This window comes from Dasypus novemcinctus, unplaced genomic scaffold (assembly GCF_030445035.2).
Source record: "Dasypus novemcinctus isolate mDasNov1 unplaced genomic scaffold, mDasNov1.1.hap2 H_2, whole genome shotgun sequence".
NCBI classification, from domain to species: Eukaryota; Metazoa; Chordata; class Mammalia; order Cingulata; family Dasypodidae; genus Dasypus; species Dasypus novemcinctus.
The window spans coordinates 548,852-693,030 of record NW_026688139.1 but is presented as its reverse complement, the minus strand read 5'-3'; the positions used below and the strand labels follow the sequence as shown (position 1 = coordinate 693,030).

The window sequence follows — 144,179 nt, the reverse complement described above, 5'->3', positions numbered from 1 at the left end:
AGAGCCCCCTCTCCATGCCATAGCTCCCCTGACCCAGGCCAAGGGTCTGGGTTGGGCCAGGCTGCCAGACCCGTCTGAAGAGGGGTTTCCTTGCCCACCAAAGTCCCCGAGGCCTCCTCAAGCGGGGGCCTACCTAGGGCCGGCCGGCGTTGCCCTGCAGGTCTCTCCCACGGCCATGGTCACAGACATGCTGTCTCCCATCGCCGTCACCTCCACCTTGTGTCAGGGGAACCCCGGCCTTTCCCACCGGTCACCTGCGGGCTTCGGCCTGGGCTCCCGGCCAGGCCTGCAGAGGCCTGTCTCCCGGAGAGCACAGGCCCAGAGTCTTCCCTCTCCCTTGTCAAGGACCTCTCTTTCTCTGCGTTTCTTTGGTGGGACGAGAGGGGCCCCAGAGCACCCCGACGACTCTGAGCAATCAGCCTGCCCTTTCTCCTCTCGCCCACCTTTTTGGCACCGGACGAACGAACGAGCATTTCTCTCGGCTCTGGGGCCGGGGGACGCAAAACGAAACTGCTTACCTATTGGGTGGTGAGACACTTGCGTGGAAATCATTTCTGCTCACTTGAGGCAGGCACTGCGGTCAAGTGGGCTTACAGGTCCAGGTGTTCCATGGACCGGGTATATTCTAAGCGGCCATCGTGACCGTCCAAAGCGGACGTATGGGTTGTTTGGGCCTTGGCTCGAGTCGTAACCATCCGTTTTGGGGGGAAAAAAAGTGAGAACCCATCATTTTAAGCACACTTCCCTCTGCCGGAGCACGCCACGCAACCAGGTGATGTTCCTACTGATTGCCGTTCCAAGCTACCATAGCGGCCAATGCCGCAGGGATACTGTCCAGATTTCCAAACCGAAGCAGATAGCCCTTCTCGCCGAGGCGCAGCTGCCTGGTCGATCAAGCCCCAGGCCCTGGTGCTCCTGAGGGCTGCGGGGACACCCAGGACTACGCTGCTGATGGCAGGTGGCTCCGGGCCTCAGTGCCCTGCCAGTGGGCTCTACTGGGGAATCCGTGCTCTCGCACGCGGGGGAGGGGGGATTCGGTTGCAGGGGGGCCTCCCTACACATGCCTCTTCTTCTGTCACTTTGGCTGCGGCTGAGCCTGGCACTGGGTGCGTGCATGCTCAGGAGACAGGCTTCTGCGTGTCTCTGGACAGGCCCCGTGCCAGCTGGGACCTGAGCCCCAGCGCAGGTGCACCACCTGCGCTCAGGTTCCTTGGACCGGCCCAGGTCAGCTGAGAGGGAGGAGAACATGGTCCTCACCGCGGAGGGAAGCAAAAGTGCCGACACCTGCCAGCGGGAGAGCCGCATCCAGCAGCCCTGTGGGATCTAAGCCCCCTCTCGCCCCATCCGCTGCCTCCCTCCTCAGCCCCTCCTTTCGGGGCGCCCAGACGGCGCCCGGGGTAGGGGTGGGGGAGGGGCAGGGGCAAGCGCCAGGCCTCCCGCGCCGCCGTACTCCGCTCTCTGACGCCCGCAAAGCCGGGACCAAAGCGCAGGCGCCCCGGCCCGCTGGGCCGGCCACGCCCACCGCCGCCCTGGCGCGCAGGCGCCACTCACCCCGCCCCCGGCAGACTCGCCCCGACCCCGCCCCTCCTGGTTGCTCTGGAGACGGTGGCCACTGGCCCGAGGTGCCCAGGCCGGGGAGAGGGAAGACGGTGGTGAGGGATTGGGGGAGGGGGCGGGGAGGCGTTTTCTGCACTCGGGAGTGGTCCCCAGTGGCAGTGCCGGGACAGATGAGGCCAATAGGCATCCTGCCGAAACCCACCCGATGCACTTCGGGCAGCGCGTCCACTGCCAGGAAAACCTCCAGCGCTGGGGGAAGCGGGCTTCCAAAATGTATACACCGAATGCCACCAGGAGGCCACGGGGACGCGACGGAAGGGGTGGCCGACGTGGGTGGAGCCTGCTGGGTGGGGACTGGGCCAGGAGAGAAGCTCTGCTATGCTGTCCTGGACAGTTGTTCCCTCCCGTCTGTCTGGTGAAAAGCCAAGAGACAGAAGAAGCTCCAGGAACAAGAGAGCGGCTCCGTTGCCCAAAGTCAGAGGCAAAACTTCCACCGCTAGGGGCCACTGTAGGATAGGAATAGTTCCTTCCTCACACTTGCTGGGGGGCAGAGGGCTGAGTTCTAAGGCAGGGGGAGGGGCAGGGCCCCTTGCAGAAGGGGCTGTGGGGGAAGGGACCCCTGGGCCAGATCTGGGGCTGCTGGGAGAGCCCCCTCTCCATGCCATAGCTCCCCTGACCCAGGCCAAGGGTCTGGGTTGGGCCAGGCTGCCAGACCCGTCTGAAGAGGGGTTTCCTTGCCCACCAAAGTCCCTGAGGCCTCCTCAAGCGGGGGCCTACCTAGGGCCAGCCGGCGTTGCCCTGCAGGTCTCTCCCACGGCCATGGTCACAGACATGCTGTCTCCCATCGCCGTCACCTCCACCTTGTGTCAGGGGAACCCCGGCCTTTCCCACCGGTCACCTGCGGGCTTCGGCCTGGGCTCCCGGCCAAGCCTGCAGAGGCCTGTCTCCCGGAGAGCACAGGCCCAGAGTCTTCCCTCTCCCTTGTCAAGGACCTCTCTTTCTCTGCGTTTCTTTGGTGGGACGAGAGGGGCCCCAGAGCACCCCGACGACTCTGAGCAATCAGCCTGCCCTTTCTCCTCTCGCCCACCTTTTTGGCACCGGACGAACGAACGAGCATTTCTCTCGGCTCTGGGGCCGGGGGACGCAAAACGAAACTGCTTACCTATTGGGTGGTGAGACACTTGCGTGGAAATCATTTCTGCTCACTTGAGGCAGGCACTGCGGTCAAGTGGGCTTACAGGTCCAGGTGTTCCATGGACCGGGTATATTCTAAGCGGCCATCGTGACCGTCCAAAGCGGACGTATGGGTTGTTTGGGCCTTGGCTCGAGTCGTAACCATCCGTTTTGGGGGGAAAAAAAGTGAGAACCCATCATCTTAAGCACACTTCCCTCTGCCGGAGCACGCCACGCAACCAGGTGATGTTCCTACTGATTGCCGTTCCAAGCTACCATAGCGGCCAATGCCGCAGGGATACTGTCCAGATTTCCAAACCGAAGCAGATAGCCCTTCTCGCCGAGGCGCAGCTGCCTGGTCGATCAAGCCCCAGGCCCTGGTGCTCCTGAGGGCTGCGGGGACACCCAGGACTACGCTGCTGATGGCAGGTGGCTCCGGGCCTCAGTGCCCTGCCAGTGGGCTCTACTGGGGAATCCGTGCTCTCGCACGCGGGGGAGGGGGGATTCGGTTGCAGGGGGGCCTCCCTACACATGCCTCTTCTTCTGTCACTTTGGCTGCGGCTGAGCCTGGCACTGGGTGCGTGCATGCTCAGGAGACAGGCTTCTGCGTGTCTCTGGACAGGCCCCGTGCCAGCTGGGACCTGAGCCCCAGCGCAGGTGCACCACCTGTGCTCAGGTTCCTTGGACCGGCCCAGGTCAGCTGAGAGGGAGGAGAACATGGTCCTCACCGCGGAGGGAAGCAAAAGTGCCGACACCTGCCAGCGGGAGAGCCGCATCCAGCAGCCCTGTGGGATCTAAGCCCCCTCTCGCCCCATCCGCTGCCTCCCTCCTCAGCCCCTCCTTTCGGGGCGCCCAGACGGCGCCCGGGGTAGGGGTGGGGGAGGGGCAGGGGCAAGCGCCAGGCCTCCCGCGCCGCCGTACTCCGCTCTCTGACGCCCGCAAAGCCGGGACCAAAGCGCAGGCGCCCCGGCCCGCTGGGCCGGCCACGCCCACCGCCGCCCTGGCGCGCAGGCGCCACTCACCCCGCCCCCGGCAGACTCGCCCCGACCCCGCCCCTCCTGGTTGCTCTGGAGACGGTGGCCACTGGCCCGAGGTGCCCAGGCCGGGGAGAGGGAAGACGGTGGTGAGGGATTGGGGGAGGGGGCGGGGAGGCGTTTTCTGCACTCGGGAGTGGTCCCCAGTGGCAGTGCCGGGACAGATGAGGCCAATAGGCATCCTGCCGAAACCCACCCGATGCACTTCGGGCAGCGCGTCCACTGCCAGGAAAACCTCCAGCGCTGGGGGAAGCGGGCTTCCAAAATGTATACACCGAATGCCACCAGGAGGCCACGGGGACGCGACGGAAGGGGTGGCCGACGTGGGTGGAGCCTGCTGGGTGGGGACTGGGCCAGGAGAGAAGCTCTGCTATGCTGTCCTGGACAGTTGTTCCCTCCCGTCTGTCTGGTGAAAAGCCAAGAGACAGAAGAAGCTCCAGGAACAAGAGAGCGGCTCCGTTGCCCAAAGTCAGAGGCAAAACTTCCACCGCTAGGGGCCACTGTAGGATAGGAATAGTTCCTTCCTCACACTTGCTGGGGGGCAGAGGGCTGAGTTCTAAGGCAGGGGGAGGGGCAGGGCCCCTTGCAGAAGGGGCTGTGGGGGAAGGGACCCCTGGGCCAGATCTGGGGCTGCTGGGAGAGCCCCCTCTCCATGCCATAGCTCCCCTGACCCAGGCCAAGGGTCTGGGTTGGGCCAGGCTGCCAGACCCGTCTGAAGAGGGGTTTCCTTGCCCACCAAAGTCCCCGAGGCCTCCTCAAGTGGGGGCCTACCTAGGGCCGGCCGGCGTTGCCCTGCAGGTCTCTCCCACGGCCATGGTCACAGACATGCTGTCTCCCATTGCCGTCACCTCCACCTTGTGTCAGGGGAACCCCGGCCTTTCCCACCGGTCACCTGCGGGCTTCGGCCTGGGCTCCCGGCCAGGCCTGCAGAGGCCTGTCTCCCGGAGAGCACAGGCCCAGAGTCTTCCCTCTCCCTTGTCAAGGACCTCTCTTTCTCTGCGTTTCTTTGGTGGGACGAGAGGGGCCCCAGAGCACCCCGACGACTCTGAGCAATCAGCCTGCCCTTTCTCCTCTCGCCCACCTTTTTGGCACCGGACGAACGAACGAGCATTTCTCTCGGCTCTGGGGCCGGGGGACGCAAAACGAAACTGCTTACCTATTGGGTGGTGAGACACTTGCGTGGAAATCATTTCTGCTCACTTGAGGCAGGCACTGCGGTCAAGTGGGCTTACAGGTCCAGGTGTTCCATGGACCGGGTATATTCTAAGCGGCCATCGTGACCGTCCAAAGCGGACGTATGGGTTGTTTGGGCCTTGGCTCGAGTCGTAACCATCCGTTTTGGGGGGAAAAAAAGTGAGAACCCATCATCTTAAGCACACTTCCCTCTGCCAGAGCACGCCACGCAACCAGGTGATGTTCCTACTGATTGCCGTTCCAAGCTACCATAGCGGCCAATGCCGCAGGGATACTGTCCAGATTTCCAAACCGAAGCAGATAGCCCTTCTCGCCGAGGCGCAGCTGCCTGGTCGATCAAGCCCCAGGCCCTGGTGCTCCTGAGGGCTGCGGGGACACCCAGGACTACGCTGCTGATGGCAGGTGGCTCCGGGCCTCAGTGCCCTGCCAGTGGGCTCTACTGGGGAATCCGTGCTCTCGCACGCGGGGGAGGGGGATTCGGTTGCAGGGGGGCCTCCCTACACATGCCTCTTCTTCTGTCACTTTGGCTGCGGCTGAGCCTGGCACTGGGTGCGTGCATGCTCAGGAGACAGGCTTCTGCGTGTCTCTGGACAGGCCCCGTGCCAGCTGGGACCTGAGCCCCAGCGCAGGTGCACCACCTGCGCTCAGGTTCCTTGGACCGGCCCAGGTCAGCTGAGAGGGAGGAGAACATGGTCCTCACCGCGGAGGGAAGCAAAAGTGCCGACACCTGCCAGCGGGAGAGCCGCATCCAGCAGCCCTGTGGGATCTAAGCCCCCTCTCGCCCCATCCGCTGCCTCCCTCCTCAGCCCCTCCTTTCGGGGCGCCCAGACGGCGCCCGGGGTAGGGGTGGGGGAGGGGCAGGGGCAAGCGCCAGGCCTCCCGCGCCGCCGTACTCCGCTCTCTGACGCCCGCAAAGCCGGGACCAAAGCGCAGGCGCCCCGGCCCGCTGGGCCGGCCACGCCCACCGCCGCCCTGGCGCGCAGGCGCCACTCACCCCGCCCCCGGCAGACTCGCCCCGACCCCGCCCCTCCTGGTTGCTCTGGAGACGGTGGCCACTGGCCCGAGGTGCCCAGGCCGGGGAGAGGGAAGACGGTGGTGAGGGATTGGGGGAGGGGGCGGGGAGGCGTTTTCTGCACTCGGGAGTGGTCCCCAGTGGCAGTGCCGGGACAGATGAGGCCAATAGGCATCCTGCCGAAACCCACCCGATGCACTTCGGGCAGCGCGTCCACTGCCAGGAAAACCTCCAGCGCTGGGGGAAGCGGGCTTCCAAAATGTATACACCGAATGCCACCAGGAGGCCACGGGGACGCGACGGAAGGGGTGGCCGACGTGGGTGGAGCCTGCTGGGTGGGGACTGGGCCAGGAGAGAAGCTCTGCTATGCTGTCCTGGACAGTTGTTCCCTCCCGTCTGTCTGGTGAAAAGCCAAGAGACAGAAGAAGCTCCAGGAACAAGAGAGCGGCTCCGTTGCCCAAAGTCAGAGGCAAAACTTCCACCGCTAGGGGCCACTGTAGGATAGGAATAGTTCCTTCCTCACACTTGCTGGGGGGCAGAGGGCTGAGTTCTAAGGCAGGGGGAGGGGCAGGGCCCCTTGCAGAAGGGGCTGTGGGGGAAGGGACCCCTGGGCCAGATCTGGGGCTGCTGGGAGAGCCCCCTCTCCATGCCATAGCTCCCCTGACCCAGGCCAAGGGTCTGGGTTGGGCCAGGCTGCCAGACCCGTCTGAAGAGGGGTTTCCTTGCCCACCAAAGTCCCCGAGGCCTCCTCAAGCGGGGGCCTACCTAGGGCCGGCCGGCGTTGCCCTGCAGGTCTCTCCCACGGCCATGGTCACAGACATGCTGTCTCCCATCGCCGTCACCTCCACCTTGTGTCAGGGGAACCCCGGCCTTTCCCACCGGTGACCTGCGGGCTTCGGCCTGGGCTCCCGGCCAGGCCTGCAGAGGCCTGTCTCCCGGAGAGCACAGGCCCAGAGTCTTCCCTCTCCCTTGTCAAGGACCTCTCTTTCTCTGCGTTTCTTTGGTGGGACGAGAGGGGCCCAGGAGCACCCCGACGACTCTGAGCAATCAGCCTGCCCTTTCTCCTCTCGCCCACCTTTTTGACACCGGACGAACGAACGAGCATTTCTCTCGGCTCTGGGGCCGGGGGACGCAAAACGAAACTGCTTACCTATTGGGTGGTGAGACACTTGCGTGGAAATCATTTCTGCTCACTTGAGGCAGGCACTGCGGTCAAGTGGGCTTACAGGTCCAGGTGTTCCATGGACCGGGTATATTCTAAGCGGCCATCGTGACCGTCCAAAGCGGACGTATGGGTTGTTTGGGCCTTGGCTCGAGTCGTAACCATCCGTTTTGGGGGGAAAAAAAGTGAGAACCCATCATCTTAAGCACACTTCCCTCTGCCAGAGCACGCCACGCAACCAGGTGATGTTCCTACTGATTGCCGTTCCAAGCTACCATAGCGGCCAATGCCGCAGGGATACTGTCCAGATTTCCAAACCGAAGCAGATAGCCCTTCTCGCCGAGGCGCAGCTGCCTGGTCGATCAAGCCCCAGGCCCTGGTGCTCCTGAGGGCTGCGGGGACACCCAGGACTACGCTGCTGATGGCAGGTGGCTCCGGGCCTCAGTGCCCTGCCAGTGGGCTCTACTGGGGAATCCGTGCTCTCGCACGCGGGGGAGGGGGGATTCGGTTGCAGGGGGGCCTCCCTACACATGCCTCTTCTTCTGTCACTTTGGCTGCGGCTGAGCCTGGCACTGGGTGCGTGCATGCTCAGGAGACAGGCTTCTGCGTGTCTCTGGACAGGCCCCGTGCCAGCTGGGACCTGAGCCCCAGCGCAGGTGCACCACCTGCGCTCAGGTTCCTTGGACCGGCCCAGGTCAGCTGAGAGGGAGGAGAACATGGTCCTCACCGCGGAGGGAAGCAAAAGTGCCGACACCTGCCAGCGGGAGAGCCGCATCCAGCAGCCCTGTGGGATCTAAGCCCCCTCTCGCCCCATCCGCTGCCTCCCTCCTCAGCCCCTCCTTTCGGGGCGCCCAGACGGCGCCCGGGGTAGGGGTGGGGGAGGGGCAGGGGCAAGCGCCAGGCCTCCCGCGCCGCCGTACTCCGCTCTCTGACGCCCGCAAAGCCGGGACCAAAGCGCAGGCGCCCCGGCCCGCTGGGCCGGCCACGCCCACCGCCGCCCTGGCGCGCAGGCGCCACTCACCCCGCCCCCGGCAGACTCGCCCCGACCCCGCCCCTCCTGGTTGCTCTGGAGACGGTGGCCACTGGCCCGAGGTGCCCAGGCCGGGGAGAGGGAAGACGGTGGTGAGGGATTGGGGGAGGGGGCGGGGAGGCGTTTTCTGCACTCGGGAGTGGTCCCCAGTGGCAGTGCCGGGACAGATGAGGCCAATAGGCATCCTGCCGAAACCCACCCGATGCACTTCGGGCAGCGCGTCCACTGCCAGGAAAACCTCCAGCGCTGGGGGAAGCGGGCTTCCAAAATGTATACACCGAATGCCACCAGGAGGCCACGGGGACGCGACGGAAGGGGTGGCCGAAGTGGGTGGAGCCTGCTGGGTGGGGACTGGGCCAGGAGAGAAGCTCTGCTATGCTGTCCTGGACAGTTGTTCCCTCCCGTCTGTCTGGTGAAAAGCCAAGAGACAGAAGAAGCTCCAGGAACAAGAGAGCGGCTCCGTTGCCCAAAGTCAGAGGCAAAACTTCCACCGCTAGGGGCCACTGTAGGATAGGAATAGTTCCTTCCTCACACTTGCTGGGGGGCAGAGGGCTGAGTTCTAAGGCAGGGGGAGGGGCAGGGCCCCTTGCAGAAGGGGCTGTGGGGGAAGGGACCCCTGGGCCAGATCTGGGGCTGCTGGGAGAGCCCCCTCTCCATGCCATAGCTCCCCTGACCCAGGCCAAGGGTCTGGGTTGGGCCAGGCTGCCAGACCCGTCTGAAGAGGGGTTTCCTTGCCCACCAAAGTCCCCGAGGCCTCCTCAAGCGGGGGCCTACCTAGGGCCGGCCGGCGTTGCCCTGCAGGTCTCTCCCACGGCCATGGTCACAGACATGCTGTCTCCCATCGCCGTCACCTCCACCTTGTGTCAGGGGAACCCCGGCCTTTCCCACCGGTCACCTGCGGGCTTCGGCCTGGGCTCCCGGCCAGGCCTGCAGAGGCCTGTCTCCCGGAGAGCACAGGCCCAGAGTCTTCCCTCTCCCTTGTCAAGGACCTCTCTTTCTCTGCGTTTCTTTGGTGGGACGAGAGGGGCCCCAGAGCACCCCGACGACTCTGAGCAATCAGCCTGCCCTTTCTCCTCTCGCCCACCTTTTTGGCCCCGGACGAACGAACGAGCATTTCTCTCGGCTCTGGGGCCGGGGGACGCAAAACGAAACTGCTTACCTATTGGGTGGTGAGACACTTGCGTGGAAATCATTTCTGCTCACTTGAGGCAGGCACTGCGGTCAAGTGGGCTTACAGGTCCAGGTGTTCCATGGACCGGGTATATTCTAAGCGGCCATCGTGACCGTCCAAAGCGGACGTATGGGTTGTTTGGGCCTTGGCTCGAGTCGTAACCATCCGTTTTGGGGGGAAAAAAAGTGAGAACCCATCATCTTAAGCACACTTCCCTCTGCCAGAGCACGCCACGCAACCAGGTGATGTTCCTACTGATTGCCGTTCCAAGCTACCATAGCGGCCAATGCCGCAGGGATACTGTCCAGATTTCCAAACCGAAGCAGATAGCCCTTCTCGCCGAGGCGCAGCTGCCTGGTCGATCAAGCCCCAGGCCCTGGTGCTCCTGAGGGCTGCGGGGACACCCAGGACTACGCTGCTGATGGCAGGTGGCTCCGGGCCTCAGTGCCCTGCCAGTGGGCTCTACTGGGGAATCCGTGCTCTCGCACGCGGGGGAGGGGGGATTCGGTTGCAGGGGGGCCTCCCTACACATGCCTCTTCTTCTGTCACTTTGGCTGCGGCTGAGCCTGGCACTGGGTGCGTGCATGCTCAGGAGACAGGCTTCTGCGTGTCTCTGGACAGGCCCCGTGCCAGCTGGGACCTGAGCCCCAGCGCAGGTGCACCACCTGCGCTCAGGTTCCTTGGACCGGCCCAGGTCAGCTGAGAGGGAGGAGAACATGGTCCTCACCGCGGAGGGAAGCAAAAGTGCCGACACCTGCCAGCGGGAGAGCCGCATCCAGCAGCCCTGTGGGATCTAAGCCCCCTCTCGCCCCATCCGCTGCCTCCCTCCTCAGCCCCTCCTTTCGGGGCGCCCAGACGGCGCCCGGGGTAGGGGTGGGGGAGGGGCAGGGGCAAGCGCCAGGCCTCCCGCGCCGCCGTACTCCGCTCTCTGACGCCCGCAAAGCCGGGACCAAAGCGCAGGCGCCCCGGCCCGCTGGGCCGGCCACGCCCACCGCCGCCCTGGTGCGCAGGCGCCACTCACCCCGCCCCCGGCAGACTCGCCCCGACCCCGCCCCTCCTGGTTGCTCTGGAGACGGTGGCCACTGGCCCGAGGTGCCCAGGCCGGGGAGAGGGAAGACGGTGGTGAGGGATTGGGGGAGGGGGCGGGGAGGCGTTTTCTGCACTCGGGAGTGGTCCCCAGTGGCAGTGCCGGGACAGATGAGGCCAATAGGCATCCTGCCGAAACCCACCCGATGCACTTCGGGCAGCGCGTCCACTGCCAGGAAAACCTCCAGCGCTGGGGGAAGCGGGCTTCCAAAATGTATACACCGAATGCCACCAGGAGGCCACGGGGACGCGACGGAAGGGGTGGCCGAAGTGGGTGGAGCCTGCTGGGTGGGGACTGGGCCAGGAGAGAAGCTCTGCTATGCTGTCCTGGACAGTTGTTCCCTCCCGTCTGTCTGGTGAAAAGCCAAGAGACAGAAGAAGCTCCAGGAACAAGAGAGCGGCTCCGTTGCCCAAAGTCAGAGGCAAAACTTCCACCGCTAGGGGCCACTGTAGGATAGGAATAGTTCCTTCCTCACACTTGCTGGGGGGCAGAGGGCTGAGTTCTAAGGCAGGGGGAGGGGCAGGGCCCCTTGCAGAAGGGGCTGTGGGGGAAGGGACCCCTGGGCCAGATCTGGGGCTGCTGGGAGAGCCCCCTCTCCATGCCATAGCTCCCCTGACCCAGGCCAAGGGTCTGGGTTGGGCCAGGCTGCCAGACCCGTCTGAAGAGGGGTTTCCTTGCCCACCAAAGTCCCCGAGGCCTCCTCAAGCGGGGGCCTACCTAGGGCCGGCCGGCGTTGCCCTGCAGGTCTCTCCCACGGCCATGGTCACAGACATGCTGTCTCCCATCGCCGTCACCTCCACCTTGTGTCAGGGGAACCCCGGCCTTTCCCACCGGTCACCTGCGGGCTTCGGCCTGGGCTCCCGGCCAGGCCTGCAGAGGCCTGTCTCCCGGAGAGCACAGGCCCAGAGTCTTCCCTCTCCCTTGTCAAGGACCTCTCTTTCTCTGCGTTTCTTTGGTGGGACGAGAGGGGCCCCAGAGCACCCCGACGACTCTGAGCAATCAGCCTGCCCTTTCTCCTCTCGCCCACCTTTTTGGCACCGGACGAACGAACGAGCATTTCTCTCGGCTCTGGGGCCGGGGGACGCAAAACGAAACTGCTTACCTATTGGGTGGTGAGACACTTGCGTGGAAATCATTTCTGCTCACTTGAGGCAGGCACTGCGGTCAAGTGGGCTTACAGGTCCAGGTGTTCCATGGACCGGGTATATTCTAAGCGGCCATCGTGACCGTCCAAAGCGGACGTATGGGTTGTTTGGGCCTTGGCTCGAGTCGTAACCATCCGTTTTGGGGGGAAAAAAAGTGAGAACCCATCATCTTAAGCACACTTCCCTCTGCCAGAGCACGCCACGCAACCAGGTGATGTTCCTACTGATTGCCGTTCCAAGCTACCATAGCGGCCAATGCCGCAGGGATACTGTCCAGATTTCCAAACCGAAGCAGATAGCCCTTCTCGCCGAGGCGCAGCTGCCTGGTCGATCAAGCCCCAGGCCCTGGTGCTCCTGAGGGCTGCGGGGACACCCAGGACTACGCTGCTGATGGCAGGTGGCTCCGGGCCTCAGTGCCCTGCCAGTGGGCTCTACTGGGGAATCCGTGCTCTCGCACGCGGGGGAGGGGGGATTCGGTTGCAGGGGGGCCTCCCTACACATGCCTCTTCTTCTGTCACTTTGGCTGCGGCTGAGCCTGGCACTGGGTGCGTGCATGCTCAGGAGACAGGCTTCTGCGTGTCTCTGGACAGGCCCCGTGCCAGCTGGGACCTGAGCCCCAGCGCAGGTGCACCACCTGCGCTCAGGTTCCTTGGACCGGCCCAGGTCAGCTGAGAGGGAGGAGAACATGGTCCTCACCGCGGAGGGAAGCAAAAGTGCCGACACCTGCCAGCGGGAGAGCCGCATCCAGCAGCCCTGTGGGATCTAAGCCCCCTCTCGCCCCATCCGCTGCCTCCCTCCTCAGCCCCTCCTTTCGGGGCGCCCAGACGGCGCCCGGGGTAGGGGTGGGGGAGGGGCAGGGGCAAGCGCCAGGCCTCCCGCGCCGCCGTACTCCGCTCTCTGACGCCCGCAAAGCCGGGACCAAAGCGCAGGCGCCCCGGCCCGCTGGGCCGGCCACGCCCACCGACGCCCTGGCGCGCAGGCGCCACTCACCCCGCCCCCGGCAGACTCGCCCCGACCCCGCCCCTCCTGGTTGCTCTGGAGACGGTGGCCACTGGCCCGAGGTGCCCAGGCCGGGGAGAGGGAAGACGGTGGTGAGGGATTGGGGGAGGGGGCGGGGAGGCGTTTTCTGCACTCGGGAGTGGTCCCCAGTGGCAGTGCCGGGACAGATGAGGCCAATAGGCATCCTGCCGAAACCCACCCGATGCACTTCGGGCAGCGCGTCCACTGCCAGGAAAACCTCCAGCGCTGGGGGAAGCGGGCTTCCAAAATGTATACACCGAATGCCACCAGGAGGCCACGGGGACGCGACGGAAGGGGTGGCCGAAGTGGGTGGAGCCTGCTGGGTGGGGACTGGGCCAGGAGAGAAGCTCTGCTATGCTGTCCTGGACAGTTGTTCCCTCCCGTCTGTCTGGTGAAAAGCCAAGAGACAGAAGAAGCTCCAGGAACAAGAGAGCGGCTCCGTTGCCCAAAGTCAGAGGCAAAACTTCCACCGCTAGGGGCCACTGTAGGATAGGAATAGTTCCTTCCTCACACTTGCTGGGGGGCAGAGGGCTGAGTTCTAAGGCAGGGGGAGGGGCAGGGCCCCTTGCAGAAGGGGCTGTGGGGGAAGGGACCCCTGGGCCAGATCTGGGGCTGCTGGGAGAGCCCCCTCTCCATGCCATAGCTCCCCTGACCCAGGCCAAGGGTCTGGGTTGGGCCAGGCTGCCAGACCCGTCTGAAGAGGGGTTTCCTTGCCCACCAAAGTCCCCGAGGCCTCCTCAAGCGGGGGCCTACCTAGGGCCGGCCGGCGTTGCCCTGCAGGTCTCTCCCACGGCCATGGTCACAGACATGCTGTCTCCCATCGCCGTCACCTCCACCTTGTGTCAGGGGAACCCCGGCCTTTCCCACCGGTCACCTGCGGGCTTCGGCCTGGGCTCCCGGCCAGGCCTGCAGAGGCCTGTCTCCCGGAGAGCACAGGCCCAGAGTCTTCCCTCTCCCTTGTCAAGGACCTCTCTTTCTCTGCGTTTCTTTGGTGGGACGAGAGGGGCCCCAGAGCACCCCGACGACTCTGAGCAATCAGCCTGCCCTTTCTCCTCTCGCCCACCTTTTTGACACCGGACGAACGAACGAGCATTTCTCTCGGCTCTGGGGCCGGGGGACGCAAAACGAAACTGCTTACCTATTGGGTGGTGAGACACTTGCGTGGAAATCATTTCTGCTCACTTGAGGCAGGCACTGCGGTCAAGTGGGCTTACAGGTCCAGGTGTTCCATGGACCGGGTATATTCTAAGCGGCCATCGTGACCGTCCAAAGCGGACGTATGGGTTGTTTGGGCCTTGGCTCGAGTCGTAACCATCCGTTTTGGGGGGAAAAAAAGTGAGAACCCATCATCTTAAGCACACTTCCCTCTGCCAGAGCACGCCACGCAACCAGGTGATGTTCCTACTGATTGCCGTTCCAAGCTACCATAGCGGCCAATGCCGCAGGGATACTGTCCAGATTTCCAAACCGAAGCAGATAGCCCTTCTCGCCGAGGCGCAGCTGCCTGGTCGATCAAGCCCCAGGCCCTGGTGCTCCTGAGGGCTGCGGGGACACCCAGGACTACGCTGCTGATGGCAGGTGGCTCCGGGCCTCAGTGCCCTGCCAGTGGGCTCTACTGGGGAATCCGTGCTCTCGCACGCGGGGGAGGGGGGATTCGGTTGCAGGGGGGCCTCCCTACACATGCCTCTTCTTCTGTCACTTTGGCTGCGGCTGAGCCTGGCACTGGGTGCGTGCATGCTCAGGAGACAGGCTTCTGCGTGTCTCTGGACAGGCCCCGTGCCAGCTGGGACCTGAGCCCCAGCGCAGGTGCACCACCTGCGCTCAGGTTCCTTGGACCGGCCCAGGTCAGCTGAGAGGGAGGAGAACATGGTCCTCACCGCGGAGGGAAGCAAAAGTGCCGACACCTGCCAGCGGGAGAGCCGCATCCAGCAGCCCTGTGGGATCTAAGCCCCCTCTCGCCCCATCCGCTGCCTCCCTCCTCAGCCCCTCCTTTCGGGGCGCCCAGACGGCGCCCGGGGTAGGGGTGGGGGAGGGGCAGGGGCAAGCGCCAGGCCTCCCGCGCCGCCGTACTCCGCTCTCTGACGCCCGCAAAGCCGGGACCAAAGCGCAGGCGCCCCGGCCCGCTGGGCCGGCCACGCCCACCGCCGCCCTGGCGCGCAGGCGCCACTCACCCCGCCCCCGGCAGACTCGCCCCGACCCCGCCCCTCCTGGTTGCTCTGGAGACGGTGGCCACTGGCCCGAGGTGCCCAGGCCGGGGAGAGGGAAGACGGTGGTGAGGGATTGGGGGAGGGGGCGGGGAGGCGTTTTCTGCACTCGGGAGTGGTCCCCAGTGGCAGTGCCGGGACAGATGAGGCCAATAGGCATCCTGCCGAAACCCACCCGATGCACTTCGGGCAGCGCGTCCACTGCCAGGAAAACCTCCAGCGCTGGGGGAAGCGGGCTTCCAAAATGTATACACCGAATGCCACCAGGAGGCCACGGGGACGCGACGGAAGGGGTGGCCGACGTGGGTGGAGCCTGCTGGGTGGGGACTGGGCCAGGAGAGAAGCTCTGCTATGCTGTCCTGGACAGTTGTTCCCTCCCGTCTGTCTGGTGAAAAGCCAAGAGACAGAAGAAGCTCCAGGAACAAGAGAGCGGCTCCGTTGCCCAAAGTCAGAGGCAAAACTTCCACCGCTAGGGGCCACTGTAGGATAGGAATAGTTCCTTCCTCACACTTGCTGGGGGGCAGAGGGCTGAGTTCTAAGGCAGGGGGAGGGGCAGGGCCCCTTGCAGAAGGGGCTGTGGGGGAAGGGACCCCTGGGCCAGATCTGGGGCTGCTGGGAGAGCCCCCTCTCCATGCCATAGCTCCCCTGACCCAGGCCAAGGGTCTGGGTTGGGCCAGGCTGCCAGACCCGTCTGAAGAGGGGTTTCCTTGCCCACCAAAGTCCCCGAGGCCTCCTCAAGCGGGGGCCTACCTAGGGCCGGCCGGCGTTGCCCTGCAGGTCTCTCCCACGGCCATGGTCACAGACATGCTGTCTCCCATCGCCGTCACCTCCACCTTGTGTCAGGGGAACCCCGGCCTTTCCCACCGGTCACCTGCGGGCTTCGGCCTGGGCTCCCGGCCAGGCCTGCAGAGGCCTGTCTCCCGGAGAGCACAGGCCCAGAGTCTTCCCTCTCCCTTGTCAAGGACCTCTCTTTCTCTGCGTTTCTTTGGTGGGACGAGAGGGGCCCCAGAGCACCCCGACGACTCTGAGCAATCAGCCTGCCCTTTCTCCTCTCGCCCACCTTTTTGGCCCCGGACGAACGAACGAGCATTTCTCTCGGCTCTGGGGCCGGGGGACGCAAAACGAAACTGCTTACCTATTGGGTGGTGAGACACTTGCGTGGAAATCATTTCTGCTCACTTGAGGCAGGCACTGCGGTCAAGTGGGCTTACAGGTCCAGGTGTTCCATGGACCGGGTATATTCTAAGCGGCCATCGTGACCGTCCAAAGCGGACGTATGGGTTGTTTGGGCCTTGGCTCGAGTCGTAACCATCCGTTTTGGGGGGAAAAAAAGTGAGAACCCATCATCTTAAGCACACTTCCCTCTGCCGGAGCACGCCACGCAACCAGGTGATGTTCCTACTGATTGCCGTTCCAAGCTACCATAGCGGCCAATGCCGCAGGGATACTGTCCAGATTTCCAAACCGAAGCAGATAGCCCTTCTCGCCGAGGCGCAGCTGCCTGGTCGATCAAGCCCCAGGCCCTGGTGCTCCTGAGGGCTGCGGGGACACCCAGGACTACGCTGCTGATGGCAGGTGGCTCCGGGCCTCAGTGCCCTGCCAGTGGGCTCTACTGGGGAATCCGTGCTCTCGCACGCGGGGGAGGGGGGATTCGGTTGCAGGGGGGCCTCCCTACACATGCCTCTTCTTCTGTCACTTTGGCTGCGGCTGAGCCTGGCACTGGGTGCGTGCATGCTCAGGAGACAGGCTTCTGCGTGTCTCTGGACAGGCCCCGTGCCAGCTGGGACCTGAGCCCCAGCGCAGGTGCACCACCTGCGCTCAGGTTCCTTGGACCGACCCAGGTCAGCTGAGAGGGAGGAGAACATGGTCCTCACCGCGGAGGGAAGCAAAAGTGCCGACACCTGCCAGCGGGAGAGCCGCATCCAGCAGCCCTGTGGGATCTAAGCCCCCTCTCGCCCCATCCGCTGCCTCCCTCCTCAGCCCCTCCTTTCGGGGCGCCCAGACGGCGCCCGGGGTAGGGGTGGGGGAGGGGCAGGGGCAAGCGCCAGGCCTCCCGCGCCGCCGTACTCCGCTCTCTGACGCCCGCAAAGCCGGGACCAAGGCGCAGGCGCCCCGGCCCGCTTGGACGGCCACGCCCACCGCCGCCCTGGCGCGCAGGCGCCACTCACCCCGCCCCCGGCAGACTCGGCCCCGACCCCGCCCCTCCTGGTTGCTCTGGAGACGGTGGCCACTGGCCCGAGGTGCCCAGGCCGGGGAGAGGGAAGACGGTGGTGAGGGATTGGGGGAGGGGGCGGGGAGGCGTTTTCTGCACTCGGGAGTGGTCCCCAGTGGCAGTGCCGGGACAGATGAGGCCAATAGGCATCCTGCCGAAACCCACCCGATGCACTTCGGGCAGCGCGTCCACTGCCAGGTAAACCTCCAGCGCTGGGGGAAGCGGGCTTCCAAAATGTATACACCGAATGCCACCAGGAGGCCACGGGGACGCGACGGAAGGGGTGGCCGACGTGGGTGGAGCCTGCTGGGTGGGGACTGGGCCAGGAGAGAAGCTCTGCTATGCTGTCCTGGACAGTTGTTCCCTCCCGTCTGTCTGGTGAAAAGCCAAGAGACAGAAGAAGCTCCAGGAACAAGAGAGCGGCTCCGTTGCCCAAAGTCAGAGGCAAAAATTCCACCGCTAGGGGCCACTGTAGGATAGGAATAGTTCCTTCCTCACACTTGCTGGGGGGCAGAGGGCTGAGTTCTAAGGCAGGGGGAGGGGCAGGGCCCCTTGCAGAGGGGGCTGTGGGGGAAGGGACCCCTGGGCCAGATCTGGGGCTGCTGGGAGAGCCCCCTCTCCATGCCATAGCTCCCCTGACCCAGGCCAAGGGTCTGGGTTGGGCCAGGCTGCCAGACCCGTCTGAAGAGGGGTTTCCTTGCCCACCAAAGTCCCCGAGGCCTCCTCAAGCGGGGGCCTACCTAGGGCCGGCCGGCGTTGCCCTGCAGGTCTCTCCCACGGCCATGGTCACAGACATGCTGTCTCCCATCGCCGTCACCTCCACCTTGTGTCAGGGGAACCCCGGCCTTTCCCACCGGTGACCTGCGGGCTTCGGCCTGGGCTCCCGGCCAGGCCTGCAGAGGCCTGTCTCCCGGAGAGCACAGGCCCAGAGTCTTCCCTCTCCCTTGTCAAGGACCTCTCTTTCTCTGCGTTTCTTTGGTGGGACGAGAGGGGCCCCAGAGCACCCCGACGACTCTGAGCAATCAGCCTGCCCTTTCTCCTCTCGCCCACCTTTTTGGCACCGGACGAACGAACGAGCATTTCTCTCGGCTCTGGGGCCGGGGGACGCAAAACGAAACTGCTTACCTATTGGGTGGTGAGACACTTGCGTGGAAATCATTTCTGCTCACTTGAGGCAGGCACTGCGGTCAAGTGGGCTTACAGGTCCAGGTGTTCCATGGACCGGATATATTCTAAGCGGCCATCGTGACCGTCCAAAGCGGACGTATGGGTTGTTTGGGCCTTGGCTCGAGTCGTAACCATCCGTTTTGGGGGGAAAAAAAGTGAGAACCCATCATCTTAAGCACACTTCCCTCTGCCAGAGCACGCCACGCAACCAGGTGATGTTCCTACTGATTGCCGTTCCAAGCTACCATAGCGGCCAATGCCGCAGGGATACTGTCCAGATTTCCAAACTGAAGCAGATAGTCCTTCTCGCCGAGGCGCAGCTGCCTGGTCGATCAAGCCCCAGGCCCTGGTGCTCCTGAGGGCTGCGGGGACACCCAGGACTACGCTGCTGATGGCAGGTGGCTCCGGGCCTCAGTGCCCTGCCAGTGGGCTCTACTGGGGAATCCGTGCTCTCGCACGCGGCGGAGGGGGGATTCGGTTGCAGGGGGGCCTCCCTACACATGCCTCTTCTTCTGTCACTTTGGCTGCGGCTGAGCCTGGCACTGGGTGCGTGCATGCTCAGGAGACAGGCTTCTGCGTGTCTCTGGACAGGCCCCGTGCCAGCTGGGACCTGAGCCCCAGCGCAGGTGCACCACCTGCGCTCAGGTTCCTTGGACCGGCCCAGGTCAGCTGAGAGGGAGGAGAACATGGTCCTCACCGCGGAGGGAAGCAAAAGTGCCGACACCTGCCAGCGGGAGAGCCGCATCCAGCAGCCCTGTGGGATCTAAGCCCCCTCTCGCCCCATCCGCTGCCTCCCTCCTCAGCCCCTCCTTTCGGGGCGCCCAGACGGCGCCCGGGGTAGGGGTGGGGGAGGGGCAGGGGCAAGCGCCAGGCCTCCCGCGCCGCCGTACTCCGCTCTCTGACGCCCGCAAAGCCGGGACCAAAGCGCAGGCGCCCCGGCCCGCTGGGCCGGCCACGCCCACCGCCGCCCTGGCGCGCAGGCGCCACTCACCCCGCCCCCGGCAGACTCGCCGTGACCCCGCCCCTCCTGGTTGCTCTGGAGACGGTGGCCACTGGCGCGAGGTGCCCAAGTCCGGGAGAGGGAAGACGGTGGTGAGGGATTGGGGGAGGGGGCGGGGAGGCGTTTTCTGCACTCGGGAGTGGTCCCCAGTGGCAGTGCCGGGACAGATGAGGCCAATAGGCATCCTGCCGAAACCCACCCGATGCACTTCGGGCAGCGCGTCCACTGCCAGGAAAACCTCCAGCGCTGGGGGAAGCGGGCTTCCAAAATGTATACACCGAATGCCACCAGGAGGCCACGGGGACGCGACGGAAGGGGTGGCCGACGTGGGTGGAGCCTGCTGGGTGGGGACTGGGCCAGGAGAGAAGCTCTGCTATGCTGTCCTGGACAGTTGTTCCCTCCCGTCTGTCTGGTGAAAAGCCAAGAGACAGAAGAAGCTCCAGGAACAAGAGAGCGGCTCCGTTGCCCAAAGTCAGAGGCAAAACTTCCACCGCTAGGGGCCACTGTAGGATAGGAATAGTTCCTTCCTCACACTTGCTGGGGGGCAGAGGGCTGAGTTCTAAGGCAGGGGGAGGGGCAGGGCCCCTTGCAGAAGGGGCTGTGGGGGAAGGGACCCCTGGGCCAGATCTGGGGCTGCTGGGAGAGCCCCCTCTCCATGCCATAGCTCCCCTGACCCAGGCCAAGGGTCTGGGTTGGGCCAGGCTGCCAGACCCGTCTGAAGAGGGGTTTCCTTGCCCACCAAAGTCCCCGAGGCCTCCTCAAGCGGGGGCCTACCTAGGGCCGGCCGGCGTTGCCCTGCAGGTCTCTCCCACGGCCATGGTCACAGACATGCTGTCTCCCATCGCCGTCACGTCTCCTTATGTGAGGGCAAACCCGGCCTTTCCCACCGGTGGCCTGGGGCCTTCGGCCTTTGCTCCCAGAATGGCCTGCAGAGGCCTGTCTCCCGGAGAGGACAGGCCTAGTGTCTTTTTTTTCCTTCAATCTGTTTATATGGTGTATTACATTGATTGATTTTCTTATGTTGAACCATCCTTGCATACCTTAAATCAATCCCATTTGGTCGTGGTGTATAATTTGTTTAATGTGTTGTTGAATACGATTAGGAAGTATTTTGTTAAGTGTTTTGCATCTAGGTTCATTCGAGAAATTGTTCTGTAATTTTCCTTTCTTGTTTTGTCTTTGTTTGGCTTTGGTACTAGGGTAATGTTTGCGTTAAAGAAGGAGTTAGGCAATCTTCTTTCTGATTCAATTTTTTGGAAGTGTTTCGGCAGGATTGGTGTTAGTTCTTTCTGGAATGTTTTGTAGAATTCACGTGTTAAGCTCTCTGGGCCTGGGCTCTTCTTCGTTGGGAGATTTTTAATGACTGATTCTGTCTCTTTACTTGTGAGTGGTTTGTTGAGATCACCGATTTCTTCTTTCATCAATATAGCCTCCTTATGTGTTTCTAGGAATTTGTCCATTTCTTCTGAATTGTCATTTTTTTGGAATGTAGTTTTTCAAAGTATCTTCTTATGATAGTCTTTATTTCTGTGGGGTCGGTGGTGATATCTCCTTTCTCATTTCTTATTTTGTGTATTTGCATCTTCTCTCATTTTTTCTTTGCTGGTCTCACTAAAGGTTTGTCAATTTTATTGGTCTTCTCAAAAAACCAGCTCTTGGTCTTGTTTATCTTTTCAAGTGCTTTCTTATTTTCTATTTCATTTAGTTCTACTGTTATCTTTGTTATTTCCTTCCTTCTTCTTCTTGTGGGATTACTTTGCTGTTTTTTTTCCTAATTCCTCCAAATGTGCAGTTAGTTCTTCAATTTTTGCTCTTTCTTCTTTTTCAATGCATGAATTTATGGCTATAAAGTTCCCTCTCAGTACTGCTTTTGCTGCATCACATAAATTTTCGTATGTTGTGTTATTATCATTTGTTTCAAAGTAGTCATTGATTTCTTTTGAGATTTCCTCTTTGACCCCCTGGTTTTCTAAGAGTGTGCTATTTAATTTCCATATCTTTTTGTGAAATCTGGGCCTCTGGCCCTTGCAGATTTCCAACTTCACTCCACTGTGGTCAGAGATATTATTTTGTATGATTTTGATCTTTCTGAATTCATTAAGCCTTTCTCTGTGGCCTAGCATATGGTCTATGTTGGAGAATGATAAATGTGCACTTGAGAAAAATGTATATCCTGCTGTGTTTGGGTGTAATGATCTGTATATGTCTACTAGATCCAGCTCCTCTAATATACTATTCAAATACTTCATTTCTTTAGTGATTCTCTTTTGAGATGTTCTCTCCAGAGTTGGTAGTGGTGTATTAAAACCCCCCACTATAATTGTAGATGCATCTGTTCTTTCACTTAGTTTTTCCAGCATTTGCCTCACATATTTAGAGGCACCCTTGTTAGGAGCAAAAATATTTATGATTGTTCGTTCTTCTTTACAGATTGTCCCTTTCACTAATATATAATGTCCTTCTTTGTCTCTCACAACTGTTTCACATTTAAAGCCTATTTTGTCTGATATTATATAGCTCCTCCTACCCTTTTTTGGTTATTGTTTGCTTGTAAGATTGTTTTCCAACCATTCACTTTCATTCTCCACGAGTCTCTGGGTTTAAGATGTATCTCTTGTAGACTGCATATAAATGGGTCATATTTCCTTATCCAATGTCCCAGTCTGAATCTTTTGATAGGTGAGTTTAATCCGTTGACATTCAGTGTTATTACTTTCAAGAAATTATTTATGTTAGCCATATTTTGATTGGACTTGTGTTTGTCATATTTTATTTGTGTTTTTCTTCTCTTGTTGTCTTTTTTGTTGCTCTTACACTCTCCTCCAACTCTTCCTGTCCTGTTTTTCCTTTCTTCCTGCAGAACTCCCTTTGGAATTTCTTGAAGGGGAGGTTTCTTGTTGGCATACTCTTTCACTTTCTGTTTATCTGTGAATATTTTGACCTCTCCCTCATTTTTGAATTCTAGTTTAGCTGGATAGAGTATTCTTGTTTGGAAATTTTTTTCTTTTAGTGTCCCAGCCAGCAGGACGATCAACAGGAGCTCCAGATCCTAGGAGGGAATGAATGGTATGGGACAAGAGAGACACAAGGAACGACAGCAAGACAGTATTCTGATCAAGCTGCAAAACTTTATTGAGGGGACTGAGCATATATACTCTAGGGAGGAGGGGGTTGGGTAAGGATAGGTGGCGGTCTGGGATTGGCTGCTGCTGTTGCTAGGGCGGGAGGCAGATTTGAGGTAAGAACTTTTGGCGGGAACTGGTTGTGTAAAGAAGGGGGGAGGGTGACCTAAGTTATTGTTGTATCAGCTTGGGCAGCCATGTTACCAGCATTGCTGAAAGGTAGATTCTATGCATGCTGCCTTAATCGCCCACAACATCTCCTCCCTTTGTTTTTCAAAAGGATGGAGGAAGAATGCTCATCGAGCACTCTTTTGGCATTAACCTGCTGGGGGAAGTAGAGGCCTCATTCCCCATGTTGTTTGTGACTCTGTTTTTCTGGGGAGGGGAATTTGGGGTAGGATGCGTGGAGAGTGAACCCTTATTTGCACAGAGTGAACCCCTATGCTAATGAGGCATGCTTCTCAAGGAGCTCGAAAATGGCCTTTAATTGTTTTGACCCTCCTTTGCAGTGCTTTGCCTCGCACCCAGTGGTACCAATCAAAGCATAGTTTCGAGTTATATGCTGTTCCTGTAGGAGAGGGCTCTTCACCCGTGAAGGTGGGCAGCAGTTAGTTAGTTTAGAGATATACCTTGATCAGCGAGGTGAAGCCGGTGATAGTGCACTTGAATAGGCCTGCTAAGAGCGGAATCAATTTCGTCTTTTACTAGTTGTATAATTCTTTTTATGGCCCAAGGTGCAAAGGATATTACAAGGAGTATGGTTATTAAGGGACCTAATATGGGGAGAATGTAAGGAAGGATTCCGTTGAATCCCCAGGAGGCACCTCCTTGGGCTTCTCGCTCACATTTGCGGTTAGCAATTCCTTCCCTAAGTTTGGACATGGAATCTTTGACTAAGCCAGAATGGTCAGTAAAAGCAACATTCCTCACCTAGTGTGGCACAAAGTCCTCCTTCCTTAAGGAGAAGTAGATCTAGGCCTCTCCTGTTTTGGAGAACAACTTCTGATAAGGATGTAAGGGATTTTTCGAGATGGGTGATGGAGTTTTCAATGCGTGCTAAATCTTCATCTATAGCAGCTCTCAGGTGGGACAAACCTTGCTTTTGGAGAACGACAGTGGCGGTTCCAGTACCTAGGCCAGCAATACCTAAAAGAGAGGCAATAGTGACAGCCATAACAAGTTGTCTTTTGTTCCTTGATATGGTTGGAGGTTGTGCATCCCAGTATTGATAAAGGTCTTCTCCTCTACGGAAGATGACGCAGGGCAGCACAGCTATTAAGAGGCACACTTCTTTAGTCTTGTTGAGGGCTTTTGCTGATACACAAGGAGTAAGCCCTGTGGAAGAGCATAGCCATTTTACCCTTGTTGGGGGAATGTAGAATTTACCTGTTGGTGGAGAGGATGACTGTGCACAGACCTTATTAAAGGAGGAGGGGATAGTACCAATGCAATGTCCGGAGTAAATAACAGATTGCATGGTGAGGCCTATTTTTGTTGTATTCCAAGAGCATTGGGGAGGATTATCATCGTTTGAAGTATTAAATGAGGTATTAAGGGCGACAGCGTCATAAAAAGGGGGGTTGGCAGAAAAACATAACCAACAACTATGGGTAAAGTTAGGCTGGGCGGAGTTTAGGGAGAGAAAGGCAGCTTGGAGCACTGACCAGAATGGGTTATAAGTTGGTTTAGGGGGAAATGGACTTGGCCCAGTGGTTAGGGTGTCCGTCTACCACATGGGAGGTCCGCGGTTCAAACCCTGGGCCTCCTTGACCCTTGTGGAGCTGGCCCATGCACAGTCCTGATGCACGCAAGGAGTGCCCTGCCACGCAGTGGTGTCCCCCACGTAGGGGAGCCCCACGCGCAAGGAGTGCGCCCCATAAGGAGAGCCGCCCAGTGCGAAAGAAAGTGCAACCTGCCCAGGAATGGCGCCGCCCACACTTCCCATGCCTCTGATGACAACAGAAGCGGACAAAAGAAACAAGATACAGCAAATAGACAAAGAGAACAAACAACTGGGGGAAGGGGGGAATTAAATAAATAAATAAATCTTTAAAAAAAAAAAGTTGGTTTAGGCTCCATGGAAGTTTTTGAGGGCAACAGTGTTAGGCTGGTAGCAAAGGAAGAATGGGTTGAAATGATTTGATTGGTGGGTTTGTGAGGAGGGGTAGTTGCGATTTGAGGGGATGGGGGTGAAGCTTGGCAAGGAGGGGGAGCGAGCACTATATTTGACCCAATGGCGATTGATGGTTGCCATACTGCTTCCTTTTTTATCATGATAAGACTCCCTGGGTTAGTCCCTGATACATAGAGCCTGATACCCCAGGTTTGACCAATTGTCCAAGCAAGGTTATTGGGGAGCTGTACAGTGATATTTAATCCTATGCAGGTCCCTGGGGTAGTGCGGCCGAGCCCATCAGTGGAAGAAGGTTTGCAGCGAAGGGGAGTTCCGTGTTAGGGTAAGATATTGATCGGTGGTACTAGGTTTCCAATCAGTGGCTAATGTTTCACACCCCCAGTATGCACAATAGTATTGATTGGGGGCGTTGCAATAGGTTTTTCCAGGATTTGAGGCTGAGCACATGTAGACCTGGCTGAGGTTAAGATTTTGGCGTACACCAGCACGGCCTCCTCTACGGGAACTACTGGAGCCGCTATTGGCATTGGGGAAAGTGCCAGGGAGAAACAGGGTAGTGACATTAAAGATAAAGGAAGGTGCCCCCGCGGTAATGGTGGAATTTACAATTTTTGAATCTTCCCATCGTATTAGGGACCAATTCCAAGGCTGGTGGGGGTTAGTTTCAAGGGAAGTGGTGCTTAGGTTATTGAACACACTTTGCAGGAAAAAATGTAGGGCGACAGCCTTAAATGGCAGTGGGCTTAATAAGGCCATGTTACCAAGGGCTGTAGGTGTTTAAGGAAGGCAAGCTAGCAGGGTGAAGCACCCTACAATGCACAAATACGTTACGGCAAGAAGGGTTTTTTCTAGCAGGTTCCAATCTTTTGGGGCAATGGTTGCTAATCCGGCTGCGAACAGCAATGCCAAAAAGCCAATTGGCAGGAGCCAATAGTTATTGTGGCAATAATTCATGTGGCTTTAGTGATGGAGCAAACCTGTACGCTGAGCTTCTTTAAGTTGCAGGCTGTATGTGGATTCTCTGCGTGGAACTTGAAATCCAATGAGGTTTCTCCGTGCAGGTTACAGCAAGGTTGGCGGTTTTTTGTTGGCGACGTGCTGGAAGAGAAAAAAAAATTTCTTTTCTCAGGGAGGGATTTGTTCCCTGGAAAGGTTGTTGTTAAAGGGGAGAGGGTTTTTTTCCAATAGTGGAGGATTAACATGTCTTATTAATCTTTCAGGAAGCCAGAGAGGGCCTTCTTTTTCTTGGTCATATATGCAAGCAGAGCCTCACCCCCAGATGATAATGGGGTTGGGCCCATTCCATTTCGATGTTGAGGGGTTGCGCCACATAACGGTGGCTTGTCGCATTTGTGTTTTGGGATGCCAGTGCCTATCGGCTGCAGAGTGCCCTTCTTGATCCAGAGTTAGGAAGTTGAGGACAAAGAGAGCATGATGTAAAAGATCTCGGGGGCATTGTTTTGTGAGATCGAGAGTGCTATCAGCTAGACGGCACAAGGCATTTTTTAGGGTGCGATGTGCTCATTCTACTATTCCTTGGCCCTGAGGGTTGTATGGTATTATGTACGATTTGTAATTTTTGACAGAAGGTTTGAAAAATTTTTCCAGTGTATCCAGGTCCATTGTCTGTTTTAATGAGCTGAGGCTGGCCTAGAATATTGAAACAATGTAGTAAATGAGAGATAACGTGTTTTGAAGCTTCTCCTGATTGTAGGCTAGCTAAAATAAATCCACTGTATGTGTCAACGCAAACATGAATATATTTGAGTTGCCCAAAACTGGCAAAATGGGTGATATCCATTTGCCAGATTTCGTTTGGGATAAGTCCTCTTGGGTTGACTCCTAGGTGAGGGCCTGGCAATTGGGTTACACAATTTTTGTAGGTTTTAACTATTTCCCTTGCTTGTTCTCTAGTAATATTGAATTTTAGTTGGAGAGTGTTTGCATTTAGGTGATGTTGTGCATGGGCTTGGGAAGCTAAGGTAAAAGAGTTGCAAAGATTGGGACATATTAGCTGAGTGGCAGCGTCTGCTAATGCATTGCCTTCTGCAAGAGGGCCTGGTAGACTTTGGTGGGCACAGAGATGCCCTATGAAGAAGGGGTGCTGTCGTTTGAGAATTAGTTTTTGCAGCTGTGAGAATAAGGGGACTGCAGTGGAGGAGGGCTTGATAAATGGAGTGGTTTCTAATAGCGGTATAGACTGGGCTATATATGCACTATCAGTGTATAAATTAAAAGGTTGGTTTTGAAGGTGGGAAAAAACTTGCAGGACTGCGTAGAGCTCGACAAGTTGGGCTGAAGTATAGGGAGAATGCACGGAAAAGGCTTGACCCTGAATGACGTAAGCTGCAGTCCCATTAGCTGATCCATCAGTAAAGACTAAGGTGGCCGAGTCTATGGGTTTTGTTTTAGTGACTTTAGGGAAGGTGAATTGATGGATTTTGGCGAACTGAATTAATGGATCACCAGGGTAGTAGTTATCAATATTGCCTGGAAATGAAAAGCATGCAATAGCCCATTCATTGTTGGTTTGGGAGAGCCAATGGATTTGATCCTGAGTGTATGGAACGATAAGGGAATCGGGGTCTTTTCCAAACAATTGGCTTGATCGGGCAATAGACTAGCTTGACTGGTTGGGGTATTTGGCCTACTTTCGTTGGGGTTTTTGTTAAGGGGGCTTTCAGGCATATTAATTATTACTGAGCTGCATGCTGAAGTGGGACGAGAGTGCTCCTTCAAAGCTTCCTTTCCCTTTTTGCAAAGTTCTTGAATGTCTGGAGCAGAAAAATGGACTTTTATGGTTTCAGAAATAAGACTCCAGTAAGAAAAGGCAGTAACTGGGACTTTTTCTGGCCCAAAAGTTTTGTAATAGTCTTGTAGGCAGTCTCCGACCCTTTTCCAACACTTATGATCTATGGTACCTTCTAGAGGGAGCCAAGGGCAGGTTTTTAACAAAAATTCAAAAAAGCATGTGAGATCCTGCGACGGTTTGCTCGGTCGGTAGAGGTGGGGTCTGGCTGTGGACGAGGGGTCGGTCCAGCTCTGGAAGAGGGGTCGGTCCCGCTTGGGATGAGGGGTCGGTCCCACTTGGGACGAGGGGTCGGTCCGGCAGCAGACGATGGATCGGTCTCACAAGGGGTTGCACGGTTCGGCTGATGGGGTCGCCCGGCGAAGCCGGCGACGAAGGGGTCGCCCGGAGAAGCAGGCGACGAAGGGGTCGCCTGGAGAAGCAGGCGACGAACTGGGGACAAGGGAGGCCAGGCCCTTGTCGGGGGCTCTCAGGACTGGAGGGCGCACGGCAGAAAAACTACCGCGGAGACAAGGTAAACACGCAAGTCCACTTTACTGAGGGAGAGGCAACAGTCCCATAGGGGCTGGGGAAGGCTGACTGGTCGAAGCCATGCCCTGTTCTGATTGGTTGCCGGTGAAAGGTCAGTGGGCGGTACTGGATGGGGGAGGGGTGGTGGTTAGGGATTGGCTGTTGCTGTTGCTGGGGGAAGGGGCAGGGTTTAGGGACCGGTGGCCACCGCCGCTGGGGTGGAGGGCAGACTTGAGTTTCCCGCCCACACCTGGCTGTTGCCGCCGCCAGGGGGAGGGAAAAGGGCAGACTGGATTTTTCCGCCCACACCTGGCTGTTGCTGCTGTCGTGGGAGGGGAAAAGGGCAGACTGGATTTCTCCACCCACGCCTGGCTGTTGCTGCTGTCGGGGGAGGGGAAAAGTTCAGACTGGAATTTTCTGCCCTGCGCCTGCGCAGGGAGAGGGAAGAAGAAGGGTGCCGCCCCACAAGGCATCGGGTGGCGCCATCTGGGAGAAGGGGCAGCCGCGGAAGCATGGCTGCCAAGAAGGGGAGACCCGAGGGCACTCTGCGCCCATGCCGAGCTTCATTCAGGGGTGGCGGTGAGTCTGACCAGCCACCCTATTATGGGGGCAGCGGCTTGGCCTGCCACGGCTGCTCCCCCGCCAGGCCAGCAAACCACACTTCAGCCCGAGGGGTGACCACAAGATCCTTTTTCTTAACTCTAGTTCCTCATGCCTTGAGTGCCTCTTTCAATTGTTTCATATATAAACTATATATGGGAAGTTCCTTGTCCCATGGTGGGGGAGGGGGAGCCTACCTTTTCACTTTTTTCTTTTTTTTCTTTCTTTCTTCTTTTTGCTGACACTGGGTGATTTTTCAATGGATCTGTCTCACGAGCAAGTCCCCCGTGGCGATCTCGGGTGATGGATCTGTCTCACGAGCGAGTTCCCTCATGGCGATCCCGGGTGCGGTGAGTGAGAGCGCTCTCTTCTTTAGTGCAGTGTTCTATCCCTCAGAGGTTTTGGGCCCCATGTTGGGCGCCAGTTTGTCCCGGCCAGTGGGACGATCAATGGGAGCTCCGGATCCTAGGAGGATAAGAATGGTATGGGACAAGAGAGACACAAGGAATGACAGCAAGACAGTATTGTGATCAAGCTGCAAAACTTTATTGAGGGGACTGAGCATATATACTCTAGGGAGAAGGGGGGGTGGGTAAGGATAGGTGGCAGTCTGGGATTGGCCGCTGCTGTTGCTAGGGCAAGAGGCAGATTTGAGGTAAGAACTTTTGGCGGGAACTGGTTGTGTAAAGAAGGGGGGAGGGTGACCTAAGCTATTGTTGTATCAGTTCGGGCGGCCATGTTACCAGCATTGCTGAAAGGTAGATTCTATGCATGCTGCCTTAATCGCCCACAACATTTTAGTACCTTGACTATATCATACCACTGCCTTCTTGCCTCCATGGTTTCAGGTGAGAAATCAGCACTTAATCTTATGGAGCTTCCCTTGTATGTGATGGTTTTCTTTTCTCTTGCTGCTTTTAGAATTTTCTCTTTGTTTTGGGCATTGGATAATTTGACAAGTATATGTCTTGGGGTGGGCCTGTTGGGGTTTATGATGTTTGCGGTGCACTGTGCTTCTTGGATATGTACATCCATCTCTTTCAGTAGATTTGGGAAGTTTTCAGCCATTATTTCCTGCAACACTCCTTCTGACCCCTTTCCTTTCTCTTCTCCTTCTGGGATGCCTATAATACGTATGTTTGTGTGTTTTTCAATGTCATTCAGGTCCCTAAATCCTAGCTGGATTTTTTCTATCTTTTTATCGACCCCTTCTACTATCTGTTTGATTTCTGATGTACTGTCTTCCACATCACTAATTCTCTGCTCTGCCTCTTCTAATATGCTGTTATTTGCTGCAAGTGTATTTTTGATTTCTTGAACTGTGGTGTTCATTCCCATCATATCTGTTATCTTTTTGCATATGTCTGCAATTTCCCCTCCAAGTGTTGTCTTCATATTGTTAACCTCTTCATTAAATTTGTCTGTGATATGTGTTCTGAGATCTTTAATTACTTGTGTGAAGTTCTGCTCCCCTTCCTGGTTTTTAGTTTGTTCATTGGATTCAGCCATGTTTTCCTGATTACTGGTTTGGTTTGTAGATTTTTGTTGCTGTCTGGTCATCATTTTATCTTCACGGGTTTAATCACTTCCTTAACTTCTTTGTCTAGTCCTGGGGATTAATTAGGTCTTGTTTTTGCATAAGTGTATATCTTCTCTTTGTCACTTTGTTCTTCTTATTCTAATTTCTTATTGCTGGCTGAGTTCACTTTAGGAAACTATTAGGGCCAGGAAAAGGCAATTGTGTAAGCAAGGAAATTGTGTAAAGTAGTATTGGTAATAAATGTTAACAGAGCAACAATATGATATCTGGGAGGATGGATATTAGATTCATGTAAGTTGTGTAGAGTTATAGCAGTAGGTAAAGTATCTATAATGAGGTAGTCGACTGAACATGGGAGGAATATGGTATGAATTAAAAACCTAGTGTTTTCATGAGAGAGGGAAAGAGAAAAGAAAGGCAGTAGTTTCAAGAGTGGATAAAAGAGAGAAAATAAAACAAAGGTACTAGAAATTAAGAGTTAGACAATTTGGGGATCAAAGAAAGGGAGGTGGAATATAGGAGAGACAGTAGATGATGGATAATATCAAGATGCAGGGGAAAGGGGATAGTGTAGTTAACCAAAATCAATTCACACAGAAATGAGGCAACAGAGGATGAGGAAACCCAGCAAAAGTGAGGTGTTTCCTGCAGCACCTATTTTACACTTAAGATAAAATAAAATAAGAAGAAAATGAGGGACAAGAGAGAAAAAAAAGAGAAGAAAGAAAGAATAAGGGGGTGGGTAAAGGGAGGGGAACAAGTAAGGAAAAGAAAAAAAGATATAGAACAACCACAACAGCAACAACAAAAACTCCCCTAAATAACTAAAAAAAAAAAGACTTTGGGGGATACGATGGGAGAAAATACTAGGAGATAATGCAATGTTAGCAATCAGGACAATAAAAAATAAAATAAAAATAAACTAAACAAAACAAAACAAAAACAAAAAAGAAAAACGCAAATGTTGAGGGCTAGGACATTCAAGGACCTCTGATGGACCTCAGGGCGTGATGGATTCAGGGATGGAAAATCTGTGATATTGCAGACTCAAGAGGTGTGAGTCTCTGGGGTCTGGGCCACCAGGGTTTAGGGGATTCAGACCTGGCAACCTCAAATCTGGTTAACAGGGAGCCTGGGAGCACCGCAGTGCAACACAGCCTTCAGGGATCCCAGCAGCTGGGATAGGACCAGCCAGCCCTATGGGGGAGGTCACATCCACAAACTCTGACCTATGTGTCAGAACCCCACAATTCACCCTCTCACTTGGGTCTCTTCTGTGGCTGTATCACCAATTCAACTTCAGGACACCTCCCACCCTGTAAGCCCTCGAAATGGCCACCTGGGGGCGCCTCTACACTACAGCCAATTTAATGATGCTGCAGATCAGTAGCCAGGCCCAGGGGGCGGGGCTCCAGCCAGAAACACTGATATCAGAGTCCAAAACCGAAATTCCCACACTTCACAAAATATTCCCCTAATCGGCTTCCAGACGTCTCCCACCCTGCCAGTCCCTGAAACAGCCTCCTGGTGATGTCTCTTTATTGTGAGCAATTTAAGCCACTTCAGACTGGCCTTGGGGGCGGGGCTCTAGCCAGAAGTGCTATTATTTGTGTCTGCAATCAAAAATCCCTGCCTCACAATAAAACTCCTGTCTGTCTCCCCAAATCGGTCTTCGAAGGCCTCCTGCCCTGTTAGCTCCCAATAGCGCACTCAGGGCTTATGAATTCCCCAGTACCACAGAGCCTCCAGGAATCACCACTGCAGCACCAGTGCCACAGCTCCACCCACCCCAGGAGGGAGTGTCCCACATGCAGTCCCCACCTCCATGTAATAGAGCCTCAATTTTATCTTATATATGAATTTTCTCTGTTACCTCCCCACCAAATCAATGTCCAGACATCTCCTGCCCTGCAAAATCCTGAAACAGCCTGGTCCCGAAGAATTTCCAATGCTGCCCAGCTGCTTCTTTGCAGGAGAGATTGTCAGGTGCACTCACTCAGCCACCATCTTGCCCCACTCCCCATTTACATATTGATGCTCCACAAGGTTCAATCTTCTCACTTTCCTTCTCATTCACCGTAGTCTATTCAATGACCACATCCAAACCTACTGTTTCAAGGAGGAGGCCAAGGACTCTTAACTTTTCATATCTAGCCCAGTTCTCTCTCCTAAGTCCCACATGTGAATTTCTCACTTGTCTTTCATAAATCTCTCAAACTAAGGCTGTTACTCCACAGGTCTAAACCATTTTCTTTTTCAGTATGAATGTCACCACCTCCTGCCCAATTCTCTAAGCCAGAAACCAGATGATTTCCTTTATATTTCCCACTCTATCATTCTGAAATAATATTAGTCTGAAGATGTGTCAATACTATTTCCTAAATATATCTTCTCAATTCCACACCACATCCTCATTTCTCACTGTAGACTTAGTCCATTATTTCATCACTGATAGCCTGGATTATTGTCACAAGCCTCCAAATATTTTCTCTGCTTCTGGTCCATCCTCCTTCAAATTTATCTTCTACACTGCAGCTAGGACAGGTATAAAATTCAAAATATTTCTTATCTAAAACTATTCAATTATTTATATAGTTTGCATAATAAAATTCAAATCCAGCATTTTAGAACAGAAATCTCCAAACTAGACATTATCCACCTCTACAACTCATCTGTGAATCCCCCAACAGAATTATCTTACACTAAAGGTCAGCATATTCTAAACAGTGTTCCAAGGAACACTTCTTTCAGATATTAATAAAATTCTGGTCTAATAAGTTTGTGAACATGGGGAAATGAACTTAAACACAGTGATGGGCAGAGAGTGTAAACTATAATGTAAACTGTAATATACTTTAGCAGCAATGTTCCAAAATGTGCTCATCAATTGTAATAAATGTACCACACTAATGGAGGATGTTGTTAATGTGGGAAAATGTGGAAAGGGTTCGGAGTGGGACATATCAGAATACCCTCTATATTTTTTGTAACATTTATGTGGTCTAAGTATCTTTTTTTAAAATTTAAAAGTATATTTAAAAAAATAAACACAGTAATGGGCATTGAGGATATCCAAATAAGGAACAGAGAAGATAAAGTTTGAGTGCTGAACTCCTGTTTTTCACTGAATAGCTACTAACATCTGAAGGTATTCAGTTTGGGAAATGTTACCAAAAGCATTTGGGAAAACCTAAAGTTCTGACAATATGCTCTACTCTCCTATTTCTTCACCTCTGCCTGGTGAGCCATCCATTCATTCAGTCATTCATTTGTTCATACACTCCAAAACAATCATTGGATATCAACTAGTATATGCTTTACATTCAGGGGGAGAACATGCTCTTGGTGACCCAAACTTTGTAAACGTATGATTAAAACAGTCAGGATAAGTGCTCTGAATTTTGGAGCATAGTGTAAGGATCTGAGTTTGGCAGATCAATCGAAAACAAGCTTCCCCCTCCCCCCCTTGACAGGGATATCCCTCAGATAGGAGTCAAATTTTTTTTTTACTTTAGGTATTAAATGGAATCTTAGGTGTTAAATGAGCATATATTTACAGATGTCATATCTTTCCTTTAGGTTGATCCTTTTATTGTTATGAAATCTCCCTCTCTGTTTGTAGCGGTATAGGTAAAGTATATGTACATGTCATGAAAGTTAAGTTGGTACCAAATGAAACATGATTTTATATATTAAGGATGTTGCATTTTAACCCCATGGAAAACACAGGAAAAGGAAATGACAATATATCCATATAGGAAAAGGAATGCAATCAATGTGGTACAATTCAAAACATCCAATACATATAATAGTAGGAAAAAAGGGTTGTGTTTCAAATGAATTCTTACCTTAGGGCAAACTTTCTGGATAGAGTTAAGAAATTCATAATAATAATAATTTGAAAGAGTAAACTAGGCTGATGGGACAGTAGTGATTGTGAGATTATTCTAGATAGATATTTTTCATTATGTTCATGTATCTAATCAAGAAAACTAATATATTTTAAATAAAATGCAGATTTCTGGTTCTCCACACCAAATCACAGATAAAAATATCTGAGTATAAGGTATAGAAAATAGTATTTTAAATATGTTTCCTACAAGATTTTCATGTACAATAAAGATCGAACCTTTCTGTTGGGAGACTGTAATGAATTCAATAATTGAAAGGTTCAGAATCCTTGACGTAAGTCATATATATTGGCTTCTTCATTCTCCACTGACCACTAAAATATTATATGCCTGGAGCACAGTTTAACCTCCTGCCACAATGTCTTTAAATTATAGTTTTGTTTTTTATTTACCAAGAAAGGGTTCTTATTTGCTAAAAAAAAAAATTATCTTTTTTATTATTGTTCTTTTTTATTAATTGTCTCTAATAACAGTTATATGTTATTTAATTATCCCTGTAAAAGCTATCACTTTCAGCATTCTTGCATCAGGAAAACTTTTTCTTAAGAATGGTATGTTTCCTTCTCTGTGAAAAACAAATATGTAATTGCTTTTTAGCCTGAGAAATATTTAACAAAAATGATAAAAGCATGGCTGCCCTGATGGAAGGGGCTGAGGGTCAGAACTGTGTACTCTCAGTTTCCTCCATGACTCCTGCATTAATTTTCTCACTGCTGTAATGGATTCCATATAATGGGTTGGCTTACCAACAGGGATTTACAGACTCAAGGTTTCAGAGGCCAGAAGGCTTGCTTCCTCCCAGAGTCAGTACTTAGAACTCACCAGCCATGTTGGTGCTCCTTGGCTTTTCTGTCATGTGCTGATGCATATGGCTGCATCTTCTCCTTTCTCTTCTGGGTTCTGTTGACTTCCAGCTTCAGGCTGCTCCCAGAGCTTCCTTTCCACATCCATTTGCTTTGCTTATAAGGACTTCAGCGACACTGGATTTAAGGCCCATATATTCAAAGGTCCTATTTACAAAAGTGTTCCCACCCACAGACCAGGGGTTGGAACCTGAACATACCTTTTGTGGGGGACATTATGCAATCCCCAACACCAAAGATTCCCTCTGACAACTCACCTTTCCAATGGGACCCAGAAAGCAATCAAAAAATCATTAAGTGAAAAATCACTTTGGAAATCAGTATTTCAAATGTCCACAATTCTCACTTTGCCCTGAACACTAATTCAGTCAAATTTGATGCAATTTGTATTAACTCTCTTTGTGAGAATGTTTACTTTTGCCTTCTTTATGGCTTTAACTTCTTTAGTGCTTTAGTTTCAAGAGAATTTTATAATTATTTCTATAAATATGTGTTTGTGCATATACTAAAAAACCGTTATGGAAAGATGGGGTACAAATAGTCTGAATACATATTCATTATTATTATCTTTATTGAAATCTTGTGAACTCAAATGGCTTCTATTACTTTACAATGATTCTTCTGGGAAGATGGCAGATTAGCAAGACAGAGGACTCTCTTCTCTTCCAGAAAAATAGCTAGAGGACAGGCAGAAATGGCCTGGAAAGAAACTTCTAGGGGTCAGGACCCCAGCGGAAGCCTGGACACCACCCAGGAGATAGAGGGGCAATGGAAAAGAACCATGGTGGCAAAACTATGAGTACATGCTGCAGTTTCCAGTATCCACCCCCACCATATAGACACTTTGAATTCTCAGGCCTCAGGGCCACTGGCTACAAAGGGGGACCCACCTCCCAGAAGTGAGGAGAGAGCAACAAAGCCTAAGGCTGGCTGCTTTTGACCCACAACTTTGGTCTGCTGTGCCCTTGAGCTCCTGCAGCCTGGGTGGGGCCCTGCTATTGTTTGCCTGGGAGCCAGCAGGGGACTAATTGCCCTCTCTATAGACCAGGAATGACTGTTTGAATTAGGGGGCTCTTAGCCTCCAGGCAGGATCCTCTATCACTGTGATCTGGTCTGGTGGATGTAAACACACTCTGACCAGGCTTTGAATTGAGAAGGCTGACAAAGAGTGCCATGGCTGGACCAAGGAAAAGCATATAAGGAGCACAAATAAGCAAGAGAGGCATTTTCTGGTCTTTACAGTCTCCCTCCCCAAGGGCCTAGGAAGCAGGTCTGCAACACATTACTCAGGGCCCAGATCTGAGCAACTAACAGGGAGTATCCTAAGACCCAGAACAAGTTGAACCAAGAATCAAGGACACCAGTAACACACAGCCTCCTGCCGCTAAATCCCTATGAAAGGAAAGTGAGCATCTGAGTAAACTCACGATTCAAATCAGATGCCTAGACATCAGGAAAAAGTTACAAGTCATTCTGAGAAAAGAGAAGAAATGACCCAAGAAAAGGAATCTATCAAAGTCCCCAGAAGAGACACAGGATTTCAGACAACTAACCAAGGAGATGCATACAAACTTCCAAAATCAAATTAATGAATTGAAAGATGATATGGATAAAAAGATAAAAGATATCAAGAAGACAAGTGAGCACAAAGAAGAATTTGGAAGCCTGAATAGAAAAGTAACACTTTATTGGAATTGTAGTTGGTGCTGGGTTTGAGATATATGTAGGGGATTTGAATCTCTGGACTGATAATATGACACCCAGGCCCAGAGCCTCAACAGACTTCAGCTCCTACACTTTGATTTATTGGACTTACTCCACTCAGCTAACATGGAGTTGAAGAAGGTCAACCACCACAACATGGAGCCTAGAGTGTCTACAACTAGAAGCGGGAGGAGTGCATCCAGTACCCATGTGGAATCTAAGCCCTCACTTGACATAGGTGTGCAATGGACACAACCAATCCAATGTCCACAGAGAAAATGTGGAATGGGTGTGGGAACGGTAGCCATGGGGGCTGCTGGGTGTGGGGAACGGGAGGAAGAGATGAGATGTGGAGGCATTTTCGGGACGTGGAGTTGTCCTGGATAGTGCTTCATGGACAATTACGGGACACTGTAGATCCCCCCAGGGCCCACTGGATGGAACGTGAGAGAGGCTGGGCTATGATGTGGACCATTGACTAAGGGGTGCAGTGATGCTCAGAGATGAACTTTACCAGGTGCAATGGATGTGTCATGATGATGGGAGAGAGTGTTGCTGTGGGGGGAGTGGGGGGGCGGTGGGGTTGAATGGGACCTCATATTTTTTTTAATGTAAATTAAAAAATAAATAAATAAATAATTAAAAAAAAGACAGTAAAGACAGGAATTAGGAGGCTTGAGGACTGAACAAACTCACCCACAACAATAAAATTATTCATTACAAAAAGGCTCTTAAAAAAAAAAAGAAAAGTAACAGAACTCAGGGTAAAGAAAGACACAATAGTGGGATAAAAAACAAATTAGAGGGCAGCAGTTGTAGCTCACGTGGTCGAGGATCTACTTTTCATGTACAAGGTCCCAGGTTTGATCCCTGGCACCTAATAAAAACAACAAATGAAAAAATGAACTCTCACTGCAGAGCAGATGTAGCTCAGTGGTTGGGCATCTGCTTACAATGCACAAGGTCCTGGGTTCAATTGTCAGTACCTCTTTAAGAGGAAACAAACAAAACAACAACAAAACATTAGAGGCATACAACAGCAAGTTTGAAATGACAGAATAAACAATAAGTGATGCAGAAGACAGAACAGCAGAAATGGAAGAAAGAAAAGAACAGAAAGAGAAAAGAATGTGAAAAATTGAGCAAGGGCTCAGGGAGTTGAGTGATAACAGAAAACACAACCACATGCATGTCATGTCAGTTCCAGAAGGGGAAGAGAAGGGAAAGGAGTAGAAAGAGTATCTGAGGTAATAAGAGCTGAAAATTTCCCAAACCTTATGAAAGTAATGACCTTGCATGTCCAGGAAGCACAGTGTACCCCAATCAGAATAAATGTGAATAGACCTACTTCAACAGGTCTATTCAGATTCATAGTAGGTCTAACAGGACTACTCCAATTGCCAAATGTCAAAGATAAAGAGAAAATTCTGACAACAGCAATGGAGAAGCAAACTATCACATACAATGGATGCCCAGAAAGATTTTTTTGTGGATTTCTCATCAGTACTTGAAGAAGAGAAGACAATGGCATGATGTAATTAGGATACTAAAAGAGAAAAACTGCCAGCTGAGAAATCTTTATCCACCAAAATTGGCCTTCAAATATGAAAGGTGCATTTAAAATACAAAGAAAACAGAAATTAAGAGAATTCATAAAAATGATTCCATTTTGTAGGAAATATTAAAGGAGACCTTACCACCTGACAGAAAAAGACAGGAGACAGAGGTTTGGAAGAGATTATAAAAGAAAGAATAGCAGAAAGGATAATCAAGAGAGTGAAAATACAGACAGAAATAAGACATGACATATGAAAACCAAAGAATAAAATGATAGAAGTAAATAATGCATTTACAGTAATAACATTGAATGTGAATAGATTAAACTCCCCAGTCAAAAGATATAGGCTGGGAAGCAGACATGGTTCACCTGCTAGAGAATCCATCTACCACATGGAGGGCCCAGGGTTCAATCCCCAGGGCCTCCTGACCTGTGTGGTAAGCTGGCCCACGTGCAGTGTTGCTGCACTCAAGGAGTGCTCTGCCATGCAGGGATGCCCCTGCATAGCGGTGCCTTATGTGTAAGGAGTGCACCCCACAAGGAGAGCTGCCCTATGTGAAAAAAAGGTGCAGCTCACCCAGGAGTGGCACTGCACATGGAGAGCTGACACAGCAAGATGATGGAACAACAAAAAAAGACAGTTTCCCAGTGCTGCCAGATAATGCAAGCAGACACAGAAAAACACACAGCACATGGACACAGAGAGCAGACAATGGAGGGGTAAGAGGATAGGAATAAATAAAATAAATCTTAAAAAAAAAGATACAGGCTGACAGAATGGATGGAAAAACATGAGCCATCCATGTGCTGCCTACAAGAGACTCACCTTAGATCCAGGGATAAAAACTGCCTGAAAGTGAAATCTTTGAAAAAGATACTCCATGCTAACAATAACCAAAAAAGATCATGTCTTCTACACAAGTAAAATAAAAAACTTGCCAACTTTGATGAGTGATTCTGCAGTTCTTTGGGATTTGAGGGTTCTATGACAATGGAAATGAGGCCATGGCCTCTTGTGGTTTAGAAAAGCCTGAGAGAAGAGAGAGAAGAGGCAAGAGAAGGAGGGGGAGGAGGGGGAGGAGGAACTGGAGGGAGGAGGGGAGAAATGGGAGATAAAGAATGGCAGGGAAGGTTCATGTGGTCAGAGAGAACCCTGCAAAGGCACTAATAGAAGAGGGGAAGCTTAAGTGAGCTAGGAGAAAAACCCTCTGACCAGGTTCTGTACTAGAGCAGAAAAGAAAAAATGCTTTAATTGATACTAGTAATGAAGTCTAGCAAGAGACTTGCTCAATTGCAAAATTCCTTTTTCCTCCTAATTCATTTTGAGTATGTCTGTGTTGATAATACTTGTTTAACTTAATACCCTAGCTTTTAGTCATTTTTAGAACTAGAGAAACCTATTCCTTGAACAGGAACCAGTTAGGATTTTTGTGGTTCCTTTGCAATGTAGGCACACCTTGTCCTTTTGGATGGCATGGAACTCTACCATCAGCAGGTGACAACTCAGAACTGTGCAGGTGAGAGATATAGTAGGAAGAAAGTGTTCCTTTCAAGCACTATAAGAGCATTATAATTATGAGAGTTTCTTTTTCCTCCACTTCACATTATCTGTATATTTTTTGTTAGGTGAAAGTGACATAACATAAAATTAAAGATTTTGACAGTACATTCTGTGGCACTTAGTACATTCAGTATGTTGTGCATAAAATTTATCTAATTTCAGAACATTTTTATCCATTCTGAAGGAAAGCTCATAGACCCAAAAGGAGTTACTCCACCTTCCCCACTCCCCTCAACCCCTGCCAGCCATTAATCCTCATTCTGTCTCTCTTTATTTGCATAGTATAGTGGGGGGTAGGGGGGTGGGAACCTCATATTTTTAATGTAACATTTGTGCTCAAGGTAGCGTAAAAAAAGACAATTAAATAAAAAAATTTTTTTAAAGTTTCCATTTATATGATAGTTTTTTGACATTACAGGAATAATCTCTTTGGAGTGATTACACAAGTCCTAAAAGATGAATTACTGATAGTTTGTCCCAAGTATTGCTCTAAAATATTCCAAGTGTTGATTCACTTATAACCATAGCATTTCATAGGTCTTAATTTCCCTTGAAGATTTTCCACTTTAAAATCCTGCGTATCTTGGGAAACTACAATAATTCTGTTCATTTTAACTATTTTTATAATCTTGGGTCCTAGAATCATGACCTGTTAGTTGAAAAGGGGCCAGTAACCATCTGTTTACAATGAGATTCCCCGTTCCCCCCCACCCAGCGCACCTCCTGCTGCCCTTTATTGCGCTGCACCCTGAGCTTCAGTCTTCTGTGATGTAGAAGAATATTTATCTCACAACAGGGGGTGGGGGGTGGGGGGTGGTGGCTGGCAGCTCCTCCCAGGAGGCGTCCCCATTCCTGGCCAGGGGGATCCACGTGGCTGCCAAGCGCTGGCCGGATCTCGGGGGTGGGGAGACCCTCCTCCCAGAGGATGCAGGTAGGGGCCCCGAAGTCTAGTGGGACGGGAGCGTGCAGGAGCTCTACGTGCGCGGGTCCGCCTTGGGCCGTGGCGGGGGTGGGGCTCCTGGCAAGGGCGTGGCGGGCGCTCAGCCCCGCTGCCGGCCGCGCAGAAGCTTTCCCCACCGCTCAGCCCCGCCCCCTGAGGCCCCGCCCAGCACGCGGCGCGCCGGCTGCACCTTTCGGACCCTCAGGGGTTCCAGTCCGGCGGTGTCCTGGTGCTTGGGCCGGGCCGAGGCTCCGCGCCCGGCAGCAAGCGCCGGCCCGGAACCCTCAGGCGGAGCGCACGGTGCCTTCTCAGACGCAGGCCTGCTCCTGGCTCGGAGCTCGGTACGTGTGCGGTACGTGTGCGGTACGTGTGCGGGGCGGCGGGGTGGGCCAGGGCGCGGGGCGCGGGGCTGCGGGCGCCGCCGGCAGCGCGGAAAAGCGGGCGAGCGGCGGTCCCCGCGCTGTGCTGAGGATGCGCCTGGCCCACGCGGCCGCCAAAGCTCCCGCTGTGCGGTTGGGGCTGCCTTCACGGGGCCTGCGGGCGGCCGGGGGCCTGGGGCCTGCTTCAGTCTTTGGCATTTTTCCAGACACGGATAACTTGTTTATTCTGTGGAAGTTAGTTGAATGAAATTACCTCCTTAGAGCTGCAGAGCTATTTACGATGTACCACCTTCTCTTATCCAAGCCCCGGTTGATAGGCATTTGTATTTTTTCCCCAGTTTTGACGGCCAGAACTTGCTGTGGGAATCATGGTACAGCAATTTGTCTTGGATAGATATCTCGGAGTGGAACTAGCAACAATGATGTAAGTTTATATATATATATATATTTAAAGATGTATTTATTTATTTAATCCCCCCTCCCCCAGTTGTCTGTTCTCTGTGTCTATTTGCTGCATCTTGTTTCTTTGTCCACTTCTGTTGTCGTCAGTGGGAGGGGAAGTGTGGGTGGCGCCATTCCTGGGCAGGCTGCACTTTCTTTCACCCTGGGCAGCTCTCCTTGTGGGGCGCACTCCTTGCGTGTGGGGCTCCCCTATGCGGGAGACACCCCTGCGTGGCAGGGCACTCCTTGTGCACATCAGCACTGCGCATGGGCCAGCTCCACACGGGTCAAGGAGGCCTGGGGTTTGAACCGCGGACCTCCCATGTGGTAGACAGATGCCCTAACCCCTGGGCCAAGTCCGTTTCCCAGTTTATATTTTTAAGAAACTGACAAAATGTTTCCCAAAGTGGTAGCACCTTTTGGCATTCTAACTAGAAATGTATGAGGGCTCCCGGTTTTCCACATCTTCTTAAACAGTTGGTATTATCTTTCTTGATTTTAGCCATTTTACTATGTCTATATGATGTCATAGCAGATTTTAATTTGTATTTCCCTAGTGCTGAAAAGAATTGAATGTTTCTTCTCTGGTGAAAGTGTTATTTACATAGTTTCCCATTTTTAAGTGCTGTTTGTCATTTTTTTTAACAAATCATTTTTATCTATATGTATCAACAAAGCATACAGTTCACCGCACAACCAGTGGTGTTTGGCAGCATCACATAGTTGTGCATTCATCACCTCCATCATTACTAGAGCATTTTCTTAATTTGAATAATAATTTAAAAAGTAAATCCATCACTTCTCCATCTGTGCTTCCTGCTGTTCACAGCTCCCCTTTTTGGCTATTCTTGCACAGATACTTTTATTTCCCCTCTGTAAATTGATTTACATTTACATTTTATGTAAATGGAATCATACAATATGTTATATAATATATTTAGTTCATAGCGATCCTCTATTTATTGTATTTATCCTTTTGTGTCTGGTTTGCTTCACTCAACATAATGTCCTCCAGGTTCATTGATGTTGTCAAATGTTTTAGGACTTCTTTTTTTTTTTTAAGATATATTTTTTATTTATTATTCTTCCCTTCCACACCCCACCCCCAGTTGCCTGCTCTCTGTGTCCATTTGCTGTGTGTTCTTCTTGTTTCCACTGGTACTCTTGTCAGCAACACCCAGAATCTGTGCCTCATTTTGTTGCATCATCTTGTTCTGTCAGCTCTCCATGTGTGTGGCACCACTCCTGGGCAGGCTGCACTTTCTTTTGTGCTGGGTGGCTCTCCTCATGGGGTGCACTCCTTGCACGTGGGGCTCCCTTATGCGGGGGACACCCCTGCGTGCCACAGCACTCCTTGGGAAAATCAGCACTGTGTATGGGTCAGTTCATCACATGGATCAGGAGGCCCTGGGTTTGAACCTTGGACCTTCTATGTGGTAGGCAGATGCCCTATCTGTCTGGCCAAATCCGCTTGCCCATTTCTTCTTAAGTACTGCATAATATTCCATTGTGGGAATATACCACTGTTTGTTTATCCATTTGTCAGTTGATGGACACCTGGGTTCTTTCCAGCTTTTGACATTGTGACTAGCACTGCTATGAACATGAGTGTGCAGATGTGTATTTGTATCACTGCTTTCAATTCTGGGTGTAGACCCATAGTGATAGTGCTGAGTCACTGGCATTTTTATTTATTCATTTCTCTCCCCTCATCCCCGCCCTGCCCCAGTTGTCTGCTGTGTCTATTTGCTGCATAGTCTTCTTTGTCCACGTCTGTTGTCAGCGGCACGGGAATCTGTGTTTCTTTTTGTTGCATCATCTTGTTGTGTCAGATCTCCATGTGTGCAGCACCATTCTTAGGCAGGCTGCACTTTCTTTTGCACTGGGCAGCTCTTCTTCCGGGGTGCACTCCCTGCACATGGGGCTCCCCTATGTGGGGGACACCCCTGCGTGGCAGGGCATTCCTTGTGTGCATCAGCACTGCACATGGGCCAGCTCCACATGGGTCGAGGAGGCCCGGGGTTTGAACCACAGAACTCCCATGTGGTAGATGGATGCCCTAACCACTAGGCCAAGTCCACTGCTCTATATTCAACTTCTTTAGGAACTGCCCAACAGTTCTCCACAGGAGCTGTACCATTCTGCATTCCCACCAATTGTGAGTAAGAGTTCCTATCTCTCCACATCCTCTCCAACATTTGTAGTTCTCTGACTTTTTAATTGTGGCCATTCTGATAGGTGTGAAAAGATATCTCTTAGGTATGATTTGCATTTCCCTAATCATTACTCATATTGAACATTTTTTCACATGTTTTCTTGCCATTTGTATTTCTTCTTTGGACAAATATCTATTCATGTCTTTTGCATTTAATTGAGTCTTTTTTTATTTTTGAGTTGTAACATCTCTTTACATATCATGGATCTTAATCCCTTATTGGACATGTGATTTCCAAGTATTTCCTTCTGCTGAGGCAGCTGCCTTTTCACCCTTTTGACAAAGTCCTGTGAGGTGTACACGTGTTTAATTTTGAGGAGGTCCCATTTATCCATTTTTTCTTTTGTTTTGTGTGCTTTGGATGTAAGGTCCAAGAAACCACCATGTAGCACAAGGTCTTTAAGATGTTTCCCTACATTTTCTTCAAGCAGTTTTATGGTGCTTTCATATCTAGGTCTCTGATCCATTTTCAGTTGATTCTTGTATGGGATGTAAGATAGGGGTTCCATTCCATTTTTTTGGTTATAGATATCCAGGTCTCCCAGCACCATTTATTTATTTATTTATTTATTTTTCCTGTGTGCATTTTTTATTTTTTTATTTTTTTTATTATTTTTTTATTTTTATTTTTTTTAATTTTTTTATTTTTTATTGACTTTGTAATAATATTACATTAAAAATATATATGTGAGGTCCCATTCAACCCCACCCCCCCACCCCCCCTCTCCCCCCCCCAACAACACTCGTTCCCATCATCATGACACATCCATTGGATTTGGTAAGTACATCTTTGGGCACCTCTGCACCTCATATACATTGGTTCACATCATGGCCCATACTCTCCTCTATTCCATCAAGTGGGCCCTGTGAGGATTTACAATGTCCAGTGATTACCTCTGAAGCACCATCCAGGGCAGCTCCATGTCCCGAAGATGCCTCCACCTCTCATCTCTTCCTGCCTTTCCCCATACCCTTTGTCCATTATGTCCACTTTTCCCAATCCAATGCCACCTCTTCTATGTGGACATTGGATTGGTTGTGTCCATTGCACCTCTATGTCAAGAGGAGGGTCAGATTCCACCTGGATGCTGGATGCAATCCTCCCATTTTCAGTTGTAATCACTCTAGGCTCCATGGTGTGGTGGTTGTCCTTCTTCAACTCCATCTTAGCTGAGTGTGGTAAGTCCAATAAATCAGATTGTAGGTGCTGGAGTCTGTTGAGGCTCAGGATCTGGCTATCACATTGTCAGTCCAGAGATTCAAATCCCCTAAATATATCTTAAACCCCAACATTAACTGCACCTCCAGCACATTAGCATGAAAGTCTTATGAAGGGAGATCCCATCTGAGTCCAGATTCATCACACATAAACACCATTTCCAAAGAGGGGCCATCTGCCCTGGTAGTTAACCCAGCACCATTTATTGAAGGGACTTTTCCCCCATTAACATGGACTTGGTGGGTGTCTGAAAAACTAGTTGACCATGGAGGTGGGGGGTTATTTCTGGACTCTAAATTCTATTATACTGATCAATGAGTCTCTCTTTATGCCAGTGCCATGCTGTTTTGGCCACTGTAGCTTTGTAATATGTTTCAAGGTCTGGCATTGAAATTCCTCCCATGTTGCTCTTCTTAAAAAAGAAGCGCGCATGCTTTTGGTTACTTGAGTGCATTTTCCCTTCCAAATGAATTTGGTAATTGCCTTTTCTATTTCTGTCAAGTAGGCTGTTGGAATTTTTATTGGTATTACAATGAGTCTATAAATCAGTTTAGGTTGTATTGACATCTTCATGATATTTAGTCTTAGAGTACATGAACACAGAATGTCATTCCATTTGTTTAGGGCATTTTAAATTTCTTTTACCACTGTTTTGTAGTTTTCTGCATCTAGGTCCTGTACTTCTTTGACTAAGTTGATGCCTACATATTGAGTCTTTTTGTTACTATTGTAAATGGAATTTCCCCCTGATTTCTCCTCTGATTATGCAGTACTACTGTACAAGAACTGTGATTTCTGCATGTGGATCTTGTATTCTGCCACTTTGCTGAACTCATTTCTTATGTCAAGTAGCTTTGTTGTAGACATTTCAGAATTTCCTAAACATAGGATCATGTCATCTGCTGATAGTGCAAGTTTTATGTCCCCTTTTCCTATTTGGATGCCTTTAATTTTTTTTCTTCTCTAATTACTCTAGCTAGAACTTGTAGTACAATGTTGAATAGCAATGATGATAGTAGGCATCCTTGTCTTTTTTTTTTTTTAAAGATTTATTTATTTATTTAATTTCCCCCCCTCCCATGGTTGTCTGTTCTTGGTGTCTATTTGTTGCGTCTTGTTTCTTTGTCTGCTTTTGTTTCTTTGTCTGCTTCTGTTGTCATCAGCGGCACAGGAAGTGTGGGCGGTGCCATTCCTGGGCAGGCTGCTCTTTCTTTTCACGCTGGGCAGCTTTCCTCACGGGTGCACTCCTTGTGCGTGGGGGCTCCCCCACGCGGGGGACACCCTTGCGTGGCACGGCACTCCTTGCGCGCATCAGCGCTGCACATGGCCAGCTCCACACGGGTCGAGGAGGCCCGGGGTTTGAACCGCGGACCTCCCATATGGTAGACGGACGCCCTAACCACTGGGCCAAAGTCCGTTTCCCAGCATCCTTGTCTTGTTCCTGATCTTAGATGGAAAGCTTTCAACCTTTCCCCACTGAGTACAATGTTGGCTGTGGGTTTTTCATATATGCCTTTTATCATATTGTGGCATTTTCCTTCTATTCATACCTTTTGAAGTGTTTTTTTTTACCAAGAAAGAATGCTGGATTCTGTCAAATGCCTTTTCTGTGTCTATTGTGATCACCATGTGTTTTTTCCCTTCAATTTTTTTTTTTTAAATTTAATTCCCCTCCCCTCTCCCGGTTGTCTGTTTTCTGTGTCTTTTTGCTGCGTCTTGTTTCTTGGTCCGCTTCTGTTGTCAGGGGCACGGGAAGTGTGGGCGGCGCCATTCCTGGGCAGGCTGCACCCTCCTCCGCGCTGGGCGGCTCTCCTTACGGGGCGCACTCCTTGCGCGGAGGACACCCCCACGCGGGGGACACCCCTGCATGGCATGGCACTCTCCGCGCGCATCAGCACCACGCATGGGCCAGCCCCACACGGGTCAAGGAGGCCCGGGGTTTGAACCGCGGACCTCCCATGTGGTAGACGGACGCCCTAACCACTGGGCCAAAGTCCGTTTTCCCCTTCAATTTTTTTTAATGTGGTGTATTATGTTGATGGTTTTTTTTTTTATGTTGAGCTAACCTTGCAATCAGGAACAAATCCCCCTTGGTCGTGATGTGTAAGTCTTCAATAATGCTGCTGGATTCAATTTGTCAATATTTTGTTGAGAATTTTTGCATCTCTGTGTTCATTGAAGAGATTGGTCTGTACTTTTCTTTCCGTGTAGTGTCTTTATCTGGCTTTGGTGTTAGGGAGATGTTGGCTTCATAAAAAGAGTGGGGTAATTTTCCCTCCTCTTCATCATGTTGGAAGAGTTTAAACAGGATTGTTGTTAATTCTTTTTGAAATGTTTGGTTGAATTTATCTCTGAAGTCATCTGGCCCTGAGCTTTTCCTTGTTGGGAGGTGTTTGATGATGGATTCAGTCTCTTTAAATATGGTTGGTTTGTTAATTCTTGTATTTCTTGTAGTGTCAGTGTAGGTTGGTTGTGCCTTTCTAGGAATTTGCCCATTTCTAGGTTGTCATTGTTGGCATACAGTTTCTCATAATATCGTCTTTTGATTCTTTTTATTTCTGTGGGGTCAGTCATTACTTCCCTCCTTTCATTTCTGATTGTATTTATTTGCCTATTTTTCTTCTTTGTTAATCTTGCTAGCAATTTGTCAATTTTACTGATCTTCTCAAAGGACCAACTTTTGGTTTTGATTTTATCTATTTTTTTTGTTGTTGTTGTTCTCAATTTCATTTATTTCTGCTCTAATCTTTATTATTTCTTTCCTTTTGTTTTCTTTGAGGATTGGTTTGCTGTTCTTTTTCCAATTTCTCTAGGTGTTCAGTTAAGTCTTTGAGTTTAGCGCTTTCTTCTTTTTTAATATAGGTGTTTAGGGCTATAAATTTCCCTCTCCAGACTGGCTTTGCTGTATCCCTTAAGTTTTCATAATTTGTGTTCTCATTTTCATTTGTCTATACATTTACTGATTTCACTTGCAATTTCTTCTTTGATCTACTGATCATTTAAGAGTGTGTTGTTTAGACTCCACACAGTTGCAAAGTTACCTTTTTCCTGTCTATTCTTGATTTCCAATTTCATTCCATTATGATCTAAGAAGGTGCTTTGTATAATTTCAGTCTTTTCATATGTATTGAGACCTACAGTGTGCCCTACATGTGGTGTATCCTGGTGAAGGGTCCATGGGCACGTGAGAAGAATGTATAACCTGCTGGATTTGGATGCAGCATTCTGTGTGTCATTACGTCTAACTCATTTATTGTTAAGTTCTCTGTTTCCTTGTTGATCTTCTGTCCAGTTGTTCTGTCTCATAATGTGAGTGGTGTATTAGAGTCTCCAGTGATTATTGTACAGATGCTTGTTTCTCCCTTCAGTTTTGACAGAGTTTGTCTTATGTATTTTGGGGCACCATGGTTAGGTGCATAAATATATCTTCCTGGTGGGTTGTCCTTTTAATTAATATATAATGGCCTTCTCTGACTCATAACTTTTTTTCACTTCAAGTCTGCTTTGTCCAATAATAGTATAGCTGTCCCTGCTCTTTTTTGGTTACTATTTGCATGGAGTACCTTTTTCCAACTTTTTACTTATAGCTGGTTTGTATCTGTGAGTCAAAGGTGAGTTTCTTGTAAGCAGCATATGGATGGCTTATGTGTTTATTATCCATCCTGTCAATCTATATCTTTTGTTTGGTGCATTTAATCCATTAACAATCAATGATAGGACTGTAAATGCATTGTTTACTTCCTACATTTTATTCTTTGGTTTTCATGTGTCATGTCATATTTTGGTGTCTTTTTTCTCTTGGTTATCCTTTCTGCTCTTCTTTTTTCCCTACTCTCCTCCAGGCCTTTCTCTTCTTTTTCTTTCAGGCTCTATGGCTTCCTTATTATTTCCTGCAATTTGGATTCTCTTTTACAAACTCTCTTAGTTTCTGTTTGTGGATATTTTATACTCACCTTCATATTTGGAGGACAGTTTTGCTGGATGCAGAATTCTTGGCTGGTAGTTTTTCTCTTTCAGTCTCCTTATTGCATCATACCACTCTCTTCTTACCTCCATGGTTTCTGATGAGAAATCCATACTATTACTGGGCATCCCTTGTATATGTTGATTTGCTTGCCTTACTGCTCTCAGAATTTTCTCTTTATCTTTGACTTTTGACATTCTGAATAATATATCTTTTGGAGTATGTCTATTTGGATTTATTCTGATTAGGATAAGGTGGGCTTCTTAGACATGCAGGGTCATTCCTTTTGTGAGCATTGGGAAATTTTTACTATTCCCTTAAATATTATTTCTAATCCTTTTCCCTTCTCTTCTCTTTCTGGAACTCCCATGACATGTATGCTGTTGTCCGTTTTCTGTTGTCATTCATCTCCCTGAGCCTCTGCTCAATTTTTTTCCCCATTTTTTTCCTCCCTCTGTTCTTTTCTCTCTTCAGTTTCAGCTGTTCTGTCTTTGGTATCACTTATACTTTCTTCTGTCCTTTCAAGTCTGCCTGAAATTGTTGTAGACCTTTAATGTGTTTTTGATGTCACCTATTGTGTCTTTCATTCCCATGAGCTCTGTTGCTTTTCTGTTCCACATTTCAAATTCTGTTTTTTGCTTGCTCAACGTCTTCTTGATGTCATTCATCCCTTTAGCCATATTGTCCTTCAACTCATGAATTTAATTTTGGAAATTGGTACACATCTTATTAATTAGTTCTCTCAAATCCTGCATCTCTTCTGGGACTTTGATATATTCCTTTTCCTGGGTTATGTCTTCCATTTTCTTCTTCTGGCTCATAAATTTTTGCTGATTCTAGGCACCTGATTAGTATGTAGTTTACTCAGATGCTCAATTTCTTTGTCTTTTGTTGGGATTTAGTGGCAGGAGGCTGTGTGTTACTGTTGCTCTTTGATTCTTGATTCAACCTGGATCATTAGGCTTGTCCCTGTTAGTTGCTCAAAGGTGTGCTCTGCACCCAGTAATGGGTTGCAGACCTACTTCCTAGGGCCTTGGGAGGAAAGCTATAAAGGTCAGAAAATGCCTCATTTATTTTTTATTTTCTCATATGTACTACCTATTTCTGCCAACAGATGGCACTCTTTGACAGTCCTCTCAGTTCAATGCATGTTTAGAGTGTTTTTGCTGTAACACAGCCTGGATCAATCTGAAAGGGTCCTACCTGGAGCCTAAGAGCCTTGTAATTTGAACTTTCTTATAAAAAAAGTCTCTAGCCTTCTCTGGCAGCCCCCTCCCATTTTCTGGGTAAGAAATAATTCCACTCCCTTCTCCATCTTCAACAATCAGTCCCTGTTCATAGAGGAGATTGAGAGGGTCAGATTTCTTTACTCTCTTGCAGCCTCCTAAGGCAAACAATGGCAAGGCCTCCCTGGCCTGGAAGGGCCTGTGGGACACAACAGACCAAATTTGTGGGTCAAAACCCGAGTCAGCCTTAGATCTTGTCCCTCTCTTCCCTGTTTTCTGGGAAGGTACATCCTCAACAATCAGTGCCAGCTATAAGAGAGGGAGATTGAGAATGTTGGATTTCTCCAGTCCTGTTTAGTGTCCCAAGGTAGCCTGGAAGGGCTGGTGGGACACAGCAGACCAGAACTGTGGGTCAGAAGCTATCAGCCTTAGGCAGTGCCCCTCTCTCTCCTCTTTCTGGGGATGGTAGATCCCTGGATACTCCTTTGTAGTCAGCTCAGAGGCCTTTGTGTCCTTTTAAATTTATTTTTAAAAGATCCTTAGATTACATAAAATGTTACATTAAAAAATATGAGAGATTCCCATATGCCCTACTCCTTACACCTCCCACTGTTCCCAACATTATCAACTTCTTGCACTAGTGTGCCACAGTTCATTACAATTGATGAACAGATTTTGATGCATTGCAACTAAGCATGGGTTATAGTTTACATTGTAGTTTATACTCTCTCACACTCAATTCTGTAGGCTATGGCAGAATATATAATGGTCTGTGTATTAATCAGGGAAAGGGGTACTGATGTAAAATACCAGAAATTGTTTTTTTTAACAAAGGGTATTTATTTGGGGTAGGAGCTTATAGATAGCAGACCATAAAGCATAAATTACTTCCCTCACCAAAATCTATTTTCACGTGTTGGAGCAAGATGGCTGCTGACATCTGCAAGGGTTCAGGCTTCCTGTGTTTCTTCCCTTGCAGGGTATTGCTTCTCTCTGGGTTCAGGGTTCCTTGCTTCCCAGGGCTCCAGCTTCAGCATCAAACTGCAACATCGAAACTACAACATTAAGAATGCTTAACTCTGTCCTTTGCCTTGCCTTTTATCTGTGTGTCCCTGCTGATCAAAGGGTGGGGACTCAATGCCCTTATGGCACAAGTGCCATAATTACCTAATCAAGTAAACCTATGAATCCAACATAATTTAATATGCCCCCCCAAAAAAGATCAGTTTCCATACATAATCTGATATTTCTTTTTGGAATTCATCCATAATATCAAAATGCTACAGCCTGTATCTGTCATTGCAATGTCATTCAGGTCTATTCCAAGTCCTGAAAATGCCCCCATATTATACCTCTTTTTCCCTCTCCCTGACTTCAGCACCACCAGTGGCCATTGTCTCCACATCAATGAATAGTTTTTCCACTGATAGAACCACAGTACATCTATAGTAGAACACCAGTAAGTCCACACTAATCTATATTTTATTCCCCAATCCTGAGGATTCTGGAATGGTGATGCCTGCTCTACCTGAGAGGTGACTTTGAACTCATTTGGCTAATAGATGAGACTTTCTTGCTTGCAGTTGTTGACTTTCTCAGTTCCTTGGTATGGTGGTTGTCCATCCTCACCTCCTTGTTAGTTGTCCTGGGTGAGGCCAATGAACTGGAGAGTAGGTGTTACACCTCCACTGAGTCTCAGGGCCCAGCTGACACATGAACCATCCAGAAATTCAAGTCTTTTGGATGTACACCTACCAATTCCAGCATCAACTATAAGTTCAAATAAAAGAGATAAAAGAGGCATGTGTAGAGAAACACATTTGAGTCCAACTCTGTCACACTTGGGAGCACAAACTCCAAAGGAGGACCCAGTGGCCAGGCATCAATCTCTGGAGCTATCTGCCCTGAACATATGAGCTGGGTATCTCTGGATCCTTCAAGTGTCCCACTATTTGTGGTAACATCTGCTTCAGCAGTCTATGACATCCTGCAGAGACATTTTAAGTGTAAATCTCTGATGGCTTCCTGGCTTACTTTGAAGTCTCTTAGCTATATAAACTCATGTATCTTTACCTTTCCCTCCCTTTAGTTCAGTGTCCAGTCTCATTCCTGGGAGTCATGTCCCACATTGGGGGAGAAAGTAATGCATTTATATGAGTTTGGCTTAGGGAGAGGGCACATTTGAGTAACATGGAGGCTCTCAGGAAATAACTCTTAGGTATCCTACATCACTAGGCTAAGTTACAAATTTAAGAGCAAAAAGTACATAAGCATAGTTATCAATCTCAAGGGTATATCAATAGGCCATCCTTTTTCACTAGTCCTTGCTCCTTGGGGGATTGTTGCTGTAGCATTAGAGAATGTGGCAGAGCTCCCAAGGATAGGACTTCAATATTCTTTCAGTTATTGTGTGAATCTCTACCCACTGTGGCAATGCCCCATGAACATTTGAACATATTTATATACCTTGTATATATCCCCACATGAACTTCCTTCCATATATCCCCCATCACAGACACCCCACACCAGTGGTCCTCCCCTACCATAGGTGTAACCCTTTTGTTATCTAAAACTTCTTCAAAAATGAAGCCAAGAATATTTTCAAATTCACTTAATAGGAAAATGAAATAATAACGAAAGGTTTAAACATCATAAGTAAAATACATAACAATTTAAGAAAACAAAAACTAAAATAGGGTTAAAAAGGGGTATTTAGAAAATGAAAAATAGTTAAAAAATTAAGTTTTGCCTTTCATCACTGTAATATATGTTATCCTATATGTACAGTTACATTTTCTTCCATTACTTCCCCAGTATTTTACCTTTTTCATTTTGTCTTCAAAGCAGTTTTAGGTCATGTAAAGTCATACAGAATATAGGGGACTCCCATATACCCAACATCCCCCCCCCTTTTTCACCTTTCCTTTTTAAGAAACTTTTTTACATATGGATGGTACATTTGTTGCAACTGATGTACAAATATTAAAACATAGCTGCAAACTATGGTCAGTGGTTTCTATTATGGTTTACATTTTAGACCATATACCTTTATGCATTTTTGATGAAACTTAACATGGCCTATATCCATCATTGCAAGATCATACAGAACACTTCCTTTGCCCCCTAAATACCTACTCTTCCATTGATCCCTTTCCTCCCTCTCCCTCCCCTCAGGACCCACTGTGCCCACAAGGCTTCACTCTTTGAAGGACAAGATTTGTAATTCTTGCAACAATGCTGATGGCTTGACACAGTAGTCTGTCCTCCCCTATTAGGAACCACCCATACTCTCCAGAGACACACTCCCCTGTGTTTGAGAACATATCAAGACTCCCCTGTATGGGAGTTTAACTCCTTTCCACTCATTATGTGGGTCTCCCCCACTGATCCAACACACTATGACAAAAGCATCACTTGCACCTTCTCTAGAAGACTACTCAGGTATGCCCTGTTCTAAATGTACCTCCGTCCAGCACCCTAAACCAGTAGCCCTTCCTTGTCATATTGCCAAAACAATTTTCTCAGCATTGTAGTCTCAACCACATACCTGCCAATCCCCAGTGTTCACCTGCTACCTTCCCCAACCCTTCCCCCATTTCCATGGACCATCCAACCCATCCTCCTTACCCTAGCTCCCTGTCAAGCTTGTACCACCCAACCCAATAGTATCCCTACACCCCTGTCATATCCCTTTACTGCACAACTACTCACACCTTATCATAGATTTCACCCCTATGGGCATTGGGTCACAATCTTCTCCCTTTCTATTTCCTGTAAACCTATCTTCCAGACTCTAGCTCCCTGAGTTGGCTCACTTAACTTAATTCTTATCAAAGAGGTCATGTAATATTTGTCCTTCAATGCCTGGCTTGCTTCATTCAACATAAGGCCCTTCAGATTCATTCATGTTATCCCATGTGTTGTACTGTATTCCTTCTTACAGTTGAATAATATTCCATTGTATGTATAGACTACATTTTGATTATCCATTCATCTCTTAGTGGGCATTTGGGTTGATTCCAGTTTTGGCAATAGTGAATAATGCTGCTACGAACATTGTTGTGCATAATCAGTTCTTGTCTTTTTTTTTCAGTTCTTCTGGATATATACCCAGCAGTGGAATTGACGGGTCTTATGACAGAACTACAGTTAGTTTTTTGAGGAAATCCCAAACTGTCATCCAAAATGGCTGGGCCATTCTACATTCCCACCAGCAGTACATGAGGGCATCCATTACTCTGCATCCTCTCCAACACCTTAGTCCTCTGATTTCTTTAATGTCCGCCAGTCTGATAGAAGTAAGATGGTATCTCATTGTAGTTTTGATTTGCATTTCCCTAATAGCTAGTGATGTTGAGCCTCTTTTCATATGCTATTTAGCCTTTTTTATTGCTTCTTTGAAGTGTCTGTTCAAATCACTTGTCCATTTTTAAAATGGGTTGTTTGTCTTTTCATTTATTTATTTTATTTTTAAAGATTTATTTAATTCCCCCCTCCCCCGATTATCTGTTCTCTGTGTCTATTTGCTGCGTCTTGTTTCTTTGTCCGCTTCTGTTGTCGTCAGTGGAATGGGAAGTGTGGATGGCACCATTCCTGAGCAGGCTGCACTTTCTTTCGCGCTGGTTGGCTCTCCTTACAGGGTGCACTCCTTGCGCATGGGGCTCCCCTACACGGGGGACACCCCTGTGTGTGGGGGGGCACTCCTTGCGCACATCAGCACTGTGCATGGGCCAGCTCCACCCAGGTCAGGGAGGCCCGGGGTTTGAACCGCGGACCTCCCATATGGTAGACGGACACTCTAACCACTGGGCCAAGTCCCTTTCCCATGTCTTTTTATTTTTGAGATATAGGATTTCTTTACATATGCTGGATATTAGGCTCCTATCAGATATTTGGTTACCAAATACTTTCTACCATTGTCTTTTCACTTTCATCGCAAACTTCTTTCTGGTGCAAATGGTTTTAATTTTGAGGCAGTCCCATTTATCTATTTCTTTCTTTTGCTTCTCATGCTTTGGGTTTGAAGTTCATGAAGACATTTCCTATTACAAGGTCTTATAGAAGCTTCCCTACTTACCTTCCAAGGTCTTTATGGTCTTGGCTCTTATAATTAGATCTTTGATCCATCTTTAGTTAGTTTTTGTATAAGGTGTGAGATGGCTATTCTTTTGGGTATTCATATCCAGTGTCCAAGCACCATTTCTTGAAGAGGCCATTCTCTCCCAGTTGAGTGGGCTTGGTGGCTTTGCTGAGGATCAAATGACTGTACATGCCATGATCTATATCAGAACTCTCAGTTCAGTTCCATTAGTTATTAAGTCTTCTTATGCCAGTACCATGCAATTTTGACCACTGTAGCTTTGTAGTATGCCTTAAAGTCAGGTAGTGTGATTCCTCCAATTTCATTTTACTTTGTCAGTATGTCCTTGAATATTCAGGGACTCTTGCCCTTCCAAATAAATTTCATAGTAAGTCTTTCCAATTCATTAAAAAAACGCTGTGTTTTATTGGGATTGCATTAAATCTGTAGATTAGTTTGGGTAGGACAGACATCTCAATGATATTTAGTCTTCTTATCCATGAGCAGGGAATATTCTTCCATTTATTTAAGTCTTCTTTGATTTTCTTTAACAGTTCTTTGTAGTTGTCTATGTATAAGTCATTTACTTCTTTAGTTAAATTATTTCTAGATATTTGATTTTTTTAAGTTTCTATTGTAAATGGTATTTTTTTTCTTGATTTCCTCATCAGATTGCTCATTATTGGTGTAGAGGAATGCTACTTATTTTTTTGCATTATTCTTATAACCTTTGACTTTACTGAACTCATTTGTAAGTTCTAGAAGCTTTGTTCCTGAGGGCTTTCTCTGTATAGGATCATGTCATCTGTACATAGTGAAACTTTTTTTTTCATAGTGTAACTTTTACTTTAAAAAATATATATATATATATTTATTTATTTCTCTCCTCTTCACCCCCCCAACCCCAGTTGTCTGTTCTCTGTGTCTATTTGCTGCATCGTCTTCTTTGTCCGCTTCTGTTGTTGTCAACGGCATGGGAATCTGTGTTTCTTTTTGTTGTGTCATCTTGTTGTGTCAGCTCTCCGTGTGTGTGGCACCATTCCTGGGCAGGCTGCACTTTCTTTCACGCTGGGTGGCTCTCCATATGGGGCGTACTCCTTGCACGTGGGGCTTCCCTACACCGGGACACCCCTGCATGGCACGGCACTCCTTGCGCGCATCAGCACTGTGCATGGGCCAGCTCCACACGGGTCAAGGAGGCCTGGGGTTTGAACCTCGGATCTCCTATGTGGTAGACAGATGCCCTAACCACTGGGCCAAGTCCACTGCCCCTTTTTACTTCTTCCTTTCCAATTTTGATGCCTTTTAAATCTTTTTCTGGCCTCAGTGCTCATGCAAGTACTTGTAACACAATGTTAAATAAGAGCAGTGACAGTGGACATCCTTCTCTTGTATCCAATCTTAGATGGAAACCTTTTAGGAGTTCATGATTGTCTATGATTTAGCTGTGGGTTTTTCTTGAATACCTTATATTATGTTGAAGAAGTTTCCTTCTATTCCTATCTTTTGGAGTGTTTTAATCAGGAAAGGGTGTGTTTTGTCAACTGCTTTTCCTGCATCTGTAGAGATGATCATGTGTTTCTTTTCCTTGATCTCTTTAGGTGGTATATTTTATTGATTGATTTTCTTATGTTTAATGCTCATTGCATACCCAGGATGAAACCCATTTAGTCATGGTGTGTAATTTGCTTGATGTGTTGTTCAATATGATTGGCAAGTATTTTGTTAAGGATTTTAGCATCTGATTCATTAGAGATTGGTCTGTAATTGTCCTTTCTTGTACCATCTTTGGGTTTAGTATTAGGGTAATGTTGACATCCTAGACTGAGGTAGGTTATGTTCCTTCTACTTCTATTTTTTGGAAGAGTTTAAGCAGGATTGGTGTTAGTTCTTTCTGGAATGTTTGGTAGAATTCACATGTGAAACTGTCTGCTCCTGGGCTCTTCTTAGTTGGGAGGTTTTTGATGACTGATTCTATTTCCTTACCTGTGATTGGTCTATTGAGTTCATTTTTCTTCTTTCACCAGTGTAGGCTACTTGCGTGTTTCTAGGAATTTGCTCATTTCCTCTATATTATTCTTTTTGGTGTATAATTTTTCAAAGTATTCTCTTATGATACACTTTATTTCTGTGGGGTCAGTGGTGATTTCCCTTTCCTCATTTCTTATTTTATATATTTGCATCTTCCTTTTTTTTTCTTTGTTAGTGTATCTAAGGGTTTGTCAATTTTATTGATCTCTAAGAACCAGCTTTTGGCTTTATTTTTTCTAGTCTTTTCTAATTTTCTATTTCATTTAGTTCTTCACTAATCTTTGTTATTTCCTCCATTGTACTTCCTTTGGGGTTAGCTTGTTGTTCTTTTTCTAGTTCCTCCAGGTGTGCAGTTAGGTCTTTGATTTTAGCACTTTCTTCTTTTTCAGATCAGCATTTATGGCTGTGAATTTTCCTCTCAGTACAGCTTTGCTGCATCCCATAGGTTATGCTATGTTGTGTTATTTTTTCATTCATTTCAAGGTAATTACTGATTTCTTTGCAAATTTCTCTTTGACCCACTGATTGTCTAAGAGTATATTGTTTAACTTCTATGTCTTTGTGCCTAATCTGCTTCTCTGCCCCTTGCTGATTTCCAGTTTCAGTCCTTTGTGATCAGATAAGCTACTTTGTGTAATTTTAGTCTTTCCAAATTCATTGAGAGCTGTTCTGTGGCCTACAATATGGTCTATCCTGGAGAATGATCCATGTGCTCTCAGAAAGATTGTATATTGCACAGAATTTGAGTGTATTATGTGTTTGCCAATTAGGTCCAGGTCCTCTAATGTATTATTTAGGGTCTTTGCTTCTTTATTGATTCTCATTGAGATATTCTGCCTAATGGTGATAATGGTGTATTAAAATTCCCCAGAGTAATTATAGAGGCATGTATATCCCCACTTAGTTATTTCCCTTGTTTGTCTCATGTATTTTGAGATTCCCGGGTTTGGTGCATAAATATTTATGATTGTTCTTTCTTCTCAATAGATTTCTCCTTTTTTAAATATATAGTGTCTTTTTTTGTCTCTTATAATAGTTTTGCATTTAAAGTGTATTTTGTGTGTTTTTAGTATAGCTACTCTAACCCTCTTCTGATTATTGTTTGCATGTAAAATTGCTTTCCATCCTTTCACTTTGTCTCCTTGCATCCCTGGGTCCTTGATGAGTTTATTGTAGACAGCATATGGATGGTTCATATTTCCTTATCCATTCTGCCAATCTGTGTGTCTTGACTGAAGAGTTTAAGCCTGTAACATTCAATGTTATTACTGTCAGTGAATTACTTATATTAGCCATATTTTTTTAGACTTATATATGCCATATGTTGTTTTTATTTCACTTCTTATCTTTTTATTCTTACAGTCTCCTCCACCTCTCTCCTTTTTTCCCTTTCATCCTAAAGAACTCCCTTTAGTATTTCTTTTTTTTAAGATTTATTTTTTATTTTCTTTCTCTCCCCTTTCCCCCCAATCCCCACATTGTCTGCTCTCTGTATCCATTTGCTGTGTGTTCTTCTTTGTCTGCTTCTGTTGTTGTCAGTGGCATGGGAATCTGTGTTTCTTTTCATTGAATCATCTTGTGTCAGTTCTCTGTGTGTGCAGCACCATTCTTGGGGAGGCTTCACTTTCTTTTGCACTGGGTGGCTCTCCTTATGGGTGCACTCCTTGTGCCTGGGGCTCCCCTATGTGGGGGACACCCCTGTGTGGCACAGCACTCCTTGTGCGCATCAGCACTGCATGTGGGTCAGCTCCACACAGGTCAAGGAGACCCGGGGTTTGAACCATGGACCTCCCATATAGTAGATGGACACCTTATCCCCTAGGCCAAGTCCACTTCCCTCCATTTAGTATTTCTTGAATGGCAGGTTTCTTATTGACAAATGCTGTTAATTTCTCATTATCTGTTAATATATTGAAGTCTTCATTTTTTGAATGCCAGATTTTCTGGATACAGAATTTTTGGCAGGAAGTTTTTTCTTTTAGCACCTTAACTCTGTCATACCACTGCTTTCTTGCCTACATGGTTTCAGATGGGAAATCAGCACTTAATCTTTTTGAGCTTCCCTTGTATGTGATGGATCTCTTTTCCCTTGCTACTTTCAGTATTCTCTTTGTCATGAGCTTTGGACAATTTGACAAGTATATGTCTTGGGCAGAGGTGTTGGGATTTATACTTTTTGGGTTGTGCTGTACTTCCTGGACATGTACATCCCTTTCCCTCAGTAAGGTTGGGAAGTTTTCAGCCATCATTTCCTCCAGCACTCCTTCTGTCCCCTTTTCCTTCTCTTTTCCCTATGGGATGCCTACAGTGCATATGTTTCTGCAATTCAAATCCTTAAGTCCCTGCTGGATTTTTTGTCTTTTCATCCTTTTGTTTTGCTATTTGATTTCAGATGTACTGCCTTCCTCATCATTGAGTCTTTCCTCTGTCTGTTCACATCTGCTGTTTTGTGCTTTCAGTGTATTTTTGATTTCCTGCATTGTGCCATTAATCACCATCATATCCATTATCTTTTTATGTATGTATGTTTTCAATTTCTTCAGTATATTCTCCCAGTGTCTTTTTTTAAGATTTATTTTTTATTTATTTTTCTCCCCTTCCTCCCCTCCCCCCGTTGTCTCCTCTCTGTGTCCATTTGCTTTGTGTTCTTCTGTGTCCACTTGTATTCTTGTCAGTGGCACCAGCAATCTGTGTCTTTTCATTGCATCGTCTTGCTGCATTACCTCTCCATGTGTGTGGCACCACCCTGGGTGTGCTGCACTTTTTTGCACTGGGCAGCTCTCCTTATGGGGTGCACTCCTTTTGCATGGGGCTCCCCTATGCAGGGGACACTCCTGCATGGCACAGCACTCATTGCACACATCAGCACCGCACATGGGCCAGCTCATCCCATGGGTCAGGAGGCCCTGGGTTTGAAATTTGGACCTCCCATGTAGTAGGCAGATGCTGTATCTGTTGAGCCAAATCCACTTCCCCCTGTTTCTTTTTAATATCCTCAATCTCTTCCTTCACTTCTTTAAGTTGACTCATGATATTTGGACATCTTTGATTAGTTCCATGTTCTATATTTCCTCCTTTTTTTCAATTTGTTCGTTAGCCTGGGCCATGTCTTCCTGTTTCTTAGTATGGGCCATACTTTTTTGTTGGTGTCTAGGCATGTGTTTATCTTGATGGGTTTATTCAGTTGGTTAGCTTCTCTTTCTGCTCTAGTGTTTTATTTTGTTATTGTTTTTGCATGTTCTAAGTTTTCACTTTGATACTTCATTCGTCTTATTGTATTTCCTTGTCTGTGTTGTCTTGAAAAAAAATATGACCAGAGGAAAGGAAAGAGATAATAAGAGGAAAAGAATAATAATAGCAGTAATAATAATAAAAGGTAGAATAGGGGTCATACAAGACCTAGGAAAATAAATACTCCACATGAATGAAAAATCTTAAGGACAGTGGAATAAGTTTTAAAAAGTGGAATAAAAAAATGAAATGAGAAAAAATAGAGAAAAAGAATGAATTAAAAGCCTGGAATGATGAGTAGAGAGGTGAAAAAGAAATAAAAATTTTTTTAAAATTGAAGACCAAGCAAAATAGGCAAGGTGCATGAAAAAGAACAGAAAACAGAAGATAGATAAATGAAGGAAAGAAAAGAAATTATGTAGGTAGAAAAAAATCAGTAAAAGTAAAATTGGGGGGACAAAGAGAGGGGAACACCACAAAAAACAAAACAAAACAGCAGCAATGACAACAACAAAACAACTGAGGAAAGACAGCCTTCTCTTTAGGCCCCTAAGGAGCTTCTAGGCTGCTGGTGTTCATCATTCACCCTGCAGCCTACCTTCTGCAGGCAGGTGATGGACCCAGTTTTAGTGATTAAAATTTAAAAAGTTAAAATAAAGAAGGGGGACTTTTTTAAAGCAAAGAAATAACAGGTCCAAGAGCACTTAAATCAGAAAGAGTGCCAGCATATTCCTTGTTATAAATTGCTAGCTGATGCCTGATAACCAGTTGGGTCACACCTTAGACCAGGGGTCTCATAAATGCAAGGCAGGACTCCCTCCACTGAGCTAAATTGTCTCCTTAAGTTCATGGGTCTTTAGAGAGCTAGGTGCCACCTTCCCCAGGTGTTTGTAGACTTCTGTACTTGCTAGAGTCCTGCTGATAGGCGGACTCTAGTCTATTGTCTATTGGCTCTCTAGTCTATTGGCTTTCTCTCCCCAGGAGGGCATCTGGGTGTGACAGCCTTCCTGAGGGGATCCCACCTCCCCTCTCCCAGGCAGATTTGGGTTTCTTCCAAGATTCCAAGGGGCCTGAGCTGGCCAAACTCACCACAAAGAAACCACTGTGCATCATCTGCCAGACCCCTCTTCCTCCCAGGGAACACCCCTTCCCAGTCCCTTGGCAGCAGCAAGCCAGGGGCCATGTGGCTACTTGCCGGGATTGTGGGGTACATGTGCAATTCCCAGCCACAGGGATGAGCAACTCCTGGTTTTCTTCTTTATCTTTCCAGTACCTTCCAGATGACTCAGAGCACCTTCCTGTTCTATAAATATCCAGAGCCCCTCCTTTAGATAGGTACCTGCCTTCTGGGTGCTTTTTTTTGTAGGCTTGTAAGTCTCTACCTACCTTCTTCATCCCTTTTCCTGGCAGTCCTCAAGGCTGTTTTTTGGGGGGAAGTGGGTTTGGCCCAATGAATAGGGTATCCACCTACCACATGGGAGGTCCACTGTTCAAACCCCAAGCCTCCTTGCCCCATGTGGATCTGGTCCATGCACAGTGCTGATGCACATAGGGAGTGCTGTGCAATGCAGGGGTGTTCCCTAAGTAGGGGAGCCCCACGTGGAGGGAGTGTGCCCCATAAGGAGAGCCACCCAGCACAAAAGAAAGTGCAGCCTGCACACACGGAGAGCTGACACAACAAGATGATGCAATAAAAAAGAGACAGATTCCTGGTGCTGCTGCTAAGAATAGAAGAGGTCACAGAACACACAGCGAATGGACACAGCAGACAAATGGGGGCTGGGAAGGGGAGAGGAAAAAAAATCTTTTTTTTTTTAGTTGTTTTTTGATGTTTGGTCCTCTAGAATATCCTCCCAGTTGTCTCTATTCCCTTGGCAAAAAAATGCTAGACCCATAGGAAAGGAAAGAGGTAAGAATAATAGTAATAATAATGCAAAAAATTTAAAGAGGAACTGCATAAGAGCTAGGAAACTAAGGAATATAAGTAAAAAACCATAAAAAATACAAAGGAATAAGAATAAAAAGAGTTGGAATAGAAAAAATTAAACAAGAATGAAAATAGAAAAAAATAGAATGAATTAAAATGCCAAGCGCATCAGAAGACCGTAGAAGGAAAGAGAGAAAATGAAAAAATGAAGACCAAAGAAGAACTGGTAGAATGAAAGAAAAGCAACAGAAATCAGAAGGCAGAAAAACAAAAGGAAGAGAAATAAAATAGGTTGAAAAATAAGTTTAGAAAAAGGAACAAGGAACAAAGAAAACAAAAGAGTAACAAAGAAGCCACCCTGGAAGAGCAGCCTTCCCTCTTAGGCCCCCAGAGACCTCATAGGCTGCTGGTGTTCATCAGTCAGTCACGTACAGCCTGCCTTCCACAGGTGATGCATCCAGTTTTACCAAGTGAAATAAAGGACAAAGAAAAAAATCCAAGAAACGGTTAAAAAAACAATAGAATCTCAGCCTTATGTCCCTATCATGAGGTGCTCGCTGTGTGCCTACTCTCTCTGGATCCCTTCACTCAGGAGGTAGGTACCAGGGCTCCAACCAGGCACCTACATGCAAGGCAGGGGCTTCCCTCTTGTGCTGCAGCAGCTCTATGAGCTAAACAGGCTTTTGGAAGCTTGTCTGGTTCTTCCTGGCCCTGTTTCCCTTAAGAGTTGGACTTTCTAACAGCTTTCAGGGGCTGGGCTAGTTGGGTGCCCATCCCTGCCCCTCCTTGATCAAGTTCCTCTCTCCAAGGGTGGCTGGGTGTGACAGCCTGCCTAAGCAGATTCCCCCTCCACTCTCCCCAGGGCCACCTCAGTGCTGGCTGACATCCTCCCTGAGATTAAAAGGGGGCTGAGGTTTCCAAACCCACAGAAGAGAAACCACTGCCCACCCTGCAGCAAACCTGCTTCTTCCCAGGGAATGCTCCCTCCCCCTCAGCTGGCCTTTGAGGGCCAGGGGGTCCATGGAGGCTATTTGCCTTGAGGGTGGGGCTTGCCCACCACCTTTTCCAACCCCAGGGGTTAGCACCTCACGGTTTTCCTTTGAGCTCTTTATCTCTTTGTCCACCTCCCTCCTGAATGATGCCTGCTGCCTCCTGTTCCTTGGATTCCCAAAACAGCTCACTCAAGTTAGGCCCCTGCCCCCTCTCTCCCATTTTTTTTTCAAAAGAGATGAGCAGTACCCACTTCCATCGACACCATTTTCCAGATTAGTGCATCTACAAATTTTTAATCTGCTCAGTGAGTGAAAGGAAAACATGAGAATTATGTCTCCCCACGTAGAGAAAATCAATAAAGGGCTAGAAAGTATAAATTTAGTGGAAATAGAAATTCTGGAGTTGAAAAGTAGAATGATGTGAGAACTTCTCTAGAGGTGGTCAACAACAGGTGTTTCCCTGACTAAAGAGCTAAACAATTCCCTCAGCAGCCTGGAGTGTGCACCTTCCTATTTCAGTCCTTCCTCTCCCAGATCATGTGCACTTCAGAAGATGTAGCAGTGAGACCTTCTAGTTTTCTTATTAATTTTACTGGTCACTAGTGATGTTGAGTGAATTTTCATACCCTTGCTCATGCTTAACTCACTGCAGATCCTGTGATTTAGCATATAAAGAGGAGGGGACTTGGTCAATTATTGTGTTTTCAGAGACCTCTATTTCCTTCTGAGAACCAAAAACTGCACCCAGCCTGAATGAAAATACGCCAGTGGAGACACAGCTCTGTACTCAGACATATTCCACATCCTTGCCTCTGAGTCCCCATGAAATTTACAGGAAAATTTTGTCCTCCATTAACAGGGAGAATTAGGACTCAAATTTCTGTGAACCCCAATATCCCTCAGAGAATCCCACATATTCCTACCCAAGTCAACCAGATCTCAATGAAAGCCCTCCTCATATTATATAAATTAGTCTATCACAGTCTCACAAGGGAGAAAGGTGATTGTTTTCTCTATTAAAGATACTTATTGAAGCCATTTAAATTGGAGAATTGGTTTTTCCATTTCTGTAAACAAAAATGGCTGCTGGGATTTTTATAACTATTATATTGAATCTGTAGTTCCCTGTGGGTAGTATTGATATTAGAACAATACAGTCTTATCATTGTTGAAACAATGGGTGTCTTGCCATATGTTTAGGTCTTCTTTAGTTTCATTCAGTTGTTTGCTAGTGTTCATGTGTTTTATCCTTTCATTAAATTCATTTTAGCTATTTTATTTGTTAGCAGCTAATTGAATGGACTTTTTTTTTGCTGTGCTGTTTAAATGAAAGTGACTTTTGTGCCTTTATCTCCTACTATGCAAGTTTGCTTAATGCCTTTATTGTTGCATTAGTATTGTTGTGGCTTCTTTGGAATTGTGTATTTAAAGGAGTATGTCATCTATAGGGATAGCTTTCCTTCTTCCATTCCAGTATGGATGACTTTATTTCTTTTTCTTACCCAATTGCTCTGGCTAGTACAATGTTGAAAAGCAGTGATGAAAGTGTGTTAACTTATCTTGTTCATGAACTCTTGGGAAATATCTTCAGTATTTCACTATTGAGTGTAATGTTAGCCATGGAGTTTTAAAATGCAGCTGTGAACAGAGTAGAATGACTTTCACAAATGACCATACATGTAGTGAGCAGCAGAAAGTCTCCAGATTATAGGCATCCTGTGAGTGCATTTCTGAAATCCTGGAATGTGAGTTAGTTGTAGGATACCTACATTTTTGTGGTTTTGAAGAACTTAATTCTTGCTGATGTCCATATGTTCAAGGTTTAATAATAAGATCATGATAGACTATGCCTGAAATATTTTGATGTGTTCTTAAATTTTAAAAATTCAATAAACCCTATTAAATGAATTTTTCTTTCCTCAGGTTATTTATAAAATAGTATTTTAATTGGAGTAAGAACAAGTATTAGCCAGAATCCTTGAGGACCATGTGTGTGTCTGATGATAGGTATCAAGCCATATGGTGGTAATATTGTAGTCCAGATATAAATGATGCTGAACCTATTTGATTATGTATCTAAAGCAATAAATAATTTTCAGAATTTGCTGAATATGAACCATGATTGCTAACACCAAATGTGTATGTAAATAGATTCATTTAAAACTAAATAGAAAATAACTGTAGTCATAAAATATAAAAAATTAAAATCTAATGATTGTAGGAATACAATACATTAAATATACAAAAACAAGACTAATTCAGAAATGAAATATAGTATAACTTATTGAAATAACATATACATATTGCTTTTGAATATATATAGACTTTTATAGATCATTGATTTTGAAAATCTATAGACGTATAGAGAATGACTAGATTTTGGCAACGTGGTAATGTTTCTCAAGAGAGGAGTACATGTAAAAGGAACATTCAGTAGTCATGTGGAGAAAGAAAATAGGCAAGGAAAGGTGCAGTAGAGGTAATGAACTGAGTGAAGACCCTTCTTGGAAGAGTGGTGGAAATATAGAATCTGAAAATATCAGGAAGAAAGCTTCCATATTTTAAAATATTTCATAAAACATGTAGAAAGAGAAACAGAGCTGTGTTGTTAGAAAGCTATTTTCAGTTTCACTTCTGTCTATGAAATTTTTTTAATCATGAAAACCAAGAGAAAAAAACATTGTTATTTTCAAGTATCAAAGTAATACAGGGAGAAAAGGAGTAGGTGCAGAGTAATCCACAACAAATGAATGAAAGCTCTTTGTCATGATCTATATTATGTACTGAAGTATACTTTCTGAAAAGTAGAGAACAGGCATTAAGAAAATGAAATAATACATGATAAGATATCATAAATTTAAAAAAACTCAAAAAGTGAATGAGAAGAAATAAGAAAAATGGAAATACAGCTCAAAATTGAAGTATAATCTCTTAAGAAATAGGGTGACAAGATAATGCTTAAGTAGATAAAGTGAAAAGCTGAAAGGGCTGAAATATTTAATGAAGAATGTTAAAGATTGAAGAAAAACACTCAGAAGTTGAGGAATGGTTCCGATGATCCACTAGCTGAACCCTGGGTGCCTGAAGCAGGAAGTGGGTGGGGCCATCCCCAGTCTGGAGGCCTTGGGTGGGCCCTGAGGTCTGGGTGGGTCCTGTACATGGGCAGTGCTGAAAGCTGCCCCGGCCCTCCCTCCCATGATGCTCAGCTCCAGGCTGCAGGCCTTGGCAGGTGGTGTCCAGGCTCCTTCAGCCTGGCCTTTGGTGATGGCTGTGGCTGCTCAGGTGCTAGGCAGCCTTGAGCTCTGTACCCTGGGAATGTTTGCAGGAGGTGTTAGTCCTGTGCACTGGGGAGGGTGCAGACCTGTGCTGAGTCTCATCCTTTTTTTTTTTTTTTCCATTCATATTTTTTTATTGACTTTGTAATAATATTACATTAAAAATATATATGTGAGGTCCCATTCAACCCCACCCCCCCACCCCACCTCTCCCCCCCCCCCCCAGCAACACTCATTCCCATCATCATGACACATCCATTGGATTTGGTAAGTACATCTTTGGGCACCTCTGCACCTCATAGACAATGGTCCACATCATGGCCCATACTCTCCTCCATTCCATCCAGTGGGCCCTGTGAGGATTTACAATGTCCGGTGATTACCTCTGAAGCACCATCCGGGGCAGCTCCATGACCCAAAGATGCCTCCACCTCTCATCTCTTCCTGCCTTTCTCCATACCCATCGTCCACCATGTCCACTTTTCCCAATCCAATGCCACCTCTTCTATGTGGACATTGGATTGGTTGTGTCCATTGCACCTCTATGTCAAGAGGAGGGTCAGATTCCACCTGGATGCTGGATGCAATCCTCCCATTTTCAGTTGTAATCACTCTAGGCTCCATGCTGGACCTCCTGCTGCTGGAGCGGGTGGTGGTGCTTTCATCTGGGTGGAGCTGGGGGACTCCAGATCACTGATTTGTCAATTAAAGAAAGTCCATGAACTGGGTTTCCAGAGAGCCGTTAAACAGATGGATGGCTCCAGGATGACCATGTGCTCCCCCTTGTTGAGGGCAGTTCTGGTTTATGTCCGTTGTCCTTCCTTTTCATGTCACCCCCTCTCACTAAGAGTATCCTGATGTGACTTTATGTTACATGGTCAAGCTATTAGGTCTATTTTGAGCATTTCTTTAAGAAAGGTTGACTTAATGACTGAATGATTTAAGTTAAAAAAACTTGTAAAACATAGGGTGTGCAATGAGACACAGGCATATATACTTGTGTCTGGATGGCTTATCCTGCAAGGAGGTGTGTGAAATTGGTAAGTGGGTGTCTGGGCAGAGGTAGAATGGAGGGAACAGGCTGGATGAGAGGGAGGCTTACCTTTCATTGTGTACCTTTTTCAACATTTGATTTTTATTAAAATGAGTGTTTTTCCTACAAAATACACAATAATAAGATTCTGGGAAGGGATCATTATAGGCATTTGTAATATGTCCTGTTATGTGAATTTTCCTTCTAGGAGACCCCTAGTCAGCTGGACAGTCCCAGGCAATGGGACAAAATTTTGTTTTTATATTCATGAGAAATATGGTATGTGCTTTTCCATTCTTTTAATATCTTTTTCTGGTTTTGCCATTGGGGTAATGTTAGCCTTATCTCATGAGTTAGGAAATGTTCCCTTTGCATTGTTTCTGAAAGAGATTGTGGGGAATTGGTTTCATTTTTCCTTAAATGTTTGGTAGAATTTGCTTTTGAACTGTCTGAACCAGGTCCTTTGTTTTTTGGAATGTTATTAATTATTGATTCAAAATTTTAATGGCTGTAGGGTTATTCTGATGATCTATTCTTGTGTGAGTTTTGATAATTTGCATCTCTCAAGAACTTTTGAGTCATTACATCTAAGTTATAAAATTATTGGACCTAAGGATGTTCATAGTCTTGTTTGATTATCCTTTTAATGTCTGTGGAAGCAGTAGTGATGACACCTCTTCCATTCCTGGTATTGGTAATTTTTATCTTCTCTATTTTATGTTTGGTTAGCCTAGCTAGAGATTTATCCGTTTGATCAGATCATTTCAAACAACAAACTAAGGCTTTAGTTTGGGCATATGTTTTGATTTCTATGTGATTAATGTGCAGGAGTGCACTCACTGGACTGTATGGTAAGTTTATGTTTAGTTTTGTAAGAAACTGCTAACTAGTTTTCAGAGTGACTGTACCATTTTATATTCCCTTATGCAATGTATGAGTGATTCAGTTTTTCTGCATTCTCACCAGCATTTGGTATTGTCACCTTATGTTTTAGTTGTTTTAATAGTGTGTAGTTGCATATCATAATGGTATAGTTTGCATTTCTCTAATGACTAATTATATCCAGCATCTCTTCTTGTACTTATTTCCCATCCATTCATCTACTACGGTGAAATGTTTGCACATATATAGTGCCCATTTTTTAATTGGATTGTTTTTTATTTTTAAATTTCCCCTCCACCCTCGCAGCTTGCTTGCTGTGTCCATTCTCTGCACACTCTTCTGTGGGTTTTTTTGCTTGTCTCCCTCCTTTGTCGCGTGACCTGGCTGAGTTGGCTCTCTGCAGTACCTGTGGGCGAGGCAGCGATCCTCAGCCTGTGGGTGAGCCTGCCTTCACAAGGAGGCCCTGGGATGAGAACCCAGGGCCTCCCATATGGTAGACAGGAGCCCAAGTGACTGAGCCACAGCCACTTCCCAGGATTTGTTTTTTCATGGTTGAATTTTGAGAATTTTGGAAATTCTTTTGATTTATTCTAGATATCTGTGTTTTTGTGGGTTTTCTTTCTTTTTTTTTTTTTTTTGGTATTTGGCTCAGTGGTTGAACCCAGGACCTCATTAGTGGAAAGCCAGCCCTCTACCACCAAGCCACATGGGCTCCCCTGAAATTTTTTTGTTTGCTTGCTTTTTGTTTTTGTTTATTTTAGCAAGTACTTGGATCTGAACCCAGAACCTCTTGTGGGAAGCAGGCGCTCAACAGCTCAAGCCACATCCACTCCCAATATTGTAGATAGCTGTTCCAGATATCAGTTTCAGATAGTCTAGGTATGTGTTCTTTCTTTGTCATACTTAAGTTTGCAAATATTATTCTCTGTCTGTAGTTTGCTTTTATAGTTTCTTTTTTTCAGGTCTGTAGTTTTAAAATTTGGTGAAGGGAAACAGACTTTGGCCCAGTGGTTAGGGCGTCCGTCTACCATATGGGAGGTCTGCGGTTCAAACCCCGGGCATCCTTGACCCGTGTGGAGCTGGCCATGTGCAGTGCTGATGTGCGCAAGGAGTGCCGTGCCACGCAAGGGTGTTCCCCGCGTGGGGGAGCCCCACGCGCAAGGAGTGCGCCCGTGAGGAAAGCCGCCCAGCGTGAAAAGAAAGTGCAGCCTGCCCAGGAATGGCGCCGCCCACACTTCCCGTGCCGCTGACAACAACAGAAGCGGACAAAGAAACAAGACGCAGCAAATAGACACCAAGAACAGAACAGACAACCAGGGGAGGGGGGGAAATTAAATAAATATATCTTTAAAAAAAAAATTTGGTGAAGAGCCATGTATCATTTTTATTTTTTATGGATCTCATTCAATGCACTCTCTCTTCAGAATCTCTTTCCATGTTTTCAAATATCAACTAGTTTTGATGATACCCCAGTCTTTCTCTTGCCTAACATCACAACCCCATTGATACTTCTGCTTCAGTGTCACAATTTTAAAAAAAAATTATTTTCATTATTTTTAAAGGAGCTTTAGTTGCCATAGATGTTCCATCAAAAATATAGGGGGTTCCCATATACCCTACTCCCTCCCTCTAACACACTTTTCCCCATATACATTATCCTTCATTCATTAGTGTGGTCCATTTGTTTCATGGGATGAGCACATATTGAAGCATTGCTGTCAAGCATGGTCTATAGTTTGCATTGTTTCACACTTTGCACAGCACATTTTTATAAGTTTGAGAAAATGTATAATGACGTGTATCTGTTATTGCAGTATCATGCAAAATTATTCCAGTGTTTGAAAAATGCCCCATGTAATGCCTATTCTTCCCTCTCCCTCCCCTCAGAACCTCTTGTGTCCACTGTCTTTATATCAATGTTATGTTCTTCCATTATTAGAATAATAATAGTCTACTTATCCATAGGTGCATTCCTCCTGTTTGTTCATTCCTCTGTCTTTTGGAGTTGGGATTGTGTCACTTTCTTACCCCACAGTAATCCAGCAACAGCTACTTCAAATAAGTGTGGAACCCGACCACCTGGTTTCCCTAACTGCTGCTGCTCTATCTAATCCACCATATCACTTGCCTGGACTGCTGTGATAGCTCCCTAACTAGTCTGCCTTTTGACCTACTTGCCATTGTGGTCCATTCTTACCTAGCAGCCAGAATGATCCTGTTAAAACCTAAGACAAGTCTTGGCCCTTGTTTTTCTTTACTGAAACCCCCACACTTTCCCAGTTTATAGTAAAATGCAAGGCTATTACATTGCACTACAAGAACCTCCACAATGTGTGCTCCAAGTTTTAAAAGCATTTATTGAGATATAGTTACATACCATATAAGCTATCCTAAGTGTACTTTATTATAATTACAGATGTGTGCATTCCTCACCACAATCAAGTTCAGGACATTTTCATTAATCCTAGAAGGAAAGCCCTATACTCCTTAGAAGTCACCTCTCAATCCCTCTATCATTCCCCAGCCCTCCATAACCACTATAAATTTCATCTCTATAAATTTATCTTTCCATTTTATATTAATGAAATCATAGAATATATGGTACTTTGCATCTAGTTTCTTTCACTTAGCATAATGCTTTCTTAAATTACTATAATTTTTTTAAATGAGAGAAGTTGTATGTTTACAGAAAATTCATGTAAAAAATACAATGTTCCCATGTATCCCTCTATTGTTGACTCTTTGCATTAGTGTGTCAGCTTTGTGAGGATTGATGAAAGAATATAAGATATTACTGACAACTATAATCCTTAGTTTACATTAGGTGTATTTTTTCCATCTACCTTCCTATTATTAACAATGTGTAATAGTGTCATCCATTTGTTATAATTCATGAAAGAGCAATCTTGTATTTGTTAACCTCAGTCCATCATCCATAACACATTCATTTAGTTAAACAATCCCACCTTTAGGCTTTTAGCTTTCCTTCTAGTAACGTACATGACCTTAAACAAATTCTCTCAACCATATTCACAAACATATAATTCACAGTAAGGTCCTACCATCACCACTATCCATTCCCAAACATTTATAATCAACCTAAATAGAGATTCTGCACAATTTAAATATCAGTTTTCCATTCTCTAACCCATTGTATCCCTTGGTAACTTATATTCTAGATTCTAAATCTGTGAGTTTGCTTCTTATCCTTAGTTCATATCAGTGAGATCATACAATATTTGTCTTTTTGTGTCTGACTTATTTTACTGAATGTAATGTCCTGATGGTTCATCCATGTTGATGAATGCATCAGGACTTCATTCTTTCTTAGAGCTGAATAATATTCCATTGTATGTATTCACCACATTTTGTTTATCCATTCATCTGCTGGTAGTTATTTGGCTTCTACCCTTTCTTTATTGTGCTCTGAACATTGACATACAAATACCTGTCTGAATCCTTGCTTTCAATTCTTTTGGATATATATGCAGAAGTGGGATTGCCAGGTCATTTGGTAATTTTAGTTTAACTTTTTGAGTTACTGCCAAGCTGTTTTCCACAGCCAATACACTATTTTATATTCTTACCAACAGTGTATGAGGTTTCCTATTTATATGCATCCTTACCAGCACTTGCTATTTTCCAATTTAAAAAATAATAGCCTTTTGAGTGGGTGTGAAGGACAGCTCATCATGCTTTGATGTGCCTTTCCCTAATGGCTAATGGACTTGAGCATCTTTTCTTATGCTTATTTACCATTTGTATATCTTCCTTGTAGAAATGTCTATGTAAATACTTTGCACATTTTTAATGTTTTTTTTTTTGTCATGCCCAACTCCCTTGGAGGTAATTGAGTGATAAAGCTCTTTCTTCCTTCTTGATGTGGAAATAGCCCCTCACCATTTGCCTGCTTCCTCCTCCTCCTTTGATCCCCAGCTCCAGTCTTGTCTTCTCTGACTTAGGTAACCTTTTTTTTTTGAGGTACCAGGACTGGGCATTGAACCTGAACCTGGGACCTTGTATGTGGGAAGCTGGCACTGAACCACTGAGCCTACATAGGCTCCCTTGAGTTGGTTTATTCATTTGTTTGCTTGTTTGTTTTTAGGAGGCACCAGGAACCAAACCTGGGACATCCTATGTGGGCAGCAGGTTGAACTTCATCCACTCACAGCATCTTTCTTACCTGCTCTGTTATCCTACCATTGACCCCTCTTCTTCAAGTTGTATTTGCTGATTCTTTATCTCTTGCTCACTGGATCACCTAAACAGTCCTAAACAGTCACCATGCACTCACTTTATTTAATAAAGTGTAAAGGGTGGAGACGGTGGCTCTTTCCACCATCTCTATGATGACCCTTCTTGTTGGGTAGGTGGTTTCAGACCATCATATTTGCAGCCCTTGAATGTAGTTGAGGCTCACCATGGGCTTTGAGGGAGGCCCAACTTGGATGGAATTGTGACTCTTGTGAAGTCATTTCCACAGTGGTTTACCTTAAGTCAGACTTCCCTGTACTTAGATCCTGACATGTACTTGGTGGGTCACTTCAGGAAAAGTACTTTGAGATCTTTGTACCTATTCCTCATCTGTAAATTGGTGATAAAAAAATACCTAATTTTTCAACTTTGTTTTATAATTGAATCTAATTTTAGCTTGCCTGACTCCCCAGATAGTCTCCTTCCAATCCTGTTCCCCAGAAAGGAGAGTGATGGACTCAGTGGGTCCCATGCTTTTTAAAACATTTTTTAAAAATTTATTAGAGTATACCACTCATACATAAGCATACATAAACATTAAGTGTATAATAATAATTGTGAATTTACAAAACAAATATATATAACATGATACAGGACTCTCATACCTCACCCTATCACCAATACCTTGAATTGTTAAACATTTTAACCTAATGATTAAAGAGCATTGTCACAATATTACTACTAACCACAGTATTTTCCCCCAACCCACCCTATTATTATCTTTATATCATTTATATATGATCATTCATAAATAATAAGTATGGTAAAAATTGTGAAGTTAGAAAGCAAACATGTGTAACATCATTCAGGGGTCCCATACATCAACCCTCCACCAACACCTTGCATTTTCATGAGATGTTTCTTACAAATTATGAAAGATTTTTGTCAAAATCTTGTTGTTCTTATGTTACATTTGGTGTATTTCCCCCCCAACCTACCCTATTATTATTTTTTAACTATAATTTTATGGCAGAAGTTGTAAACTTATAAAACAATCATGCACATGTACAGAATTCCCAAACAACACCCCTCTATCTGAACATTTGTTACAGATAAGATAATATCATCTGATTGTTACCATGACCATAGTGTACATTTGGCATACATTTTCCATATTGCCCCATTATCAACACAGTACATCTTTGGCATAGATGCAACAATATTATATTATTACTGCTAATCAGAGTCCATAGGTCACTCCAGTTGTATTTTTCCCATACTTCTCCACATTCCCACCACCTTACAGTAGTGATGTACATTTGCTTTAGCTAACAAAGGACACTTTTGCATTTGTACCATCAAACACAATTCTCATCTACTTCTTGGTTTGCTGTGCTATTCAGGGTTCCTAGATTATTTCTTTAGCATTCTGTCAATTGGCATTTCATATCTAGATTACCATTTTCCACCACATCCCCATTTATAAACTAGCTTTTACTCGCTATGTGTTACCATCCGCTCTATACATTTCCACACTTTCACAGCAAAGCTAATTAAAATTTATGTACATTAACCATCAGTAGTCCATCTCAGTCCTCCTCTTATCTCCTTTAAGAATCTACCATGTACCACCACATCTTGAAGATACTTTCTTACCATTTGTTCTAGAAGTTTTATGGTTCTTGCTTTTATTTTTAGGTTTTTGGTCCATTTTGAGTTAATTTTTGGATAAGGTGTGAGATAGAGGTCCTCTTTCCTTCTTTTGGCTATGGATATCAAGTTCTTTCAGCACCATTTGTTGAATGGACTATTCTGCCTGAGATGTGTGGGATTGATAGGCTAGTCAAAAATGGCTTGACCATACATGTGAGGGTCTGTTTCTGAACCATCAAATTGATTCCATTGGTCTATGTGTCTGTCTTTATGGCAGTACCATGCTTTTTTTAAACCACTATATCTAGGAAATATGATTTAAAGTCTGGAGGTGAGATTTCGCTTTTCCTTTTTAAGATATTCCTGGCTATTCAGGATCCCTTACCCTTCCAAATAAGTTTGATAATTGTGTTTTCAATTAAAAAAAATTCTGGTGGAATTTTCATCAGGCTTGCATTGAATCTGTATATCAATTTGAGTAGAATTGACATCTTAATGATATTTAGTCTTCCAATTCATGAGCATGGAATATTCTTCCAGTTATTTAGAACTTTTTTTAATTTTTTTTTTAATATTGAGTTGCAGTTTTATGAATACAAGTGCCTTACATCATTGGTTAAGTTTTTTCTTGACTTTTTGAGTTTTATCTGCCGTATTTTATTTTCACCCTTCTTTTCCTCTTTTAATTTTATTGATAAAATCTTCATTTCTAGACTCTCTTCCAGGCCTCTCTGTCCTGTCTTTTCTTGTCAGGGTCTAGCGTAACCTTTAGTATGTCTTGAAAATCTTGCCTCTTGGTTAGAAATTCTCTCAGTTTCTGTTTATCTATGAATATTCTAATCTCATCCTCAGTTTTGAAAGACAGTCTTGCTGGATATAAGATCCTTGGCTGGAAGTTTTACTTCTATATTTAGTATCTTAAATATATCACGCCACTGTTTTATTGCCTCCCTGGTTTCTGAAGAGAAATCAACACTTAATCTTATTGGGTATCCCTTATGTCATGCTTTGCTTTTCTCTTGTTGGTCTCAGAATTCTCTTTGTCTTTGGCATCAGATATTCTGGTTAGTATGTGTCTCAGAGTTGGTTGATTCGGATTTTTTTGGATGGGAGTACATTGTGCTTCTTGGACATGGATATCTATGTCCTTCAATAGGGTTGGGAAATTTTCTACCATTGTTTCTTCAAATATTCCTTCTGCCCCTTTTCCCTTTTCTTCTTCTCTGGGTCACCCATGACATGTATGTTTGTACATCTTTTGCTGTCATTTATTTCCCTGTTTCCTTGTTCAATTTTTTCCATTCCTCATTTGTTCTTTTCTATGTTCACTTTCAGAGGCCATTTCTTTCAGCTTACCAATCCTTTTTGCTGCCTCCTTAAATCTGCTTTATATGATTTCAATGTTTTTAAATTTCATTTATTGCACCTTTCATTCTGAGATCTGCTAATTTGCTATGTATGCTTTCGAGTTCTTTGTGCTCCTCCAGTGTCTTCTTAATATCCTTAATCTCTTTAGCCATCTCATTGAATTTATTAAGGAGATTTGTTTGAACTTCTTTTTTTTTTTTTAAAGATTTATTTATTTATTTAATTTCCCCCCCTCCCCTGGTTGTCTGTTCTTGGTGTCTATTTGCTGCGTCTTGTTTCTTTGTCCGCTTCTGTTGTCGTCAGCGGCACGGGAAGTGTGGGCGGCGCCATTTCTGGGCAGGCTGCTCTTTCTTTTCACGCTGGGCGGGTTTCCTCACGGGCGCACTCCTTGCGCGTGGGGGCTCCCCCACGCGGGGGACACCCTTGCGTGGCACGGCACTCCTTGCACGCATCAGCACTGCGCATGGCCAGCTCCACACGGGTCAAGGAGGCCCGGGGAGACGGACGCCCTAACCACTGGGCCAAAGTCCGTTTCCCTGTTTGAACTTCTATGATTAGTTGTCTCAAGTCCTTTCTGTTACTTGGAACATTATCTTGTTCCTTTAACTGGGCCATATCTTCCTGTTCCTTGGTGTGGATTATAATTTTTTGTTGTATTGGCATCTGGTGTAGTAGAGTATTTATTCTGGGTGTAGTTTTTCCTCTTTAGTTTATGGCTTTCTGCCCTTTCTCCTTTGCTGGTTGTGCAGTAGGAGCCAAGGATGTAGTTGGTACTCTAAGCTGTGGAGGCTTAAGCTGCCCTCATTACCCAGGGACCTATGAAGCTTCTCTCAACTTTCTCCTTTGCCAGGGGTAGGGACAGAATCACAGCTGTGTGGAATAATTCAAGTTATGCAGGCTGTGACTGTGGCTGCCCAGTGAAACTGATGAAGCTTCATGCCCCTTTCACCCCTGCCTGGGGCAGGGACAGAGCTGCAGGCATGGGCAGCAATCTATGTATTGCAGGTCCAAGATGACCACAGTTGTCCTGGTAGACTTCCAGTTATTCAGCCCATGTCAGCTAAAGGTTCCTGAAGTTACCTGGATAGGCTAGTGCAGGGTCCACTAGATTCCCCCCTGCCAGAGGTGGGGCTGAAGCCTAGAATAGGACTGCAGGCTGATCTGGGTGAAAGAAACAGGTCCCTATGTTCAACCATGATTTTGGTCAGCCTGGCTTCCCCTTCTGCTGGGGGTGGAGTTAAAATGGTGGCCACCAGCCTCTTTCTGACTTGGACAGGTTCATCCTTTAGCTCTTCTTAGGGTTAGACTCTAGCAAACTGAATTTACTAATCAGTAGCTGAAATCAGTGGCCAACTCTCTTCCTCCCCTGTTTTTGGGAAAAAGGAGCTTCCATTTCTAGCCAGAGGATAGCTCTTGGGGCAGCTTGTGCTGCTATGGTAGGATATTCTCTGACATCTCAACTTGGCTGGTAATTTCCCAAAGAGGCTAATGCAGGTCCCCCAGCTTCCTCCCTGCTGGAGGTGAGGCTGGGTCCTATGCTAGAGCTGCAATCTGATCTGGATGGAAAGGTGCTGGTCCCTACCAGCACTGGGATTTTTATTCTGTCCTGCTTCCCCTTGTGCCCAGCGTGGAGTTAAGATGGTGACACCCAGCCTCTTTCTGACTTGTTCAGGTTCAAACTTTAGCTGTTCTTAGAATTATATACTGTAGCCCTCTCAATTTACTCATCAGTAGCTGAAGTTGGTGCCCAACTATGTTTTCCTTCCCCATTTTTGGGAAGTGGAGCTTCCTATTCCAGCTGCAGAATAGCTCCCGAGGTGGCTTGTGCCTCCACTGGATGATGGGCACCAGCTTCCAGGGCATGGGGTGCTCTACTTCTGAATCTTCTCTGCAGATGGGCAGTCTCCTTCCTTCTGTTCTTTCAAGGATGTTGCATGAAGCTCTTCTGGCTTCCTGGATTACCCAAACAGGTGCTTTAGATAGCACCATGTGATTACTAACTGCCCTGTAGCAGGAGCTGACTCTAGGAACTCCTTACTTTGCCACATCTTGTTAGTTTTCCTTGAATTTTGGATATTTTATATATAGGTCTAAAGTTTCCTTTTACATTTTTGTTGTTGTTTATGTTTCTTTGTTGAGAACTATCTTTTCTTTCATTTCAAGAGTATTTACCTTTCTTATTGAGCAGAGACTGCTTTGATGCATAATTCCTTCTCTGGTTCATTTGGGACTGTATTGGCTGATTTTTTCCCCTGGAGAATAGATGAGATTTTTCCAGTTCTTTTTATGTTATGTTGTATAATTTGGGATGATATCTTGTTGTGTGTGCTTATTATATAGTTAGAGACTTCTGAAAGATTGTTTTGGCTAGTTGGTGCCTTGCTATTCCATATGAATTTGAGGATCACCTTTTTCCATTCCTAAAAAAAGGTTGCAGAGATTTTGGCAGGTATTGCATTTATTATTTTTTTCATTTTTTTGGTCTTTAAAAAATTTTTTAATGTTACCTTAAAAAAATACAAGGTCCCTATAAACCCCCATCTCCCTCACCCCACTTTCCCCCCCATAACAACCTCCTCCATCATCATGAGACATTCATTGCACTTGGTGAATACATCTCTGAGCACCACTGCACCTCATGGTCAATGGCCCACACCATAGCCTACACTCTCCCACAGCCCACCCAGTGGGCCATGAGAGGACATACAATGACTGGTAACTGTCCCTGCAGCACCAGCCAGGACAACTCTAACCCCTGGAAATGCCCCCACATCACATCTCTCCCTCCCACTCCCTGCCCCCAGCAGCCACCATGACCACTTTCTCCACACCAATGCCACATTTTCTTTAGTTACTAATCACAATCATTCATGAATAGAACATCAGTAAGTCCACTCTAATCCATACTCTATTCCTCCATCCTGTGGACCTTGGAATGGTTGTGTCCACTCCACATCTATATAAAGAAAGGGCTTAGATTCCACATGGATGCTGGATGCAATTCTCCTGCTTTCAGTTGTAGGCACTCTTGGCTCCCTGGTGTGGTGGTTCACCTTCTTCATCTCCATGTTAGCAGAGTGGTGTAAGTCCAATAAACCAGAGTGTAGGAGTTGCAAGTCTGTTGAGGCTCAGGGCCTGGCTATCACATGGTCAGTCCAGAGATTCAGGTCCCCTGGGTATACACTAAACCCAAGCACCAACTACAGATCCAGTAAAATAACAGGGGAGGCTTGTGGACAAAGATCAGATCTGAGTCCAGCTCCATCACACAGAAACACAAACTCCAAATTAGGGCCAACTGACATGGCACTGAACTCCACCTGCCATGACCACAGAAACTGTTGGTCCCTGTAGCCCTCAGAAGAACCAGTACCTGGGGTTGTATCTTCTTTATCTGTCTCTGGGACTCTGCTGAGGTGTGCGTAAGGGCAACCACTCTGATGACCTCCCGGCTCTTTTTGGAGACTCATAGCCACATAAACTCATTTGTCCTTTCCTTTCCTCCTTTTATTCAAGGTCAAAAAGCATTTTTAACTCCTGGTATTATATGTAGACAGATATTCTGATGGTCCGAGTTGACCCCTTTATTCAAGGTCATTTTCTAGTTACATCATCAGCTGGTACTTGGTAGTAATCCCTTGGTGGAAGAAGTTGCCTTGCCAGTTTGCATACAAGGCAACACTTATTGCAGTGATGGAAGGCAAAACATCAAAAATAAAGCTTTTGCATTTTTAAATTTTTTGGTACCCCAATTTATTTTTACCTTAATTTTTCTAAATTAATATGTATTCTATATCTAACCTTTAAGCTCATCACTATATTTCATTTTATTACTAATGGAACCTGGCAATATAGGGCTTCATTTTTGAAGAAGTTTTGGATCACAGAGAGGTTCAACAATGTCAGAGGAGGAACACTGGTGTGGGATGTTATTGACAGGGGACACATGGTTGGCAGGGAGTTCTACAGGGCATATATCCATATATCCAGGGTACATAAAGATGTTTGGATATTTTCATAGTTGTTACAATTAAAAACAACTGAGGGAGTGCTGAGTTCCTAGCCAGGGGAGCTCTATCACAGTCCCTAAAGGAACAGCAACAATCCCCCAAGTGCAATAGGAAAGACCAAAAAAGAAGGAAGATCCAACAATGAGCCCTTGATACTAATGATTATGCTTGTGAGCCTGTGCACCTGAGATAAGAACAAGGCCTAGAGCTGCAGTGTGCCTAAGAATTGCCTAAGAATTACCTCCTGAGAGCCTCTGTGTTGCTCAAATGTGGCCAGTCTCAAAGCCAAACTCAGCATGTAAATGTATTGCCTTCCCCCCAGTTTGGGTATTGCATTTAATCTGCAGATCACTTCAGATAGTACTGATATTGTAACAATATTAAATCTGAAACAAGGACTCGCCATTTATTTTGATCATCTTTAATTAATTAAAATTAATTAGGTCATAATTTAGGTCAAATTTAATTAAGTGCTTTGCAGATTTCAGTGTATAGGTCATTCATCTCTTTATTTAAATTCATTATCAGGTATTTTATTCTTTTAGAGGCTATAGTGAATGGAATGTTTTAAAGATTTTTTTATTTTTTCAAATGTACTTAGGTTACAGAAAATGTTACACAAAAAGTATAAGGGATTCCCAAATGCCCCATTCCACACACCTCCCACCCTTCCCCACATTAACAGCTTCTTTCATTAATGTGGTACATTCATTGCAATTGATGAACACATTTGGAGCATTGCCACGAAGCATCGATTATACTTTACATTCTTCCTACTCACTCTCACTCAATTCTTTAGGATATATAGTGGCCTCTATCTGTTTTTGCAGTGTCAGTAAAGACAATTCCATGTTTCAAAAATGCCCCCATATTACACCTCTTTTTCCCTTTCTGTGCCTTCAGCACCTCCAGCAGCCACTGTCTCCACATCAATGATATACTTTCTTCCATTGCTGGAATACCAGTAAGTTCATAGTAGAATATTAGTAAGTCCACTCTCATCCATATTTTATTCCCCAATCCTGACGATTCTGGAATGGGGATACCTACTCCACTTCTAATTGAGAGGAGGCTTCAATCCCTTATGGCTGATGGATGGGACTCTCTTGCAGTTGTAGACTCTCTTGGTTCCTTGGTATGGTGGTTGTCCTTCCCCACCTCCTTCTTAGTTATCCTGGGTGATGTCAATGAACTGCAGAGTAGGTGTTGCAGCTGCTGCAATTGATGTTTAATGCCCATATCACAGTGTTTTTTCCTGGTATGGAAAAACAAAACTGATTTTTTTTTTAGTGTTTATCTTATACCCTGCAACTTTTCTGAATTTGTTTCCTCTAGTAGATTTCTTGAGGATTTTTTGGGATTTTCAATATGAACGATCATACCATCTGTGAATAGTGGTAGTTTTTGATTTCTGATTTAAATGCCTTTCTCTTTTTTTGCCTAATAACCCTGGCTAGAACTTCCATTTTAATTTTGAATAGAAGTGGTAACAGTGGGCATCCTTGTCTTGTTCCTGACCTCAGGTTTCATTCTTTCATTGCAGGCTTTCATTGTTTCTCACATTGACTTTGATGTTAGCTGTGAGTTTTTTGTATTTACTTGTTGTGGTTGTTACCTTTCATTCCTATTTTTCTGAGCAATTTTATTATGAAATCATGGTAGATTTCATCAGAAGGCTTCTCAGTGCTATTGAAGTGATCATAGATTGTTCCCTCCATTGTTTTTAATGTGTGTTACTACAGTGAGTGATTTTCTTAGGTTGGCCCACCACTGCATTCTGGGGATAAGTCACCCTTGGTCATGGAGTATAATCCTTATAATATATGTAGTTTGATTTGATTTGCTAGTGTTTTGTTGGGAGTTTTTGCTTCTGTATTCATATGGAAGTGGTTCTTTGTTTTCTTTTGATGTGTCTATCTGATTTGAGTATCAGAACAATAGTAGCCTTATGGAATAATGAGTTAGGAAGAATTCCTACCACTTTAGTTTTTTGGTAGAGTTTGGGAAGAATTGGTGTTAATTCTTGTTTGAATGTTTGGTACACTTCTCCCTGAAGCCATCTGGACTTTGACCTTTCCTTGATGGGACATTTTCGATTATTATTCAATCTCTTTGCTTTTATAGGTCTGTTAAGATCTTTATATCTTCTTGAGTCAGAGCAGGTTGTTTTTATGTTTTAGGAATTTGTTCATGTCTTCTCAATTATCTAGTTTATTGACATATGAATGTTCATAGTATTCTCTTATAACCCTTTTAATTTCTGCCAAATGAGTGTTAATGTTCCCACTTTCATTCCTTAAATAGTTATTTGCATCTTCTCTCATTTCTCTTTGTTTGGATAAAAGTTTGTCAATTTTATTAATCTTTTTAAGGAACCAAATTTTGGTTTCATTGATCCTCTCAGTTGTTTTTCTGTGCTTTATCTCCCTTGTCTCCTTTCTGATCTTTATTATTTCCTTCCTCCTACTAATGTTAGGTTTAGTTTTCTCTTTCCTCAAGATATGAAGTTAGGTAATTGATTAAATATCATTCTTTGGTGGGTGGGGACTCAATGCCCTACTGGCAGAAGAGGTTTCTGTAATTCCTTAATTAAGTAAACCTATGAATCCAGTATCATCTGATATGCCTAGAATTGAAATTCATCAATAATATCAAACTGCTACAGCCAATATCTAAAAGGGGAACAAAAAAGTTGGAGCCTTTATTTACCTATCCTATACTTATTTAAATCCAAGGTGGGAGCTAAAATATAAAAACTCAAGGATGTGGGCTGCTTAGAAAAATTCTTGCTCCTACTTGCCTTGTGAATCATGTTACCTTACAAACTGGGTCCCCTATCTAATGTCTGCTGTGACCTAATTAAAACAATAGGCAGCTGCAGAGTCTTTTAAAAAAATCCAAATTTTATAAAGAACCAATTAGAAAGCCCTGTGTACACCAAAAAGATACATTTTCAACTGCCTTTTGAAGGCTTAGAAGGAGGACTGCTTGATCCCCAAGTCTGAATGTGTAAACAATGTTTGGATAAGGAGCCAATATACTATAGGATATCTGAGTCATGGTATCTCTATTTACCAGCCCACTAGCCATACCAGAAATAAACTTACCCTAGATATGAAGTCGCTGGGCTAGGGTTAACCATAAGATTATCAACTCCCTATGGAAGGTTTGCCTATCATGAGGCAACCTAACAGCCACAGTAGAAGAACGTGTCAATATCATTGATGCAATTCTCAAAACAATTCGAGTTTCTATAGACACAGTAAATGTCATGCATAATGAGATGGCCTTAGATCATCTTCTGGCAGAACAAAGAGGGGTATGTGCAGTAGCCAATATCTCCTGCTGCACATGGTTAAATACATCAGTGCAGCTAGGGCTAAACACCCAAGCCATTTAGCTTCATAACATTACCAATCCTCCTGCATAATCGATATGAGAATCCATCAAAAACTCTATGCCTAAATTATCATGGTTCTTACCCATAATAAGTCCCCTAATAATTGGTATCATGCTCTTAAAATGTGGTCCCTGCCTTCTTAACTGCTTGGTGTACTTCATGAGTAAAAGTTTAGAAGCTATTAAACTGCAAGTGATCATAGCCCAGAGCTATGAACGATTCTGTTGTCAGTGTGCTGACAGTCAAATATACCTTAACATAGCTAGGGCAAGATTCTGCTCCTCCACTGGAACCTGTCACAACATCCACAGTCAGCAGGAAGCAGCTCCAGAAGCTAAACCTCCTCAAGAGTAAGGAGAGGGTATAAACAGAGGGGGAACTGCTACAAGGATGGAGTGCCCCCTGGATGATTACACACGGAAAATTTCACCTGTCCTTTTGTTTGAGCTATGCTTATTTTCAGGAACTAAGGGTAGGTTGCCAGTAACCACAAGAGCAGCCCACCTAGGGCTGCCAAAGATGGCAAATGGGCTCCCTGTGCAAAAAGTATTATAAAAAGTACCATGTGCAAGAAGAGACCATCTGCATATAACAGAGTAGAGTTAACAATAATATTGTAATATTTGCAGCAATGGCAAAGATATTATATCAATTCTAAGGGACAATAATAAGGGGTATAAGGAGATATGGGATTTTTCCTTCTCAAGTAGTGAAAATGTTCTAAAATTGACTGAGGTGATGATAGCACAACTTTGCAATGGATGTGAGAGCCACTGAGTATACACTTTTAGTGGATTGTACAAAACAGGAGACTGTATAACACAGTGAATCCTGTGGTAGAAGATGGACTGTGGCTAACAGAATATGAAAATGTTCTCTCATGAACTATAATAAGTACATAATACTAATTCAGGGTGTCATTAACTGGGTGAGTTGGGGGAAAAATACACCAAATGTAAGATATTGGCTATATTTATTAGTAGTCATATTTTTATAATGCTTTTTCATGGTTTGTAACAATTGTTTCATAACAATGCAAGGTACTGCTGTTGGGGTAATATATAGGAGCCCTGTATGATGATATTCATGTTTGTTTTGTAAGTTCACAACTTATACTATACACTTATTATTTATGGATATTCACATATGAATGATAATCTTCAATAAAAACTTAACAAAATAAAAAGTTGTAAAACTAAAGATAGGAGGTAGCATGATTGTAAAATAAACATAATTATTTCAAAAGTGAGGTTTATTCTCTACAACAAGAGAGGATGATAAGGTAAATATACAGCAGAGGTGATACAGAAAGTTTGCTTCTAAACAAGACACTCAGTTAAGGAAAACCTTTTATAACTTCTTATTAAGAACAGACAGATAATACAAGAAAACTTTAACTGAACAGAGAGAAAACCACGGTATGAAGTGATTTTGTATGAAGCACTGTATGAAGATATTGTCTGATGGGAAAACTCTTAAAAATCTTATAAACCTATCAAATCTTAGCCACCCTGTGCCATGACAAATAAAATCCATTTTCTGCAAACCTTCAACTTTCTGTATCAACTCATGATTGTCCTACATATTCCCATTTCTTTCTACAACAACCAGTTTATTTTACTTTAAAATTTAAGACAAAACTTTATTTTCCTTTAACAAAACATATCTTGCAAATGTATTTAAATGATCAAAAAGATCTTGGAAACTCTCTTCAAGGTAACAATCTTGAAAACATAATTTTTCTTTCAATATAATCATGGAGGTGAAGAAGGTGAACCACCACACCAGGGAGCCAAGAGTGCCTACAACTGAAAGCAGGAGAATTGCACCCAGCATCCATGTGGATTCTAAGCCTCCTCTTGATATAGATGTGGAGTGGACGCAACCATTCCAAGGTCCACAGGATGGAGGAATAGAGTATGGATTAGAGTGGATTTACTGATATTCTATTCATGAACTATTGTGATTAGTAATTGAAGAAAATGTGGCATTGGTGTGGAGAAAGTGGCCATGGTGGCTGCTGGGAGTAGGGAGTGGGAGGAAGAGATGAGATGTGGGGGTATTTTTGGGACTTGGAGTTGTCCTGGGTGGTGCTGCAGGGACAGTTACTGGACATTGTATGTCCTCCCATGGCCCACTGGGTGGACTGTGGGAGAGTGTGGGCTCTAATGTGGACCATTGACCATGAGGTGCAGCAGTGCTCAGAGATGTATTTGCCAAATGCAATGAATGTCTCATGATGATGGAGGAGATTGTTGTTATGGGGGGAGGAGTGGGATGAGGGGGATGGGGGGAATATGGGGACCTCATTTTGTTTAATGTAATATTAAAAAAATAAAGACAAAAAATAAAAATAAAAATAATAAAATCAAAATATAAGCTCTAATAGATATAGTTCTAGTTTATTTGATCAGTAATTACATGGAGTTGGGAAGAACACACCCATGTAGAATGAAATTTATGCTTATATTGTACTTTTTAAAAAAGATTTATTTATTTCTCTCCCCTCCTTCCCCTTTGTCTGCTCTCTGTGTCCATTTGCTGTGTGTTCTTCTGTGACTGCTTCTATCCTTATCAGCGGCACCAGGAATCTGTGTCTCTTTGTTGAGTCATCTTGCTGTGTCAGCTCTCCATGTGTGTGGTGCCATTCCTGGGCAGGCTGCACTTTCTTTTGCACTGGGTGGCTCTCCTTAGGGGGTACACTCTTGTGCATGGGGCTCCCTGTAACATTAGGAGTGTTAATTTATATGTAAATGCTTACTTATCTCTAAGTCAATTTGAATAGAGCTCTTTGCAGGAGTTTCATAAGTTAATTTGGAAATAATATTCAGATGTAGGAAAATATCATGCATCAAACATACAGAAACACAGAGTTTATACTTTCAATTTAAACTACTAATCAAACATAAAAAACAGAAATACAGAAAACATAGACATCTCATGAGCTTTTAATTTCTCACTTGTCTTTTTCAAAGAATCATTTAATGAAACTTTAAAAATATTGCTAACATACTCTGAGCATCAGTTGAAATAGGCATCTCATTTGACTGGCTGGGATATCACATTTGGGAGCACATCTCTGAGATGAGTAATTTTGTCTACTTGGAATGTTTCTCATAATTAACATTAAAATTCTAGGTTGTCTTTGTTAGATATTGCCAATTTGTTCGATATGTACAGCTTCCAACTCCATAATATTTGAATATGTATAATATGCCAGTGTGCCATAGGATAGAGAATTAACATTTTAAGAGAATGAGGATCCATCTTTATCATTTTGCTTCTTAACTTGTGCACAGGTCAAAGAAACTAGCCATAGCAAACATGAAACTGTGGACTGAACCATAAGGCTAGAGACTCAGGATCAAAACTTGAATTTTCTCATTAAAAAGATTGACCCACTGAACTTTGGACTGAAAGCTAGTGAGACTGGAGAGCACAGACAGAAATAAGTGGAGCTCAGATCCAAGAGGGACTCACTCATGAACCTTATAGATGGTGGAGAGGAGAGCATGCTGAAAGGTTTCAGCAGGAACCTACTTCTGTCTTCTTATCTCCAGAGCCCTTCATAGTGGCATTCAGATTCTGTTCTCATCACTGAACCTGTGCAAAAAAATACCCAGGTAATTAACATTTTGGATTTCACACCTTTATTAAGTGATTCATGAATTAGGCAGCATTCAGCCCAAGAGCAAGGCTCATATAGGCAGAACAAGGTAGTCTGAAAGAAAATAGAGTCAGGAAGTGGACTTGGCCCAGTGGTTAGGGCATCCGTCTACCACATGGGAGGTCCGCAGTTCAAACCCCAGGACTCCTTGACCCATGGGGAGCTGGCTCATGCACAGTGCTGATCCACGCAAGGAGTGCCATGCCACACAGGAGTGTCCCCCGCATAGGGGAGCCCCACGTGCAAGGAGTGCACCCCATGAGGAGAGCTGCCCAGCATGAAAGAAAGTGCAGCCTGCCCAGGAATGGTGCCGCACACATGGAGAACTGACACAAGATGATGCAACAAAAATAAACACAGATTCCCTTGCCACTGACAATGACAGAAGTGGACAAAGATGCAGCAAATAGACACAGAGAACAGACAACTGGGGTAGGGGGGAAGGGAGAGAAATAAATAAATAAATCTTTTTTTTAAAAAAGAAAATACAGTCTTACAGAGTGCCTTACTTGGCTTAGCCTTGACTTAGAGGAACTATGCTACAGAACAAAAAAGGGAGCTGGTGAGTCTCCCCAATTTCAGGTTCAGGGAGAAGGACCCTTTACAAGAGACAGGAACTTAATTAGGCTTTGGTTTCTGATATGGACTTAGCATGAAAGTCTCCGTATCAGGCCTAGTAAACTTAATTATCATCTGTTGTGCTTGTGTCTTCTATTAATTTTGAAAGGGCAGTTCTTATACTTTCTCAAAAAAAGTAGAATGAATTTCACAAATTTTCAACAAATGTATAAATGAAAGCACAACATCCTAAAAAATGAAAATTTATCTATAAGGGGCACATGGGCCTGCATACAAATGACTCCTAAAATAAGATGGAGAGAAACTGCAAAAATTTGAAAGATATAACAGCATTCCCTATCACAGAGTCCCCAGGACCTGGGGGCACAGGGACCCCCAAGGGGAGATCATGGCCACTGCACCTAGAGAGCCCCAAACTGGAGGGGGGTGCATGCAGGGCACAAAGAGGAAGCCCCCAATAACACAAAGCAAGGGAGCTATGCAGCCCCAAAGAACAGGATCTGTGCAAGCTGGCACCCCAGGTTTCCACAGGAAACAGTTGCTGGCAGCTACAAAACATTTACAGCTTCTTCTCTGAAAGAAAAAAAAATTTAATTAATTGAAATTTAATAGCCAAATGTGGCTAGTGCTTATACTAGTGAACACCAAAGACCTGGGATCTTGGATGAGGCAATTAAAAGCAATGAAATTTTTCTTTCATGTAAAAGTTGCATGTTTGAAATGTCTGCAGGTGGGTCCCACTATTGGATGGATTAGTTGGTGAATATATATTACAAAATAAGATCAGGGAGGATGTGGGGCTGCTGGAGAGGGAAATACTTCCCAGAACTGGGGTTCAGTTCAGGCATGGCCCATGCCTGCCCCTTCCCTGGCTTCACCCACACCTGCCAGGCAAGGGCTGACTGTGTAAAGGGAACCAAATCATCTTGATAGTGCCTGTCTGTAGAGGGTGATTTTCATGATCTCCCCATCCCAGGCACCCAAGAATCAAACCACAGCCAGGGCTGCAGCACTGAGCCATGGAATGTGGCAACTCCTAGAGCCAAGAGGTGTCTTTTAAAGAGCCACAGGTGGGTAATCTCCTCAGCCATCAGTTAAAGAACACACACTGCTCCTCACTCACCATCCTCCTGTAGTGAGGATGGTCTCCTGCCCCACCTGGGGACTGCTCTGCTGGCACTGGACACTTCTGCTCAGACCACTACAAGCTCCTGGGATGGGGGGCCCAGCAGGCCAGGTGCCCTGGTGCTCTGTGGGTGGGCACATGGGCTGTCCTGAACTAAGGAAAGGTCTGCAGCCTCCCCCACTGCTCCCTCCAGCTTATGGCTGATGGTGACCTGTGGACAGGCCTGATGACAGATGTGAACCTGCCTCCTGAACAGGTGCGAGTGGGCTATATTTTGGAAGTTAAAGGTAGCATTAGTATTTGCCTGTGCTACAGAGGAGGACACCTAGGGCTTCTCAGAAACAGAGAGAAACTTAGTTTGCACAAAGCTAGGGCCCTGTGTGTACAGTGGCACTTTGCATACATGCACATGCAGGCAAATGCATGCACAGTGGCATTCAGCAGAGGGGGGCAAAGATGGGAGGCAGGATGGGAAGGAAGAGAAAAAGCCTGAAATGAAGGAAATCACAAAAAAGCAATGAAATAAACTAACACCCCCCAGAGACAATACTGTGAGTAAACCAGCAACTCTACACACACTCTTTAATAAAGTGACACATTCTGGTCCACAGCTGGCAGAATGTACCAGAGGGGCATTCACCTGACATTTCACAGGTCTCCTCCCCTCCATATACAGTAAAAACAAAAGAGCAGGAAAGGAGACCACATTTTCTCCTTGATAAAACCTGGTTGAAAACCCATAATGGACTCAAAGTCACAAGGTTGTCTCTTTTTAAAAAAATCTGCTAGTGAAACATGTCTTGGATTGTCCATCTCAGCAGGGAGTGATTTTTAATAAGGATGGAAAGAGCATCTGCTCTTGAAGATGCTTCCCTAGAGGAGAAAGAAACTCTGTGGAGCAGGAAGAGAGCCACAACCTGTCCTCCAGGAGGTGCCTCTGCCCTCTCCACCCCAAGGGCCTCTGGGGGTCCTCCAGGGATGCTCCTGCCTGAGGGGAGCTGCCAGCACTGGCACGAAGGCCTGATGAGCCAGAGGAGGAGCTGACCTGGTCTCACCAGGTGGGGCAAAGCAGGAGGGAGGCCCCAAGCCTGGAGGGAACAGCAATGGCCTTTCAGGCACCCAGGGAGCAGCAAGAGCAACAGAGGGAGCTGCCAACCCCACCCAGTACAGGAAGCTCCTCCACTCTCCTCTCTCTGAATTAACACACCCAAAAGCTACTGCTGCCAGCTCAGGAAAGTTAAGACTCTCTTCCTCCGTCCTCCTCAGGGCACACAGGCAGAAGAAGGGACACAAATGGAGCCCTGTAGGAAGGCCTCCCTGACCAGAGGCAGGTGCTGCCTCAACCCACAGCTGACGGGGCTGGGAAGGAGGCGGAGGTGTGTACCAGGTCTGGAGAACTGCAAAGGGAGCCCTAGAAATCAACAGCCCCAGGGAGTGCTTCCTACCATCAGTGAGCCTCAGGATGGCTGGTGTGGGTCAGGAGCAGAGCTCTGCACCCTGAGAGGTGCTGGAGGGAGAGTGATGATGACAACCAGGATGTCAGACCTGCTGAGTGTCACACCACAGAGTGGGGGGATCTCACACATTGGGGTGCACAGAGCAATTTTAAATAGGATGTCAGAGAGGTCTAATGGGGAAGGAGTCCTGAATGCAGAAGTGGGAAGGAGGTGGGGGTTGTGGGTAGCAGCCTGTTTGGGGTGCAACAGGAGAGAAGAGGCCCTGAGGACCAACTCGGGGGCTTGTTGGGAGGGAAGGGAGGAACCAGGTGCAGCCACGTGTCCAGACCCAATGGCTGCCACATAACCCCTGCATTCCACCCCAAGGTTTTTACCTGAGAGAAATGAGATCAAATGTGCTGCCACCACTAATGTGTCTCTGGGTCATAGCAGCTTTATCTGCAAAGGCCCAAAGTTGGAGCCAACCCAGAGGCCTGACAGGGTATAGCATGAGCCACATGTGGTCTGTCCACACTGTGGAATCCTACTTAGCAGTAAGGATACACACCCCATGATGGATCTCCAAATAATTATGCTGGGTTAATGAAGGAAGACCAAGGGGGCAGGGAGAGAAGAGAGAGAGAGCAGTGCTGTGCAAATCCCTCCCATGCAATTCTAGAAGGTGCAGGGGAATCCATTGTGAAAGGAAGCACAGCAGTGATCCCTGGATAGGGGGCAGGGAATGAGGGTGGAGAATGGGCAAGTGGGGACTCCAGGGGTGGACATGTTCATTATTTTAGTCTTGGCTTCATAGGTGGACACGTGTCAACACAAACCATAACAGCTGTAGCCTCTAGACTTGCAGTATAAGTAGGTCAGTATGCCCCCAAAGGAGGAGGGGGTTTTTTTGTCTTTATTTTTTTATGTTACATTAAAAAAATGAGGTCCTATATCCCCCCACTCCCTTTACCCCACTCCTCCCCCCATAACAACCTCCATCATCATGATACATTCATTGCATTTGGCGAATACATCTCTGAGCACCACTGCACCTCATGGTCAATGGTCCATGTCATAGCCCACACTCTCCCACAGTCCACCCAGTGGGCCATGGGAGGACATACAATATCCAGTAACTGTCCCTGCAGCACCACCCAAGACAACTCCAAGTCCCCAAAACACCCCCACCTCACATCTTTTCCTCCCACTCCCTACCCCCAGCAGCCACCATGGCCACTTTCTCCACACCAGTGCCACATTTTCTTCTATTACTAATCACAATAGTTCATGAATAGAATATCAGTAAATCCACTCTAATCCATACTCTATTCCTCCATCCTGTGGACCTTGGAATGGTTGCGTCCACTCCACATCTATATCAAGAGGGGGCTTAGATTCCACATGGATGCTGGATGCAAATCTCCTGCTTTCAGTTGCAGGCACACTTGGTTCCCTGGTGTGGTGGTTGACCTTCTTCACTTCCATGTTAGCTGAGTGGGGTAAGTCCAATAAACCAGAGTGTAGAAGTTGCAAGTCTGTTGAGGCTCAGGGCCTGGCTATCACATGGTCAGTCCAGAGATTCAGGTCCCCTGGGTATACATTAAGCCCCAGCACCAACTATAGTTCTGGTAAAAGTAACAGGAGAGGCTTGTGGACAAAGATCAGATCTGAGTCCAGCTCCATCACACAGAAACACAAACTCCAAAGTAGAGCCAACTGACATGGCACTGAGCTCCATCTGCCATGACCATAGAACCTGTGAGTCTCTGTAGCCCTCAGAAGAACCAATACCTGGGGTTTTATCTACTTTATCTGTCTCTGGGACTCTGCTGAGGCGTGTATAAGGGCAACCCCTCTGATAACCTCCTGTCTCTTTTTGGAGACTCATAGCCCATATAAACTCATTTGTCCTTTCCATTTCCCCCTTTTATTCAGGTCAAAAAGCATTTTTAACTCCTGGTATTATATGTAGACTGAGATATTCTGCTGGTCCGAGTTGACCCTTTTATTCAAGGTCATTTTCTAGTTACATCATCAGCTGGTACTTGGTAGCAATCCCTTGGCACCCGGAAGGCTCATCCTCAGGGGTCATGTCCCACGCTGGGGGGAAGGCAACACATCTACACGCTGAGTTTGGCTTTGAGACTGGCCACATTTGTGCAACACAGAGGCTCTTAGGAGGTAACTCTTAGGCACCCTGCAGCTCTAGGCCTTGTTCTTATTTCAGGTGCACAGGCTCACAAGCATAGTCATTAGTATCAAGGGCTCATTGTTGGACCTTCGTTCTTTTTTGGTCTTTACTCTTCACTTGGGGGATTGTTGCTGTTCCTTTAGGGACTGTGATAGAGCTCCCCTGGTTAGGAACTCAGCACTCCCTAAGTTGTTGTTTTTAATTGTAGCCACTATGAAAATATCCAAACATTTTTATGTACCCTGGATATATGCCCTGTAGAACTCCCTGCCAACCATGTGTCCCCTGTCAATTACATCCCATACCAGTATTCAAAGAAGGAGTTTTTAACAGAAATAAACAAGGTCATCAAGTCAGAGTGGGGGGAGAAAGCTAGGGGCTCTGAGGAATAAGAGGAGGTAAGGGTGGGTGCAGAGCAGATGCAGGAATTGTCCACAGGACACGGGGCCCAGAGAGGCTGATGGGGACAGGTGAGGGGAGTGCAGGCCACAGGGTCCTGCTGGTCCCACAAATGGTTGCTTTTATCAAGAGCTTGTGATTTGGGGCCCACCCTCTCCCTCTCATGTCCCATCATACTGCCCTCCCAGGGCAGTGCCCAGCAGTGGGGTCTTTGGCTCCACATTAGGGAGACCCTGCTCCTGGGGGACCTGGTCCTGCTGGCACCTGATGTGACCACAGCATGTGGTGTCCACTGTGGTTTGGGAGATGGGGCAAGGTCCCCTTGGCACTCTCAGCCCTCGGTGCCCTCTCCTCTGTCTCTCCTGCCTCCTGCCATGACCCCAAGCCCTGGGATCTTTCGTTATCTCCTCTCCACTTCCTACACCATCAACAACAAACTGTCACTTGGAATGTGCAAGACCCTCCAGAGCCTTTCAAACTACAAATGGGAATGTAAAATAAGGAGGTCATGCTGCTTAGGAACCCTGGGAGCAATTTATCTGGTGTAAAGAAAATGCCAGATAGAGGCTTCAGGGGTTCAGGGTGATCGCAGGGAAGAGAAAACTCTTGAGCTTAGTTCCCAGTTCTGGTTCAAACATAGGAGAATGTATTGTATCTATTCCTTTCAAGAGACAGCAAGCACACAGCCATGAACCCACAACTGAGAGGTGAGGTGTGAGGTGAGCAGCAGGTGGGAGATGTCCACAGTTCTGTAGACTCAGGAAGCAAGCGAAAGGGCCATGGCCATTGGGCATCTGAGATAGAGCTTCAGGACAGGGCAGGGGACAGGTTGGGGCAAGAGCGGGTAACTGGCTTTTGTGGTTTGGAGATACATTCACTAGAAAAGCATGTTCTTAAACCTAATCCATCATGTGGGTCTACTGACGAGGTTACACCAGCTGAGGCCTGGTCCAGGTAAAGCAGGATGGGTCTCAATCCTGTTACTGAAGGTCTTATAGGGAAGATCACGTGGAAAGAGAAAGCCAGGAGCAGCCAAAGGTGAAAGTCAACAAAACCTGGAATAACAGAAAGAAATCAGCAGAGCCTGCCATGTGCACTGGGATATGACAGAAGAGCTAGGACCAAGGGTCCCTGGCTACCAGCTCCAGGGTGCTTCAGTTTCTGGGAGAAAGCGTCACTCTCATGACACTCTTGATTTTGGTATTCTCCTTGAAAAAACTATGAGTAAATAAATTCCCACTGTTCAAGCCAATCCACTGTTCAGCAGCCAGGAAACAGCCATTGTCCAAGGGTCCTTATTTATCGCAGCGCTTGGGCAGTCAGCAGGAACACCTGGGCAGGGAATTCTACAAACCTGGCAAAAATAATATTGGAAGAACAAGAAAGCTAGTGGTTTACCAGTGAAATCCCTCCTCACATTTGCTGGTCCCTGGCAGGTGGTAACAGGTGAGGCCAGATGACCCTGGAGGGGGAAGTAGAGAGGCAGCAGCTCTTTCCTTTCATTTTAGTTCTTTCTACACTGCCTTACTCTTTAGCAATGTGCATATTTTCTGTCCAAAAATAAACTAAAATCTATTGGTAATAACTGTGGGAAGAGTGTCTGTTTCAGTGGCACAGGTTCTGGGTCTAATCAGATGACAATGGGGGAAAGTAAACATCTGGGTCCTTCCATCCTTCTGCCCCCTCAACAAAGAGGTGAGGAGGCCATGGCATCTGGTACAGAACTAATCATCCTGTCGAGAGGAGACCCACCTGTAGGGCTGGGATTGTCCAAGGCAATGATGGACACTGCTGTTTTGGCATCCAGATGGATCCAGATGGGGCATCATGAATTCCAGCTCCTGAGTGGGGATCAGCTGCCCACTTCCATGGATGACACCAGGACATAAGCCATGATCCTGATGTGGCCAGTGTGGGTCCACCAGGTTGCTGCCAGCTGTCAGTGGGCAGAGGCCAGGCCCAGGCCAGATGGGGGTCCAGGAGGCAGCATGGAGGCCAGAACCCTCCACCAACATATTGGTGCCCTGAAGAGACTTGAAGGACAAGCAAACACCTCCCATCAGTGGGCAGAGGCTCCTGCAGGCAGGGGCCTGGGAAGGGACTCCAGTGACTTTGGGAATCTGGGTTCCCATCTGGGCTCAGCCCTGACCACCTATGGGACCCATGCAGGAGTCACAATCCCCTGTCCTGCACATGTGAGATGAGGGGGCTAGAGGCTGGGCCTGAGGGGCTGGCCCCAGGGACACCTAATTGCAATTCATTAGCAGTTGTGTTTACAGTGGCTGCAATAGAAACCGGGTTCAAGACTGAAAACTGAAAAGGCTGAGCAAGGGCCTCAGAGTGGATCATGGCTTCCCACATCAAATAGTGGTGCATTGAAGGAACACCAGGCAGCAGTAACTAGTAATTTACAAATTAATATTCATCATACTTTCAGTGTCTGTCAGACTGAGCTCTGAGCCTTTGGTTAACCCCAGATAATCTCTGCAGCAACTCAACATGAAAGTCCTATACTAGCCCCACTTCACAGATGGGAAAACTGAGGCACAGAGAGGTCAGGAGAACCTGCCCAGGGTCACACAGCAATGTGGGGCCAGGCCTGGAAGTGAACCAGCTGGGAGCCATGAGAGATTCAATGTCAGATCATTTAAAGGACAAGGAGGGACAGGTGCACTCAGGGTCAAGGGCAGGCCAGGATGGGCCTTGGCCCTGGCTTGGACCCCAGCCCTGCACCAGCCAGCCACATGGGCACTAGCAGTGTCCTTACAGCTCCAGGGGCTGTGAACTCTTGAGAGGAGAAGCAGAGTGGCAGGGGCAGTGCTTAGAACAGCACCTGGGGCAGAGGAGGGACTCAGAAGGGGTTGGTTTAAGCAACCCAATGACATTTGAAAACTCAAAGTACTACAAAGAGATGAAGGTGACAGCAGCACATTATATTTCTAAGTCTGCCTTTCCTGCTGCCAGAAGGAAGCTGCCCCCACCTGTGGCCACAGGGGCTCCTTCCATCCCGGGACAGCTGTCTCTGCTCTCAGCCTCCAAGGACCACCCTCTCCAAGCCCCACTCTTTTGCCCTGAGAGCAGAGCTGGGGCTAAACTGCTGATTGGTCACATTAGCTATCAAGATGACAGGACCTGGGCTCCAGTGGCTTTGAAAGGTTCTCATCTCCAGGAAATTCCAGGACCAGGGCCAGTGGTTCCCACAGTCCTTGAGTGGCCTCTGGGGACCACAGAGGGTCAGTTCCTTGACTTCCTGCTGAAAGCAGGGCAGAGTCAGAAGGAGAGGAGACTAGAAGCTCCACGGCCCTGCCTCTTTTCCCTGGCAGAGTTAGGTCATCTGAGCAGGGAAGAGCATCCACTGGTTGGAAGAGGGCGTTGCCACTGCTTCAATCCACTGTCCTTTACTGCTTGGTCTCTCTTCAGTCTTAACCAACAACCAGAATTATGAATCCTGGACACCCTGAAACTAGGACACATGGTTCACCAGCTCCCTACCTCTGACCACATGATGGCCCTTTTTCCACCTGACTCCCGGCCCTGGCTGCACATTAACCTCTAACCACAGAGTGGCTGCCACAGCCCCACCTGGCCAATACTTGGCCACATAGGAGCCTCAAAGCCCAATATCTTGCCAGCCTCAGCTGCATCATTCTCATTCCCTGATAACAAACTGACCCCACAACACCTGAGGGTGAGCTCTAGCCACCAGGAGAAGCTCTGAACCTGCAAATGGCACACTGCCCCTGCCTAACCAGAAGGGTACAGGTGAATGTGAAGCTTACTGGAGGCCAGCAGCCACCCCAAGCCATAAGGAGTCTGGGCCCTCACACCACTCACCTGACAGCACAGGCCTGTCCCCAAACTGGGCATGAGCTTGGGTGCTGCCTGATGGCCCTGGCAGGCCTTACATGGAACTCAGGAGGAGAGACCTTCAGCACCCCTGGAAGCTGGCACAACAGTTGTAGACGTTTGATTGCCCAGCTCATCTCCAATGCCACATGCTCCTGCCCAGGACAACACGTCCCCCAGTCAGTCCAAGTCCACCCTCATCTCTCCAAGCACAGTCATGGATTATTCTGTGGTTAAGGTTTCAAATTTTGCTCATGACAGAGACAGAGTAGTGCCAAGTTGCTCAAGCAAGTACATCAAACACCCAGTTAAGTACAAAAAATGTGCTTCAGAGTTAAGAACTGGATCATACAAAGCTCAGGATGTACTGAAAATTGCCAAAGAAAAGGCACAAAAGAAACAAATTGAGACCTGACTCTTCCAGTGTATCAGTTGTAGCATTGATTTGAAATCAACCCATGCAGACTCTAGTTCTCCTGAAAGCTTTGATTTTCCTCCAGGAAGCATGCATGCATCTTCTCCCTCCACTACCTCCTCCTCTTCAAAGGGAGAGAAAAAGCTCAGGAATTCCTTGATAATGAAAGCCTGTTCCAAAATCATCTCTGAATCTTTCACAGCAGATGGCAGGATCATATGTGTAGGGAACATTGTTTGCATCCAGATTTACAGCTCCCATTGGCCATTATTCATATCATAACTGTGGGACAGAAATTTATAATGGCCTTTCAATCCAACAGGAGACCCATATTTCATGGTTTGAGTCTCCAACATCTTTCCTTGCTCTCTTGCAACCCTCCCCCTTTATAGAAAACTTCCAGTAACACCTTAGTAAGAGAAAGGGCCTCTGTCACAAGCCTGTCACAAAGGCAGCTAAGACTGCCAAGCAGCCAACCCCTGAAATCTGGGCTCTGTTGGTGCAGTTTGAAATATGAACATGGACAGTAAGGTAGGTGAGAAAAATTGGAAAGCACTGCAGATTTTCTAATCTAGTTAGCAATGACTTCTACAAATTGCCTGTTCAAATTGTAGAGAGAAATTGTACTGAATTGGCTGGTTTGTTTGTTTGTATGTTTTGGTTGGGCTTGGTTTTTTACTTCCATATAGCCATTTTTTGACTGGGCAACTTATTGAACAAGCAATGAAAGTTTGTCTTAAGGAAGTGAAATGTTAGTAGTATTTTTCAGTTGTGAAGTCAAAAAACCCCAAGGCATAGGAACCAAAGCCTCAATTGAAAGTGAATTTTTGCACTTAAAATTTTTCTTCTTCTTTATTTTCTTTTAAATGTTACATTAAAAAAATATGAGGTCCCCATATACCCCCCACCCCACCCACCCCACCCCTCCCATATCAACAGACTCATTGTGGCACATCCACTGCACTCGGCGAATACATTCTGGAGAACCGCTGCAGCACATGGACAGTGGTTTAGATTGTAGTCCATAGTCTTCCCCAGTCCACACAGTGGGCCACGACAGGACACACAATGTCCAGCACCCATCCCTGCAGCACCATCTAGGACAACTCCAAATCCTGAAAATTCCCCCACACCATATCTCTTCTTCCCTCTCCCAACCATCAGCAGCCACCGTGGCCACCCTCTCCACATCACTACTACAGTTTTTTCCCTTACTTATCACAATAGCTCCCCAGCAGAACACCAGTAAGTCCACTCTAATCCATACTCTGTTCCTGTGTCTTGTGGACCTGGGATGGCTATGTCCAGTCCCCTCTACCTCAAGAGGAGGTTTAGATTCCACATGGATGATGGATGCAATTCTTCTGCTTGCAGCTGTAGGCACTCTTGGCTCCCTAGTGTGGTGGTTGACCCTCTTCACCTCCCTGTCAGCTGGCCAGGGTAAGTCCAAGAAACCAGAGGGTAGGAGCTGCAAGTCTCCTGAGGCCCAGGGCCTGGCCATCACATGGACAGTTCAGAGTTTCAGGTCTCCTGAGTATACACCAACCCAAGTGCCAACCACAGGTCCAGTAAAAGTAACAAGAGGCATGAGTAGAAAGGTTATATCTGAGTCCAACTCCATAACACTCAGGAACACAAACTCCAAAGTCAGGCCAACTAACATGGTCCTGAACTCCAGAGCCATCTGCCTTGACCATAGAACTGTGAGTTGCTGCAGTCCTCAGGAGAACCAGCACCTGGGTTTCCATCTACCTTGGCTGTCTCTGGTACCCTGCTGAGGCATGCATAAGCATCACCCCCGATGACCTCCTGACTCTTTTTTGGAGCCTCTTAGCCATATAAACTCACTTGTCCTTTCCATTCCCCCCTTTTTTATCCAAAGTAAAAAAGCAGTTTTTAACACCTGATATTACATGTAGGCTGAGATATTCTGCCAGTCTGAGTTGACCTCTTTGTTCAAGGTCTTTTGGTAGTTACATCATCAGCTGGTGCTTGGTAGTAACCCCTCAATGCCAGGGAGCCTCATCCCCAGGAGTCATGTCCCATGCTGGGGGAAGGCAGTGCATCTACATGCTGAATTTGGCTTACAGAGTGGCCACATCTGAGCAACATGGAGGCTCTCAGGAGGTAACTCTTAGGTACCCCACAGCTATAGTTCTAGTTCATATTTCAGGCACACAGGCTCATAGTCAGAGCCATCAGTATCAAGGGCTCATCGTTGGACCTTCTATCTTTATTGGTCTTTGTCATTGCACTTGGGGGATTGTTTTTGTTCCACTGGGGAGTGTGATAGAGCTCCCCTGGTCAGAAAGTCAGCACTCTCTCATCTGTAGTTTCCAACTGAAACCACTATGAAAATATCCAAACCTTTCTATGTACCCTGTAGACATGCCCTGGAGAACTCCCTCCCAACTGTGTGCAGCCCTCCAATGACACCCCACATGAATGCTCCTCTCCCACCATAGTTGAACCTCTCTGTATTCCAAAACTTATTCAAAAAGGAAGCCCAATATATTGACAGGCTCCATTAATAAGAAAATGGAATATAATGATGGGTTTAAAGGTTAGGTATAGAATATATAGAAATTTAGAAAAATTAAATAAAGGAAAAATAAATTGGGGCATCAAAAAAATGAAAAAGCTTTGTTTTTGACATTTTGCCTTTCATCACTGCTATAGCTGTTGCCTTGTATGTACAGTGGCAAGGCAATTTCCTCCATTTCTTCCTCAGTATCTACCTCCTTTTTTTTTTTCCTGATTATTAATTTTCTCTTGATGTAAGTTTTAGGTCACAGTAATTCACATATAGAATATATGGTACACCCACATATCCAACGTCAAACCCTTTGTCCTTCCTCAACGGTGATCTTTTTACATGTTCATATTATATTTGCTGCAGCTAATGTACAGATATTGAAATGAGAGCTTTCAAACATGGTTTCATTTGGGTTTACATCATGGTTTATATTTTAGACTATAGACTTTTCTAAATTTTTAGTTATCTTATGTTTTACATTATGGTTTATATTTTAGCCTATAGACTTTTATACATTTTTGGTATAATTTAACATGACCTATATCCATCATGGCATGATCTTCTGGAACACTTTCATTGCCCCACAGTTACCCTGATTCCATGTATTCAACACCTCTTTTCCCCTCCCCTTAGGGCCCACCATGACAATCAATCTTCATTACTTGAGGGACCATATTCAGAGATACATGCAAAAATGTTGAGGGCTTGATCTACTTGACTGCCCTAACCTATTGGGAGCCACCGATTCTCTCAAGAGTTACAGTTCCCTTTGAGAACATCAGTCCTCCCCAGGATGTGGGTATACCTTCACTCTCATTGTATGGGTCTCCACCCAATGATATAATCCACTATGACAAAATGAGCACTCACACACTCCCCAGAAGCTTGCCCTGTGTCAGATGCCCCCTGCCCTTAAGCATCCAAAACAGGCAACCTTCCATATTACATTCTCTAAAGAGTTTTCTCTGCACCACAATTTCAACTACATACCTGACAATCTCCCATGATCAAATGTTCCCCTCACCCTCTGCCCAATTTCTTGGGTAATCTGACCCATCCTCCCATCCCTAGTGCCTCTAAAGCCCATGCAGCACCACCCTAAGTTACCCCTATGCCCCGATTTTATCCCTTCCCTGTACAAATACTTACCTCCAGCTTATCATAGATTTCACCCAAGTAGCTGTCAGCTCAAAACCTTCCTCTACCCTCCAACTACCTTAAAGTTTATCATCCAGTCTCTAGCTCTCTGAGACAGCTTGGTTTACTTATTTCATATCAGAGAGGGCATGTAGTATTTGTCCTTCAATGCCTGGGTTGCTTCACTCAACATGAGGTTCCAAGATTCATCCATGTTATCACGTGTACTCTATTTGTTCTTATAGCTGAGTAGTATTCCATTGTATGTATATACCATATTTTATTTATCCATTCATCTGTTGATGGGCATTTGGGTTGATTCCAACTTTTGGCAGTAGTGAACAATGCTGCTATGAACATTGATGTGCATATATCGTTTTTTGTCCTTGTTTTCAGATCTTCTGGGTATATACCCAGCAGTGGAATTTCTGGGTCATATGGCAAATCCATAGCTAGTTTTTTGAGAAACCACCAAACTGTCCTCCAGAATGGCTGGATCCTTCTGCATTCCCACCAGCAGTGGATGAGTGTTCCCATTCCTCCACATCCTCTCCAACAATTGTAGTCTTCTGATTTTTTGATAGCTGCCAGTCTTATGGGAGTAAGATGGTATCTCATTGTTGTTTTGATTTGCATTTCCCTAATAGCTAGGGATTTTGAGCATTTTTTCATGTGTTTTTTAGCCATTTGTATATCATCTTTGGAAAAGTGTCTGTTCAAATCTTTTTCCCATTTTTTAAATGGGCTGTTTGTCTTTTCACTTTCAAGATATAGGAGTTCTTTATATATGCAAGATATAAGTCTCCTATCAGATATATGGTTACCAAATATTTTCTCCCATTGTGTAGGCTCTCTTTTCACTTTCCTGAAAAACTCCTTTGAGATGCAGAGGAAGTCCCATTTATTTATTTGTTCTTTTGCTGCACGTGCTTTTGGTGTGAAGTTCATAAAGCCCTTTCCTATTACAATGTCCTGTAGATGCTTTCCAATTGCAGAGAGTTTTAATAGCCAGTTTTTACATAGTATCTTTGTGTGCGTGTGTACACATACATACTCACAGGTAACATAAATATATGTAATAGAAAATGTAGCTTGTTGCTAAGTGACACATGTTGCAGACTTGGAATTGCAGATGAGCTGGAAGAATAGTACAGACATTTAATGAATTTTTGTTTTGCTTTTTAATTAATGATCACTTAACCTTTCTATGCACCCAATAGCGTAAGAGTTTGATACATGGGGTCAGACAAACTGAGATGCTCCTTATTCAGTGGCAGACTGGAAATAACCTAGTATTTGGGATTAACACTGTTAAGGCTGGATATAGGTTTAAATGATCACTTCCTATCTTCCAATGTGGATTTTACAAAAAGTTTCAAGCTTCTTGTTTGGAAGATTAATTAGGTTTGTTTTTAAATATATAAATAGCTGATTGCTAAATTTGGTCAGAATTTTCCTGATTGCCAAATTTAGTCAGATTTCTACTGATTGGCTGCTCTAAATTCTTAGTACATGTCCTAGTAAATTCCACTTTGTGAATTGTCTTATATGTAGTTGTTGCATTTTGGAAATACCTAATTTGTAATATTAAAAAAAAATATTTCCACATAAGGTATCTGTTTGCAGGTCAGAAAATGAAAAAAAAAGTAATTGTGTAATGCTCTGTAAGGTGTAAGAACAAAAATGGTGAAATAAAATTGACTAAATCTAACCAAAAAACTCTAAATGCTTACATTTAAAATTGGCATGAAGCTGTAAATGCTTATATTAAAAATGAGGAAAGATTTTATATTAGAGACTTAACCTCAAACCTGGAAGAATCAGAGAAAAAGAAGATCAAGCTAAACCAAAGCAAGTCAAAGGAAGTATATAACAAGGTTTAGAGCAGAGATTAATTAAATAGAATATAATAAAACAATAGAACAATTGTTTATTGAGATTAATGAAATAGAATACAATAAAACAATAGAAACTAAAACTTGGGTCTTTGAAAAGGTTAATAAAACAGGCACACGTTTCTTTCAGCTTCTGACTACTCCATCTTTGGCTGTTCTCTCTGCTGGGCATTGGTTTTAGCTTCTGGAGTCATTTCCCTGTCTCTGCAGTTTTTTCCTCCATCAGTGACCTTTTATTCCTCCATATATAAAGGACTCCAGTAGGAGGATTAAGACACACCCTGGGTCACACAATCTAATCAAAGGCCCTTAATGGAGTAATTTAATCAAAAGATCCCACCAACAATTGGTTTCCACACAGGGAATTAATTAGCTCTAAGGACATGATTTTCTAGGGTTTAAAAATTCTCAAACTACCATGCCCCATAGTCCAACTATTAGATATAAATCCAAATGAATGGAATTGCACAATGATATTCATAGCAGCATTATGCAAAATTGCAAAAAGTTGGAAGTAACCCAAGTGTCCATCAACTGGTGAATGGAAAAAAATGTGATATATTCATACCATGGAATATTATTCAGTCATAAAAAGAATTGCAGATTTGATACATGCATTGTGAAGATTTGAAGCTGTACATACCTCAGAAAAAGAAGCTCTTAAAAGCAATCTGTTCCTATGGATGCATATCCATAGTAAGTAGGGCCTTTTGATGAGGTTCTTTCAGTTAACGGTGTGATGCATCTCAATCAGGGTGGAACTTACTCCTATTTCTGCAGTCCTTTTTAAACAGAACACATTATGGAGAGAAAAAAAGCCATGATAGGAAGAAGCTGGAGTCATGAAACCTAGAAGAAAAAGAAGAGATCAGGAGAGGCCACCATATGCCTTTCCATGGGCAGAGGAGCCAAGAATCACTGTAGTAGTCTTAATGAAGAAATCATAGCCTTGATGGATTACATGAGTTGAACATATTCCTATAACCATGAACAAATAAATTCCCATTGTTTAAGCCAAACCCACTTCATGATATTTGCACTAAGTAGTCTAGGAAAATAAAACAGATTTTTGTACCAGGATAGTGGAGTGCTGCTATTGGAAGCTCTAAAAATGTGGAAATGGCATTGGAATTGAGTAATGGTTAGTGGCTCATACAACTGTGCAGCACTTGCTAGAAAAAGTTTAAAGGTTACTTTCTAGTGTCTGTTCCTAGAAATATGGACACTAAATACACTTCCTTTGAGGCCTCAGATAGAAATTTGAAAATGTTATTAGAAACTGGATTTATAGTGATCCTTGTTCAAAATGGCAAAGAACTTGGCAAAATTAATTTCTGATGTTGGTGGAAGGCAGAACTTGAAAGTACTGAGCTGGGATATTTAGCTGAAGAGTTTTCCAAGGTAAGTATAGAAAGGACAGTTTACCCTTCATTGCAGCTTATAGTAAAATATAAGAGGAAATGGAAAAGCTAATAACCAAATTCTTAAGCATAAAGAAACCAGAAATTGATGGCTTGGAAAAGCCTGGGCTTCCATAAAGCAAGTCCCTAGAGAACAGTGTCCATGTGAGGGTTTAACTGAACATGAATCCAATTAGACAGACATTCCAGGGCAAGTCAGGACTTGCAGTGTAGTTACTTGGGAAAAAACTGTGAAAAGTCTTGTTTGATGGATTCAACCCTGTTTACTACATGCAGACCAACAAGATTTTTTGCAAGATCTGTATAAGTGGAGCCACTGCCAGCCTGGATTAAAAGGGAGACATTGAAGACTAAAATCACTTCAAGGGCAGAACCATGGAAGCTGAGTTCTGGACCAAACACAATTCAGACCAAGAGTGTGGACACACCATGTGTGCAGAAAATGTGCATCTGCCATAGCATTGGAAAGGGCACGCCTTCCAGCCCACTGTTCGGGAAAAGTGTTATCGCCCCAGTGTTCTAGGAAGTTGGAACCTATGTCCCAAGATTGCTGACAGCCTAGATGCCATCTCAGTGGTGGAGAGGGTGGTGTCTTCACCACTAGTATTTGGGTAGAGCATTTTCACTGCACACACACTTGGAAGGGTTGTCCTCCACTCCATCAGGCCCATAGAACAAGACATCTTTCCATAGAGGACTCTCAGAGTGTGCCCTTCAGGGTTTCATAATTGCTTGGAAACTCTAATCCCTATTTTCCTTCCAACTTCTCCCTGTGGGAATGGGAATGTTTATCCTATGCCTGTCTCTCAATTGTATATTGGAAGCAGATAACTTTTTAATTAGGATTCCCAGGTCAACTGAAGGAGGGGAACTGTGCCATAGGACAGACCACACTCATAACCAATTCTGATGAGACTTTGTAATAAGCATTGTTTCTGAAATGATTTCAAGTTTTTGGGATATTGGGATGGAATAAATGTATTTTGCATATGGGGAGAACATGTCTTTAGCAGATCCAGAGGATGGGCTGTGGTGGTGCAATGCTGTATGTGCCCCTGAAAAACACATTCTTAAATCTAATTCACTCCTGTGGGTGTGAGCCCACTGTAATTATGGATTTTTGTTAAGGTTACTTAATTTAGGGTGTCACTAACATCAATCAGGATGGGTATTAATGAACAGAATGAATACAGAGAGAGAGAGAGAAAGCCATGGAAGCAAAAAGCTGAAATCAACAAAAACTGGAAGAAGGGAGAGACCAGCAGATGCCACCATATTCCATGTGGTAGAGGAGTCAATGATTGCCAGAAGCTGCTCTTCAGGAAGAAAGCATCACCTTGATGATGCCTTGATTCAGACATTTTTCTGAACTCTAACCATGAGTGAATAAGTTCCCATTGTTTAAGCAAACTCATTTCATGGTATTTGTTTTGAGCAGTCTAGGGAACTAAAACATGAGACAGTGTGGATGAAGCTTGAAGACATGTTAAATGAAATAAACCAGACAGAAAAGGACAAATGTTGTATGATTTCATGGATATGAAACTAGAATAAGTAAACTTACAGAGTCAGAATCTAGAATATAGGATACCAGAAGATGAGGTGTGGAGAGGGAATGGAAATTGTGGGTTAAAATGTACACAGCTCTTATTTGGAAATGATATAACTGTTTTGGTGGTGGATGGTGTTGATGGTGGCACAACATTGTGAAGGTAATTAAGAACCCTGAAATAGCCATCTGAATGTGGTTAGAAGAAGAAATGTAAAGTTTTGTGTATGGTAAAAAAATAAAACTTTTACAGAACTCCAGGGAACTGCACTACATAAACAACAAACCTGACCTTAAACCATAGACTATAGTTCATAGTACAATTATAAAAATGTGCTCTTATCAATTGTAATATATTTTCCACACCAATGCTTGGTGTTAATATTTGGATGGTATATGGGAATCTTGTATATCATGTATGATTTCTCTGTAAACCCACAACTTCTCTCAGAAAGAAAAAAAATGGTATTGACATCTGATAGAAGAAAAATTTGTAATGAAAAAATATTAATTAATTTTAAAAGTAGCCCCAATAGGATGATCATGTCTTTTTTTAATATAATTTTTAGATTAAATTGTCTATTTTTAAAAGACACATAGATCACAGAAAGTGTTACATTAAAAAATGTAAGAGCTTCCCATAACCCCCCACATACACACTCCTCCCACACCAACAACCTCTTCCATCATCGTGGCACATTCATTGAATTTGGTGAATACATTTTGGAGCACTGCTGCACCAAATGAATAGTGGTTTACATTGTAGTTCATACTCTCCACCAGTACCTTCAGTGGGTTATGGCCCATGGTTCCTGGCTTCCTCCTTCAAGATAATCCCTCTCCCACTTCCTGTCTTGAGCCCTGACTCCAAAAGGTTTGCAGACTCAAGCTGGAATTACCTTGAATGCTCTTCTCTGTCTTCCTTCCTTGATGATGTCATGGGGTCCAGAACAGGTCACTGCACCCACTTGTAAATAAGCCAGCCTAAGGGACAATGGGGCAGGGGAGTGGAGGTAGGGGTGGTAAGGGTGTGGGGGACATATTTTTGCTGCATCCCATGACACAAGCAGCCCCATGAAGCTTTGGTGTAGGACTTTTATGTGGTGCAGTAAACTCACTAGGGCCCAAACAGACTCCCAGGACTGATGGTTTCTGAAGTTCTGCAGATAAAAGGCAAAACACTACAGTGATGCTTTGTAGCATGATTTGCAGGCTTCAGAGACTATCTTTCAGCTTTCCCCAAAGCAAGAGTTCTTTACAGATATATGTGCACTCTTTCTCCTCCTAGCAGGGAGAAGTCCAAGGAGTTTTCACCCTCTCTTTGGACCTCAATGTTGAGCTCCACCAACACTGTGCACCACTAGAGCTACTCCTCAATGCAGGTGAGCAGCGGACTGCCACCCCATAAATACAGGGGTGGGCAGATGCAGCCTCATGGCCTCAAGGACAAGCTTCAGGCAATGCTCTGAATTGCTGGACTACTGAGATTAAGCATGTTTAGGGGGCCCAAGGGTATTACTTAATCTCAACCATGTGTTATGGAGAAGAGAGGAAAAATAAAGTGGGAGGCACATGATTTGTCACTGTGGCCATGTATGTGTATGAGAGAGAAACAGTGACAGAAGTGGGTGTAATGGAGTCACAGGTCACAGATTCCCTTCAGCACAGTGTGCTGGCCACTGCCCTGGTTTTGGAAGGCACCACACATCAAGGGGTAGATGGGTTACATGACAAGGACACGGGAGTCTAAGAGGTGGATCTAGGACTGTTTTCTCCATGATCTTTTCAATTTTTCCGTGTTGGAAATTTTCCATAATGAAATGATGGGGGAATGCCTGTGTGTGGAAAACAGATGGGTAGTAAAGACAGTGTATGTGAATGTGAGCAGCTGAATTTTAAGGCATGGGGTGTGACCAGGTGCCCCACAGAGGGACAAATGAGAAGGGCCCCAGGTGGAACCCCAGGCAGGGTGATGGTTAGGGTAGGAGAAGCAGATGACAGTAGAGACCTGGGGAGAGGACAGCAGACAGTTACCTCAGACCTAAGGTCCCACGGGAGACCCAGGTCTAGGTGCTCCCTCTGAAGTGATCTCTTGGCCAGGCTGAGGCTGCAGATCTTGAGCAAGATTCCCTTCAGGCACTGGGGCCTGGGTGTAGCTTTTCCAGCAACAGATCTGAATTCTTCTGAATCATAAAATCATGTATCTCTTTATTGCGGACCTCTTTTAATTTCCCTTAATAAAGTATTACATTTTTTTACCTTCAATCTTGCATGCCTTCGGTTAGATTTATCTGTTTGTGTCATTAGGATACAGAAAAACATAATTGTCTGTATTATTCTTTCACTCAACTACCTTGTGTTCTCATATTTTCCTGTAGATTTTTTCATGGTTCTATGTAAATTGACAAATAATATACAAGCAATTTTATTTTTTCCTTTCTAAATCTTATGCCCTTAAATTCTTTTTCTAATTTTTTTTGCTCTATCTAAGGACTGCCAGTATAATGATGACTAGAAGTGTTAGTGAATATTCTCTTCTCATCCTTGTCCCACATTTTAAAGAGAATATGTTCAATGTTTTAAGAAGATATTTCCATAGGTATGGCTTTGGGGAGAGCATGACCGTCAGCCAGTGTTCTGACAGCACTGATCCTGTGCTCTGGGATTGCAGTGTTTGGCCATGACCATGATGCTTCAAGTGTGTAGCCTCCTCCCCAGTGTTTGGGGAGAGCATGGGAAAGGGTGGGACTGCTGCTCCATTAGTCCCAGAGGCCAAATATCATTCCATAGAAGACCCTCAGACCTCAAAATCTGATGAAGGAGTCCCTGCTGTGTCTCAGAATGGTTTGGGACCCATGAACCCTATGTTTCCTTCCAGTTTCTCCCTGTGGGAATAGGAATGCATATCCTATGCCTGTCCTTCCATTCTGCACTGGAAGCAGATAACTTGTTCTCATTTTCACAGGTCCACAGACAGAGAATTATGCCCCAGGACAGAACACACCTATAACTGATTTTTTTAAACAAGGCAATTTTATGGATATGTATTAATAAAGCAACAATTCATCCAGTGTACAGTCAATGGTATTTGGTATAATCACAGGTGTGCATTCATCACCTCAATCATCATTAGAGCATTTTCATTCTTTTGATAATGATAATAAACAAAAGACAAGCTAACAAATTCTTCACCCCTTTATCTCTCTATGCTTCCCCTGTTGTGTACATAGCTGCTATTTCTGGTTATTCTTGCACAATTATTTATTTATTAAGCAGCTATTACCAGTTTTGATGAGACTTTGTACTTAATGCTGACACTGAAATGATTTAAGGCTTTGGGGATATTTTGATGGAATGGATGTATTTTGTATATGGCAAGTAACATCTTTGGGGGTCCTAAGGGTGTGGTGTTGTGTTTTGAAGCTGTATGTACCCCCAGAGAAACATGTTCTTTAATCTGTGCCATTGATATGGAGGTAAACCATATCAATGGTAAGTAGGATCTTTTCAGGAGACTGCTTTAATTAAGACATTCATTCAGGATCTGGCTTAATCCTATTATTAGAGTCCTTGACAAGAGAATGAAATTCAGACAAAGAGAGAAAGCCATGGAAACAAGAAGCTTAAATCAGTGAAACCTAGAAAAGAAGGGAGAGACCAGCAGATGCACCATGGGCTTTGCCAAGTGGCAGAGGAGCCAAAGATTGCTGGCAGGAGGTCTTTGGAGGAAAGCATCACTTTGAGATACTTGGATTTAGATATTGTCTCAGGCTCAAAACTGTAAGCCAATAAATTCCCATTGATGAAATCTAACCATTTCATGGTATAAGCTTTAAGTAGCTTAGGAACCTAAAACAATGTTCTTTTCTACTACAATTGTATTGTTATAATGTTTAGGTTGCAAAGTATATTATGCTTGAAGGTTCATTTGTAAATGTTTTGGGGAAAGGAACTCCTTTTCATGGCAGATCATTTGCTTTTGGCAGTTTTTTATTCCAAAATGGATTGCTTTTCTGGCAGGTCACTGTCCCTTTGTCTTTTTTATGAACATATTCCAAATCAATTGTTTTTCACTGTTGACTATGAATTTAGAATTGCTTTGCTTTGATTCTATAGGATGTTGTATCTTGGAAATAATTCAATTATGTAGGCTGAAGAGAATCCTTTCATGAGAAAGTCTCAAAGAGAATGATCTATAATGTCTTAAGACCAGTGAAAATGAATGGTTTAAAAAGCAGTAGCTCCCTCTTAAATTTGCAATTTATTCCTTGAATCCAATTCTGTTAAGGTACAAATATCTATTTATCCCTTCAAATCTGTCAGTATTTGCTGTATATATTATGGGGCTCTGCCATTAGATACATATATGTATGATTATGTCTCTTTGTTGATTATGCCTCCTTGTTAATTGCCCCCTCTATCAGTATATAATGACTGTCTTTGTCCCTTTTAACAGTTGTTCATTTTAAGTTTATTTTACAGGCAATTAGTTTGACAACTCAAGCTGTCTTTTGGTTACTATGAGATGCAGGAGAACTTCTAGGAAAGTAAATGCCCATGAAGCCATTTTAAGGTCATGTTCCAAACTTTAAGGTGATATGTCATGTGAGGTGGTGGTCTGCAGTAGGATGCATGAAATCGGTATTGGGGAGGGACAGCAGCTACCAATAATGAGAAGATTCAAGAAAGGATCATGCAATGCATGGCTGCAGAGTGTGGAGACAAGATCACAGGAGGAGAAGAGTAAAGAATTGAAAGGACAGTGTATTGACCAGTTGAGATGTGAGGAGTATTGGAGAGAGTAACAGAGTGTCAGTTCTGGAAATTCAGAAATGAGGGGGGAAGCAGATTTAGCTCAACTGATAGAGCATCTGCCTACCACTTGGGAGATCCAGGGTTCAAACCCAGGGCCTCCTGGCCTGTGTGATGAGCTGGCCCATGTGCAGTGCTGATGCATGCAAAGAGTGCTGTGCCAAATAGGGGTGTCCCCCACATAGGGGAACCCCATGACAAAGAGTGTGCCACTCAAGGAGAGCTGCCCCATGCAAAAAAGGTGCAGCCTGCCCAGGAGTGGTGCCACACACACCAAGGGCTGATGCAGCAAGATGATGCAATAAAAAGTGACATAGATTCCTGGTGCCACTGACAAGAATGCTAGGAGACAAAGAAGAACACACAGTGAATGGACACAGAGAGAAGACAATGGGGGGAACAGGGGGAAAAAGGGGAAAGAAATAAAAAATGAGGGGCCTACAGTCAACAGCAAGTGAGGGCAGTGGGTGATATCATCTGGTGACATGAGATTCAAACATTGGTCTATGCCTCTGTTTAGGAAATAGGAAAGAATAATTATCTGAAAAGAGCAAGGTGAATAACCCCCCACTCTAGGCCAGAGGTAAGGGGTGTATGCAGAAACAGCAGCCATCCTTGTGGTGGATGCTTGGACCATATGGAGAGTTGGGTTTCCCATACAACAGGCTTTTTCACTCTCAGCACTGTTGGCACCCCGGACTAGAAAATTCCTGGTTGTGGGGCATGTACAGAGTGTTTTAGGGTGTTTACTGGCATCCCTGACCTCTGTCTACCCACTAGATGCCAGTAGTAGCTCCTCCCACCAGCCCAGCATTATGTCAACTAAAAGTGCCTCCACAAGTAGCCCCTGGGGGGGGAGCAAAAATTGTTGAGAACCACTACCTTAGAACACTATGGTGATGGAACTTTCAACAGGAGCTGTTGAAGATAAAGTATATTTTGCTGTTGATGCACCGCAAATCCAGAGGACTCCAATCTATGCTATGATATGAACCGTGTTGGGAAACACTAGATTAAGACTGCAGCTACTGGGAGAATGAGAAAGACAGAGAAAAACCTAGGAAGTGAGGAACAAAGGAATAGCAGGATACTAAGCTCATGTGGTTCTGACCTGCAGATTGCTGCCACTCTTTCATTATCAAAAAGTCTGGGCCAAGAGCCTGGCAGAGGTCAGACTACAGTTACAGGCCAAGTATAAGCAGATTTCCAAATAAAGAAAAGAACTGGTCAGAACATTACATCAAGAGAAATATATGCCATTGCAAGCAGAATGAGTTAACTCTGACCTGAAAATGTCTGTTTTTATTTACAGCACTTGAAAGCAGACAATTCGGTCAATAGTCTCTGATTTCAGAGAACTGCCTATACAATTCCTGTTAATGAGATATTGACTAAGGGAGACAAATTTAATGTAATCAGGGCAAGTACACTGAAAGGTCATTTGCACCAAACAGAGAAGTGAGAAAAAGCACAACTTGAAATAGAGGTAGATGAAAAGTATAGCAGTTTTAGAGTGAAAACTGATAGTAATAATAAAATGTATATGTGTTATGAACTCTTGAGTGACCAAAATAATGGAGAAAGAACCACAGATTACCCAATTTAATCATAACAGATTAATGCAATATATACTTAAATTCTGCACAAAATTTAACTCAAAGGATCATTGAGCTAAACATGAAACAAAAACATAAAATGCAAGAAAATATATGAAATAACTAGGTGAAACATGATTGGAAATATTTTTTGGCTTTTTGTTAATTTAAATTTTTAATTAGATAAGTAGGTTGTCAGAAAAATCATGTAACAAATACAGTCTTCCCTTATATCCCCCTCTATTATTAGCACATTGCATTAGTGTGGTACTTTGTTACAATTGATAGAAGAGTATTATAATTGTAGTATTAACAATAGTCCATATTTTATATTAGGGTGTATTTTTTCCCAGTATATCACCCTCTTATTAACACCTTGCATTTGGGTGTATATGTATATGCCACATTTTGTTTATCCATACATTGGTTGATGGACAATTTGTTGACAGCATCTTCTGGCAATTGTGAACACACTAGTATGAAGATATTGGTTTGAGTCCCTGCTTTCAATACTGTTGCATATATGCCTATTGGAGGGATTGCTGGGTCATATTGTAATTCTATACTTAAAAACTGATAAGGACCAGACACTAAGAGATTCATTTCTTCCCCCCCCCCCAACATCCTCCACTGGGCTTGGTGAAAGTGGTTGCTTTTGGTGAGCAATCTCAGTAAGTATTCTATTGGTTGGTGAACTCTGTTTTAAAAGATATAAATTGTAGGCCATTTGTAAATGGCATGTCTAGGTAACAATTACAGTGTCCATTTATCCACTATAATCTTAGGTAGTATAGCAGTTTGATATTGTTTATGAATTTAAAAAATAGATATTGAATTATGTTTGTGAACTGGTCTCTTTCTCTGGGCATATTAGGTTGGATTGGATTCAGAGGTTTTACTGTTACTTGATTAAGTAATAATTAAGGCTTTGATTGGGCCATGTCAGTATAACATTGAGTCCCACCCTCTTGGTGGGTAGGGACTCACAGAGAAAATGACATGATAGAAGAGAAAGTTGGAGTTTTGAGCTGGAGCCTGGGAAGTAAGAACAGAGTAGAGCAGCTGAGCCCAGAGAGAAATGAGCCCCAGGAAGCAAGGAACCCAGGAAGCCTGAACCCTGGCAGACATCAGTAGCCTTTTTGCCCAAACATGTGGGAATAGACTTTGGTGAGGGAAGTAACTTATGCTGACAATTCCTAAAATGCTCAGTCAGTACCACTTATATTCTCCAATTGAGGAAGCTGACACGACAGGATGAAGAGGTTTCAGAATCAGTGGAACTAATATCTGAATCCTAAAATTATCTCCTATTAATTGGTCTAATGTTGTAAAAATTCCTGAACAAATGCAATGTCAGAAGGTCCAGGAAGGCATGCAAGGACAGGATCTTAAGCATCAGGGCTCCCTGAAGGGCCCTTTCCAATCTGAAATGCTGATTCTTCTCCCAGCATTAATTTTTAGGCCAGTAAAAATAATTTATTGGGAAATTGGGGGAAAGAACAGAACTTGCTGAGAAATGGGAGAGAAGGATGGAAACAAATCAAGCTTTGGTGTGGGCTCCTCTAGGAAGAGAGCCTCCTGGACTTTTGAGGAAGCCTGCCCTCTCCTTCTCCATGGGGCTGAGTAGCTGCACACCAAGGAGCACTGCACACCCATGAAGAAATGGAAGCCCTTGTAATCCTGTCACTTCAGCATGTGAAAACTCATCCATATGTGCACCTGGCTGCCTGCCCAGAGAGCACAGAAACATCCTTGGGCTCAGGGTCTCCTGTACCACTATGAGGAGCAACTCAAAGTGATGCATTCAGGAAGCACTGAGGAGCAAACTGAAACCTGACTGCCTGGATTCAAGTCCCAGCTCCTACACCCACTAGCCATGTGACCTTGAATGACTTACAACTCCTGTGCCTCAATTTCCTCAACCACAATGTGACAAGAGTAGAGTAAGCACACACTAAATGATGGCTACTATTGTTGTTGCTGGTGTTGTTCAGAAAGTTTTGTCCAATCCAGGGCACTTCTTCTCACAATGTCCTTACATCACAGTGTATATGAGAGTATTCTCCTCCTTCACTCCAATTATAAAACTATGCTTTCAACCAAGCTCAGAAAAATAAAAATAAGAAACTAGACTTCTCAAACCAAAGGACTTACATTAACTATTTCCTAACATGATGATAGGAGCAAAAACCAATAAGCTCTCACAGAATTCACTCATGAATAGGAGGAAGCTAATTTAAATAAGAAGTTTAAATGAACTCATTTCCACACACACACAAATGTATTCTTATTGTTTGACATAAGTATGGTAAACATTCTCCCATCTATGAGATAGGCATGGGTTTTACTTTTTAAAGATATAATTTATGCATTTCCACTGATTAGTTTCATAATATTTCAGATTAGTTTTACTGTCAAAAAACATCCCATTTAAAATATCAATTCAACTTTTAAATCATTAGGGAGCAAAGTATCATTGATTTAAATATACATTCATGATTTAGGGATGACATTGTCACCAAATTTCTTTAGAGACAGAATATTAGCAATAGGGATAGCTAATATTTATTATACACCAATTAAGTATTTAAGAAGCTAGATGCTATTTTTATATGCTAGCCCATCCTTTTCATCCTTTGATGGAGGTTGTTAGAGAAAAAATGGTGCTCACTGAGACATGGAGACTGGCAGGATTGCAGGCAGGAAGTTGATTGGGAAGCTTTCCCAATGGAGGGGACTGGAGAGAGACTTCAGTCCGCATTTGGCAGAGGGGGTCATGAATCTATGCAGTACATCTATAGACAGGGACATGCTTAGCCAATGGGAGGGGTGGGGCTTGGGTAAGACCGAGGGCCAATAGGGATGGCCAGGGGGGTGGTCTGCTAGTGGTAGTGAATTCTAGGAGTGTGGGAGGGGTTGGTGGTGTCACGTGGCTCCTTTGTCTATTCTGGTGGGTAAATGAACTGTATCTGAACATGTAGGCTCTGGATGGGGGCTGTTCTAGGTCACAGGAATTCAAGTCACTGTTAGCCCTTGTAAACAGTGTGATCAGTTCATTATTAAACACCTTGTAAGGGAGAAATCTCTAACAGAGGTTCAGGCCCCTTTTATACAAAAATCTCAGCCTTGAGGTGGATTGTTAAGTGCTTCTGAGGGCTAATAGATAGCACCCATGTGAGATTTTTAGCACAAAAACATAGAGGACTGTACTTCTCAAATTTTAATATGCACGTGAATCATGTAGGGGTCCCTGAAGTAATGTGCGGGGTTCAAGCCACGTTGTGAGGGAGGATCAATGTGTGCAGAGAGGTGGGGGTGTGGCCAAACATGTCTGTATCTGCAAGTAAGCAGAAAGGAACTGATGTTCTGACAAGAGGGAACTCTAAGAACATCCTCCTCAAAGAACTTCGTGCCTGATAGCCCCTGCTCTGAGAACAATGACCTAGTTAACTGCTTTATTATTTTCTTAAAGATTTATTTATTTTATTTTTTTCTCTCCCCTTCCTGCCCCACCCCAGTTGTCTGTTCTCTGTGTCTATTTGCCTCCTGTTCTTCTTTGTCTGCTTCTGTTGTTGTCAGTGGCATGGGAATCTGTGTTTCTTTTTGTTGTGTCATCTTGTGTCAGCTCTCTGTGTGTGCAGTGGACTTCCTGGGCAGCTGAACTTTCTTTCACACTGGGCAGCTCTCCTTACAGATGTACTTCTTGCATGTGGGGCTCCCCTACACGGGGACACCCCTGTGTGGCATGGCATTCATGTGGGCATCACCACTGCATGTGGGCCAGCTCCACATGGGTCAAGGAGGCCCAGAGTTTGAACCATGGACCTCCCATGTGGTAGACAGATGCCCTAACCACTGGGCCAAGTCTGCTTCCCTTAACTGCTTTAAATAAAGCTTGTGGTGCCAGCTCAGGGCCTTGGCTTTGCCATCAACTAGCCCTGGCCCACCTGATCCCCTCTAATCTTGTCTTTGTCTCTATGTATCTTTCTTCAGCTCCTGTCACCTCCCCTCAGGTTCTCAGTTCACCTGCACAGGTTGCAGCAAATCACCTGGGGAAACTTCCTATTATGATTCAAAAGTCTGGGGTGAGGTGTTTCTACAATCTCTCAGAACTTGGTGAGGCTTCTGGTCTATGGAACACATTTTGAACAAGGATCAACTGGTTGTAATAGGGCACAAGTCATATGTGCAAAAAATCTTTTTAAAAATTCAAATTTTAAAACATGAGTTTTCTCAAAAATCACAGGATTAGAATGAGAAATATTCATATTTCTTGTTGGAATTCTGAAATATATAACACCATAGAACTATTTTATAGCAACTTCTTGTTTTCTTTTCCAGTTTAAATTTAGAATCCAATTTCTTGTTGTTTTCCTGGGGGTGGGGATGGGGGTGGGGTGTCCCCTAAAGCCCCTGATTTTTATCAAGGCTGAAAGGACAAGTACATGGAAAACTGTTGCATGCTGCCATACCCTCATATAGGTCCCTTCTCTTCTCTCACCCATGCATAACAGCTCACTTTTAAAGTTCTAGAGATTAGACAACTGGCAGAGTCAGGCTGTATCTAAGGAGCTGGGCCTAGAAGTTCTCCCAGATGAAAGGCAAGCTCTACAACAAAACAGTACCTTCCCCAGTCTCGAAGCCAAACTCAGCATGTAAATGCAATGCCTTCCCTCCAACGGGGGACATGACACCCGGGGACAAGCCTCCCTGGCAACGAGGGACCACTATCAAATACCAACTGATGATGCAACTGGAAAAGGACCTTATATGGAAGGTTCAATGCGGATCAGCAGAATATCCATGTCTACATAAAATAACATGACTTTAAAATGCTGTTTGACCTAAAGTAAGGGGGAAATGGAAAGGAGAAATGAGTTTATATGGCTACGAGTTTCTAAAAAAGAGTCTGGAGGCTGGCAGAAGGATTGCCCTCATGCACAACTGAGCAGAGTCAGAGAGACAGATAAAGCAGATACAACCCCCAGATATTGGTTCTTTTGAAGGCTAAAGAGACCCATGAGAGTTATGGCCATGGCCGATGGGGTTAACTACCAGGGCAGATGGCCCCTCTTTGGAAATAGTGTTTATGTGTGATGAATCTGGACTCAGATGGGATCTCCCTTCATAAGACTTTCATGCTAATGTGCTGGAGGTGCAGTTAACGTTGGGATTTAAGATATATTTAGGGGATTTGAATCTCTGGACTGACAATGTGATAGCCAGGTCCTGAGCCTCAACAGACTCCAGCACCTACAATCTGATTTATTGGACTTACCACACTCAGCTAAGATGGAGTTGAAGAAGGACAATCACCACACCATGGAGCCTAGAGTGATTACAACTGAAAATGGGAGGATTGCATCCAGCATACATGTGGAATTTGAGCCTCCTCTTGACATAGAGGTGCAATGGACACAACCAATCCAATGTCCACATAGAAGAGGTGGTATTGGATTGAGAAAAGTGGACATGGTGGACGATGGGTATGGGGAAAGGCAGGAAGAGATGAGAGGTGGAGGCATCTTTGGGACATGGAGCTGCCCTGGATGGTGCTTCAGAGGCAATCACTGGACATTGTAAATCCTCACAGGGCCCACTGGATGGAATGGAGGAGAGTATGGGCCATGATGTGGACCATTGACTATGAGGTGCAGAGGTGCCCAAAGATGTACTTACCAAATCCAATGGATGTGTCATGATGATGGGAACGAGTGTTGCTGGGGGGGGGGGGGGAGAGGTGGGGTGGGGGGGGTGGGGTTGAATGGGACCTCACATATATATTTTTGATGTAATATTATTACAAAGTCAATAAAAAAACAAAAAAAAACAAAAAAAAACAGTACCTTCCAAAAGGCAAGAATAAAACCACTGGCTTCCATCCCTGACCTTAGGTGACACACTCCCAGCAATAAGATGATAACATTTGTTTGTACAATATTTTGCATGATAGTTTGGTTCAACTTTGCCAGTGCCAGGTTCAATTTACCTTTAAAAGGCCACTGGCTAAACAAAGCAAGTTTACTGAAGGATGTGTGGTCCACCTGGGCCCCTCATCCCCATTCTTTTTGCTAACAGCAACACCTTACTACCAAACCAATACATAGCTGAGAGAATTCCAGCTTGTTGTAAAGGGTCAGTTTAAAATTTTACACCTGCCCTTTTGTCTTTCCTTAGAGTCCTTCAAAACTACTCTCCAGTCACCAGCAGAACAAGCCTTTTACCCAGGAAAGAGATAAAACAGTCTGTGATTCTGCAAGCTACAAAATTCTGAGACCTTTATTTAAAAGGTGCTGGTGCATTACATTATTCCCAAGGATTGTTCATTTGTGCACTCACATAAGCTGTTGATGGCCTACCGGTGAGTTGAAACATAAGGGCACTTTTTTTTTTAAAGGTTAAGGTAGGTATTCATCACAATTCATTTGAAGATTCCTCTTTAGATGTGGCAAAATGGAGTCAGGCTGGCCCCTAAGCCATAAGACTGGAGTCCTTACAAGCAAAGGAAACTCAGACACACAAAATCAGTAAAAGCCCCAAATCAGGGAAGCCAGTAGTCACAAAAGAGAAAAGGTGGAACCATGTGATAGAGGCAGAGATTACAGATAAGGAACCCCACGTCCACAGCAAGCAGCAGCAGAATATTGCAATGTCAGGGAGAAGGTGTGTTCTGTTGAGATCTTTATTTTGGAATTCTAGCTTCCAAACCTGAGGCAATAAGTTTCCAATCCTTAAAACAACCAGCTTTGAAGTATTTATAGTATCAGCCTTGGCATATTTGATACCAGAAAGTGCTGTGCCTTTGTTACAGATACCTAAAACTGTGGAAGTTATTTAGGAATTCAGTAATTGATAGATCCTGAATTTTTCACAAGTTGTGGGTTTATAGAACCATCATGAATAAAATAAAGGATTCCCCATTCTGTGTTCCCTTATTCTAATTATTTCATATTAGTGAGATCATATAAGATTTGTCCACCTGTTTCTGGCTTAATTCTCTCAACAAGCTGTCTTCAAGGTTCTCTCTGCTGTCACATGAATCAGGACTTCTTTTTCTTTTTATGATGGAATAATAGTCCATTTGATGTTTTCTTTTTTTAAAATTTGTTTCTCTCCCCTTCCCCCCCAAGTTGTCTGTTCTCTGTGTCTATTTGTTGCATGTTCTTCTTTGTCAGCTTCTGTTGTTGTCAGTGGCATGGGAATCTGTGTCTCTTTTTGTTGTGTCATCTTGCTGCATCAGTTCTCCATGTGTGTGTGGTGCCATTTCTGAGCAGGCTGTACTTTCTTTCATGCTGGGTGACTCTCCTTATGGGGTGCACTCCTTGCACATAGGGTGCACTCCTTGTGCATGGGGCTCCCTTATGCGGGGGGGGGCACCCCTGCATGGCAGGACACTCCTTGCATGTATCAGCACTGCACGTGGGCCAGCTCCACATAGATCAAGGAGGCCCAGGGTTTGAACCGCTGACCTCCCATGTTGTAGGTGGATCCATTGGGCCAAGCCTGCTTCCCTATATTCAACTTCTTTAGGAACTGCCAAGCAGTCCTCCACAGTGACTGTACCACTTTGTATTCCCACTGATGAATAAGTTTTCCTATCTCTCCACATCTTCTCCATGACTTTAGTTCTCTGTCTTTTTAATACTGGTCATTCTGATAGGTGTGAAATGATACCTTATTGTAGTTTTGATTTGCATTTTCCTAATTATTAGTGATGTTGAGCATTTTCTCATGTGTTTTTTTTTTGCCATTTGTATTTCTTCTTTGGACACATGTCAATTCAAATCTTTTGCCCACTTTTTAATTAGGTCATTTGTCTTTTTATTGTTGAGTTGTAACATCTCTATATATCCTGGAGATTAAACCCTTATCAGACAAATGATTTCCAAATATTTTCTCCCATTAAGTTGGCTGCCTTTTCAGCCTTTTGACAAAGTTCTTTGAGGTGCAAAAGTGTTTAATGTTGAGGAGGTCCTATTTATCTATGATTTCTTTTGTTGTGTGTGCTTTGGATGTAAGGTCCAAGAAACCACCACTGATCACTAGGTCTTGAAGATGTTTCCTTACATTTTCTTCTAGTAGTCTTATTGTCCTGTCTTTTATATTTAGGTCTTTAATCCATTTTGAGTTGATTCTTGTATAGGGAGTAAGATAGGGGTCCTCTTTCATTCCTTTGGTTATAGATTTCCAGTTCTCCCAGCACTATTTGTTGCTGAGACTGTTTTGTTTCATTAACATGGATTTGGTAGGTTTGTCAAAAACCATTTGGCCATAGAGATGATGGCTTATTTCTGGACTTTCAATTCTATTCCACTGATTGATGTGTCTACCTGTATGCCAGTATCATGCTGTTTGACAACTGTAGCTTTGTAATGTTTCAAGGTCAGGCAGAGTAATTCCTCCCTGTCTCTCTTCTTCTTTAGAATGCTTTTGGTTTCTCACATATACTTTCCCTTCCAATTGAATTAGGTAATTGCCTTTTCTAGTTCTGTAAAGTAGGCTGTTGGAATTTTAATTGGTATTGAATGAACAATGGACTAAAATTGACTCATTATTATTCTACTAAGACTTATTATTCTAGCAATTGAAGAGCTCTTTTCATTCATGTAAAGGCAGTGGCCACCAAAGGTTCTGAAGAGGGGAGAGGGAAGAATAGGTGGAATTTGGGGGCATTTTGGGGACATCGGTATTGTCCTACATGGCATTGCAGTGATGAATACAGGCCATTGTATATTTTGTCATAATCTACAAAATTATGCAGGACAAAGTGTAACCTATGTTGTAAACTTTAGTGCATGGTTAGCAGCAATTCTTCAGTATGGGTTCATCAAGTTTAACAAATGTACCACACTAGTGAAGGATGCTGTTAATGTGGGAAAATATGGGAGGTGAACAGAGTGGGGCATATTGGAATTTCTTATATTTTTATGTAACATTTATGTAATCTAAAGCTTCTTTAAAAACTAAAAAAAAATTATAAAAATAGTCCCTGTGCATAAAAAATGTTTCAGATTTCTGTGGAATTAGGGAAATCTCACTAACATAGAATAATTGAATAATGTTGAAGATGACCTGAACTTAGTCTGAAAACACTGCTATGATATACTGAACACGGCTGTGTTCTGTCATGTGACAATGAATATGGGGAAGTAGGTCGAAACTTCTTCTCCTTTCTTCTCTGTTCACATAGTCATTTTACCATGTAACACTCTTTATCCAAAATCTATGCTAAGTAGCACTGCTTCTGAAACACAGTTGGTTCCCTCTGAGTCAGGGCTTCAGTATAGCTTATGGCTCCTTGGCTTTAAGGCTGCACATGTGACAATCTGAGGCAGTCTAGTAAACAGGGAATTGATAGCGGATCTGGGACCTGGCAGAAAGCTGCCACCATTAAACACGTGTCCTTCGGTGCCCCCAAAATGGCTGCTGGAAGACCCTTGCTAGAAACTCCCATTCAGAACGAGATTTCCTCTGGAAGCCAGGAGAAGCCCCAGATATTCACCTCTTTGGCTGACTAATACAGCGGGTATGTGCATGCTTACAGAAAGTACCAAGAAGGACTGCGGGCAGTGATGTGAACAGACATTTGCACACCTATGTTCATAGAGGCATTATCCAAACTTGCCAAAAGTTGGAAACAAACCCAGTATCTACCTACCCATGAATGGATAAGGAAACTGTGGTATATACACACGATGGAATATTATGCAGCTGCAAGGGGAAATTAAGTTATAAAATATTTGACAGCATGGAGGAACCTGGAGGACATGTTGAGTGTAGCATGCCAGACACAAAAGGACAAATACTGTATGATTGCATTACTATGAACCAAATACATTGTGTAACATATTATATGATTTGAAAAAAATTTATGTGTATTCAGTACATTTGAGAAATGTATGCTTTTATTCAACTGTTTTCTTTTAATTAACTATTGTTTATAGTTTCAATTATTAAATGTACAAAATAAAATTAAAAAGATACTTCATGATTCCATTGATATAAAATGTAAATATAATTCAATTTATAAAGATGACCTTTGATTAGTGGTTATGGATGGCTAGGGAAGGCATGCTAAGGGGTGTGGAGTAATGAAATAATTCTAAAAGGTTTTGTGATGATGAATGCACAACATTGGAATTATACTAAAAGCCACTGACTATGCACTTTAGATGTTATGGTATGTGAACATGTCTGAATAAAACGACTAAATAAATAAATAATTGTGCTAGAATGGCCAGAAATAGCAGCTCTGTAAGGCAGGGGAACAGAGAGAGTGAGGGATGAAGAAGTCTGTTTTTTGCTTATTCTTATTATTGAAATAATGATAATGCACTCCTAATGATGAAGTGATGCCCGCACAACTCCGATATACCAAATACCAATTGCTTGTATTCTTTGGATGTATTGTATGATTTATTAACATGTACGAATAAAATAAATTTGGGAAATAAATTCTCCCCAGAACGCAGGCCAGGGGCCAGCACTCCTCAGGCTCCTCAGAGGAGCCAGCCCCCAGCTCCGGGAGAAAGGAGCAGGGACGACAGCCTCGCTCGGGCCGGGCTCGGCTGCGCCGGGCCAGAGGCCCCTCACGCCGCGCTTCCAGCAGCTCCAAGCAGCGGGCCTCGGTGACCCACGCCCGGGCCCAGGCCGCCTCTGGTGCACTGTGGGTGGGGACACCCCCACTTGCGGGGATCCCCTGCCCACCAGTCAGGAGCCGCCCTCACGCCGTAGGGGGAGATCGCCCTCCTTAGCGCCAGCCGGACCGCGCGTCGATTGGCTGCTGGGCGCTGTCCGTCAGGGAGGTGGTCACGCCCCTTCGGGGGCGGAGTCGGGGAACCGGTCCAGACCTGATTGGCCCTCGGGCTCTCAGGCCCTCAAGTCCCGCAGGGCCTCCGTGCGGCGGCCCCTTTAACAGCTGGCGGCGGTTGGGAGCGCGCCCCGCGGACCTGCTGCGCGCTCCCGCGGCACCCCTGCGAGCCCCAGGGCAGGAGGGACGCGGTGTCGGGGCGCACGGGGCGCTGCGGGTAGCGCTCGCCCGCCCTTGGGAACCCCGTGTCCCGCCCGCGCAGCGGTAAGTCTGGGCCCCACGTGGCGTCGGGCGGGCGCAGGCGGGGCCCGTAGGCGCAGACGAGGGTGAGCGAACCCCCTTGTCGCGTGAGGGGCGCCCGTCCCGCGCCCACGGAGGTCCTGCCTCGCCTGCGGGGGGCGGGGTCCTTCGGGGCCGGTGGGGACCAGGCAGGGCAGGCCCTGTGAGGGCTGCTTCCGCGGGCGGCGCGGGCCGGGCGGTGGCCTTTCGGTGGTCCAGGCCCAGCGCGGTGGGCCTGGGGGGGGGGAGCCCACACTCCCCCCACGGACCCTCCTTCCCCACTTTCCCTACCCCCCCTACTTTCCCTACCCCCATGGTCCCTCCACCCCACTATTCCTACCCAGGGGCCTCTGCCCCCATGGTCCCTCCCCCCCACTGTTCCTCCCCTCAAGGGCCCTCTGCCCTCCATAGTCCCTTCCAGCCACCGTCCCTCCTCCGCATGGTCCCTCCTTCCCCGCATGGCCCCTCCTCCCCCAGTACCCCTACCTCCACGGTTCCTCCTCCCCCCAAACTGACCTGTCCCCAGTCTTGGTCCCTTCCCACCCCCCACTACCCCCCAACACGTTTCCTCCTCCTCTTTACAATTTACGCCCCCACTGTCCCTCCTCCCCCATCCTTTGCCCCAGGGTCCCTCCCCCCACAGTCCCTCCTTCCCTCCTTGGTCCCTCCCCCATGGCCCCTCCCCCTCCTCCGTCTCTTTCCTCCCCTCCTCAGTCCCTTTCCTCCCCATCCCTCTTCCCCCCATGGCCCCTCCTCTGCCCACAGCCCCCTCCCTCCCCACATGCCCCCTGTTTCCCCGTTGTCCAACCTGCAGCCCTGCCCCCTGCCCTCCCTGCCTACCCTCCCAGGTTCCTGGGGGCCTCCCCTTTCAGCTCTTCCTTCCCAGGCCCTCCACTTCACATTTGCCTCCAGGCCCAGGCTGCTACTTTTTCTTCTCCCCTGGATAGGGCCAGCTGGTGCCTGTCCACAGCGTGACTTTTACAGGGGAACTGATCTGCTCTCTGGGGAGGGGCCCTGGGAAGGCCCGGGGGGCGGGGAGCAGGGCTGACACCCGGTGTGTGCCCTCAGGGAGCACAAGGAATGGGGCCCTCTCCTGGGAGGGGCCTGGGGGCAGGTTTCTGCCCAGCCCGGGAGTTTTGCAGGGACCTCAACAGTTTACAACTAAAAGTGTGTATCCAACCCAGAGGTCTGCGGGTGGCGCTCTTCCTCATCGTGGGCTTTTGCATTCTTTGGATCCAAGCCCTGGTGAGCCACTTGAGACTTTCATTTTCTCTCTTCCTCCCGTTTTACTCCTTTCTGCTTTCCGGGAGTACACGCGGCAGGCGAGGTCTGTGGTCTAGGAGCCGGCTCCCATCGCACCCCTCCTGGCTGTGCTGCCCTGGACGCCCTGGGACAGCCTGAGCCAGGACCTTCCTCAGAGCTCCCATGGCCCCAGGGAGGCTTTTCCTTTTGGTAGTGGGTTAAAGCTTTTCTTAAAACTTTGATTTGTTGGAGTAATGCTGGGTGGAAATGGTTTGTGTGTCTTGCTAAGATGCTAGCTTGCGAGGGCCGGAGGAGGTTGGCTGGCCAACAGGGGCCACCGGATTTGGGTGACTGCTAGGGTGCACTGCACAGAGTGGGAAAGGGCACCTACTAGGGGCTGCTGAGGGAGCCCAGGGCTGTGCTGAGCATTTCAGGAGCTCCAGGGCACCTCTGCTTGGCAGAGGGAGTGACCCAGGTGCCTTGGGGACACCATTCTAGCCCTGCTGTGTCTGCCAAGAGCTGTCACCCAGCTGACCTTAAAGGAGCCGGCTGCAGAGGAAGCCTCTGCGCTTACTGTTCTCAGCCTCTTAGAAGAGTTGGTTCCATTCCAGGGAAGCAGTTCAGAGCTGTGGAGCAGCTGCTCTAGTTAAGACAGATGTGCTGGACCTCCTCACCCCCACCCCCTTCTTTTGACCCCTGCGCTTCCCCCTGAGCTTCTGAAGGTGGTTTTCACAGGATTGCCACCCTGGAAGGGGGAAAGCCAGGCAGAGCTGCTGGGCACAGATGACTGTGCCATTCTCCTAACGCACTGTCACTCAGCCGATCCTAAGTGTGACGAGGAGGAATACAATGTTGCTCAGTGGAAAAATCTGGGGAGGTTTTATACTAAAACCTTAACAATGAAATCTTGGATGAGGATTAGAAGAATTTTTCTTTTTTTTTAAACTAATTTTATTGATACATGCTTATATGTTTTTAACAAATCAACTTTATTAGTATACATTAATAAACAATTCATTTAAAGTGTACAACCAAAAAAAGTGCACAACCAGTGGTATTTGGTATAATCACATAGTTGTGTATTCATTACCTCAACCATCATTAGAACATTTTCATTATTTGAATAATAAAGAAAAAATAAGGAAATTCCTCACCCCTTGATCTCTTTGTTTCCCCTGCTGAACCGCTGCTATTTTTTTTTGCTGTTCTTACACAATTATTTACTTAAGTTTTACTGAGATATATTCATATACCATACAATCTATCTGAAGTGTATAATCAGTGGCTTTTAGTATTATCACAATATTATGCATTTCTCAACATCAAAAATTTTAGAACATTTTCAGTACTCTAGAAAAAACACACAACCCTTAGCAGTCCTCCCCAGCCCTACATAACTACTAATTGAACTTCAACTTTATAAATTGATTTACATTTACCTTTTATATAAATGGGATCACACAATTTGTAGTATTTTGTGTCAGGCTTCTTCACTTAGCATAAGTGATATTGTTACCATCTTTTGTTAACATACATTTGTTCAATTTCAAAGAAAACAGGCATATATGCAACTTTATCCATATTCATATATTTCACACACGATTTTATTATGCTAAAAAAAGCTTGTTTTCTATATCTTTTTTTGGTACTTATTTTTCTTGAGTAAAGGATCACTTTTTTTTGTGACTAAGTTCTTTTAATACAATATTTTCAATATATGATACATCTATGCTGTAGCATTACCAGTACTGGGATCACATTTTATTTTATTTTATTTTTTTTTTTTAAAGATTTATTTTTATTTATTTAATTCCCCTCCCCTCCCCCGGTTGTCTGTTTTCTGTGTCTTTTTGCTGCGTCTTGTTTCTTTGTCCGCTTCTGTTGTCGTCAGTGGCACGGGAAGTGTGGGCGGCGCCATTCCTCGGCAGGCTGCTCCCTCCTTCGCGCTGGGCGGCTCTCCTTATGGGTGCACTCCTGGCGCGTGGGGCTCCCCTACGCGGGGGACACCCCTGTGTGGCACTGCACTCCTTGCGCGCATCAGCACTGCGCATGGGCCAGCTCCACACGGGTCAAGGAGGCCCGGGGCTTGAACCGCGGACCTCCCATGTGGTAGACGGACGCCCTAACCACTGGGCCAAAGTCCGCTTCCCTGGGATCACATTTTAAAGTCTCTGATTTTTCAACTCTTCAGTGTAACCTCACTTTTTTTTTTAACTTTATACATTTTAATAATTGAATATGTAAACAATAATTTTAAAAAAAGGAAAACACTGTTGGATAAAGATACCATTTCTCAAATAAATGTACTGGATGCATATTAATTTTTTTTAATCAAACAATATGTTACACAATATATTTGGTTCATAGTCACACAATCATATAGTATTTGTCCTTTTGTGTCTGGCTTGCTTCACTCAACATAATGTCCTCTAGATTCATGCTTGTCATATGCGTTATGGTTTCACTTACAGCTATGTAATATTCCATTATGTGAATATACCACAATTTATTTACCCATTCATCAGTTGATGGACACTTGGGTTTTTTCCAACTTTTGGAATCGCGAATACTGCTGTAGTGAACTTTGGTGTGCAGATGTCTGTTGGTGTTAGTGCTTTTAGTTTTTTCTGGATATATACCTAGTAGTGATATTGCAGGGTCATGTAGCAAGTTTATATTCAACTTCTTTAGGAACCGCCAAATGGTCCTCCATAGGGGCTGTACCATTCTGCATTCCCACCAACAGTGAAAAACCAACTGTTCATTTCTCTCTGCATCCTGTCTAGCAATTGTGGTTTTCTATCTGTGGCAGGGGGTGATCATTTGTATGGGGTGTCAGTGATGGGGAATAAATAGGAGGAGGCTCACCTGGGCATACATAAAAGGCATATAAATGTGTTCAGATGTTCATGGGGCATTGCCGTGGTGGGTGGAGACTCATATAATTGAAGGAATATCCAAGTCCCATCCTGGGGAGCTCTGCCACATTCTCTAATAGGTCAGCAAGAATCCCCCAAATACAGGGGCAATGACTAGTGAAAGAGGATGGCCTACTTATGGGTCTTTGATATTGATGACTATAAGAACCTTTACTCTTAAGTTGAAACCTAACCTTGTACTATAGGGTGCTAAGAGTTGCCTTCTGGGAGCTTCCTTTTTGCTCAAATGTGGCCTCTTTCTAAGCCAAACAGTGTATAAATACATTATTTTCCCCCAGTGTAGGACATGAATCCTGGGGATGAGCCTGTCTGGCACCAAGGGATTATTACGAAGCACCAACTAGCAATGCAACTGGGAAAAGCCCTTGACCAAAAGGGGGGAAAGGTCAAGACAAATGAGTTTATAAAGCTAAGAAGCTTCAAAGTGAGTTTCTGCACATATCAGCAGGATCTTATTGACTGCCAAAGTAGGTACTATCCCAAATTTAAGGGCTCCTAAGGGTTCTGGAGATATCCAGACACTATAGTCATCATTAGAGCAGTTTCTTTTTTTTTTTTAAAGATTTATTTATTTATTTAATTCCCCCCCTCCCCTGGTTGTCTGTTCTTGGTGTCTATTTGCTGCGTCTTGTTTCTTTGTCCGCCTCTGTTGTCGTCAGCGGCACGGGAAGTGTGGGCGGCGCCATTCCTGGGCAGGCTGCACTTTCTTTCACGCTGGGCGACTTTCCTCACGGGGGCACTCCTTGCAACACCCTTGCATGGCACGGCACTCCTTGCGCGCATCAGCACTGCGCATGGCCAGCTCCACACGGGTCAAGGAGGCCCGGGGTTTGAACCGCGGACCTCCCATGTGGTAGATGGACGCCCTAACCGCTGGGCCAAGTCCGTTTCCCTAGAGCAGTTTCTTTATCTCAGGGATAATAATAAAAAACAAACAAATAAAATCCACCACCCCTCAATCTTTCTGTGCTTTCTTTGTTGTCCACAGCTCCCCTTTCTGGCTTATTTTGCACAAATACTTTTTTCTTTCATCTACAAATTGATTTCTATTTACATTTTATATAAATGGAATCATACACTATATTACATAATACCTTAGTTCATTGTAATGCAATTTTCCTGTATTTGTCCTTTTCTCTCTGGCTTGCTTCACTCAACATACTGTCCTCCAGGTTCATCAATGTTGTCAATGTTATGACTTCATTTCTTCTTACAGATGCATAATGTTCCATTATGTGAATATACCACAGTTCAATTATCCATTTATCAGTTGATGGACACCTTGGTTGTTTCCAGCTTCTGGCAATTGTGAATAATGCCACTATGAACATAGATGTGCAGAAGTCTCTTCACGTCACTGCTCTCACAGCTCTCAGTTCTTCTGTGTATATACCCCATAGTGGTATTGCCAGGTCATGTGGGAAATCTATATTCAACTTCTTTAGGACCTGCTGAACTCCACAGTGGCTCTACATTCTGCATTACCAACAACAGTGAATAAGTGTTTCTATCCACATTCTTTCCAACATTTAGTTCTCTGACATTGAATACTTTTTCATATGTTTTTTGCCACTTGTATTTCTTCTTTGAACAAATGTCTATTCATGTCTTTGGCCCATTTTTAATTGGGTCATTTGTCTTTATATTGTTGAGTTGTAACATCTCTTTATATATCATGGATATTAAACCCTTATCAAATATGTGATTTCTGATTATTTTCTCCCATTGAGTTGGCTGCCTTTTCACTCTTTTGACAAAGTCTTGTGAGAAGCAAAAGTATTTAATTTTGAGTAGTTCTGAATTATCTGTTTTTTCTTTTGTTGTGTGTACTTTGAGTGTAAGTTCCAAGAAATCACCATGTACCATGAAGTCTTTAAGATATTTCCCTACATTTTCTTCTGTCGTTTTATGGCCCTGCCTTTTATATTTAGGTCTTTGATCCATTTTGAGTTGATTCTTGTATAGGGAATGAGATAGGGGTCCCCTTTCATTCTTTTGGTTATAGATATGCAGCTCTCCCTGTACAATTTGTTGAAGAAACTGTTTTTTCCTGTTAACATGGACTTAGTAGATATGTCAAAAACTAGTTGACCATAGAGGTAAGGGTTTATTTCTAGACTTTCAATTCTATTCCACTGTTCAATGTGTCTCTCTTTATGCCAGTACCATGTTGTTTTGACCACTGTAGCTTTGTAATATATTTGAAGATCAGACAGTGAAATTCCTCCTATATTATGCTATAGTATAGTATAGTATACTATACTATACTTTTTTAGAATACTTTTGGCTATTCAGGGGTACTTTCCCTTCCAAGTGAATTTGGTAATTGCCTTTTCTATTAATATGAAGTAAGCTGTTGGAATTTTGATTGGTATTGCATTGGATCTTTAAATCAGTTGGGTTAGGATTGACATCTTCATAATAGTCTTCCAATCCATGAACATGGAATATCTTTCCATTTGTTTAAGTCTTTCTAACATTTCTTTTAGTGTTGTTTTGTAGTTTTCTGCTTATAGGTCCTGTACTTCTTTGGTTAAATAGATTTCTAGGTGTTTTAGTCATTTTGTTGCTATTGTTAGTGGAATTTCCCCCCAATTTCCTCTTCAGATTATGCAGTACTAATGTACAAAAACATTACAGATTTCTGCATATTGATCTTGTATCCTGCCACTTTGCTGAACTCTTTAGCTCAAGTAGCTTTGTTTTGTAGACATTTCTGAATTTTCTAAAAATAGGATCATGTCATCCACAAATAGAGATTTGTCCCGGCCCGAGGGACGGTAACGAGGGCTTGAAACCTGCCGAGAAAGAATGGTGGGACAAGAGACACGAAGAATGACAGCAAGACAGTGTTCTGATCAAGCTGTGAAATTTTTATTGAGGGAACAAAGCATATATACTCTTGGGAAGGGGAAGGGCGGTGGGTGGAGGTGGAAGCTAGGGATTGGCTATTTCTGTTGCTGAGGTAGAAGGCAGACTTCAGTTTCATGCCTTGCGCCTGGGCACTATCTTATCAGTCTGGGCAGTGGCGGAAATGGAGAACAAAGGAGCAGGGGGGGAGAACAAGGAAGTGGGCTCTGCTCTGGTGGCCATGTTGCGGGCATTGCTGAACTCAGTGTATACTCGTATTGACTGCTCCCAACAGAGCTTTCCTTCCTCTTTTTCCTATTTGGATGTGTTTACTGTATTCTTTTTCTTGCTCTAGCTAGAGCTAGTACAATGTTAAATACCAAGGTTGCTAGTGGGCATCTTGTCTTGTTCCTGATCTTAGAGGGAAAGCCTTCAACCTTTCCCCACTAAGATGTTGGTTGTGTGGTTTCCATATATACTTTTTATCATACTGAGGAATTTTCCTCCTATTCATATCTTTTGAAATGTTTTTATCAAGAAAGGATGCCAGATTTTGTCAGATGCTTTTTCCGATTTTTTATGATGTTTTTTTTTTATTTAGATGATCATGTGCTTTTTCCTTTCAGTTTGGTAATGTGGTTGATTTTCTTATGTTGACTGAGCCTTGCCTACCAGGAATAAATCCCACTTGGTTGTAATGTACAAGTCTATTGAGATGCTCCTGAATTCTATTTGTAAATACTTTGTTGAGGATTCTTGCATCTATGTTTAATAGAGAAATTGGTCTATAATTTTCTTTCCTCGTGGTGTCTTTATTTGGCTTTGATTTTACAGTGATGTTGGTTTCATAAAAAGTGTTGGGTAATTTTCCCTCTTGAATTTTTTGAAAGAATTTGAACAGGATTGGTGTTAATTCTTTTTGAAATGTTTGGTAGAATTCACCTGTAAAGCCATCTGGTCCTGGACTTTTTTTTGATGGGAAGTTTTTGATGATGGATTCAATGTCTTTAAGTGTGAGTGGTTTGTTAAGTTCTTGCATTTCTTATAGTGTCAGTGTAAGTTGTTTGTGCATTTCTAGGAATCTGCCCATTTCATCTAGGTTGTCTAGTTTGTTGACATACAGTTTCTCATAATATCCTCTTAGGATCCTTTTTACTTCTGTGGGGTCAGTCATAGTTCTTCCCTTTTTTTCAGATTGTATTTATTTGCCTCTTCTCTTTTCTCTGTTAATCTTGGTAGGGGTTTGTAAATTTTACCTATCTTTTCAAAGAACCAGCTTTTGATTTTGATTTTCTCTAAAGTTCTTTTTTCTTTTCAGTTTCATTTATTTCTACTTCACTCTTTGTTATTTCTTCTGCTTGCTTTGAGGATTGGTTTGTTGTTCTTTTTCTAGTTTGTCTTGTTGCTCAGTTAAATCTTTGCATTTAGCTTTTTCACTTTTAATATGGGCATTTAGGGTTATAAATTTCCCTCTCAAGACTGCCTTTGCTGTATCTCATAAGTTTTTTTTTTGTGTGTGTGACATGGATCACAATGTTTATTGCAGACTTATTGGCAGTGGTCAGAAACAAAAACAAGGCAAATGTCCATCAACAGAAGACCTGATACACAAAGTGTGCTGTAATTGTACAGCAGAATGTATGAAAGCAAAATAAACAAAATACAGCTCTGGCAACAACTCAGATTTAAAGTTCCAAAATAGGCAAAACTACATTTCACAGTGCTATATATTTTAATTATTTTAAGTCAATCTAGTGATAATTGATATGGGGAGAGGGATTATTAGACAAAAGAGTCATTGGATGTGGGGATACTCTTTGGAAAATTGCTATTTTTTCTTTTTTTGGTGAAGCATATAGTTGACTTTATTTTTTTTTTATATTTACTTAAATTTTTTTGTCTTTTTTTAATATTACATTAAAAAAAATATGAAGTCCATACATACCCCCATCCCCCTCACCCCACTCCTCACCCCATAACAACAACCTCCTCCATCATCATGAGACATTCATTGCACTTGGTGAATACATCTCTGAGCACTGCTGCACCTCATGGTCAGTAGTCCACACCATAGCCCACAGTCTCCTACAGTCCACCCAGTGGGCCATGGGAGGACATACAATGTCTGATAACTGTCACTGCAGCACCACCCAGGACAACTCCAAGTCCTGAAAGTGCCCCACATCACATCTCTTCCTCACACTCCCTACCCCCAGCAGCCACCATGGCCACTTTCTCCACACCTGTGCCACATTATCTTTGATTACTAATCACAATAGTTCATGAATAGAATATCAGTAAGTCCACTCTAATCCATACTCTATTCCTCCATCCTGCAGACCCTGGAATGGTTATGTCCTCTCTCCGTCTGTATTGAGAAGGGGCTTAAATTCCACATGGATGATGGATGCAGTTCTCCTGCATGTAGTTAAAGGCACCCTTGGCTCCCTGGTGTGGTGGTTGACCTTCTTCACCTACATGTTAGCTGAGTGGGGTAAGTCCAATAAACCAGAGTGTAGGAGTTGCAAGTCTGTTGAGGCTCAGGGCTTGGCTATCACATGGGCAGTCCAGAGATTCAGGATCCCTGAGTACACACTAAACCCCAGTGCCAACCACAGGTCCAGTAAAAGTAACAAGAGAGGCTTGTGAAGCAAGATCACATCTGAGTCCAGCTCCATCACACCAGAACACAAACTCCAAAGTAGGGCCAACTGACATGGCACTGAACTCCATCCACCATGACCATAGAACCTTTGGGTCTCTGTTGCCCTCAGAAGAACCAATATTGGGGTTGTATCTACTTTATCTGTCTCTGGGACTCTGCTGAGGTGTACATAGGTGTGACCCCTCTGATAACATCACAACTCTTTTTTGGAGACCCATAGCCATATAAGCTCATTTGTCCTTTCTATTTTCCCTTTTATTTAAGGTCAAAAGCATTTTTAACTCCTGATATTATATGTAGGCTGAGATATTCTGTGGTCTGAGTTGACCCTTTTATTCAAGGTCATTTTCTAGTTACATCATCAGCTGGTACTTAGTAGTAATCCCTCAGCACCAGGGAGGCTCATCCCTGGGAGTCATGTCCCATGCTGGGGGGAAGGCAGTGCATTTACATGCTGAGTTTGTCTTTGAGACTGGCCACATTTGAGCAACAGAGAGGTTCTCAGGAGGTAACTCTTAGGCACCCTGCAGCTCTGCATCTAGTTCTTATTTCAGGTGCACAGGCTCATATGCATAGTCATTAGTATTAAGGGCTCATTGTTGGACCATCCTTCTTTTTTGGTCTTTGCTGTTGCACTTGGGGGATTAATGCCATTCCTTTAGGAAATGTGATAGAGCTCCCCTGGCTTGGAACTCAGCACTTCCTCAGTTGTCATTATTAACTATAACCACTATGAAAATATCCAAACATTTATATGTACCCTAGATATATGCCCTGGAGAACTCCCTGCCAACCTGTCAATAACATCCCTGCCAACCCTGTCAATAATATCCCACACCAGTATTCCTCCCCTGCCATTGTTGATCTTCTCTGTGATCCAAAGCTTTTTCAAAATGAAGCATGATATATTGCCACATTCCATTAATAGTAAAATGGAATATAGTGATGAGTTTAAAGGTTAGATATAGAGTACATATTAATTTAGAAAAATTAAGGTAAAAATAAATTGGGGTATCAAAAAATTAAAAAATGCAAAAGCTTTATTTTTGATGTTTTGCCTTCCATCACTGCAGTAAGTATTGTCCTGTATGCAAATTGGCATGGTAACTTCTTCCATCTTTTCCTTAGTGTCTACGTCCTTTCTTTTTCTTTTTTTCCCCTAATTATTAAGCTTATCTTCACAAAAGTTTTAGATCACAGTAGTTCATATATACAATATAGAGTACTCCAACATATCCAACATAAAACCTTTTCCCTTCCACAGCAATAATCTTTTTAATATTCATACTATATTTACTGAAACTGGTGTACAGATACTGAGACAATAGCTTTCAAACATGGTAACGTTTGGGTTTACATTGTGGTTTATATTTTAGACTATACAATTTTCTAAATTTTTAATTATCTTATGTTTTACGTTATGAATTGCATTTTATCCTATCAGCCCCTCTACATTTTTGGTGTAATTTAACATGTCTTATATCCATCTTTCCATAATCTTGTGAACACTTCTATTGCACACATAGCTACATTGATTCCGTCTATTGAATACCTCTTTCCCCCTCCCCTCAGGGCTCACAGTTACCGTCAATCTTCATTGCTTAAAGGGCCATGTTCAGAGATACTTGCAACAATGTTGAGGACTTGACATGCTCGACTGCCACCATTCCTCTCGAGAGATACAATTCCCTCTATTTGAGAACATCAGTCCTCCCCAGGATGTGGGTATACCTTCACTCTCATTATATGGGTCTCTATCCAATGATATAACTCACTATGGCAAAATGAGCACTCACACACTCCCTAGGAACCTGTCCTGTATCAGATTATCTCCTTTAAACATCTTAAACAGGTAACCTTCCTTATTATATTTTTGAAAGAGTTTTCTCAGCATTATACTCTCAACCAAATATCTGACAATCTCCTATGTTCATATTTTCCCCCAGCCTCCCCTCAATTTCTTGGGCAATATTACCCATTCTCCCATACCTAGTCCCCCTCTAGCCCACAAAACCCCACCCAAAGGTACCCTATGCCCCCATTTTATCCCTTCCTTGTACAAATACTTCCAGTTTATTATAAATTTCACCCATGTAGGTGTCAGCTTACATCCTTCCTCTACCCCCAATTTCCTGTAAAGCCTATCATCCAGTCTCTAGCTCTCTGAGGCAGCTTTGTTTACTTATTTCATGTCATTGAAGTCATGTAGTATTTGTTATTCAATGCCTGGGTTTCTTCACTAAACATAAGGTTCTCAAGATTCATCCATGTTATCACATGTGTTTGTAGTGTATTCATTCTTAAAGCTGAATAGTATTCCTTGTATGTATATACCAAATTTTATTTATCCATTCATCTTTTGATGGGCATTTGGCTTTTGGCAATAGTGAACAATGCTGCTATGATCATGGTGTGCATATATTGGTTTGTGTCCTTGTTTTCAGTTCTTCTGGGTATATACCTAGCTGTGGAATTCCTTGGTCATATGGCAAATCCATACCTAGTTTTTTGAGAAACCGCCAAACTGTCCTCCAGAATGGCTGGATCCTTCTGCATTCCCACCAGCAGTGGATGACTATTCCCATTCCTCCACATCCTCTCCAGCATTTGTAGTCTTCTGTTTTTTTCATAGCTGCCAATCTTATGGGAGTAAGATGGTATCTCATTGTAGTTTTGATTTGCATTTCCCTAATAGCTAGAGATTTGGAGCATTTTTTCATGTGTGTTTTAGCCATTTGTATGTCTTCTTTGGAGAAGTGTCTTTTTAAATCTTTTCCCCATTTTTAAAATGGGCTTTTTGTCTTTTTATTTTCAAGATATAGGAGTTCTTTTTTTTTAATTATTTATTTTTAAAAATTACATTAAAAAAATATGAGGTCCCATTCAACCCCTATAGGAGTTCTTTTTATATGCAAGATATAAGTCTCTTATCAGATATGTGGTTACCAAATATTTTCTCCCATTATGTAGGCTCTCCTTTCACTTTCCTGACAAAGTCCATTGAGGTACAGAAGGCTTTAATTTTGAGGAAGTCCCATTGATCTATTTGTTCTTTTTCTACTCGTGCTTTTGGTGTGAAGCCCACGAAGCCATTTCCTATTACAAGGTCCTGTAGATGCTTCCCTACACTGCTTTCCAAAGTCTTTATGGTCTTGGTTCTTGTATTTAGGTCTTTGATCCATCTTGAGTTGATTTTTGTATAAGGTGTGAGTTGGTAATCCTTTCATTATTTTACATATGGATATCCAGTTCTCCAGGCACCATTTGTTGAATAGGCCATTCTCTCCCAGTTGAGAGGGTTTGGTGGCTTTATCGAATATTATATGACTATATATATGAGGATCTCTATCAGAACTCTCAATTTGGTTCCATTGGTCTGTGTGTCTCTCCTTGTGCCAATACCATGCTGTTTTCACTCCTGTAGCTTTGTAGAATGTTTTGAAGTTGGGTAGTGTGATTCTTCCAATTTCATTTTTCTTTTTCAATATGTCTTTGGCTTTTTGGGGACTCTTTCCTTTCCAAATTGCGACGGCTTGCTCGGTCGGTAGAGGTGGGGTCTGGCTGCGGACGAGGGGTCGGTCCAGCTCTGGACGAGGGGTCGGTCCCGCTTGGGATGAGGGGTCGGTCCCACTTGGGACGAGGGGTCGGTCCGGCAGCAGATGAGGGATCGGTCTCACAGGGGTCGCGCGGTTCGGCTGACGGGGTCGCCCGGCGAAGCCGGCAACGAAGGGGTCGCCCGGAGAAGCAGGCGACGAAGGGGTCGCCCGGAGAAGCAGGCGACGAACTGGGGACAAGGGAGGCCAGGCCCTTGTCGGGGGCTCTCAGGACTGGAGGGCGCACGGCAGAAGAACTACCGCGGAGACAAGGTAAACACGCAAGTCCCTTTATTGAGGGAGAGGCAACAGTTTTATAGGGGCTGGGGAAGGCTGATTGGTCGAAGCCATGCCCTGTTCTGATTGGTTGCCGGTGAAAGGTCAGTGGGTGGTACTGGACGGGGGAGGGGTGGTGGTTAGGGATTGGCTGTCGCTGTTGCTGGGGGAAGGGGCAGGGTTTAGGGATTGGTGGCTGCTGTTGCTGGGGTGGAGGGCAGACTGGATTTTTCCGCCCACGCCTGGCTGTTGCTGCTGTCGGGGAAGGGGAAAAGGGCAGACTGGATTTTTCCGCCCACGCCTGGCTGTTGCTGCTGTTGGGGGAGGGGAAAAGGGCAGACTGGAATTTTCTGCCCTGCGCCTGCGCAGGGAGAAGGAAGAAGAAGGGTGCCGCCCCACAAGGCATTGGGTGGCGCCATCCGGGAGGAGGGGCGGCCGCGGAAGCATGGCTGCCGAGAAGGGGAGACCCGAGGGCACTCTGCACCCATGCCCGAGCTTCCTTCAGGGGTGGCAGTGGGCCCGACCAACCACCCTATTATGGGGGCAGCGGAATTAGGCCTACCGCGGCTGCTCCCCCGCCAGGCCAGCAAACCACACTTCAGCCGAGGGGTGACTGCACAAATAAATTTCATAGCTAGGTTTTCTAGTTCCTTAAAGAAGGCTGTGTTGTTTTTTATTGGGAATCCATTGAATGTGTAGATCAGTTTTGGAAGGATAGACATGTTAATAATATTTAGTCTTCCTATCCATGAACAGTGAATATCCTTCCATTTATTTAGGTCTTCTTTAATTTCCTTGAACAGTGTTGTGTAGTTCTCTGTGTATAAGTTTTTTACATCTTTAGTTAAATTTAACCTAGGTATTTGTTTTTTTGTATCGACTATTGTAAATGGTATTTGTTTCTTGATTTCCTCCTGAGCTTGCTCATTATTGGTGTACAGAAATGCTACTGATTTTTGCGCATTGATCTTATAACCTGCAACTTTTTCTAAGCTCATTTATGAGTTCTAGAAGCTTTGTTGTAGACTTCTCAGGGTTTTCTATGTATAGAATCATGATATCTGCAAATAATGAAATTTTGACTTCTTCCTTTCCAATTTGAATACCTTTTATATCTCGTTCTTGCCTCAGTGCTCGAGTAAGTACTTCTAAGACAATGTTAAATAGAAGAGGTGATAGTGGGCATCCTTGTCTTGTTCCTGATCTTAGAGGGAAAGATTTTAGGATTTCACCATTGTAAATGATGTTGGATGTGGGTTTTTATTTTCTATATATATATTAATTCATTTTTTAAAAATATTACATTAAAAAAATATGAGGTCCCCATTCACCCCCACTGCCCCCATCCCACCACTCCCTGGCTGTGGGTTTTTCATATATACTCCTTATCATGTTCTCAAAATTTCCTTATATTCTGATCTTTTGCAGTGTTTTCCTCAAGATAGTGTGCTGTATTTTGTCAAATGCTTTCTCTGCATCTATAGATATAATCATGTGATTTTTTTTCCCTTCAATCTGTTTATATGGTGTATTACATTGATTGATTTTCTTATGTTGAACCATCCTTGCATACCCGGAATGAATCTCACTTGGTCACAGTGTATAATTCATTAAATGTGTTGTTGAATACGGTTAGCAAGTATTTTGTTGAGGATTTTTGCATCTAGGTTCATTAGAGAAATTGGTCTGTAATTTTCCTTTCTTGTGGTGTCTTTCTTTGGCTTTGGCACTAGGATAATGTTGGCATCACAGAATGAGTTAGGTAATATTCCTTCTGTTTCGATTTTTTGGAAGAGTTTCAGCAAGATTGGCATTTTTCTTTCTGGAATGTTTTGTAGAATTAACCAGTGAAGCCGTCTGGCCCAGGGCTCTTCTTAGTTGGGAGGTTTTTAGTGACTGATTCTATCTCTTGTGATTGGTTTGTTGAGCTTGTCAGTTTCTTCTTTCATCAGTATAGGCTGCTTATGTGTTTCTAGAAATTTGTCCATTTCCTCTGAATTGTCATTTTTGTTGGAATATAGTTTTTCAAAGTATCCTCTCATGATCGTCTTTATTTCTGTGGGGTCAGTGGTGATAATCTCCCTTCTCATTTCTTATTTTGTGTATTTGCATCTTCTCTCTTATTTTCTTTGTTAGTTGAACTAAGGGTTTGTCAATTTTATTGATCTTCTCAAAGAACTAGCTCCTGGTTTTGTTTATCTTTTCAATTGCTTACTTATTTTCTATTCCAGTTAGTTCTGCTCTTATCTTTGTTCTTTCTTTCTTCTTCCTGTGGGGTTACTTTGTTGGTTTTTTTTTACTAATTCCTCCAAATGTGCAGTTAGTTCTTCCATTTTTGCTCTTCTTTTTTGATGTATGAATTTATGGCTATAAATTTCCCTTTCAGTACTGCTTTTGCTGCATCTCATAAGTTTTGGTATGTTGTGTTATCATTTTCATTAGTTTCAAGGTAGTTAATTTCTTTTGAGAGTTCCTCCTTCACCAACTTTTTCTAAGAGTGTGCTGTTTAATTTCCATATCTTGGTGTGAAATCTGGGTCTGGTCCTTGTAGATTTCCAGCTTCACTCCACTGTGATCAGAGAAATTATTTTTTTATGATTTTGATCTTTCTGAATTCATTGAGACTTTCTTTGTGGCCTCACATATGGTCTATCTTGGAGAATGATCCCTGTGCACTTGAGACAAATGTATATCCTGCTGTATTCTGGTGTAATGATCTGTATATGTCTGTCAGGTCCAGCACCTGTAATATACTGTTCAAAGTTTTTGTTTTCTTTATTGATTCTCTTTTGAGATGTTCTGTGCAAAGTTGATAGTGGTGTATTAAAGTCCCCCAGTATAATTGTAGAGGCATCTATTCTTTCACTTAGTTTTTCCAGTGTTTGCCTCACATAATTGGAGGTGCCCTGTTAGCAGCATAAATGTTTATCATTGTTCATTCTTCTTGAAAGATTATCCCTTTCAGTAATATGTAGTATCCATCTTTTTCTCTCACAATCGTTTCACATTTAAAGTCTATTTTGTCTGATATTAATATAGCTACACCTGTCTTTTTTTGGTTATTGTTTGCTTGTAAGATTGTTTTCCAGCCATTCACTTTCAACCTCCTTGAATCTGGGGTCTAGGATGTGTTTCTTGTAGACAGCATATAGATGGGTCATATATCCTATTCAGTCTTCCAGTCTGAGTCTTTTGACAGGTGAGTTTAATCCATTGACATTCAGTGTTATTACTTTCAAGGAATTATTTATGTTAACCATATTTTGTTTGGACTTGTGTTTGTCATATTTTGTTTTCTTCCTTCTCTTTTTGTCTTTTTTGTTGCTTTTACAGTCTCCTCCAAGCCTGCCTCTCCTCTTTTTTTCTTTCTTCCTGCAGAACTCCCTTTAGTATTTCTTGAAGGGCAGGGTTCTTGTTGGCATACTCTTAATTTCTGTTTATCTGTGAATATTTTGAACTCTTCATCATTTTTGAATGCTAGCTTAGCTGTGTAGAGTATTCTTGGTTGGAATTTTTTTCTTTTAGTACCTTAACTATATCATACCACTGCCTTCTTGCCTCCATGGTTTCAGATGAGAAAGCAGCACTTAATCTTTTTTTTTCCAGATTTTATTTTTGTGTTTATTTTATGCAAGCACTTAATCTTATGGAGCCTCCCTTGTAGGTGATGGTTCTCTTTTCTCACTGCTTTTAGAATTTTTTCTTTCTTGAGCATTGGAAAATTTGACAAGTACATGTCTTGGGGTAGGCCTTTGGGATTTATGGTGTTTGGGGTGTGTTTTGCTTCCTGGACATGTACATCCATCTCCTTAAGTAGATTTGGGAAGTTTTTAGCCTTTATTTCCTCCAACACCCATTCTTTCCCCCTTCCCTTCTCTTCTCCTTCTGGGATGCCTATAATACATATGTTTGTGTATTTTGCATTGTCATTCAGGTCCCTAAGTCCCAGCTGTATTTTTTCTAACATTTTATTATTCAGTTCTATTATCTCTTTGATTTCAGATGCAGTGTCTTCCATGTCACTAATTCTCTCCTCTGCCTCTTCTAATGTGCTGCTGTTTGCTGAGAGTGTATTTTTGATTTCTTGATCTGTGATGTTCATCACCATCATATCTGTTATTTTTTTGCATATGACTGCAATTTCTTCTGTATTTTCTCCTAGTGTTTTCTTCATATTGTTAATCTCTTCCTTTACTTCATTAAGTTGGTCTCTAATATGTGTTTTGAGATCTTTAATTACATCCGATGTTCTGCTCCTCTTCCTGTTTTTTAGTTTGTTCATTGGATTTGGCCATGTTTTTCTGATTATTTGTTTGGTTTGTAGTTTCTTGTTGCCATCTGGTTATCATTTTATCTTGATGAGTTTAATCAGTTCCTTAGCTTCTTTGTCTAGTCATGGGGATTAATTAGTTGTTGTTTGTGTGTGTTATGTCTTCTCTTTGTCTCTTTGTTTTTCTTACTCTATTTTCTTGTTTCTGGGCAAGTTCAATTTGAAGGAAAATATTAGGGCCAAGGAAAGGAAAAAGAGTAAGAAAAGAAAATGTATAAAGTAGTATTGGTAATAAATGTTAATAGAGCAATGTGAGATCTAGCAGAATGGATATTAGACTCATGTAAGTTGTGTAGAGTTATAGCAGTAAGTAGAGTACCTATAATGAGACAGTCAACTGAATATGGGGAGGAATATAGTATGAGTTAACAGGTCAGTGTTTTCATGAGAGAGAGAAAGAGAAAAGAAAGACAATATCAAGAGTGGATAGGTGGCGGACTTGGCCTAGTGGTTAGGGCATTCGTCTACCACATGGGAGGTCCACGGTTCAAACCCCGGGCCTCCTTGACCCATGTGGTGCTGGCCAATGTGCAGTGCTGATGCACGCAAGGAGTGTTGTGTCACACAGGGGTGCCCCCCGCATAGAGGAGTCCCTTGCACAAGGAGTGCACCCCATAAGGAGAGCTGCCCAGAGCGAAAGTAAGTGCATCCTGCCCAGGAATGGTGCTGCACACACAGAGAGCTGACACAACAAGATGATGCAAGCAAAAAAGAAACACAGATTCCTGTGCCACTGACAACAACAGAAGTAGACAAAGAAGATGCAGCAAAATAGACACCGAGAACAGACAACCGAGGTGGGAGTGGAAGGGTGAGAAATACATTTGAAAAAAAAGAGTGGATAAAAGACAGAAAACAGAATAAAGTATTAGAAATAGAAATTCAGACGATTTGGGGGCCAAAGAATGGGAAGTGGAATATAAGAGAGACAGTAGATGGTGGAGGATAGAACAATGTAGAGGGAAGGGGATAGTGTAGGTGGCCAAAATCAATGCATATAGAAAAGAGGAAATGGAGGATGAGAAAACACAGCAAATGTGAAGTGCTCCCTGCAGCACCTATTATATAAAGAAAATAAAAGAAAAAGAGGAAAAAAGGGGGCGGCAAAGAAAAGGAGGGGAAACAAGCAAGAAAAAGAAAAAGAGAAAAAACTAAATAAATGAAAAAGGGCCTTGTGGGATAAAATGGGACACAAAACCAGGAGACAATGTAATAGTAGCAACCATGACAAAAAAAAACAACAACACAAAAACAAAAAAAAAAACAACAAAGTTTCAAGCTAGGAATCTTCTGTGCAGTTAAATAAAATGCCTAGGGATTTGACATTCCCCCTTTCTCCCTTCCTCTCTTCTCTCCCAGGGCAGCAGGAAAGCTGCCTGAGAGGTCCAGTAGGAGATTTAAGTGGGTCCTTGTTGAACCAACTCAGCACAGAAGACAATGACTCTTTATTTCCAGCGTGAGAGCACCTACACCTCACCAGAAATTGCAAATATTCTATTGGAAGCTTGGATAGCATGTCCTAGAGTCCCTCCCCCTTAGGTGTGCCAATGGAGGCCTAATTGATTTTCTGACTCCACCTTCTCCCAGACCAAGTTTCCTATCCCAGGACGTTTTGGTAAATTCATCTTTCTCAGCAAATTCACCTCTGCCTTCTTCGCAGACTCTTCCCAAGTCAGCTGATACACTCCTCCACACTCAAGGAGATAAAACAAAAACCAAAAAACAAAAAACCTGGACATCTAGGGTGATCAAGGACCTCAGATGGACCTCAGGCCACAGTGGATTCAGGAATGGGAATTCCATGATATTGCAGACTCAAGGTGTGTGAGTCTCTGGAGCGTGGGCTACCAGGATTTAGGGGATACAGACCTGGGAACCATGCATCTGGTAAACACAGGGCCTTGGAACACTGCAGCACAACAAAGTTTTCAGGGATTGCTGCGGCTGGGCCACCAGCCCTAGGGGGAGGGGTCCCACCCTCAACTTCTGACCTCCATGTCAGAAACCCAAAATTCCACCTCTCACAAGAATCTCTTCTGTCACTGTCTCGCCAAATCTACATGCAGGCACTTCCTGCCCTGCTAGCTCCTGAAACAGCCCACTCAGGGTTTGGGAACCCTGCAGCACAACAGAGTTTTCAGGGATCCCCGCAGCCAGGCTGCCAGCCCTAGGGGGAAGGGTTATGCCTACAAATTCTGACCTCTGTGTCAGAAACCCAAAGTTCCACCTCTCACAAGAATCTCTTCTGTCACTGTCTCACCAAATCAACACCCAGACACTTCCTACCCTGCTAGTCCCTGAAACAGCCCAGTCCAGCAGGACTCCGACCTTACTAAGCTGCTGCTTTGTGGGAGAGATTATGAGGTGCATTCACTCAGATGCTGTCTTGCCCCGCCCATCATCCATAAGTTTTGATAAGTTGTTTTGTCACTTACATTTGTCTCAATACGTTTACTGATTTCGCTTGCAATTTCTTCTTTGACCCACTGCTTATTTAGGAGTGTGTTGTTTAGTCTCCACACATTTGTGAATTTACCTTTTTCTTGTCTCATTGATTTCTAGTTTCATTCCCTTATGATCTGAGAATGTGCTTTGTATAATTTCAGTCTTTTTATATTTTGAGAGCTGCATTGTGTTCTAACATGTGGTCTTTCCTCAAGATGAATCCATGGGCATGTGAAAATAATGATAACTTGCTGAGTTTGGATGCAGCATTCTTTATATGTCTGTTAGGTCTAACTTGCTTATCATATTAAGTTTTCTATTTCCTTGTTGATCTTCTGTCTAATTGTTCTAGCTAATGATGTGAGTGGGGTGTTGAAGTCCCCAATGATTACTGTAGAGATGTCTTTTTCTCCCTTCAGCTTTGCCAGAGTTTGTCTCATGTATTTTGGGGCACTTTGGTTAGGTGCATAGATATTTATATCTGTTATATCTTCCTGGTCGATTTTTCCTTTTTATTATTAAAATTAAAGGCCTTCCCTATCTCTTATAACTTTTTTTTTGCATTTAAAGTCTGTTTTGTCCAATAATAGTACAGCTACCCCTGCTCTTTTTTGGTTAGTATTTACATGGAATATCTTTGTCTAAGTTGGGTCTCTTGTAAGCAGCATATGGATGGCTCATGTTTTTTTATATATCCTATCAGCTATATCTTTTGATTGGTGAGTTTAATACATTCAAATTCAATAATATTATGTAAATGCAATATTGATTTACACACCATTTTATCCTTCAGTTTTCATATATCCTATTATACTTTGGTTTGTCTTTTTACTCCTTTGGTTTTTCTTCCTATTATTCTTTTATACTCTTCTCCAAGTCTCTCTCTCCTTTTTCTTTCTTTCTTTTTTTAAAAAAGATTTATTTATTCATTTCTTTCCCCTCCCCCCCCACCTGGTTGTCTGTTCTCTGTGTCCACTTGCTGCATCTTCTTTGTTTGCTTCTGTTGTTGTCAACGGCACAGGAATCTGTTTCTTTTTATTGTGTCATCTTGATGTGTCAGCTCTCCGTGTATGTGGCACCACTCCTGGGCAGGCTGTACTTTCCTTCGTGCTAGGTGGCTCTCCCTATGGGGTGCACTCCTTGTGCATGGGGCTCACCTACACAGGGGACACCCCTGTGTGGCATGGCACTCCCTAAGCAAATCA

At 45.2% G+C, this 144,179-nt stretch overlaps 1 long non-coding RNA gene across 3 annotated transcripts; it reads left to right on the top strand.

The window, feature by feature from the left end:
* Window positions 1-28,333: 28,333 nt before the first annotated feature.
* Window positions 28,334-86,232, top strand: LOC131277456 (uncharacterized). 3 transcript variants are annotated; one of them, XR_011648176.1, is made up of 5 exons: window positions 28,603-28,693; window positions 41,139-41,224; window positions 67,643-67,713; window positions 69,078-69,195; window positions 69,279-70,921. It is a non-coding gene; the product is annotated as an uncharacterized lncRNA (long non-coding RNA). The 3 variants fall into 3 exon arrangements; XR_011648177.1 differs by lacking the exon at window positions 67,643-67,713 and having other exon boundaries at window positions 28,334-28,693; XR_009184628.2 differs by lacking the exons at window positions 67,643-67,713; window positions 69,078-69,195; window positions 69,279-70,921 and adding an exon at window positions 84,704-86,232 and having other exon boundaries at window positions 28,334-28,693.
* Window positions 86,233-144,179: the final 57,947 nt, after the last annotated feature.